At 35.8% G+C, this 144,179-nt stretch overlaps 1 protein-coding gene across 3 annotated transcripts; it reads right to left on the bottom strand.

Annotated features, from left to right (window-relative positions):
• Window positions 1-28,000: 28,000 nt before the first annotated feature.
• Window positions 28,001-111,954, bottom strand: UBE2E3 (ubiquitin conjugating enzyme E2 E3). Of its 3 annotated transcripts, none has more exons than XM_054478119.2 (6): window positions 111,399-111,954; window positions 110,137-110,355; window positions 108,281-108,331; window positions 33,269-33,401; window positions 30,283-30,430; window positions 28,001-28,637 (listed from the first exon to the last, which is right to left on the bottom strand). In XM_054478119.2, exons 2-6 carry the CDS (start codon window positions 110,328-110,330, stop codon window positions 28,540-28,542), a joined length of 624 nt encoding a protein of 207 aa, XP_054334094.1. In that variant the 5' UTR covers window positions 110,331-110,355; window positions 111,399-111,954; the 3' UTR covers window positions 28,001-28,539. The 3 variants fall into 3 exon arrangements, with proteins under 3 accessions (XP_054334094.1, XP_054334095.1, XP_054334096.1); XM_054478120.2 differs by lacking the exon at window positions 111,399-111,954 and adding an exon at window positions 110,984-111,327; XM_054478121.2 differs by lacking the exon at window positions 111,399-111,954 and adding an exon at window positions 110,892-111,030.
• Window positions 111,955-144,179: the final 32,225 nt, after the last annotated feature.

Here is a 144,179-nt window from a genome sequence, read left to right as displayed (position 1 = left end):
TGTAAGGCAGGCCTGGTGGTGACAAAAATCCCTCAGCAGTTGCTTGTCTGTAAAGGATTGTATTTCTCCTTCGCTTATGAAGCTTAGTTTGGCTGGATATGAAATTCTGGATTGAAAATTCTTTCCTTTAAGAATGTTGAATATTGGCCCCCACTCTCTTCTGGCTTGTAGGGTTTTTGCAGAAAGATCCACTGTTAGTCTGATGGGCTTCCCTTTGTGGGTAACTAGACCTTTCTCTCTGGCTGCCCTTAACATTTTTTTCCTTCATTTCAACCTTGGTGATCTGACAATTATGTGTCTTGGAGTTGCTCTTCTCAAAGAGTATCTTTGTGGCATTCTCTGTATTTCCTGAATTTGAATGTTGGCCTGTCTTGCTAGGTTGAAAAAGTTTTCCTGGATAATATCCTGAAGTGTGTTTTCCAACTTGGTTCCATTATCCCCGTCACTTTCAGGTACACCAATCAAATGTAGGTTTGGTCTTTTCACATAGCCCCATATTTGTTGGAGGCTTTGTTCATTCCTTTTCATTCTTTTTTCTCTAATCTTATCTTCACACTTTATTTCATTAAGTTGGTCTTCAATCTCTGATATTCTTTCTTCTGCTTGTTTGATTTGGCTGTTGATACTTGTGTATGTTTCACAAAGTTCTTGTGCTGTGTTTTTCAGCTCCATTGGGTCATTTGTGTTCTTCTCTAAATTGGTTATTCTAGTTAGCAATTCCTCTAACCTTTTATTAAGGTTCTTAGCTTCCCTGCATTGGGTTAAAACATGTTCCTTTAGCTCGGAAGAGTTTGTTATTACCCATCTTCTGAAGCCTACTTCTGTCAATTCATCAAACCCATTCTCTGTACAGTTTTGTTCCCTCGCTGGCGAGGAGTTGTGATCCTTTGGAAGAGAAGAGTCATTCTGGTTTTTGGAATTTTCAGCCTTTTTGAGCTGGTTTTTCCTCATCTTTTTGGATTTATTTACCTTTGGTCTTTGCTGTTGGTGACCTTCAGATGAAGTTTTTGTGTTGTCATCCTTTTTGTTGATGTTGATGCTATTGCTTTCTGTTTGTTAGTTTTCCTTCTAACAGGCCCCTCTTCTGCAGGTCTGCTGGAGTTTGCTGGGGGTCCACTCCAGACCCTGTTTTCCTGGGTATCACCAGCAGAGGCTGCAGAACAGCAAAGATTTCTGCCTGCTCCTTCCTCTGGAAGCTTCGTCCCAGAGGGGCACCCAGCAGATGCCAGCCAGAGCTCTCCTGTATAAGGTGTCTGTTGATCCCTGCTGGGAGATGTCTCCCAGTCAGGAGGCACGGGGGTCAGGGACCCATTTGAGGAGGCAGTCTGTCCCTTACCACAGCTAGAGCACTGTGCTGGGAGATCTGCTGCTCTCTTCAGAGTCAGCAGGCAGGAATGTTTAAGTCTCCTGAAGCTGTGCCCACAGCCACCCCTTCCCCCAGGTGCTCTGTCCCAGGGAGATGGGAATTTTATCTTTAAGCCCCAGACTGGGGCTGCTGCCTTTCTTTCAGAGACGCCCTGCCCAGAGAGGAGGAATCTAGAGAGGCAGCCTGGCTACAGTGGCTTTGTGGCATTGTGGTGGGCTCCAAGTCCAAAATTCCAGGGAGCTTTGTTTACACTGTGAGGGGAAAACCACCTACTCAAGCTTCACTAATGGCAGATGTCCCTCCCTCCACCAAGCTTGAACGTCCCAGGTCTACTTCAGACTGCTGTGCTGCCAGCGAGAATTTCAAGCCAGTGGATCTTAGCCTGCTGGCCTCCGTGGGAGTGGGACCCACTGAGCAAGACCACTTGGCTCCCTGGCTTCAGCCCCCTTTCCAAGGGAGTGAACGGTTCTCTCTTGCTGGCATTCGGGTGCCACTGGGATATGAAAAAAAATTCCTGCAGCTAGCTTGGTGTCTGCCCACCCAGCCACCCAGTTTTGTGCTTGAAACCCAGGGCCCTGGTGATGAAGGTACCTGATGGAATCTCCTGGTCTGTGGGTTGTGAAGATGTGGGAAAAGCATAGTATCTAGGCCAGAATGCACCATTCCTCACGGCACAGTCCCTCATGGCTTCCCTTGGTTAGGGGAGGGAGTTCCCGACCCCTTGTGCTTCCTGGGTGAGGTGACGCCCCACCCTGCTTCTGCTTGCCCTCTGTGGGCTGCACCCACTGTCTAACCAGTCCCAATGAGATGAACCTGGTACCTCAGTTGGAAATGCAGAAATCACGCGCCTTCTGCATTGGTCTCACTGGGAACTGCAGACCGGAGCTGTTCCTATTCTGCCATCTTTCCCAGGATATCCAATCTGATTTCTTACTCCTTCTCAACACACATATTTTCCTACAACTATATTTAAGCACCTAATCTACCAAATGCACTTTTTCATATCATGTTATTATTACCATCTTCTTCAATCTTCTGCTCCCCGATTCCTATAAAGGTTCAGCTCAGTGGCCCCTTCTTCCAGGAAGCCTTCTTGATTATTCCAGCTTAGAGCTATCTCCTGGCCACCCTAATGTCTTTAGGATATATATATCACTAATTTGATTTCTTATCCCTATCTTTTCATATGTATAAATTTTAGGGAAGGCGCTTGTAAATTTACTAAAAGTAACTGAAAACGTCATTGAGTTTCATCGCTTAATGTTATAGAGAAAAATGACAAGGAAGTTGCCTAAGCTTTTCCACTTTTCGGCTATGTTTTATGCAGAATTATATCTAATAATAAAATCTGGTTAATTTTCATTTCTTTCAGTTTTTAATAATTTTGTGGCACAATGCTTTGGCTAATGCTTGAAAATGGATCTTCATCATAAGCATGGGCTACAAAACATTTAATTTGGGGCAGATAAGACTCAGGCTCTGCTAGTGTGTAGAGCATACCCATTGTGCTTATTTATCAAATGCTCAGTGAATTATCTCTTTACAAAGACTCCCGATTAGCGCTAAGTATAGTTTCCTAGGCACAACATATTTTTGACTGAGGGTTTTCCATCAATATCACATCCCTTTACACACAGGGAATGAATCAAATTATTTTGATGATCTTTCTATAAATGTAAAAATGGAATTTTGGAGCCATAAAGCTGTCTCCACAAACACTTTGTCTTCTTTTCTTGGTTATTTTTTGTTTCACATCACTTAAGAAATCAGAGTGACCATGGCATGCTGTGCTCTGTATGGGACATATTTTTGCTTCATTTCATTGATTGAGCATTGTATTGGGGTAGCACTAAACAGCACTATAATAGTGCACTACTTGAGAGAAACATTATTTTTTTGGCTAACTCCATTAAAAATCACTGAAAATTACAAGTACAGAAATTTTAAAAAAGAATAAAGCTATGAAAATGGAACACCAGTGTTTTATGGCATATGAAATGCCCCTCTCACACAAAGCACATAAATGTTTAACCAGCAGGAGGCATCCTTTTAGGAGGCTGTCACTATAGCAGGTATGCTATAGTGGTTGTTACCAAATAAAATGCAGTGGTTGTTACCAAATAAAAATGGTGACTTTCTTTTTTGTGTGCCCCATCTCAGGATGTGGAGAAGAAAAATGAACAACAGATGGCTGTAGAGAAACTATTTCTATGGACCTGTTCTTGTCTATTACTCTGGGAGAAATACCTCTGCTGTTGAAAAGCACTATATGGCCACGATCCACATCTTGACCAGTTGTTTCAACCATTTGTATGCATAAAGATGATATTGGACATTTAGTAAAATGCACATTCCTGGGCCACTTTGCAATAATTTCTTTTAGAGATTTGGAGCAGAGCCCAGGTGCCTGGATATTAACTATCAACTAAAATGATGTGTTCTTGGACCACACTTTAAGAAACACTGCTTTGGATCTTGTACAACATAGACTCTATGTTCTCTATGATAGGAAATGGAAGTAATGATGAGTTTTCCCCAATATTGTTTAGGACCTAAACCAATCTGTATTCTATGGCAGTTTATCCTGTCTGAAGCAACATGTTGAACTAGTGTAGGAAGGATTTCTTTTTCCTTTCCTTTTTTTTTTTTTTTTAGGAGTCTCCCTCTGTCACCCAAGTTGGAGTGCAGTGGTGCTATTTCAGCTCACTGCAACCTCCTCCTCTTGGGTTCAAGTGATTCTCCTGCCTCAGCCTCCCGAGTAGCTGGGACTACAGTTGTGTGCCACCACACCCAGCTAATTTTTTGTATTTTTAGTAGAGAGGGGGTTTCACCATGTTAGCCAGGATGGTCTCAATCTCCTTACCTCATGATCCGCCAACCTTGGCCTCCCAAAGTGCTGGGATTACAGATGTGAGCCACCGCGGCCGGCCAGGAAGGATTTCTAATGCAAAAATTTCCAGGAACAAAGGTTCAATATAAGAACAGCTTACTAACAGCAGTTGGTTCAGTACAGGAATGTTTGATATTTAGTTTCAAGGTCTGTGGCCAATTTTATAACTAGTAAAACAGCAAAACACTGCATCACTATGTTTTCAGTGATTCAATTGTGTGCCCAAGAAAGTTTCTCTTTAATTAAATATTCAGCGTTTGAAGCAAATTGAGAAAGTATGAATGGGCAGGTTGTTGCAGACATCGAGTCTTTACAATAACTATTACTTTCTTTTTTTTTTGGCATAGTTCTATTCATTTGACAGGTTTGTGTTATACGATTGGGGCACAACTCTATTAGCATCCTTACCAAGATAGTGTGGCTTATGTTTCTACTCACCATGATGTTGTAACAAAAGGCCACTGGCTTTGCAGTTAAAAGGTCCCGAGCTTGAATCCTGGTCTCTTTAGCTTTGTAAACTTGGACAAATCATTTAATCTTATTATGTCTCCTTCATTGGAATTTTCAGAGAATCATGAAATCATATATGGCGATGACCAGGCACAGTAGTAGTGAGTTCTCTCCTTTTCCTGCTCTTACTCTTTTCCTTAGTGATAACTCCTTTCTTCACTGATATAGCAAGTTACCTGAACTAAAAGACTTAGGGTCGTTTAAAAATCCACCTCCTTCTTCATACTTCTTATCCAATTAGTCACCAAGTATATCACCTCTGCTCCTAAAACCCTCACTGACTGCTATCTGCCCTAACAGGCCTCTAAACGTGATGTGTCCTTTAACTAGAATGTCCGTCCTCTCCATTCCTCTACAGGGAAGACAGTGATGTTTCATGCTCTGAGTGTCACAAAGCCTTTGATTATTCAGTGCAGCACAGTCTTCCCCAGGGTAACAAGGAAGCTGAATGACACAGTGCCACAGTCGAGACTATGCCCCGGTGCACCTTGGTTATTCCCTGTGGTTGTATTCCTTCATCTGGATCACTGTTGTAGGAGTTACAGAGCAACCTTTTAACAAGAGCTCCCAGTTGAGTCCTGAAGAGTCACCATCTTTAATGTATATAATCAATACTTGCCCCTTCCTTCTTATGCTGCTCCTAAGGCCACCTGTGCAAAAGGAAAAAATAAAAAATAAAAGCCCACTGCCAGCTTACTCCTCGGGTAAGATAAACAAATCACTCCTTTTACAGACACTATGAGCTATAACACATTGTTTCAACTTGACTGAAAGGAGTTTTGTATGAATTTGTTTTAATTAAGGGAATCAAGATATAAAAAAATAGCTATGTTAATCAGAAATGTGGATGCTTGAAAAAAAGGAATCAAGAGATATTTTCAGAGAAAAAAATTTCTCTAAAAGTAGAAAAAAACCGAATGATGTATGTAAGAATGCATAACATCTCAAAAGATTTATCTTAAAGTGTAACTACCCTACCTTCTTACCTTAGTTCTTTCAAATCATTTCTGAAAGCTAAACAACAGAGACTACACATTAGAAAACCAGTAAACATTTATTAAATGATTTTCAGAAATTAATATATCTGTTATACATGTTGAACCTAGATATTAAAGAGTATAGTTATACAAAATATAAAGTAATGATCCAAAAACAAGAATCCTGTTGCCTTACTCTTGCTGCTGTCAACTCCTAGAACTGTCTTGAAGGAGTGGTGCCAATTATTGACAGCACAGTTATAAAACCAGCAGTGGCAAACTTAGAGCTAGTAGGAAAAAAAAACCAGCCTGCTTGAGACCCTGGGACAGGTTCATTGTGTATGGCCTAGGAAATCTGCCCTCAAAAGGGATAAACACATTTAGGACTTCCCAGAGATTAACAGATTTATTCAAACATTTGCCGAATACAAGGCAGTTTGATGAGGTTATGACAAGAGTGCATTCTAGGATTCAGGCAGAGGCATGTTCCTTCTGCAACCTCATGACAATGAGGCATCATGACAATTTACTTGACTGCTCTAATCTCCCTTTTTTTGTAGTTTTTAAAAAAGTTTATCTATGGTTGGAAATACTTATGCCCAATAAATAAATAAGCTAGCTATGACAAAGTGGAATCGTTTCAGTTAATCAGGAGATTAAAGCAAGAAAAAGAACTGGATTAGTCAGATTGTCTAGGAAATAGGGTTCCTTTTCTGAAAATGAAGACTTGAAGGAGCTGTTTTATATTGTGTATTTTTTTTATTTTTATTTTATTATTTATTTATTTATTTTGTTTTTTGAGATGGAGTCTTGTTCTGTAGCCCAGGCTAGAGTACAGTGGCACGATCTCCGCTCACTGCAAGCTCCGCCTCCCAGTTTCACGCCATTCTCCTGCCTCAGCCTCCCAAGCAGCTGGGACTACAGGCACCAGCCACCACACCCAGCTAATTTTTTTGTATTTTAGTGGAGACAGGGTTTCACCGTGTTAGCCAGGATGGTCTCGATCTCCTGACCTCGTGATCTGCCCACCTCGGCCTCCCAAAGTGCTGGGATTACAGGCGTGAGCCACCGCGCCCGGTTGTGTTTGTTTTTTTTACAATCATTATCTCATTCAATCCTTACAGCAACTCTACAAAATAAGTACTATTGACATTTGTATCTTACAGACGAAAAATTGAGACCAGAGAGTTAAGCAATGTTCCCAAGGTTAAACAGCTAGTGTGGGTTGGAGAGTCCAATGCTCTGTCACGCTAAATGCCCAGTCTTGTTATCAACAGTTTCCCCTCAGCAAATTCTGTTTGCTTCTCATAAACTGGAAACAAACAAACAAAAACCCACCAAAAATCTTGTAAAAAGCTTGAAGGCAACTATCAAATCATTCATCCTCTCTACAGAGGATAAAACTAAAGATTTAATTAATACAATTAAGTGGATTACACTGTAAAAAATACAAGGATAAAGGAATTAAATGATTAGATGAAAATGACAGGGATGGCCAGTGTTCTTGAGGTCTAAAACAAAGTTTTCCTATTAATAAAAAAATAAATTCAAACTATACAGATGGCCCAAGATAATATGAATCCAAGACCTGGTTTATGTATCTTTTAATTTTAAACTTGTAAAAGTCTTCATGTATTTTATATCTATAACCTCAAAGAAATAGCAACAATACTAAATGTAGAAACAAATTTGATGCAAAACATTGCCTCTGTATATTTCTTGATGTCATATTTTAAGATACGAGTTCACACTTCTGTAGTCAAAAGTCCTCTTCCTCTCTCCCACAGGAAATTATGCCTGGGAGTGGGAGACACCTGGCTGGCCAGGCAGAGGATCCAGAAGGGAAGGAGGGAGGACACAGAGGGAGAAGAAAGAAAATTCTTAGGCTGGGGTGAGTTGAGAACAGTCAGAAACAACTCACAAAATGACTTCAGAAGCAATGGAAACTGTGCTTAGGTAAACCTTTTGGTGATAGGCTTTGGAGAATTTTAGTTTCCAGAAGAAACAGACCTGAAAGCCCCAAGTCCCTGGACACAGAAGTAGGAAAATCTCTCTCAAATATGCTTTGTTAGCATAATTTGTTACAGGCGTAAAAATGTATGTCATCAAGTTAGACAATGAATATAGAAAAATGACACCCCTGTTTCCAAGGAGCCTATTTGTAGCCTAAGATGAGACAAATACAACATCTCAGCAGTCCCTAGCGATGGAGGGGCTGCTGGGTTTACAGGGAGTGGAAGCAGAAAAGTACGGACGTGGAGGAGAAAGTTGACTCTGCAAGCATCTGACAGCTCCCATCTCCTTGGTGAAGGCAGCTTCATGTGAAGTGAAGCACCCCAGGTCCAGGGGTGGTGGGAGCTCCACCTGCTGCAGCAGACATGGCCTGTGGGTTCTCAGGGCTACTCTGAAAGTCAATCAGAGAATGTCAAAGCAACCACATTTTAACAGAAGGAATATGGCAGTTGGGAAGTTTCCAAGCAATCAGTCCTCCTTTATTTGAAGTAGAGAAAGAAATTTTGGGGACTGAGGCACAAAATAACTACTAACACACATTCTGACTGGCTCCCAAGGCTGATGGTCTAAGGAAATAATATGTTACATATGAGTATAGATAAGTCTTTAATTCCAAATAACTACTAAATATTTATTGAGCTACTACAAAGTTAGACAATATGCGGGACTCTGGAGATGCAATGAAGAGTGAGAAGCTTTAGTCCTTGAGCTCATGTGCTTCCAAAGTCCAGGCAGGGAAGACAGACAGTCAAACAGTCATACAATGAGGAAATACCCTAATGACCGACTGAAGTCATTTCTATTAAGGAAAAAGCCTGGTTATAACATATAACAAAGGAAATTGGTTAAGCAATGCTCCCAAGGTTAAAGAGCTGGCAACTAATTGGGTTGATGAGGTTGAGGAGATTTCTCACTTTAAAATCTTTTATACTGATACAACAGTATGTAACTAAACTATTAACGTTGAAAGTTATCCAAGAAATCCATCCAATATAGTAGATAACCTAGAGATTTTTACTTTATGGAAGGAAAAAAAATATGCTTTGGATAGATTTGTTCAGGATAGCATTGCTATTTAGACCAGCCTCTAACAAGCAATATTTGGTAAATCTTATTATTGTAGTTTTCAAATAGTACATGTTGTTATGTTATGAAACCAAGGTTGCTTAGCTATTTCCAATTGTAGTACCCAGTTGTGGCATGGAATACTTTATTAGTTCTCTCACAAATCTCCAATGGGGAAAGCTAATATTGTTAAATGCATGCCCACTGAGAGAAATTTTACAAATTACAGAACACTACAGCTCAAATAGAATAACTGTATATTAATGAAAGAAGTAAAACTTATTTTAAAAATGAAAAAATATAATTTCCATATTGAATATGCTTTAATCTTTGAGAAAAGTTAAAATTTGATAATCCTTAAAGAGATTATTATCAAATACTGCTATGCAAATGTCAAGGAACTATAACCATATTTTCTCATAAGAATACATTCAGAAACACTGAAGAAAATAACACCGATTAAAATAAAAAGGGAACTGCTGGTTGGAAACAAAAATCAAGTAACAGTTTTGTATTTTAAGCTATTGCAATAATAATTGACTGAAATTTTCTCTCATGTTAATTTATGTGAAGTTAAAATACTTCTATATTTAGCTCCATCTTTATCCATTAAGAATGGAATAAACATTGCTCTAAGGAGATAATAACTTTAAGAAGTTTTCCCCAGTTGCCTATGGATATTTTTTTCAATACATTTCCAAGTTCTTAAAATATTTCTATCAATTTTGGAAAGATTTTGCCAAGAAAAGTCTGCAACATTTAAAACAGTATCATTGCTAACTCTGGCTAAATGTCCTTAAGCAAGTTGTGGATTTCAAACAATGCAACACACCACAGCCAGGAAATGATGATCTAGTGCCCACTGAATTTCTTTTCTTTATCCTCCCGATAACAGTATACAAGCCATCAGTACTAAATCTTATCTTCCTGTTAGTGGCTGAGCTTAAAAAGACACGAAAGACATCTTGAGAGCTTGAATGGAAAGATCTTCTGGATAATTATTATTTTGGCAAAAACGAGAATGTTGAGCTCACCTTTGCAGCATGTCACAAAACACCTATAACTTAGAACTCAAGGATATATTGGAATATCAGGTGCTCTCTCAGGATTGCACATATGGCTTGGGAATGTCTCATCTAAAGCATTGCTACTTGAAGCCTGGCCCTAGCATCAGCAGTTAAGAATACAGATTTGTAACCCTCACCTGCTGAATTAGAATCTCTGAGATGGGGCCCAGGGATCTCTGTTTTAACAAGGTGTCCAGGTGATTCTTAGTCTCACTTAAGTGCTAGAACTTCTGGTTTAAAGGACTTCTGGGTGCCAAGTTACAAGACTTGCCATGGACAATTAGATTATGTTTGTTCCCCCATAACAGCAACACAGACATCACCTGGGAACTTGTTAGAAACGCAGACTTTTCTGCCCCAGCCCTACAGAATCAGTCTACATTTTAGGAAGGTCCCTATGGGATTTCAAGTCAAAGTTGGAAACTGAAAGGATGCTGATCTCGTTTTCTGAGGGAGTGTTCCCCCAGGGGCCTGTCCTGTCTAGCAGTAGCTACAGTGCCCTGGGCCTCTCTCTCCTCTCCCATACCAAAATCCTTATTTACCCAACAATGTGTTTCAGGCAGGCGCAGGGACAGGAAGTGATTTCTATGAGCTAATAAGTTTTAGTGTATAGTTACCGGTAAAATTCAATGTGCTTTGAATTCCTATAATATTGGCATTAAAAAGATTTCTGGAGATGACTATATATATATAATATAATATAATGTATATATTATATTATATAATATATATACTATATAATATACATTGTATAGTATATATAATGTACATTATATAGTATATATAGTATATATACTATATATAGTGTATATATATAGTATATATATAATATAGTATATATAGTATATATAATGTACATTATATAGTATATACAATATACATTATATAGTATATACAATATACATTATATAGTATACAATATACATTATATTATATATATTATATATATTATATATATGTAGCTTCTATAAAAAGCCTTTATCTCATGAGGCTTTTCTTAAATTGATACAATAATTGTACATATTTATGGGGTACAGTGATATTTTGATACATGTATACAAAGTATAATTAACAGAGTAAATCAGAGTAATTAGCATATCCATCACCTCAATCATTTATCATTGTGTTGGGAGCATTCAAAGTCCTCTTTTCTAGCTATTTGAAAATATACAACAAATACTGTTAACTATAGTCACTCAAGAATGCTATGAAACACTACACTAGAACTGATTCTCTTATCTAGCTGTAACATTTTATGTCTGTTAAGCAACCTCTCCCTACCATCCCTTCTCTCCTGCCCTTCCCAGCCTCTAGTAACCACTATTCTACTCTCTACTTCTACCTTTACGAGATCATGTTTTTTAGATTACATGAGTGAAAATGTGTATTTCTTATGGCTAAATAGTACTGCATTGTGTATATATACCACATTTTATCCATTCACCTACTGATGGACACTTAGGATGATTCCATTATCTTGGCTACTGTGAATAGTGCTGCAACACGGGAGTGCAGATGTCTCTTTGATATACTGATTTATTTTCCTTTGGATAAATACTCAAAAGTAGGATTGCTGGATTGTATGGTAGTTCTATTTTTAGTTTTTCTGAGGAACCTCTGGACTGTTTTCCAGAATGGCTGTACTACTTCACATTCCCATCAACGGTTTGGGAGTGTTTCCCTTCCTCTAAATCCTCGCCAGCATGCATTGTTTTTCATCGGTCTGATAACAGCCATTATAACTGGGGTGAGAAGATATCTCATTATGGCTTTGATTTGCATTTCCCTGAAGATTAGTGATTTTGGGCACTTTTTCATATAGTTATTGGCTATTTGTCGTCTTCTTGGAAAAATGTCTAGTGAGATCATCTGCCCATTTTCAAACTGGATTTCTGTCATTTTTCCTTGAATGACTCTCTAGCGTGAGATTCTAGGCAGAGTGAGAAACTGGTGGAGTAACTCAAGGTTTTGTAGGGGCTGGATTTTTTTACATTCTACAAATCAGACATGAATATGTTGACTCCTTTCCTTTATAAACAAGAAATGATTGCACAAAGAATTCACCTCCACTGACCTGTCACCTAGATTTTCTTCAACTATCTGATAACCCCAGACCAGTATGAGCCCAGTATTCTAGGTGGTCTAGCCAGTAACACTGCAGTGGTTTCAAGAGTCCAAAAATTAACTTAAATATACACCTAGGAGTGGGGGTGATTTTGAAAGTCCTATACACATCAGCACTTTACAGTACCCTGGAAAGTCCTGGAATCAAACATTCCTGCCTCCTCCATCCACCCTATGCCCAAATCTGGAAATCCAAGTTTCCAAATATTATGATTATAGGATGGAGATGGTGGCATGGTTTTTAAAGTTTTTTAGCCAATTATAATACACAAGTTTTTTAGCCAGTTCTGATAATCACTGACCAGTTGTGTTTCTGTTCATAAAGTTTTCATGCATAATTCAATGGTGACTATACTGTTATTACTTGAATAAGACATATAATACAAGTTTTCTATATATGAAATGATGCCATTTTATACTTCAATCTGATGCATGCATGATTTGTTATAATACAAGTTCTGCATCTAAATATAGGTCCAAGCATGCAAAATAAATAGCAAGTTTAATTTTGGTATTCTCTTGCATTTTGCTAGTAACTGTTTTAAAATTAAACCATTTAAAATGAAAACACAAGCTAAGGATGGCTTCATTTATTAAAGATTTCTTCATCAAAATTTACTGAACACCAATAATGCACTAAATACTACAGCAAAGAGGCTGCTGGGATTTGGGCAATCATTTATCTTTACCTAAACTTTAAAGTTCGAAAATCTGACCAGGTACTTCTACTTTGATTTTTATGATTTAAACTGAAACACTGGTAAACAAACTAAGCATGAAGCCTATCTTCTTGAATTACAATTGCTTACAATGTACCTCAATGATATGAGTAAGCCCTTCTAAAGTTGAGATTGTGGCAGATTTTTACAACACGGACTAATAATGGAAAAACAATTTTTCCCTTTATATTTATAAAAATAATATTGCCAAATAAAGAGGAAATTATATTTACCCATAGATCCTTTTTTTCTGTGTATTAATCTTTATTTTCTAACCTTTTTAGAAAGGTTATTCTCTAACCTTTTTTTCTATGTATTCTCTTAATCTTTATTCACAAACATACTTTTTACATAGTTGTAACCTGTGTATTCATACAATTTAGAGGAAATCACTATTTAAGGCCTAATATCAAGAATTTATGCAGACTTCTCTTTAAGGAAATTATGCAGTGTAAAACTTACACCATAATCCTCATAGACCTAAGAGTTTCAACCATCAGACCAAATTACAACTTCCTTTCCTTCCTTCTCCACTTGAGTAAATGAACTAATACGAGGCTATCTTTAGTTTGAGTTCACTGTCCCTAAAAGAGTATATGTAAAATATTGTTATCTTCTTGGTTGCTTAGCATTATTTTTATGCAATCATTATAAAATCTTAAAATTATGAATTAATGCAGATTCTCAAATCTGCATGAAACAATTTAAAGTTATTATCAAATGTCTTTTCCACAAGTAATTTTAGTACTTTTTCCTGTATACACTTCGCTTTTTAAGTTTTCTGGTATAAACATCCCCATAGTAACTTAACCAACTATCTCATCGTTCTTATTCCACTCTTGTTGAGCTTATTGAATAAGGCAGGCATTAATACAAATGAGAGACTTCTTCAAAGGACATCTACATCTAAGTACACCATAACCACCAAAGGAAAGGCAGCATTATCTAGGTAGAGTAGGGTCTGCAATTAAAGAAGTACCAGTCTGGTTCCACCATACATCGACTGTGATTCATCTTGGGCCTATCGTTTTGGCCCCATGCAATTCAGGTTAAGTCTACTGTAAAAGGAAGATCTTATTAGCATTCTAATTCTTTGTGGATATGATGGCAAAAAAGCAAGAATATTCATAAGCATTTCAACATCCTCAGATGAAAGATACTGGATTTTTTAAGCAGATTTCATTTGTTATTAATATTCATTAGGATAAATACCACTTATTACTAACTTGTCCTATTAAAACATCTCTGTATCATTCTGGTTAAAAACTATAAATGAGTTTACCTTTCCAGTATGTTTCAAGAACAAGTCTGGAGAGCATGCTAAACTGTTTTCATTTAGTGACACACTGACATCTAGTGGAGATTTATGGTGTGCGAACGGATATCACACACCCAAAAATAACCACAGTTCTGATGGGGCAGAAAGAAAAAGCACCTTTTTGTTTTTTATGCAAGGCATCAAGAAAAAGATTTTTTAAAGATTAAATAAACGTACATTTCTTGTATACTTAAGTTTTGCTTGTTCAATTAGAAACACTGGCCAATTCACAAAACATAAAATAAAAAGATGGAATATTAGAGGTGGGAGTGGTGAAAAACTGTTTCATGTTGTGGCTTGAGAGATCCCAAAAAATATCCCACTAATTCAGAGTTTAAAGGAGCAAGATGTAATTATGTGCTCACTTCCTATTTACTTTTTATAGTGAATGCAGGCAACGGTGGAAGGAAGAAAGGAAGAAGGAAGGGGAGGGAAGGAGAAAAGAGGGAAGGGGACATGGGAGGCAAGCCTTCCAGGGTTTCCACTACATCCCTTGAATTAACTTCTGCACCTCCTTGTGGTTAGAATTTTATTAATTCCAGAAGGAAAGCTCCTTTAAGCAAATATATATGTAAGCTATTTGGCATGTCACTAAGCATTTATTGAAACCTGCTCATTTAATATACTGTATTTACTTTGGAATAAAAATATAAAACAAAATGTTTCTATTACCCTGGGCTTTCCCAATGCCTAGCACCATCAGTAAAAACATGGCTTCTGTGTTTCCTTTCTGTCCTTCCACAGGTAACAAGAAATAAATGCTAAGTGGTCCCAGGAGGAAGTCAATTTAACATCTGCATATTTTATTTAACATATAATTATTTTAATTAGGTAAGATTAACAATTATTCATTGGAAAACTATCACAATCATATCATATCAGGTACAGTACAAATTAAATCTAAAACGGTGTCCCCTCCTCCCCCTTTAGTGAACCTGGGAAGGACTCGGAGTGCAGATGGTGTATTTCATATACATCAGCCTATTTCCTTGTTTTCTACTGAACTTCAACCACTGGATGGAACTTCTTTACACCACTGTTTAATTGCTTCATTATTCCAGTGAGCAGGCAAGGCTGAAGAGGAGGAATTCTGGAAGCTGGAATAAAGAATTTATATTTGTACTGCTGTGTGCTTAGCCTCTGGTTCTGGAAGACCTTTCCACCACAACTCTTCTGAAAAAAAAAAAAAAAAAAAAGAAAAGTGAAAACATCTTACTGTTGGCCTGGAGGAAACATGGAACTAAAAGAAATCCTTGAGAACTAGGAAATGTATGATTTTTCTCAAGAAGAATGTGTATGACGTTGTTCCTGCCACACCCAGAATGCTAAATTCTTTAATTCACTTTTAATTATGTCTGGAAATAAGAATCATCATCCAGAAATGGTTAGACCAGCTCTCAAGTGTAAAATCCTAAAAATATATATATTCTTTTTGAAATAGGGTCTTGCTCTGTCATCCAGGCTGGATACAGTGGTATGATCATGGCTCACTGCAGGCTTGACCTCCTGGCTCAAGCAATCTTCCTGCCTCAGCCTCCCAAGTAGCTTGACTATAGGCGCGCTCACTATGCTTGCCTAATTTTTTTTTTTTTTTGTAGAGATAAAGGTCTTGCTATGTTCCCCAGGCTGGTCTTGAACTCCTGGCCTCAAGCGATCTTCCTGCCTCAGTCTCCCAAAGTGCTGGGATTACAGGCATGGGCCACCACACCTGGCCCTAAAATAATCTTAAGGCAGCCATGTTGCTTAATTATAACCAAATGTCCTTAAATAAATATGCATCCATTGATGGTGTTGTTAAATTTTTAAAAAGAAATATACTCACTTATTTCCTTCTCAGCAATTATAAACTTCAATCTTCAGAGCCCAGAGACAAAAACAAACAAACAAAAAAACAACAAAAAAAGATGCGACACAACCTATTAGCACAAGTAAAAACAATGCTCTAACAGTGAAGCTTCATGCTGCACTCAAATGCATAATTATCCATACAATTTAAAATTGTATATTTTATTGCTTTAAAAAAGTCTTTCAGACACTTTACACTACCCATTGTTTTACCACTAAGTAAATTTTCCTTTCACTACATTTCTGCAGCGTTGTTCATTGTTTTTAGTTCAATTACATAGTTGAGAAAATTCAGGCCCAGAGAAGTAAAAAGAAAAAAATTCCTTGCTACAGAGCAAGGCAGCAAATAAGGCATTTGAAAGCTTACTCTATTACAGGCTGGTGGTTAAATTAATTAAACTATTCTGGCTCTGGAATTCAGTATTCTAAAGACCCAGAAGTCAGATTTAAAATATCAATTATTATTTAAGTGTTTTACTCACTAAAAAACTATTGTGATAAATGACCTATAATTACTCCAAAAATATAACTAACTTTAAAAGTTGTGATCTCCATATTCATTTCTTTCAAGAGAAAGTGTCAAAATGTGTTAGGCCGCAACCCTTGGTAATTAGTTTTTGTATAAGTGTAATATAGATTTTATTGGGTATGCTCTACAGATGGTGATTTTAAAGACTTCCCAGCAGGATCCCAACTTTGCAACTAAGGCTGCTGTCCCTACAGTGCAGAAGAAGCAGATTCCAGTGATTCTCAGAGAATTCACTAATTGTTTGCAGGGGGAGGGGGCATGTGTGTTTGTGTATCCTCCTAAATAGGTCTTCTAATTCCATTTTCCCAGGACATGCTGCCATGTCCTAGACAGGAAATGAGTCTTCCAGACATGTCCAAAGTTGCAGATTCTAAGAAGAGGTGGCTATTTAAAGATCAGTGCATGAGCAGGTTACATAAAATGAATCTAGAGATGTGGTCAGAGTACTTGTGCACAATATATTTAATCTCGGAGAAAGAATTTACAGTAATAGAATCAATATCAATATTCCCACCACCAGAATCAACCACTTTTTGTGATCTTGACTTCCCTGGAAATGTTAAGAAAATAGAGACAAGTCTGACTTACAGAATCTGAGGAAATTTTATTGATCTCTTTATCCTTCCAGCATTATGACAGCAGGCAATACAATGTTTTAATCCAACCAAGCTCAAAGGAGTAAACCTTTTTCCCAAACCATAAATGGGCTGGATGTTTCCTCCACATTATAGTACCATCTCCTAAATCATCCTTTATTCACCTCCATGACAATAATAACCCACAACTCATTGCAGGATGGAGATGCTTTTGCTGTTTCTCTTCAGAGGTCCTCACTGGAGTGTTCTTATCTTCTTGTGGGCTTCTGACATCCTATGATATTTAACACTCAGTGCCTCCCAAATGACAACATGTTCACATAAATCCTTCTTTGAAAATACACAGAGAAAAAATACATTTCTAGCTAATGACTAACAAGCCTCTAACAAGCTGCAAGTCAAAAGAAATACAAATGATTTCTAATTTTAGTTAACAATATATAGAATTTCAGAGATGCTATTCTCTAAATAGACTTCAGAGATACTATTCATGGCAATAGTCCAGCCAGGCCTTAAATAAGAAAACGCTGTTTTAGCAAGGTGCCTGAGGAGAAGTATTAACAACATGAAACAGGAAAGGTGACCAACATAAGATTTAAAATTCTCTGATCTCTTAAACTCACTTCATTGAAAAGCCTTCCCTCTGAGCCTAACTAACATCAGCCTGTTAACTTTAAATCTGAAAAGTTTGGGCCCATGTTTAAATGTGGCCAAACAGGTGACCCTTGAAGAGCAACACAGGGGGGTGATGCCACACAGTGGAAAACCCCACACATAGCTTTTGACTCCCCAAAAGTAGCAGCCTACAGTGGACCAGGAGTCTTACTGATAACGAAGTAGGTTAACACATAAATAGACTAATATCTACATATATTTTATGCATTCATGACATAACTATTTTTAAAAATATTTCTAGGGTACATGGTTTGCAAGTTTTTTCAAATTGTTACAAATTTTCAAAAGTTTTCTGATACATTTATTGAAAAAAATCTGCATATTAAGTGGACCTGTGCAGTTCAAACCCATGTTGTTGAAGGGTCAAATACACTTGTAAATCTTACTGGAAACATATCACTATAATAAAAATAAAAACATGTGAAACCATATGTCAAACTGATATACAGTACTTAATCCCGATTATGTACTTGCCTATGCCTGTAGGGTCATTTTTTGAAGGTGCTTACATATAGCTAACATGTAAGCTAAAACACTTCCAATACTCAAATTCAGCAAAAAAAAAAAAAAAAACACTCAAAAAAGTATAAAGTTGCCCACTCATCAGTGAATTATTTTGAACTGAACAGAAGGCTCAATTTCAGCACTGCCAAATGCTCTTAGGCACAGAAGCAATGCACCATCTGTCTTGAAGCACCAAGTATATCAATTCACATTTAAAATACTGGTGTGCCTAGCCAAGTATCTTAAGCAATCCATTTTCTGATACTTGATTGAAACTTAACATGGCTAGCAACAAGGTTACATGCATCAATACTTTCAAATGCTAGTAGTAAAATTATTAAAACATCAGGGCATCAAAGAGTTGTAGTCCTATGAGCAGAAAACCTTGAAGAAGAGTCAGTGAATTAAGGAAATGTTCTCAATGAGTCACTATCACTTTCTCTGAGGAAATATGTTTCAGTGATATACGGAACTGCTGCCATTGGTAAGAGTGACTCTGGTATTTCACTAGGAAATGAATGCATCCGAAGCTGCTACTGAAATAGATGCTGCTTCATCCAGGGAGTACACTGATGTAATGACAGAAAGTGGAGTGTGGAGTTTATTCAGTAAACAACAGGCAACCACTGAAGTTGAAGCAGGGACTGTCCTGATAAACAGTTTACTCTGGGAAGATTAATGTGATAGTGGTGTGAAGAATGGGTTGGTGTTGTTTGGATGAACAAGAGGATAACTTTTAAAAGGTTCCTTTAGATAAGGAATAACCAAGGGCCTGAATGAGATAGTAGGAGTGGAAGGAAGAGAACAGAATCAAGACATGACTTCCTTCAGAAATAAGAAAAAAAGAAAGCAACTACCACTCTAAATGTGAAATATTCTAAAGCAAACTTGTCCAACCTGCAGCCCATGATGGCTTTAAATGCAGCCCAACACAAATTAGTAAACTTTCTTACATTATGAGATTTATGCATGGGCCATTTCTTTAGCTCATCAGCTACTGTTATAGTGTTAGTGTACTTAATGTGTGGCCCAAGACAGTTCTTCCCATGTGGCCCAGGGATGCCAAAAGATTAGACACCCGTTTCTAAAGAATATTATTGTAATCTGCTTAGGAAAGTTAAGAGTCGTATCCCATTTTTTTTCAGATAAAAAGGACAGTTGGGCTTAAATGTGCAATAATCAGAGCAAAAGTATTGTTCAGAAAGAACCAATCAGGAAAAAAAAAAAAAAAGTTTCACTTCTAAGTATTTCTTAACTCTTGGCTTTCTAAGGTAAGTAGTTAAACCAATTAAAATTCCAACCTCTTTGCTGACTAGTTTTTCAGAGAAAAGCAAAAAAATGGCCCCACTTCTTACATATCAATCTTGGGAGGCAAGAAGTCAGGACAACAGCAGGGAAAGGTAAGCAGAAAAAAAGGTATGAGCCTTGGTCATAAGCTGTGACTGCCTTATGGATTTTCTGGAAATGAAACCTGATCTTCAAATTCCCTACTTCCTGAGTGAGGTACAGTCCAAAGGGAGAGAAGGCTTGTAACTGAGTCTTGCCACGGGACCAATGGTGGAAGTGAGGGTCACAGAAATTGGTGTCACTATGTCCTTCTCTGACCACCACATCCATAAAATAGAACTGGGAAGAATACTTAGTTTTCTAGAGTCATTTTTCCTCTAGCAAACTCAGGGACGTCATCTGCCACACCATCCACTGAGGCTTTTCCAAACCTCTGTGTAACTCACCTTGGACATCCTTCTTCCTGACTAGACTATGATGACCTCTTTGGGAAACACAGCATAACTATTTTTGTGTCCAGCATTTAAAGCAGTACTAACTTTCAGCAAACAATTGAATTTCTCTAGTTAAAAGTGGTGTCAAGGTAGATTCTTCAATGCCTTCAGGAAAATCACTTGAATGAAACAAAAATTAAGGTGCTAAAGATTCAAACTGCTAAACCATACCTGATGAAAAAGAGGAGCCATTCGAGCTGATATGGATGTTTTAATTGCATGTTCATTAACATGTTAACTATGAAATAAATGAAAGGCTCATCCAAATAGACAACTCAATCATTCATTTTTACACTTGACCACAAACGACTAGTTACTCTGCGGGACATTAATGGGTCACACAGATATATGAACTGTGGTCTCCCCATTCTCACTTTCAGTAACATCTCTTGTTTCATGGAGGAGTAGAAGCTACCAAAGAACTTCCTACTAACCACATCTACCCTCCAATCTCACCTATGCCCATGTCCTCTGCAAATTCACAACAAGGGCCAAACACCTCACTTGTGCTAGATCCTATCCCCTCTTGCTTATCTAGGGGAACTCAAGAATTTGGTGAATGACAATGCTGCTGTAAGTGCTGGATGCTGCACTTCCCAAAGAGCTTCTACTAGTCAGGGAGAAAGACAGATGTCCAAGGTAGTGCAGAGCTTTGAAAACACCCTGAATAAATGATGTAGCAGATAACTTTTTCAAGGACACTGCTCCTCCTCCCCTACACCATCCACTTCCTTGTCTCTCTTTCCTATCAATATACAAACATGCTGTAATTTCTCCCCTCTTAAAGAAACTCCAACTACTCCCTACTTCTCTATTTCACTGCAAAATTATCAGGAGTCTCCAAGTTCTCTATTCCTTGTTACTTTATTCAATCAAGCTTTAATTTCATTGCTCCAACAAAATTGCATATAAAAGTCACCAGTGTCTAGGACTCCTGAGTTGCTAATGGCTATTTAGGTCCTTATTTTATTTGGCTTATCAGTAGTCTCTCATGCGGTAGATCATTCCCACCTCCTTGAAACTTTTTACTTCCCTTTCAGGTTATCACACTCTCCTGATTTTCCTTTCACTTCTTGAGTGTTCCTTCCTGGATTCCTTTGCTGACTCATCTCTCCTCAGCCTCCTAATGCTGGGAGTGCCTAGGCTTCTTTCTTCTCTAGCAGCACTCATTCCCTTGAGTGAGTGATCATAGGTCTCACAGCTTTAGATACCAACTACACACTCATGTGTCACAAATATACATCTCTGGCCCAGAACTCTTGAATTCCAAATTTGCATATCCAATCTTGCACTTCCATTTGGATGTTTAATAGGCATTTCAAACTTAACCTGTCAAAAACTAAGCTCATTAGCTTTCTCCCTATCCTGCTTCACCCTCGAGTTTTTCACCTTGGTTAATGACAACTACAGCCTACTAGTTTGCTCAGGCCCTAAACTGTAACTCCTTTTTCACACCACATATTCAATCTATCAGCAAATCTTCTTAGCTGTATTTTTAACCAGAACCTGACCTTTTCTTACTACTTACACTGCCACCACCCAGGTTGAAGTCACTGGCATCTCTCATCTGGATTACTGCATTAGTCTCCTAACTGGTCCCCCTGCTCCCAATTCCTTAGCCCCACAGCAAGTTTTTCCCTGACTGATCAGGTTCTAATAAATCATGTCCCGTTGCTCTTTGGCTAAAAACAGCTTCCAGTGGTGTCCCATCTTATTTAGAATACTAGCCAAACTCCTTAAAATGAAATACAAGACCCTATGTGATCTGCCCACCTGTCATCTTCTTGACGTGGCCTCCTCTTCCTCTCCTAGTTGCTCACCTGCTCCAGCCCTCCTAAGCATTTGCTACCTTTTGAACGCATTGGGCATGCTCTTGCCACAAGATTTTTTCAGTTGGTATTCCCTCTGCCTGTAGGACTCTTTTCCTATGTGGCTTATTCTTCACCATCTTCAGCTCTTGACTCATTTTTTAGGTGTGGTCTTCCCCGACTACCCTTGTTATAACTGTTAATTCAACCTCCCCTTTCTTTCTCCCTCACTGCACACACTATTTCCCTTCCCTACTTTGTTCTTCTCCATAACACTTACCATCTAACATACATATATGTGTGTGTGAGAGAATGTGTGTGTATGCACACACACACACACACACACACACAACGTACTTTTAAATTTTTTTGGTCTGTCTCCTAGCAATTGAAAGTAAACTCCATAAGGGTAGGAATTTTTGTGTGTTTTATTCACTGCTAATCCTAAGCACCCAGACCAATATTCCAGTGTACACAACTAATAACTTACTTGAATCAAATAAACTGGATCCCTTATTTCTAGGGGCTCATAATTGAGATGATATACATACACAAGTAAAACCTTATATGTGTCCTTAAAAAAAATAACCATGAAAGAAAAAGCATGGTCTCTTATGCATATTTTAAATGACCTTCACCATTTGAGAGTTGTGTGACCACAGCAAGAGTTTAGCAGAGGGCTAAAAAGTGCTCTTCAAACGATGATAAAGGAATCAGGTAAGGGGTGCCAGTGAAAGCCCTACAGTGTTATCCCCTCATACCCTTTATCTCATAAATTACTACTCTTCTTCATCACTTTGTAGACGAAAACCTGAAATGCTCATATGAAGACTTAACTACTCCAATCTCAATCACTAGACAATCCCTGACTTTCCTTACAGACCTGGGCCCCTGATTGTCAGGACTTCTCAGTACCACACACCTCTCGGCAACCCATTCCTCCACAGATTTACCTTTTCCTTCTCTTGGACTGAGGTGGGAGCAGCCAACATATCTGAGTTTGCTAAGCTAACTTAAGAAATATTCATGGTGTGAGACAAAATAGAAGTTGTTGAAATTATACTTCTGAAACTAGGGCGCTTCTTACAGTTACCTTTCAATTCAACCTACTGGCAAAGAAAGAACATGGGGCAATACAGAAAAAAATGACCCTGTGACTCTTCATCCTACTCCATTTCCCTTTTCTCCCAGAAGCGAGAAGTGAAAAACACACACGCACATACAGAAAACAAAAAGACTTGAAAAATATTTCAATAAATGACTTCCAACATTCCAAAATACTCTGTTCCACATTACCAAATGGTATACTAGTTCCCTTTCCCTAAAATATCTATCTTAAAAGATTTTCTCAAAGTCCATCAGTTTTCATTTCTTCTATTAGATTTCCTTAAAATACTGCAAGCAGATACATGCATTTAGTTGTTTTCTTTTTACCAATAAAAAAGGATAGGAGAAATATCCATTAAGAAGACAGTAATGATAATGAGAAATTATGCAAACTTTGTAGGACAGAAAGCATTCTGGTGAATTTAAGGAAGTTTAAAATTACAAGATTAAGTCAGTCTCTATTTTAAACACATTGTCATTAAGTAGGTTATATGAATAACCCATTGCTACTTCCCATATTTCAATTTAACAGTTTCAATTTAACAATTTAAATATCTGTGGCACCAACCACATACAAAGCACTGAATCAACATGGGGAATTAAAGGAGACATGACAGATATGCTTCGCATGGTCTCTGGATAACCTTATGGAGAAGACTTACACCCATGATATAATTATCATTCACTCAGCAAACATATATCATGTTATATATTGGGCTAGATACTGAAATAAGGAGACACAGAGCACAGATATTATCCTCCAAAAGCTCATTATCCAGAAATATGGATATGGAATAAAATTGAATAAAATGCCACAACGCATGCTAGAAACATAGGGTACTAAGTGTAGTTTAAGAAAGAATAATTATTTTAAAAGCATCAAATAGTATTAAGAATATTTAATATAGAGAGAGTAAAACTTACTAAATATTATACTAATATTTTCACTGCTAAATCATCAGGAACATCTGTTCAGTTTCTCATTCAATAAAAATGGATATACATTAGCAAAGGGAAAAGTCTATCTGGACAGGGAAATGATAAACTGTTTAAGGATGTGAAAATGTATTCATCTCTGTATGTATCACAGTGCCAGAAAGAACCTTGTAATTAGCAAACACATAAAATTTGTAGAGCAGATATACACAGAGTGAAGATCAGCTAAGGAGTTATATAGCATAACCACCTTTAATCTCCCCCTACCTCCTTCCAAAGAGAAAAAAGAAAAAGGAAAAAGAGTTCTTGGCTTTAGGGCACACATTGTTGAGGAAGGCACCTGGCTTGTTGTTGGCACTTGGAAATATGCATATACTTGATTCACTTTTATTATTTCTGATGTTTGTGAAGAAGGCATCTCACAGAAACAGACCAACAGGTATGTGAGAGCAGTGTAACAAAAAGGTTTCCATCAAAGGAGCTGGACTTGAGATAAACTTTAGGGATTAGAGATTGGAGGATTTGGGGAAAAAATTTGCTTTTAGTGACCTGTGTTTGGAGGACTTGCGTAATTGGCTTTAGCTTCACCAGATTTCAACAAGGTAACCCTACAGATATGAAGATTTAGTGTGAACTTAAATTTCCGTAAATGCATGCCAGTGACAATACCTACATTTGTCAAAAATTCCTTTTGCTATGCATTGTTCTGTTTACTTCAAAATATATCCAGGACTAGGTACCAAAGCTCTGCTGCCTAATCATGGTTTAATCACTCTTTCTCATGTATAGTTAAATTAACAACAAAGACTACTAAAGACTATTTATACTGTACTTGTGCCTGAATCTGGGTAATCTATTGCTTATTTTTTTTCTTTTCAAAACTTAGCTTTTCAATATATGGTCTTATTAATATATTGGATATTGCTATTTAAAAATCACCTTGGGCTTCCTGTTACATGAATTACCAGAACCACAGAAGCTGAGAGCCCAGCAGGTGGTAAATTGAAGTAAGAGAGATACTGCTGGAGTTCCAAGGATATTCCCTTAAGAGAAATGCTTATGAGTTTAGGAGCTCTCGTAAGAGAGTCAGGGAGAAAAGAAGGAAGTGAGGCTTGTGTGTGTATGCCTTAGATATGATAGGCATACACCTTACAGGATCACTCCTCATTTCTAATTTAACAAGATTGATTCTGTTTGACAAAGACAAAGGCTTTAACATTACCTATTACTATCAGCAATGCAGTTATAAATGCCACTCCCAGTCATTCATTTGATAGCCATTTTGAAAGGTCTATCAGTTTACTCTGTAGAAACATCCCATTACACATTGCAGATACACATTTAAATCACTGAAGAACTTTACAAGAAAAAGTTGACACACTAGTTTGAAAAATTTTGTTTCATTTCAAATAATGAATATCTACTAGAATGTAATTGTAATTTTTACTTGGCTATTACTTGAGAAAACTTAGTAATTTATTTAAATATGAAACAAATGAATTTATTTGTATATTGTATTTACCTAAAATAAAGACCACTAACTGGAATATAAGTAGATAATGCTTATGTAGAACCATTATCTCACTCTCTTAAGACAATTTATAAACATTTGAGAAAAATAATTGACGTTTCACATCATGCCATAATTCTGTCCAAAGAATTTACAATGTAAATGTTAACAAAATTGTGTTAATGTGGTGCACGTATATCACTATAATGTAGGTTACTACCTAAAGTCACAGGACTGAAATTGACTTAAATCTTACCATACAGTCACATTCTTATATTGTTGTAAGAACACTTAGACAAGTTAGTGGGGCAGACTCCAAGTTCTTTAAGTACGCATCAGAAAACACCACCTTATTAAAAGCTTGCTTTATTTATCAATATAAATTTTCTAATGTGATTATGCAATATATGGTTAAATAAATTTGAAATAACATTGTTTATCTCATTTTCCAAATTGATAAAGTGAAATCTGTGATGTTGAAAGTATTTCTATGACAAATATCTAAGGGAGAATACAAACCTACCTACCTCATATTCATTGCAAACAGCAGTTATATTTTGTAAGGTTCCATTTGAGACTAAAATAAAATATTAAAATAAAGATTTGCTAAAATGCAATATTGTACTTTATAATTTCCAGAAGCTATAATCTATGAATATCTACTTTTATAGGGAACAGTTATAACTTGTGTATGTGTATATATATATATATGTGTGTGTGTGTGTGTGTGTGTGTCTGTGTGTGCGTGTTCAATATAAAGTTGTGACGTTAAAAACTCTGCGGGAAAGCATGAAGGTGCAGGGGGAGAGGAAGTATCGTATTGGCTGTGTAATATAGAATAAGTTATTTAAACTTGTCTATGCACACTGTCAACTGTCAACTAAGATTCATCAGTGTCTGCTCTCCTAAACCTCTTTAGGTGTCTCAAATGAGATAAGGCACATCAGTGACTGAACAGTGCCCTGGCATGCAGTGGCTCTCATGTCATAGGTTGATCTGTTCATTAGAACACCAAGATACTACTAGTCCACTTCAAAGAGTAGCCTGTTCCCTAAGAGAAAAAGCAGGACAAGCGCAACAAAATTTACAAGATTAAAATTACTGAGCTTGACGGCCAACAGAGAAGAGGGAAATTATCCAATCAACTCTTCTGTCTCATATATAAACAAACTAAAACTCAAAGAGTTAAAGTGTCTTATTTAAGGCCACAATGGTAGTTTGTAGAAGAGCTGCAAATATTTTAAGTAACCAATTCCTTCCACTTTATCCCATACCAGTATGGACACAGCCAACAAGTAAGCAAAATAGGTTGGCGGTGGTAATTAGGCTCATGGTAACTAATGGAAGTCTAATCATAGCATCCCCAAACATCCTAACATTCAGTATGATTTAAGTTTTTCTAACACCAAGAGAGAAGCTTATTACTCTAGGGTGTAGAATGTACAATTTTGGCAGTGGAGGAAAAACTACTTTCTACAGCTCACCTCTAGTTGATAAAAAACCTTACAACTTAATAAACGGTCTCCACTTGCATCACATTGACTTGGACTCCATTATAAATTATTAGTTAGTTTTTCACAGAGGTAAAGTCTGAATTCTTCAAAATAGTCCCTTTGTATAGTGCTCCTCTGTAATAATGTTGGGGGTGGGGAGTTTAAGTGAAAAACAGATATGTAAGTGTAATTTTAATTTTACTCTGATACAAGACTTCTACTGACAAATAGCAGTCTGCTATTCTAGTGACACACACAACTACACATTTTACTTTATCCGGAAGCATTTTTTATGTTAATATTTTCACTCTATACATTTTTAAGATGATACTTCATTTCCATATTAAGGACTGGAGAAGACACCTGCCCCATATACTACAACCTTGGTTACATGACCAGAGATGATTACCTTAGTCACAGGGAAACAAAACAAAACAAAACAACACCACCACACAGAATTATACTCTGTTTAGCAAATCTAAATATTGCAAAGTAATTCTAACTTTCAAGAAATCTAACACTTCACAATTACAACTAGAAAGAAGAAATTTAACCTTCTAAAAACCTTACAATTTGGTATTTTACCAGTTGAGAAATAATATCACATCTGTACACTAACACAGTTCTAGTCTACCTTCAAGGCAGACAAAGATTTCTGTGTTCAACTCTGCCTCTGGCTGTATTTGCTGGCCACTTGCCATAGTAAGAATGGTAATACACAACACGAACATTCAAGACCAGGATTAGAAGTAAAAAGTGCATCACAGACTAGCTACCACATCACAGTTACCATCTGACAATATTGCCCAGTGCTGAACAAAAATCATCAATTTGGAAGCAACAAGTTCCATAACACATTACCAGACTCCTGAGTGAGTGGGCCAGGATTTCATATTCTTTTTGGCTTAAACATCATATTACCGAAGTACAACTTTATGTGTTTGAGACCAATGGGTTAAAATCCACTTTTGATTATTTAAGGTCATTCTTTCAATAACAAAGGAAAAAAACTCTATGCATTTAATAGGATTTTAAATGTTTTCAATTTAAGAATGGGTTTATTTGTGCTAGTCTTTAGTAATCTTCATAGCCACATTTTTATTTCATCAACAATCATCTCAGACACACCTTCTAACAAGACTGACTTAAAACATTACGACAGGAAACTATGCCTTCAGGAGCATGTTTATTGTGTTTGAGATGATACATCAGGTGCTCTCTGAGCTACAAAGGGTAAAAGGAAATCCTCTCATTACAAACTGACAAAGGTAAAAGGTAAAACATTTTTCACAACAGCATGAACCACATACTCAGAAATAGATCTGGGTTTAATACAAATGACATAATTCCTAGTCATCTACAGCTACTTTTATAACTTCATACAGATAATGAATTAGGCTAAAATGCACTATAATATTTGGTAGACTTCAGGACCAGTATCCTTAGTACATCACAAAATACATTTTGATATCCCAAAGAAGCAAGACTTGCAAGTAGGCGTTTTAAACATAACTAATCTACAGCTACAAAGTTCTACTCTTGATAGCATTTACCTTTTTGGGGAGTCTCCCAGGCTCCAAAGGATAAAAGCAGAGTAGAATCAGTATAACATATACACAGAAGTCCGTATTGTAAAGGCTATAAAGATTTGCAGCACAGTGAGAAGATGCCTTCTGCTCCTTCACACTGCATACAAATTATGTGAATTATGTTGCGTATCTCTTGGTCCACTGTCTGGCTATCCTGTCGTGTTCTGCTCTGTTGGTCAAATACTGAGTGGCTATGCTTCCAACCAGAGGATCCGCTGGAAAAGCAGAAAGAACATTAAAAGCTATTTTGTGGTATCTTCTTCAAGGTATAGTTCTAATATTCTATTAAAATGAAATGCTTATTTTTCAGCAGTATCTTCATATATAATAGCTAGATTTTCAAAAGAAAAAGTTTAAAGTAACATGATCATATGTATATTTTAATATTCGAGTTAGGAAAGCCCCCTTCAGAAAAAAAAAATGAATTTTGAGCTATATATAAAAAGTTAGATTTTACTTTTATAAAAGATATGTCTTTAATATACAAAAACTATTTTGTAATTTTGGCCTTTCATTCAACAATGGAAGTATACTAGGTGGTTATATTTCTGCTTATGAATAGTTCAAAAATGGTAATTTTAAAATAAAACTCCAGTCTTACAATACCATGCTATTTCAAATAAAATGCTTCCTTCATTCTGTGCCTGATATGACGCTAATCACTATCAATATTTACACTTGAAAACTTACTTGCCATTTTGTTTTAAGTAGAATTCTGAACTAGAGTGAACCTGATATAAATTTTTATTTTGATGTTTAAAAAGAAAAAAATATGTACATATGGTACAATATTTGAATTGTACCAAACCACAGCCAGTAAAAAAAACCTATCTTCCTTCCTGACTCCAACTGCTCAGAAGTTTCTTTCCCTGGCAAATAATTGTTACCCATTTACAACATTACTTCCCAGAGTTCTTACATGCACTGATAAGCATTTAGAATATTATGTTGTGTATATGTATTTTTTTCCAGTGCCTTTTATACTTAATATATCTTGAAGATATTTCCCTATTAGTTCATATAGAGTTGTCACATTCTTTTAAAAAGTTACATCTATTAATGGGCATTGAAGTTGTTTCCAATACTCTAATAAATGATACCACAATGAATATCCATCTGTCACTATCTATTGCATATGTATCTCTGCCAAGCACAAGGTAACAACAGTAACAGTCTTTAGTGACTTATCAAATATTTAGAAAAAGTAAGTCAACTTAAAAAAAAAAAGGTCACATAGCAAAACAAAATGTGTGAAATTTCGGGTCTAAACATCACTTTATCAAGTCAGCTACCCAAGTTTCTGAAGTTCACATGTGGCAGGCATTTTTTAAAGTTATGAATTATACACAAATGATTTTATCTCTGAGGTTATATAATCATAATCTAGTTCAATTCTCATTGGCTATCATTTTAATATCCATTACTACTACACTTAATCTAACTAATTAATTCCAAAAGGAAGGGAGAACAAGAAGCCCTCTATCATTAAAGTAGTTGCCTAAAAGCATACGGCAGCATGGAAGGAGCAGGAAAACGAGGCACTGGTTTCAGAGACATTGCTTTACTCTCGTTAGAAGTGATCTGTGCACCTAAATAGTTTTAAAAGTAGAGATTCCATTAATGATGGTGACAAAATAATTATAGAGTGGCATGCCATTAACAAATTAAATGAAGGTATTGAGAAACTTTTGGCCTAGTCTACTTCAAATGGCATTGGTAATTTCCTCACAAACTGTTTTATGGGGATCTTTCTATGAATAACATTTACCTCTCAATCTACATTTAAAGCTAACTAAAAAAAAAAAAAAAAAGCACTGGTTTTTGTAGCCTTATTGTACGTGTTAATAAAGATTTGCTTACCAGGGTTGCAGTCTGTCAAAAGGGAACAAATAGACAGCAAAACCTTTGAAATAGTCAAAGCGGGACTCCAGTTGTCTTTAAGGATGTCCAGACAGATGACTCCCTGACTGTTGATGTTGCAGTGATAGATTCTGGTGCGGAAAGTAACCTAAGCACAGTCACATTAAAAACAGAAGGAAAATGAATGCTATATTACCAACTAAAACACTAAAAAAAAAGAAGGGTAATATATCATAGATGATACTAAATTATTTGACTGGAGCTAAACTTAGATTAGCTTTAATAACAAAATTAAATGGTTTTGACTCAGTTGAAAAAAATTTTTTGTTTTTATCCTGTATAGAAAGAACTAAAGTGAGGAACTGATCATTTATACTTAAATAACTGATACAGTAATTCTATCTATGTGTGTGGGTACATGTGTTTGCATACACATCCACACCATATACAACTGTGTGTGTACACATACATACAGAAAGACAGAAAGTGAGGAAGAAGAGAAATGTTTTGGTGCCGAAGGTAAGAGGAACTGATGAAGATTTTTTTTAAAACATAAAAGTTACATCAGTTTCTTAGTAGAAAAGATCAGTATCAATTCAACTAATTTCTTACCAAACGTTAGAAAATACTGGAGGATTTAGAAGAAGGTTGGTAAAATCATTTACACTACCTGCCTTTCTGTTTCTTAGCCTTTTATTTCTACAGCTGGTTCACTGTCTCGTTAGGCTAAAATATTAAAATAAAATAAACAAGGTTTTTAGCTACTGGATAAAGGAAACTAATATATCCCTGAAATGTGTGAGAAAAGAAGATAAATCATAAGAACAAACACTGCCAAGTCTCAAAACAATCACAAAAAGCTAATTGGATAGCTAATTCATAATTGGAGTTGCTGAGAAAAAAAACAATTTCTGATCATTTGAAAACTAGCAGTGTACTGTGAGTGCAAAAGTGGAATCTGGGAGGAAAATATTAAATGCTCTCAAAAGTGTCTTTCTGAAAAGAATGCATGACAGGGAGGGGGTAGGGGACCAACACACTAGTTTAGTGGGGAAGGAGGAGAGCATGCCCCTCTACAACTGCTCTGACCAATACAGCATATACTAGTTACATGTGCATATACAGCTCTTAAATTGTGGCAAGGTGAATTGAGACGAACTAAAAGTGTAAAATAAATACCAGATTTCAAAGAGTTAGTACCAAAAAGAAAATGTGTAAGATTTCATTAACAATATTCTTACACTGATTACATGTTGAAATGACAATATTTTGAATATGTTGGGTTAACTAATATAGTATTAAAATTTTGTTTCTTTTTATGTTTTATGTGGCTATTAGAAAATTTAAAATTATACATGTAGATTTTACTATATTTCCATTAATGCTGCTCTAGAATATAGAAATAATTTATGTTCAGATCACTGACATTACTACTCAATACATATGTGATTTACAAATGTATTTTCAGCTATAACTAGTGAACAGAATAGCATTCATGAACAGATTTCTATTAAATATTTATTATCCTTCAAGAAGCTCAACTTTTCCAAACTTCAAAAAGATTTAGCGTTGCAGAGAAATAATTGTTCTAAATACCAAGATCATACCAGAAATCTTATTTTTCATTTGTCCAACTATAGATCTTAATGGTTAATACTGTATATCTTAGCAACAGAGTGAACGCTAAAGAATTAGATAATATATTGCAATTTCAGCAAAAAATTAACATGCTAAATTTATAATCATTATATTAATCAAAATTATTGGCAAATCATATACAGCACTATATACTGTGAAATTCTTATATTAGTCAATTTCTGTTTTTTATTAAAAGGTGTCCAGGAAAACTTAAGAGTCTTTTTCTTCAATTAATCTTCCCCATATGCAAAAATAATTTCAAGATCTTACATTCTGATGGGACCACACAGTAAAGCACTTTAAACACTAACAGCTGTAATTGAGAGTAAATGGTGTCTGAGGTTTGGGGTAAATACCACTAGATGGCACCTTGTTACCTTGTTAGACAATACATTCCTGAGAAATAACCCTCTCTTATTCACAAAATAAATCCGTTTATGTGCACATATACACATACAGGCTACATAAATTTTAAATGGTGTAGACTGCAACATAAATTTTTAAAAGTACAGAGAACAAAAGTCATCACGTTGGAAAAGAAAAATATTTCACCATAGTTAAGGGCTATGGACTTGAAAATACGCTTTCCCCTGGTATGTCAGACATCTCTGTAACAAGAGCATAATAATGCTCATGCTTAATTCCAGTGGTTTTTACCTGCTGACTTGACCATTGTAGAAACAGAAGTTAGCGGAGGGAGCCATTCAAGTAATTGTTATATTTAAGCTTTGCAAAGTTGACGGTCATTACAAGGCACAACTCACCCCGTTCTCTGTTATCCATCTAATTCATACTTCAAATGAACTCAGAGCCAACAAAACTCAGGCATTCTGTTTCCATTACCACATCATACCCACAGAAGGTACAAAATGGTTTTACTAAATATTATTAGTTTCCCTCTTCTTGGCTATGAAGTTTTTGCTTATCTATAAAGGTATTCAGCACAAAATTCACATTATTAAACCCTTATTTCTGGAAGCTGTCAAACAGTTTTACTTTTTATCCTAATACCTTCATTAAAACCTTAATAGTTAAGGTATTAATTATTAATTAAGGTATTAATAAAGGTTCATAGGATCTTTTCCTTCATAAGCATAAAATTTATCTGCTTTATTGATGTGCAAGGTATAGTTTTATTTACAATTAAGAATTAAACTCTTTGTTTATTACAAATTATTTGTGAAAGGAGTCAATTACTGTTTTAAAATTCTTGATTATGTGAAATTTTCCATATCAATCCATGAAAAGCAATGAAATCAAAATAACTGCATCAACACACATTTAAGTTCTAGAATAACTGATTTTAGAGAAGGATTAAATACTAAAGAATGCACTTCAAGCTTCTTACCTTTGGTGGCTTAAATGGATAATCTGATGAAAATGTGATATCCAGAAAAAACACACCACCTTCATATACAGAACCCGGTGGACCAAGTATAGTTGATCTCCATTCATAAATGTTATCTCCTTTAGGCCCAGCACTATTTAAAAGAAATTAAAAATCAGTATGTACATATATTAGCAATGAATGTTAGTATCCTAAAACCAGGGAAGTGTTAAAGGTAAATTAGCAATCTAGAGCAATAAGAAGTAAAATAAGTATAAAAGAAATAAGCCCCAATGTGTTTGCATGTGTGTGTGTGTATGAACTTATTTGGAAATATTACAAACTTACAGAGGAAATGCAAGAAAAGTACAAAGAAAAATTGGTATAACTTTACTCAGTCTCCATTAGCATTCTGCTCTGCCCCATTTGCTCCTCTCTCTCCCCGAAACACACACCCCTCTAAACCTGCAAGCATGCATGCAGACATGCTTTTTTCTGAGTCATTTGAAAGTTGCACACGGTCTTTTCCCCATAAACACTTCAGTGTGCATTTCCTAAAAATAATCTTCTATAAATCACGATACAATTACAATTTCAGTAAATACATTAATACAATTCTTTAAACTACAATTTGTATTATAATGTTGTCAACTGATTCTGTAATACCCTTTTAAAAATTAGTTTTTCTCCGATGCAGGACCCAGTCTTGGAACCACGTTATTTCCTGTGTCTTTATTCTCCTTTAATATGGGTCCTTTCTGCCTTTCTTTAACTTTTATAACATTAACGTTTTTTGCAGAATCTAGTCTTCTTTTTTAAAAAATGCTCATCATTTTGAGTTTGCCATGTTTCCTCATGATTTGATTCATGTAACGCATTTCTGGCTGAAATAGTATGTAAGTGATGTGTCCTTCTCATGGTATCACATTTGGAGGCACACAGCATCTACCTGTACCTCATTGGTGTTGTTAAGTTTCATCATCCAGACAAACTGCTATCCAATTTTCCTACTGCTTAGTTACTTTTTCCTGCAACCAGTAAGCAATCTTTGGACAGACACTTCAAGACCAGGCAAATATCCTGCTTCTCATCAAAATTTCTTGCCAAGATTTAGCATCCATTTGTGATTGCTATGGTTTGATTTGTCCCTGCTAAAACTCATGTTGAAATCTGACCCCCAAATGTGGCAATGTTGGGAAGTGTCTGGGTCAGAGGGGTAGATCCCTCATGAATAAATTAATGCCCTCCCTCAGGGGTGAATCCTCACTCTAGCAAAAATGAATTAGTTCTCAAGAGAACTCATTGTTAAAAAGAGTGGCTTTCCTTGGTTTCTCTCTCTTGCTTCCTCTTGCTTTGTGATCTCTTTGCACTTGATGCCTGCCTTTCCACTGTGAGTTGAAGCAGCCTGAGGCCCTCAACAGATGCAGATGCCCATCAGGTGAACCAAATAAACCTCTTTTCCTTATAACCTACTCAGTCTCAGGTATTCTGTTATAGCAATAAAATCATGATTTTCCAATTCTAGAACTTTCTCTACACTTAACAGTTACCCCTTGAGCCTCTTCTCCTGCCTGTACGTATGTACAGAAGTATTATTGGTATGGTCTCATTTTTTCCCAATGCTTTATAAGTCATTACTGACTTTAATTATTTTGATACCCAAATTATCACAGATTTGGCCGATGGGGAACCCTTTCAAAATGACTCCTACATCCTTGCAACATGTTAGCATCTTTTTTTTTTTTAAAAGCATTTCCTTCCTTTGGCATAAGGAATCCCATCCTTGGAATCAGCCATTTTTCCAAAAAGCCAGGGTTCCTTTCAGTGCGAATGTTGTAAGAAAAACCAAGATCTGAGTCCTAGGTGCTACTAAGTCTTAGTTACATTTTGGTGCATTGCGCTTAACACACCATTACTTTATAAAATACAAACAAGAGAGATAGTTCAAATAAAATCTATACTCATAATCACTTGTTGATAAGACGACTCATATGCCTTAAACTCTCCTCAAATATATTTTACTGCCAGTTGACAGAAGAGCTTGGATTCCCACACCAAATTCTTAGTTCTTAAATGTGCTCTCTTCCCACTTATCATGCTATTTGCCATCGGACAAAGTGGACATTTAACTATAGGACAAAGTGGACATTTAACTATTACAGGATAGTAAATAACTTTTCCTATTGTCTTGGAGTAGACTAAGCAGAGAAGCTATGGTAGTATGATTACTTTGCTGTACCCAAAGACACCTAGCTTAGGACAAGTGAGGGCTAAAATCCAGTCCTAAAATCCAGGTATTGTTGGCTACCTGTCTGGACTAGGGGCCTCTTTTCATTCTCATAAATGTACCATTTGTTAGTCAAAACATAGGGCAAGATGGGAAGGGGTCAGGAAGGGACATGAGCAGCTGCAGGGCTGAGTCCACTGTAATTTAAACAAACCCTATTAGAGGCTAGCAACCGACTGACACTCTCTCTCTGCCTCTTCCACTGTCTTGAATCATCCATTTTTCCTTCTCTGGTGAGTGATGCCAATAAGAATCCAACAATGCCATTTCTCCCAACTTCATTATTATTTTTTAAAATCTCTATTTCTCTATCCCTTCCAGCTTCTATCTCAATCATCTTTCCTTTACAGCAAAACTCCTTGGAAATCTTATCTACACCTGCTATCTTCAGTTTCTCTCCTCTGTTGTTACTTGAACTCATTCCAAACACGCATTTCCTCCCATTACTCCACTGAAACAGCTCTTATCCAAGGTCACCAATGACCTCATCACTACACCCAATGATCATTTCTCAATCTTCATATTATTTGACTGGTCCAGCAACATTTGACACAGCCAATCACATCCTCCTTGATACACTTTGTCTTTCATTCCTAGAATAACATACTTTGTTAGCTTTCCTACATTTCCTGGCCCCTCGTTCTCACTCTCTATTCCTATTCCTTATCACCCTAAGCTTTAAATATCACCAGTCCTCCAGAGCTAAGACCTTACACTCTTCTCTTTTCTACCTACATATACTGTTTTGGTTATCTTATGCAGTTTTATGGCTCCCGATAGCACCAATATGCTCTTAACTTCCAAATCTGTAACTGCAGCCTAGATTTTTTTTGCTCTGCAAGACAATGTCAAGAGAACAAGGCAGACAATAGTCTTGGAGAAAATACTTGCAAAAGATGTACCTGATAAAGAACTGTTATCAAAAATACACAATGAACCATTAAAACTAAAGAAAACGAACAACCTGATTATAAAATGGGCGAAATACCTGAACAGATACATCACACCAAAGATAAACAGATGGCAAGTAAGCATACGAAAAACTGTTCAAACTCATGTCACTAGGGAATTTCAAGTTAAAACAAGAAAAACATGCCACTACACACCTATTAGAATGGCCCAAATCCAAAACACTAACAACAAATGCTGACGAAAATGTGGAGTGACAGGAACTCTCATCCATTGCTAGTGGAGAATACAAAGCGGTACAGGAAATGCAAAATATCTACATTCATTTTTATGCATCTGGATATCCACTTTGGAAGACAGTTTGGCAATCTTCTTACAAACATAAACATATCTTACCATAAGATCCAGTAATCACACTCCTGGGTATTTACTCAAATGAACTGAAAACTTATGTCCACACAAAATCCTGCATGCAGATGTGAATAGCAGCTTGATTCATAACTGCCAAATCTTGAAGGTGATCAAGATGTACTTCAGTAGGTGAATGGATATATAAACTGCGGTACCTCCAGACAACGAAATATTATTCAGTGCTAAAAAGAAATGAGCTATCAAGCCATGAAAAGACATGGATGAAACTTAAATGCATATTACTAAGCGGGAGAACCCAATATGAAAAGGCTACATACTGTATGACTCCATCTATATGACATTCTGGAGGCAAAACTACGGAAACAGTAAAAATATCAGTGGTTGCCAGGGGTTAGTGGGGTGGAAGGGATGAAGAGGCACAGCACGGAGGATATTTAAGGGAGTGAAACTTTTCTGTATGGTATGAATGACGGATATGTCATTATATATGTGTAACAATCCATAAAATGTACAACATCAAGAGTGAACCCTTATGAAAACTAGGGACTTTGCATGATAATGATGTGTCAATGTAGGTTTATCGATAGGAATGTAACAACTATACCACTGTAGTGTGGGACAATAACAGCAGGGGTGGTTGTGCAGGGGCAGAGAGACAAGGGGTTTTCACTCAATTTTGCTATGAACCTAAAACTGCCCAGAAAAAGCTATTAATTTAAAAAATACAAATAAATTTTAGAACAAGCAAATATTTATATATTAAAATAAGAAGTCAATGTTTCTCTACGTAATGGTTTATAAAAAGAGTTACTAACTTTTATAAACGAGTATGTTCCAAAAATTTGTTTTGAAATCAGGTATTTTGGAACTTGAAACACATTTTGACCATAGAACTAAGGTGGTTTAAATCCTGGTCCACAAAATTTATTTAAACTATTTCTTCTATAACATTAAATAAGGTACTGTGTAACTGCAGTAAAAAATACTGAAAAGTATGATATATGGTTAGACATTTTAAAACTACATAAACCAGAGTGCCTTCGAATTGACCACTCTGGCTCTCAAAGTTCATGTAGTTGGCATGTATTCACTCTGGCCTCTGATCTTTTTCTACTCTTTCAAACATATCTTTATAAACCAAGGAGAAAAGAGATGTAAAAATAAGGAAATTCTGGTCACAAAGAATGAGAGGAAAAGAAAAAGATTATTCCTGGAAACTTAAAGGGTGCTGAAATGACTAAGAAATGACTAAGAGGCAACAGCATTGTAAAAGTGATGGCGAGGTGTCCTGTGCACAGAGAGGCACATGGAAAGCCCACCAATCAGCCAGATAGAAGGGAGGTAAGGATGAAAGAAAACCAAGGTAGAAAAGTGACCAGCAAGCATTTCACAGCAGATAGGAAAATGAAGATTCTCCTGCAACAGCAGAGGCAGAAGAAGCAGAACAAAGAAAATAAAACAAGGAGTCTACCCTGGCCTTAAGAGTGGGCAGACCTTTTAGCAAAAGTGATTAAAAACTAGGTCTTGATATGATTAGAAACTACAAACTGGGAGGTAAACACGAAAGGAGTATTTCTGAGGCTATTACTAGACAATAAAAAGGACTAGCCAATGTTAGTGGTGTTAAAATGTGTGAAAGTCAGGTGTTCTCAATGATAACTGCCTGCACTGTTAACTTTCAGCACTCAACCATTTTCAGATATTTTTAAAATTCAAAATTTCTGAAAAGCAATGAGCATATACCTTAAACAGCTGGGTTAACATTAAATGCCACACAGACTCTAGCAAACTTGTCCAACCTGCCTTATTTTGCTGTTGTTGTTGTGCTGTTTTATGCTTTTAGCAGCCTAAAGCCATGGGTTTTAGTTTCTGTCTCTAGTGATAAGAGAAAAAGAGGATGAGGAAGGGGCTTTACTGGCCTAACCGGAAACAGAAACTTCAAGAACCTATGACTGTATTCTTTCCCCTGGACACCCCTGCAAAGTATTTTAATTAATTCTTGACATCACCAACATCCTAACTAAATGGGAGAATTAGTTACACCTTAATGATTGTAATTTAAGTATTACATTTTCTTATAGGATGTGGCTGTGTCAGCCACCTTTCTTTTCCCAACCTTAACAACTAGATAAGATTCACTCAGATTAATAATATGGCTAATAAAAGGAGACATTTCAGCACAATGATTCAGTCATAATTAACTTAAATCACACAATTTTTGCAATGTGCCAAACTATATGGAAATACCTCAGTGACTCAGAAATGTATCCAGTGTCTTCAGACTCTATACAAAATAATTTTATTTGGAAAATGTATTTTTGACTTAAAAACAGAGATACAAAATTTTAGATACAATGCCACACTGCATAAAAAAGAAGCAGTCTAGAAAACACAGAGAATAGTAATTATAAAACTAGCTCATGTATTCACTATAAACACATATTTAAAAAGAAATTACATACAAAAGGTTACTCCATTAGGTTGGACTAAGTATTTTAATAGTCCTAAGAATTTGCACACATATTCTATTGCAAAGTATACTTTAGAACTGGTATACTTAAAATGCATAATATTGAAAGTTAAAATCAATCACTATTAATATCACCAAAATAAGCAATAACTGTTCCTAATGTTGATACGACTTTTCCCACAATGAGGTTATCAAGTTAGCATCTCAGTATGAGTAATGGGGGTAGGAGAGATTAGAAAGAGGAGCCCTTAAATTAGACCAATCTTTAGAAAAGACTGGAATGAGTTAGGTAATTAAGATTATAAATAAGTTCATTACAAACGTTTGTAGGTCAGTAATGCACATTTCAGGGATTAAGCTGCAACTCAGTATGTACACCTGAGTTCTAAGAATATTAAAAATGAGAAGATATCTAACCTAGCATTGTTTAAAATACTGAAAAAACTGCATAAAACCACTATGTCTACCAATAAGGAAATAGATAATTATACAGCAATTAAAATGAATGACCTATATTTTTCAGCAAGAGATAGATCTCAAAAATAATGCTGAGTAAAAACGTTAAGCTGAAGGATTAAACATGTAATTTAATACCATTTATTCAAGTTTTAAAAACACAAAAAAGATCCCACATATTGTTTATGAATGCATACATACACAGTGAAAGTATGAAAACTTATATAGAAATCATGGACCAAAAATACAGGATAGTTATTGCCTCTGGGCAGGAAGGAAAAGGAATGAGACTGGGAAGAAAGTATGAAGAAACTTCAACTATATATAGTTTTATTTCCTTTAAAAAAATGTTCAAGCTGGAATATATGAAAGGATTACTGGATTATTACTCAAGTCTTACCTACTACTGTACGTTGAAACAAAAAAGAAGGAAGTTTCAAAGCACACCAGAGCTCTATTTTACTACTAACATAACTAAAGAAAGAAAGAACATTTTATGGAGTGCCCACTCTATGCCAGGTGCTTTATATCACATCTAACTCAATAGTAGTAATCCTGTTCAAGTATTTTTATCACAATTTCACAGATGAGAAATCGAGCCAGAAAGGTTAAGTGACTTGCCTACGGTTATATATGCAGAGCTAAGACTCTCTTCTAAAATGTCTTCATCACAAATTTGAAAGCAATAAATCCATACAAATATTTTTAATTACCCAGCTCCTGCCAAAAATAAAATGTAAACAGATTCAGAAATAAAGGTATCTAATCACGTACTAAAGGTGATTCTGTAATGGCTTCTAGTCTACAGACTTTTAAATGCTTCATATAATTTGGATTATTAATTCTTTGTTCCATCTCTGTTTTAAGTGTCTACTCTAAGAGTCCCTCCCAAACTTTAGGATTATATTTCTGAAGAGAATCCCGTTGAACAAAACAGCAGGTGACAAGATGAGTTTTAGAGTCTTTTAGCACTTAGGATGTGGGGATGGGAGGAAAAACAAAATGATATAAAATTCAAGTTTTGAAAGAGTTGAAGAAAACCCGCAAGGTATCACCTTCAAAACAAATATGGTCATTTGCATTAAAATCTATACTAGTATGTAACTCTTGCCTGAAACACCTTCAATAACTGTTCCGGAAATAGTGATCAGAGTATTGCCTTGTAAAGAAGTGGATTCTTTTCCTAAAATTTGTATTAAGCAGATTCTGATTTGTAAGTTTTTGAACCATCCCTTACCAGCTTCACATCTTTTACATAAATTACTACAAATGCTTGTGTAACTTATTGGCCCTTTTGTAAATTACTGTGATGCTTGAAAGTAAGATTTTTGAAATCTAGTCTTCGTTTCTTATATTCAGGGTATGGCAAATAAATATATTTTTTCTTTCTGTCCAGCCCTAACAACCTTATCACATGGTCTACAGAAAAGTAGTAGTATTTCATAGTCTTTTGTTTAAAGGAATTAGATTGAACATAAAAATAAAATGGCTGGGTGTGCATGCTATATACATACACATAAACTCAGTCTGCAAAACCATCTTCATTAAAGAATTAATTTCTGGCAGTCAGGTGTACATATAAAAAGACCGATGAAGTAAAAAAAACTATGGCATCTGCCTAAAGGCTTCTATCTGCACAGATAACGCAATAATGCTTTCTTGATCTAGTAATTACCATATAGTCTTTCTTCAAAACTATTACTATAAAGCTTGTGCTTTGTCTATCTTAAGGCCTATTATGACATTCATCATCCAAACGCAGTCAAGTCTATTGTGTATAATCATTAAGAAACACTTTGTAAGAGAAGAATTCTGGTACAGGTATTTTTCATTGCAAAGTACTGTACACTTATCTAAATGTAGATGAAAACATTTCTAAAAGTACAACCATACACAAGGTGAAATACTTTAAAAAACACACACAAACACACATCCAAGTCCAGTCAGTTAAACAACACTGTGAATAACTACTATGGACCAGGCACTGGGATGCCAGGATAAACTGTGGGTGTGGTGAAATTAAATATCAACATCTATAAGTATATTGTCTTTAGCTAATACTGTGGTCACAATTTCACACTTAAATTCCTTGTTTTTTATATTCACATTCATTGTGGTGTATAATATCCAACTTAGCTATAATACCTACACTCAAAAAGCTGCTCTGTCCAGAAGATCCTTGACTTCTCTGCTAATGGTGACATAAAGAATACCTTTATCCTCTGAAGCTTCTTTACTCCCTCAGCTGAAATCTCCAGAAATCTAAACCCATCACCCTTTCTTCTCTTAGTTGCTGCTATTGTCTCTCTCAGCTGAGTTCTATCTTCACTGCCCAAGAGAGGGAGAGAAGGTAATCTTAGCAATGAGTTGTTCATTTTAACAACCTTATCAAGGCGGTTGGGACTTAGGAATATCCTTACCATGCAGAACAAATTTAATTATATGAAGTACATCAAATGCTAAATGGGCACGTGTGAACTAGGCAGAGAACACAGGTAGCTTTTGTAATATTTTTCTAAAGGAAAGCCAAACCTCTATATTGCTTTCCAAACTTCAAAAACTGTTTATAAGTGAACAGTTGTTATTCCTGTTTTAGAAAGAATCATATTTATTTAGGTTGAAAGCAATCAGGAGTTCACAATTAGGGAAAGCTATAATACAGACAATTAGGGTGAGAGGGGTGGCTGGGGAAATAATATAGAAAAATAATTCTACTAACTAAAAGGGCAGACCTAGGTATGTGCTAGCAGTTCCAATGATTTTATCTTCCTACTCCTCTTCCCAAGAATGACTTCTTTTTGGTAAATGTGTGAATTCTTATGTAATCTCTATTACAACCAACCAGGAAATGGTATTGCTTATTAATCCATACTGTGCCTTGTGAACCTATGAATTTACTTTGAATCAAAAAAAGTATTTAAGCTTTAACAATATACAAAATACAGTACTTGTTAGATTCAATAAAGAAAACAAATTCTTTCATTCATTAAGGAGTTATTGAGTGTCTACAATTTGGGGCTAGGAATCTGTATAAGAAACTAAATATACAATGGAGATTTCAGCCTAGCTGAGGATATAGATCTTAATCAAATAAACTCACAAAAAAACATAAAACAGAAAATGCTACAAAGGCAAGGTATTCTTTGTTGAACGCAGGGGAAATGTTAGAGAGATAAAGGAAGAGTCAGAGGAAGCAATACTTAAAAGATTATTTCAAATACCCCAGTGGGGGTTTATCACGAGAAGGTGAAAGGAAAGGGCTGGGAAAGAGGACTTCATAGCATATGCAAATGCCCTGAGGCCATCAGGAACAAGTAGCAGGGCCTGGAAGGGCAATGTGGCAGAAGGCAAGAGAACATGGGAAGTACAATGAAACATGACCTGATGAGGAAAGCTGTAACAAACGTCTAGGCAGGACCTTGTAAGGCTACATGAAGGAGACTTGTCTTTATATTAAAAGAAATAGGCAGCTATCAAAAGATTTTAAGCAACAAAGGGGGAGTGTTACACTAATATGGACATTTTGCAAGGCCTCCTCAGGCTGCTCTGTGGAAAACGGTCTGGAAAAGGCCCAGAGGGGCTGTGGGTGGACCACTGCAGTAATCGAGGTGAAAGATGATGATAGGCTAGACTAATATGGTACCAGAGACAAAGAAGAGGGACTTGAGAGTTATTTAGGAGGAAAAAAACAAAACAAACAAAAAAAATCAACCAGACTTACATTTTGAAATAGGACAAGTGAGGAAAAGGAGGGTATCAAGAATAGCTTATAGTTTTCAGACTGGTATGACTGAGATAATGTATATGCCACTAACTAAGATATGGATGTTGGAAAAAAAGTTGGTTTTGGATACACCAGGACTAAGAAGTTTATGAGATATCCAAAAGATAAGTATGTCAAAGAGACAGACAAGTAAGATAAAGGGGCCTGATCCTATAGATATAAATTTGTGAGACCTTGATACACAGGTCCTTAATGTCCTGCAGGTGGGATGAGCCAGGCTAGGTAGAGTACAGAGTAAGAAGGCGAGATGATACCTGAGATGAAACCACCACACCTAAGTCCCAATAATACATGTCAGACCTGTAACAGGTGTTTAACAGAGGGACAAAAAAGCAAATGGAAACAAAGCGGAGGAGAGATTAATTACATTAAGAGATATGGAAAGAAGCTGGGTTTGAAAAGTGTGTTAGAAACTAAAGACATCATCTAGTCATGTGGGGATCATACCAATAAACTACAAAAACTATCTGCATGTGTATGCTGGCAAAATGAACTAACTCTTTCTGTAAAAATACAGAAGGAAATGCTAATAATGGTTACCTCTAAGAAGGATGTGGAGCTCTGTAGTGAAAAGGAAACCTAGTTTTCACTTATACTCTTTCCACTCTGAATAGTTTTCTGTGTAATTTTTAATTTGAAAAATAAGAGGGACAGGGGCCCAGTAAGTCAAAACTGGGGCTATGGCTGAAGCACTAAGAGTGTTGTAAAGGCACTACAGAATAAAATCTAAACCATAAAGGATTTTAGATAGGCAGAGTAATTTCTATGATATGCTTTCTTATCAAACCCCAAACTGGACATCTCTGACAACAGAGATTTTCTAATTCTGGAAAAATCAGATTAATAAGAGCTTTTAGAAATCTTGGCTAAGATTACTTACCCTTCTTAGGTATCTTCCCTCCCCCATTCTTTGCACACTGTACAGTTTAAGGGCTCATCCAAAATTGAAGCCATTTTGCCAATGTATTGTAAATCTGAATTACAACTTAACCACATGTGACAGATCATCTTGTTTTCATTTTCTGCCTTTAAGACAGGCTATGATCAGGTAAAATACAACTGACAGTTGATAAATGTGTCAAGCTCTAGCCCAGTTTATCATGAGACTTAAACTAAGCACAGACTCTAAAAGCACCTGTTTGTCCATTAGTTTTTTCTGTATGTTTTGCAGTTTGATATACGAGGGCAGGTATGGAAATGTATCTTCTGCCAGCAAGTATTTGTGTTTTGTGCTACATTTTTGTTCAGAACCTTAATGCCTATACAGAATCCCTGACCTGTGAAAGACTCAAAATTCAATAAATCTATTTCCTGCTTATCTGTGGCTTTATGGAAGATCTTTTTCCTTGGTGGACAATGTAATTACAAAGCTTCATAATATAGCTGGCACATATGTAGGGTACTCAGTGTTACTGATTCACTCTTCTAACATTTACTGATTATCTACCATGTACCAGGCACTAGTGGGCACTGAAAATACAGTGATGAACGGAACATACAAGGTCCTTGCCCTCACAATGATTATGCAAATACTGAACAACAAAAAATTATCCACATAAAATAATGCTGGATAAATACAAAGTCACTTATATAAGCAGACTATATTCCAAAAAGAGTGTAGGAAAAATAGTACTTAACAAATTGATTGTTGTCTTTTTTTTTCTGTCCCAACATATCCAAGGGTATGTGTATATTCCCATCAGTTAACACTGGCTCACTAAATAAATAAGGGAAGTGGAAGGGAGGGAACAGTGTGGAGAAAATCTCCCAGGTTATTCTAATAAGCAACCTTCTTAAGCGGTACTAAGTTAACTGATGTGGTTACTACATCTGAAACCATGGGTCCCAACCCTGGCTGCCAAATGTGATCACCTGTGGAGTTTAAAAACTTACCCAATACCAGGTCCCACCCCTAGAGATTCTGATGTATTAGTCTGGGGCTTGGTCTGAGCTTACAGAGCTTTAAAAACTCATCAGGTGATAAAATGCTCAGCCATCATTCAAAACAACTGGAGATGGGGAGAGTGGATATGCAGAAAGAATGGGAAAAAACAGAATGGAAACAAGAAAGTATTCCAGTCCTCAGATATGACATAATTGCCTGGGCTCTGTAACTGTTACTCCTATTGTGCAGAAAGATGTAAGAAGCTATTATAACTTTTGCCAAAACTCATTAACATCTTTAGATTGTGGTGAATTTATTAAGGTAATGCAGCTTTGCTGGGCTCAGCCAGGGGCATGCCAGCCTCCTTGGAAAACTTCCCTATCACCACCTCAAAAAGCTGTAATGATAATCAGCATAATATAACAGCTTTTTAAAATTGATCAAATGAGAAAACGTCTCTACAACCTTCTTACTCATACACAGCACAAGTAATTTTGCCTATACATTTGTCTTTAAAAAGTAGATTATGACAGTTTAAGATTCTCAGCTCTTCCTGCTGTATGCTTTCTTGCCATTTCCCTCCCTCTCTTTCTGCTTATAAAGCAGCAGACTTAAAAGCATAAACACAAGGTATACTACTAGAGGAAGGTAAACTCTTATTTTAGTGTCCTATGTAAACATTTAGTAAGTTCTCTGACTTTAAATTGTAACATGTAGAAAATTCTTCATAATATGAAAATAGAGAAAATGTATTATTAATTCTAGAACATTAACCAGTGCACCACTGACATTATATAACTACTATGCCATAAAATATTCTTAGAACTTCACAATTACTGGAGAGTACAGTAAGCTAAATCAGAAACTAGTGAGCAATTAAGACTTTTAACATAGTGGTTAATATAAGAACCATTCACAGGGACTTTAGGAATTATGTTACCATCTATAAGCATACAAAACAGCAAAAGGTGCATTAAGAAGATCAATACACTAATCTAGTGACATAAAAAATTATATCGGCATAATAGTGGAATTATGTCACAAATCTTGAAATTACAAAAAGTAGTTTCTACACAGTAAATTAAAACTGAATCTTCCTTACGATAAAGCCTTATAGAAAACACAATCTCCTATTAAAGTAAACCTGCATTCTATCTGTCACCTCTAGTATTCTCTATTACCACTAAAGATTCTTTTTTTCCACTTCTATCCCTTATGATCTGGGTTTGCCCTGAAGTTGTCTTTGGCATCCTTCTTGCCATACATAGTGCCATAGATAATACAAACTATACATATTTATCGCTTAGAGATTTCATCCTGTTTTATATAAATTACATATAGTCAGTTTCTAAATTTTTAGTTGTAGCACTGTGTATTTTGCACTATTCACTTTTTAAGTACTTATTGAACATTATACTTTTCTGACCAACCGTCATCTCAAACTCAACAAAATCAAAATAATCTTTAACATAAAACCTGGCCCTGCCGAAGACCAGAAATTGTAGTACTTGGGAAAAATGTGGAGGGACAGTTATGCTCAAATACTACTAGATCGGAGGAGAAATACAGCTTTTTAAAGATTCTTAGCCACATGTATCAAGAGTCATTTGATTAAGTAATCCCACATCCAAGAAGCTATCCTAGGACAAAAAACAGAGATGTGAATAAAAGTTTTTGTATAAGAAGGCTCAAAGCAAAATAACAACAGTGAAACTCAAAACAGCTTAAATGTCCAACGAAATAATGGTTAAATCACTTATGGTTTTCAATCAATCATGATGTAGGCACTGAAAAAAAATTCAGGATTTTGAAGACTGTTTAATGACATGGAGAAATGTTCATGACAGATTAAGAAAGAAGAGTAGATCACAAAACTATACATACACAGCAGTAATCATATTGCGTAAACAATTTGTATATGTGTATACAGTATGTCTATGTGTATTTTAAAAGAGGATGGGGGAAATAACATTGATTATGTCTATGGTTATTATCGTTAATTATTATATTTTACTTTCTTGTGTTTTTGTCTTATCAAATATTCTACAATAATTCAGGTTAAGTATCCCTCATCCAAAATGCTTAGGACCAGAAGTGTTAACTTTTTTTATATTTTTGGATTTTGGAAGATTTGCATATACATAATGAAATATACTGGGGATGAGACCAAAGTCTAAACACAAAACTCATTTATGTTTCATGTACATCTTATACACTAAGCCTGAATGTAATTTTATACAATATTTTAAATAATTTTGTGCATGAAACAGATTTGAACACACTAAGCCATCAGAAAGCACTGTATCTCAGCCACTCATGTGGACAATCTGGTTGACTGGCATCACCATCATTCCTGACTCTTGTTACATTAAGTATTTAGTAAAAAATAGAACATACCATGGATACAATGAAAAAATGTGTTCAGGTTAACTTGTAGCATCATGCTGGAACTCAGAAAGTTTCACGTCTTGGAGCATTTCAGATTTCAGATCAGAGATGCTCAACCTGTTATATACTTTTATTTAAAACAATTTTTTAAATGGCACTTTCATTTATTTTTCCAGTTGTGCAGGCATAAAACTTGACTTTTAAGCTTCCTTGCTCACCAGACATCCTGAAAGTTCTTCTGAACAATCTTTCTTGTAACAATAAAGAGGAAGCAGTAAATTGTATTGAAAAGGCTTGGAAATCACACAAGATCTAAAATCTGGTTGCATTTACCAGATGTGTGATGTAGTGCAAATTACTCAATTTTTCTCCATCTGTATGTGATGGCACCTGCCTTTGGGGTTATACTGAAGTTGACAGCTCCTACTATTATGTAATTTTCTTTATTACTACTTCCAACCCAAATACTTAGCACAAATACTTAGCCTGGGACTCAATTATGGATGTTTAGAATTGACAGGTCTTTAGATATCATTTAGTATGGGTTCCTGGTTTTACAAATGAGGAAACCGAGGTCAGGTGCTTGCTCAAGGCTCCAGAGCTAATACGTGGCAGAACCTGAATTCTAGCCTGTTCCATGACTTCCAGTTTGGCACTCTTTCACCAGCATCCTTAGAAAACTTCTCAGGACTTCGCTCATGCCATTTCTTTCTACCTCCCTGATGACTACTGCCTCTTTCAATATTCTTTATCTGAATTCAATTAATAAATAGAAGGCCTTCCCTAATTCCAAAAGGGACTTCTCCCTCTTTTTGAACTCTAGTACAGATTGCTGTTTGGCTTTTTGATTAGGTCACACTGATGGAGGGCTAACCAGAAGAGCACAGCCACTTAAAGTCAGAAAACTTTAAACATGTAAACAGCCCCTGAAGGCACAGAATATTAACTGATGCTTCACAATACCCTTGAATTAACAAGGAAAGACTGAGCAACGCTCAGCACATATTCTCTGATTCCTAAGACAGGCAAACATTAATTTTCAAACATCTGGAAAGCTTAGAATGACTGATGGGGACAGGGTAGATTTAAGAGATGTGACAAACGCAATGTGATATCCTGAAACAAAAAGGACATTCGTGAAAAAACTGGTATAAAGCCAGGAGTTCAGTTAATATTAATTTGCCAATATTAATTTCTTAGTTTTGACAAATGCAGAAGGCTCCACAATTATATCCTCATTTACACTTGCTTTCCAGTCTAAATTAGGGTAGGTATATCACAATAATGTTTATAGTCAACAGTACTAAGGTCTGCTGAGATGACTCTCCACACTTTGTGATGGCAAGGATGAGGTGTTTTGACTCACACTCCACTGCTCTTCCAGACCACACTGCCTCCTGACAGTGGTTTGGTTGTCATTCAACTCACCTAGTGAAAGCACTGGCCAAAAATATAATTCTTATTTGACAAGAGCTTACCACAGTTTTTGTGAGCAGTGTGCAACATCACACCTGTAATCCCAGCACTTTGGGAGGCTGAGGCAGGCAGATCATGAGGTCAGGAGTTCAAGACCAGCCTGGCCAACATGGTGAAACCCTGTCTCTACTAAAAATACAAAAATTAGCCTGGCATGGTGGTGCGTGCTGTAATCCCAGCTACTGGGGAGGCTGAGGCAGGAGAACTGCTTGAACCTGGGAGGCAGAGGTTGCAGTGAGCCAAGCTTGTGCCACTGCAATCTAGCCTGGGTGACAGAGTGAGACTCCATCTCAAAAAAAAAAAAAAAAAAAAAATCCTTATGTTGCACACTGCTCACAGAAAACCCTGACATCCATTTTAACAATTAAAATAGATCTATACGGATCATCTATATAAAAAGTAGTATGTTCTAAGCTTCTATTACTGTTCAATGCCGCTATGAGGAGAGGTAAAGGGCTTTGGTTCAAGTGCTATTTGACACTCTATATGAAGAAAAAAAAAAAAAACCCTTTTTTTTTTTTTTTTTTGAGACGGAGTCTCACTCTGTCGTTCAGTGGGATGATCTCGGCTCACTGCAGCCTCTGCCTCCCGGGTTCAAGCAATTCTCCTGCCTCAGCCACCCAAGTACCTGGGACTACAGGCACGTGCTGCCGCACCCGTCTAACTTTTTTATTTTTGGTAGAGACAGGGTTTCATCATGTTGGCCAGGATGGTTTTGATCTCCTGACCTCGTGATCCGCCCGCCTGGGCCTCCCAAAGTGCTGGGATTACAGGCGTCAGCCACTGCACTCGGCCCTGAAGCATTTCTTTAGAGAAAAGGAAATGTGCTGAAGCATCAGAAGGAACCTCTAAGAGTCTACTTATGAAAATTCAAGTCTTCTGCTCTTCTAAGGTAAAAAATAGCTCATTTACTGCACAGTCCAACTCTATGGATCTAACAATATAACAGTAAGGAGAACGATTTTATAAAAATTCCAGAAACTGTTAAATGACATTTTAAACTATGATTATTTTGAATACCATAGCTACTAAAAAGTGATTTCCTTTGTCATCAGACTAAACTATTTTTCCAGTATTTTTTTTACCTACGATCCATCTGAAATCTGTAGTGATTACCCACCTTCATCCTATAATTTGTAGTATACCTTATACTAAACAGAAATTACATTTCATTCTAACATTAAATATTTAGATGTTATAGTTCTTTTATATATCCCAAAGCAGCCAGTATAATGCTTTCCACATAAGAGTTGCTCAATAAATGCTTCTTGAATAAATGTTAACCATGAAAAAATGCACTGTGGCACAAAATTGATTCTTTATAAAAAAATTTTCGTATCCACTAATATTTATTTTATGTACATCATAAACCAGGCACTGTAGTAGGGATAAAAGAAATAAATGCCATCTAATTGAATTTATTGTTATGAAAAGGCTAAAGGCAATACAGTGTAACATGTGCAGAACTAGAGACAGGTCAATGTCCCGTGGAAGGATGAAGAAGGATGTATCAAAATTGCTTAACTGGGTATATCAGAAAGCTCTATGAATATATGACTATAAAGCAATCTTCCATTTACCCACTAAGAAGAACACAAACATATTTTCCTCCCCAATTTAAGTATATAAATTTTTAGGAATGTCAAGGAAACAGTCAAATGGCCACTTAAAATAATTATTAGCTACAGATATTAAAAATCACCCCATGTGGTAAATTATAAATACAGTCAGCCCTCTGTACCCATGGGTTCTACATAGACAGATTCAACCAACCACAAACAGAAAATATGCAGAAAAAAACTAATAAGAAATCACACAAATAAAAAGCCAAAACAGTTTAACAACTATTATTTATATTGTATTTGGTATTATAAGTAATCTAGAGATTATTTAAAGTATACCAGAAGATATACATAGGTTATATGCAAATAGTATGCCATTTTATATAAGGAACTTAAGTATTTTGAGGATTTTGGTATCTGTGGGAGTCCCAGAACCAATCCCCCAAGGATACCACGGGATGACATTTTATGAAAATTTTATTCAACTCCTAGACATCAGTGTCTTTATCATTATAAAATTATTGAGATGAATTTTTTGACTTTGCAAGTGACACTATTAGAAATTTTATCATGGCCAAAATTAGCATTTGTATACTTGTTTTTTTGTAGAGATGGGAGTCTCGCCATGTTGCTCAGGATGGTCTCAAACTCCTGAGTTCAAGCAATCTGCCCACCTGGAAATCCCAAAGTGCTAGGATTACAGGCATGAGCCACCACACCAGTCCCTGTACACTCTTAAGACAATGTTTTTACATTCGACCACAGGCATTCTAGTTATGTCGCCCTCTCAGCCGCTCCAGGAGCCAGAATGCTCATCTGCACCCACTTTTTGAACTAAAAGCATATTCATTACATTTTCAATGTAGCCATTTATTGTATTTTTCAAATGTTTTTAATTAGCTTTGAAGTATAATTTATTTATAATAAAATTCACCATTTTGAAATAAACACTGGTAAGTTTTGACAAATGTATAGTCCTGTAACATCACTACAACCATGATATAGAGCATTTCCGCCACCCCAAAAATGTTTCCTCATTCCACCGCAATGACCCTATTTCCAAAAAAAAAAAGTCACATTCTGAGGTACTGGAGGTTAGGACTTAACCATACCATTTTGGAGGATGTAATTTAACCAGTAACACTGAGTCACATGGTAGTAAGTGTATGTTTATAGTAAGAAACCCCAAAACTGTTATCCCAAGTGGCCATACCATTTTGCCTTCTCAATGGTAATGTATGAGAGTTTCAATGGCTACATATCCTTCCTCATCCTGTTTTTTTTATAATTATTTTAACCATTCTAGTCAGTATGTAGTTGTATCTCATCATGGTTTTAATTTGCATTTTTCTAACGACTAATGATGTGTAAGCACCACTGTTATTCATACAGCTTCATCAGTAACAAGTCTATTTAAATCTTTTGTCCATTTTAAATTGGTTTGTCTATTAAGATATAAGACTTGTATGTTAAGACTTGCATGTTCTGGATACAAGTCTTTTATCAGACAGAGGTTTTGAAATTATTTTCTCCCTTTCTGTGATTTGCCTTTTCATCTTCTCAACAGTGTCTTTTACTTTAAGTTCCATCTGCCAATTATTTTATTTCTTGCTTTTGTCCTAAGAAATTTTTACTTAATCCAAGGGCATAAAATTTTGCTCTTATGTTATATTCTAGAAGTTATAGCTTTAGCTCCTACATTTAGGTCAATGACCCACTTTGAATTAATTTTTGTACAGTCATGTGTCACTTAATGTTTAACAACAAGAATATGATCTCAGAAATGTGTCATTCGGGGATTTTGTCATTTTTCAAACATCATAGTGTATTTACACAAACTTAGATGGTACAGCCTACTACACACTTAGGTTATAGGTTACTTAGCCTATTGCTCCCAGGCTACAAACTCATACAGTATGTTATTATACAGAATACTGTAGGCAACTGTAAAACAATGTTATTTGTGTATCTAAACAGGAAAGGTACAGTAAAAATGATATAAAAGATAAAAAGTGGTACACTTGTATTGGGCACTTACCACGATGGAGCCTTCCGGACTGGAAGTTGGTCTGGGTGAGTCAGGGGTGAGTAGTGAAGGCGTAGGATATATCTGTGCACTACTGCAGGCTTTATAAACACTTAGGCTATACTAAATTTATACAAAAATAGTTTTCTTCCACAATAATAAATTAACTTTAGCTTACTATAACTTTTATTTTGTGCTTAGAGACAAGATCTGACTTTGTCACTCAGACCAGAGTGCAGTGGTATGATCACAGCTCACTGTAATCTTGAACTTCTGGGCTCAAGTGGTCCTCCCACCTCAGCCTCCCAAGCACCTGGGACTACAGGCATATGCCACCATGCCCGCTAATTTTTAAATTTTTGGTAGAGATGGTGTCTTGCTATATTGCCCAGGCTGGCCTCAAACTTCTGGCCTCGAGTAATCCTCCCCCCTCGACCTCCTGAAAGTGCTGGCAATACAGGTGTGAGACTGGCTGTAACTTTTTTACTATGTCAACTTTAAATTTTTTTTTAACTTTCTGATTCTTTTGTAGTAACACTGAGCTTAAAACACAAACACAGTGTATAGCTGTACAAAGATATTTTCCTTTGTATTTGTCTATAAGCTTTTTTATTTTTAAAAGTTATTTAATTTTTTAAACTTTTTTTTTAAAACGAAGACACAAACATACACATTAGCCTAGGCTCACATAGGGTCAGGAGCATATATATCACTACTGTCTTCCACCGCCACATTCTGTTCCACTGTAGGGTCCTCATGAGCAATAACATACACATAGAGCCGTCATCTCCTATGATAACAATGCCTTCTCCTGCAATACCTCCTGAAAGAACTGCCTGAGGCTGTTTTACAGTTAACTTTAAAAAAATAAGGAGTACACTCTAAAATAACAATAAAAAGTACAGTAAATACATAAACCAGGAACATAGTTGTTTATTATCAAGTATGTACTACATATAATTGTATGTGCTATACCTTTATATGACTGGCAGCACAAGTTTGTTTCCACCAGCATCACCACAAACATGTGAGTAATGCACTGTTTGACGATGCTACGATGACTACAACCTCAATTAGGTGACAGGAATTTTTCAGCTCTATCATAATCTTCTGGATTATATGAGGACCATTATATATGAGGACTGTTGTTCATCAAAATGTCATTATACAATGCATAACTATGGATGATGTCAGGTAACAATCAAGGTTCAATACAGTAAGTCTTCGCTTAATGTTGTGGATAGGTTCTTGGAAACTGCAACTTTATGTGAAATGACATATACTCAAACCAATTTAACCACAGGCTAATTGACATAAACAAGATTTAAGTTCCTATGTCATATTTCTGGTCACAACATCACCAAAATTTACTAAATAAAGACCAAAATATTTCTAATATCAAGCATTGAAATAAATGTGAGCTATACATACAGTTAAGAAAAGTTAATAAAAAAGAAGTTAGAGTATTGTTTACCCACTTATTCCAGTTCAGGGTAGAGGGTGGCTGAAGAGTTCCGGCAGCCCAGGGCACATGGTGTGAACCATCCCTGGACAGGATGCCCCTGCATCACAGGGCACACTTTCACATACCCCCCCACACCCACTCACTCACTCAGGTGGGGACAATTTAGACACACCAATTCACTTAACATGCACATCTCTGAAATGTGGGAGGGAACCAGAATACACAGAGAAAGCCCACACAGACATGGGAGAAGATGCAAACGCCACACAATGGCCCCTGCCAGGAATCAGGTTTTTTCCTCATGAACGTTGTAACTACAACACAATGTTGAATGAAACATTATTCAAGGACCTGCTGTATTTTGTGTATAGATACTCAGTTATTCTAACACTTTATGTCGAAATCCTTTCCCTACTGAATTACCTTGGCATTTCTGCTGAAAATCAACTGACCATTTATGTGTGGATCTACTTCTGGGCTCATTCTGTTTCACTGATCTATATGCCCATTCTATGCCAATACCACACTATTTTGATTACTGTATGTTTGCCTAGTACGTCAGAATCAAGTAGTATGAGTCCTCCAACTTCGTTCTTTCTTTGCAAAAATTAGAATGTACAAGATGTTGCCTGTTGCCTGCTCTGAGCCAAGTCCTTCATTCTGTCCATTTCAATAAGGAATTTGGTATTTCAAACATACCACTCAAGAAATCAGGATTGACTCTACTGTTTGAAGAATGCACTGTACTGACATCACTTACCACATTGGAGGCTTACTTTATACCTATAGAGTTCAACACCAAACAAAATAAATCTTAAATTCTAAGACAGCTGGCCATTAAATTATGAGTAAAATTCATCATCAGCTTATATTACCTATTATGTGACCTTCCTCTGTCCCCATGGTAAAAACCCTTGGGAACAATCAAGTACAACTATATATCAGGGGTGTCCACACTAAAAAAAGAATTGTCTTGGGCCACACATAAAATACACTAACATTAACGACACCCGATGAGCTTAAACAAAATTGCAAAAAAAATCTAATAATGTTTCAAGAAAGTTTTCGAATTTGTATTGGGCTACAAAGCCGTCCTGGGACACATGTGGCCCACAGGCCATGGGTTGAACAAGCTTGCTATGTATCATTACTAATATACTACTATATACTATTACTAATGAGCTTAGTATTACATGCTTTTTACGTATGTTTATTAATATACATATATAATGTTACTACTAAGAGTAATATATAATACATCTACCAAAAGTAATATATATCACTAGTAAGAGTAGTTATTACTATTTAAAAAGTAATTCATATTTTTTATAAATAAATTTAGAATAAAGAAAATGGTAATATTTCCATGACAACGACAAAAGCTGTGTTTAAGTCCAAAAAGAAAAATCAGCAGTTGACAGTACTACTGTAACCCCTGAAAGAATAGTTCAGAAAAAGGAATATATATTTATAGCTCTACATCATGCAAATCACAGTATAATAGGTGTAGGTTTTACTTTGTAGGTTTCACTTTTTACAATTCCAAAGGTTGTTATCCCTTATATAGAATGCATATAAATATCAAAACAAAAGTTATTTTGCTGTAATGTACATTAATTTTAAAATATGAATACTAACCATAAAGCACCTAAGTGATCCGAATAGTTTACAAATGACTTGTATATTTATTATGTAGCTTTTCCAAGGCAGATTTTGCCATTTATCTAAATAGAATCACCTAAAATATTAGTTGTCTTTCCCTTTTCTCTAATAGTTCCTAAATTAAAAGTATCAAACTAATCTTCCCTGATGTTACTATTTCATATGCTTCAAATATGTTAACTTTTTAAATTCTTTAAATTTTTCAAATTCTAATTTTTTTCTATTACTCAAATCATTTCACCTGTTGAAAGCCACATTTGTGCGTGGAAACTTTTGTTCTTTAGAAACTTTAATATAAATAGAAATAAAATTCAAGGTTCACACTAAACTTTAAGCTGGGCATAAAATGGTATTCTGACATGCTAGTTCCACGAAATTTCTTTTTTTTTTTTTTATTATACTTTAAGTTCTAGGGTACATGTGCACAACTTGCAGGTTTGTTACACATGTATACATGTGCCACGTTGGTGTGCTGCACCCACTAACTCGTCATTTACATTAGGTGTATCTCCTAATGCTATCCCTCCCCGCTCCCCCCACCCCACGATAGGCCCCGGTGTGTGATGTTCCCCTTCCTGTCTCCAAGTGTTCTCATTGTTCAATTCCCACCTATGAGTGAGAACATGCGATGTTTGGTTTTCTGTTCTTGCGAGTTTGCTGAGAATGATGGTTTCCAGCTTCATCCATGTCCCTACAAAGGACATGAACTCATCCTTTCTTATGGCTGCATAGTACTCCATGGTGTATATGCGCCACATTTTCTTAATCCAGTCTATCATTGATGGACATTTGGGTTGGTTCCAAGTCTTTGCCACTGTGAATAGTGCCACAATAAACATACGTGTGCATGTATTTTTATAGCAGCATGATTTATAATCATTTGGGTATATACCCAGTAATGGGATTGCTGGGTCAAATGGTATTTCTAGTTCAAGATCCCTGAGGAATTGCCACACTGTCTTCAACAATGGTTGAACTAGTTTACAGTCCCACCAACAGTGTAAAAGTGTTCCTATTTCTCCACATCTTTTCCAGCACCTGTTGTTTCCTGACTTTTTAATGATTGCCATTCTAACTGGTGTGAGATGGTATCTCATTGTGGTTTTGATATGCATTTCTCTGATGGCCAGTGATGATAAGCATTTTTTCATGTGTCTTTTGGCTACATAAATGTCTTCTTTTGAGAAGTGTCTGTTCACGCCCTTCACTCACTTGTTGATGGGGTTGTTTTTTTCTTGTAAATTTGTTTGAGTTCTTTGTAGAGTCTGGGTATTAGCCCTTTGTCAGATGGGTAGATTGCAAAAATTTTCTCCCATGCTGTAGGTTGCCTGTTCACTCTGATGGTAGTTTCTTTTGCTGTGCAGAAGCTCTTTAGTTTAATTAGATCCCATTTGTCAATTTTGGCTTTTGTTGCCATTGCTTTTGGTGTTTTAGACATGAAGTCTTTGCCCATGCCTATGTCCTAAATGGTATTGCCTAGGTTTTCTTCTAGGGTTTTTACGGTTTTAGGTCTAACATTTAAGTCTTTAATCCATCTTGAATTAATTCTTGTATAAGGTGTAAGGAAGGGATCCAGTTTCAGCTTTCTACATATGGCTAGCCACTTTTCCCAGCACCATTTATTAAATAGGAAATCCTTTCCCCATTTCTTGTTTTTGTCAGGTTTGTCAAAGATCAGATAGTTGTAGATGTGTGGTGTTATTTCTGAGGGCTCTGTTCTGTTCCATTGGTCTATATCTCCGTTTTGGTACCAGTACCCTGCTGTTTTGGTTACTGTAGCCTTGTAGTATAGTTTGAAGTCAGGTAGTGTGATGCCTCCAGCTTTGCTCTTTTGGCTTAGGATTGTCTTGGCGATGCGGGCTCTTTTCTGGTTCCATATGAACTTTAGTTTTTTCCAATTCTGTGAAGAAAGTCATTGGTAGCTTGATGGGGATGGCGTTGAATCTATAAATTACCTTGGGCAGTATGGCCATTTTTACAATATTGATTCTTCCTATCCATGAGCATAGAAAGTTCTTCCATTTGTTTGTGTCCTCTTTTATTTCGTTGAGCAGTGGTTTGTAGTTCTCCTTGAAGAGGTCCTTCATATCCCTTGTAAGTTGGATTCCTAGGTATTTTATTCTCTTTGAAGCAATTGTGAATGGGAGTTCACTCATGATTTGGCTCTGTGTCTGTTATTGGTGTATAAGAATGCTTGTGATTTTTGCACATTGATTTTGTATCCTGAGACTTTGCTGAAGTCTCCTTATCAGCTTAAGGAGATTTTGGGCTGAGACAGTGTTTGATAATCCTAAATTAAAGCACTTGCCCATAAATTTCAGTGGTTCTGAATCAGTTGGGAATAAGGAGGCATATTTAAAAATTACATTTTTTCAACTTTGTTTTCTTTGCATGTCCAAATTACAGTGTTTCAAAGAGATGGTCAATTTTTCTTAGAAGAAAAGAAATATCAAGTTAAAAAAATCTGGAGTTAAGAATAAAGAATAAGAATAAAGAAATGGGTCAAATGAGACACTAACAAATGAGAAAGTCCTAAGATATAAAGATATTCAAAAATACTAAATGACTGAAATGTTTCTTTGAAACTTCATTATCTTATCCACGCTATCTACTACAGAGGTTCATTAATAGGGGCCATTTGAATAAGTAAGTCAAATGACTTTTTTGTAACCCATGTATATAAAAGGATAATATATATTTTTTATCAGACAGCAGAAGATGGCTCTCCAGAGGAAAAAATATTACCGATTAAAAATTAATGTTGGATACACGTTATTTTATGCAATTGCTACCAGGTGAATAAGACCATATTCTATTTTACTTTTCCTTTGAAATAATGATTTTCACTTTAGCTTTCATAACATACTACCTTCAACAAAAAAAGTTAATTTTGCCCTCTAAACCCAGGAAAGCTAGGCATAAAATTTGTTCAAAGGGAGACGAGCAACTTTTGCTTCTTCAGAGAATAAAAACCTCAGCAAAGTGATTATCCACAGTTTTTGGTTTCTAGAATTTCCTAATGGAGCACCTCCCTGAAGCTGGTTTTCCATTGCAAAATACTCTTAGATTTTAAGAACAGGCTACATGGCATTTCCAAAATGGCATTTGTGAGCCGGGCAAACTTTTGAGTTAAACAGAAGCAACTGGCATTTTAAAAGTCACTAGTCTGGAAACATTTAAATCAGGAAAGGAGCTGATTAAAATTAAACTGTTTCACAATCATTGTCTTATACGAGAGTGAGTTAAGATTATTAACTTACGACTTCTTTTTAAGTAAGCATAGTAGAGTTTCAGAACCACTAAGGATATAGAAATAGTGTATATCCTCCAAAAATGGGTGTAAAGAAGGAATGGAATTATGAGCAAAACAAAACAAAACACCAAAACTAATAAGCAAACAGTCCTCAATCAATCAAAAAGGCAAGGCAAGGAGGAGGGGCGCAGAAAGAGAAAAACAGAAAGTAGTCATAAGTAAATGGTATAACAAACCCCTATCATAATGAATACAAACAAACCAAACTTTTAAAAGACTGTCAGACTAAATAAATACACACAGAGTAATGTGGCATTTTAAAATGACAAAAAAACAAAAACGGTAAAAATATATGCTACTGAAACACTGTAAGCTTGCTCTACATAATAAAATAGCCTCAGGTATAGTAATACAGCAAAGATTATACAGCAATATATAAATAAAAAGTAATACAGCAAACACATTTCTACATATCTTGTTTTGTTTTTGATAACCAGAGGGAAAAAATGAAGATACAGAATATCTGAACCACACAATAAATGAACATGATTTAATGGAAACATAGAGAACCCTATATGTAACAATCAGAGAAGAGATATTTTTCTCAAGCACACTGGACATATGTATATAAAATCTAACGATACATTAGGTCCAAAAGCAATTTTCAACCAATTTTTTAAACAAATAGTATGAGGGGCCACAAAAATCAGTACTTAGGAGGTAAATGTACAGCTTTAATGCTTGTATTACAGAAGAAAAGCTAAAAATTAAGAACCCAATCTAAAAAATTACAAAAAACAACAGCAAAATTAGCTCAAGTAAATAGAAAAGATAACAAAGGTAATAGTATAAGCTAGTGAAACACAACACAAACACAAAATAGTGTCAATAAAAACAAATTTTTTTTTAAATTTTTGGGTCAAGACTAATAAAACATAGAAACCTTGTGACAAGACTGAGAGAAGACAGAAATAACAGACATGAAAAAAATAAATGCTCTAATTCCTAGAAAAATTCAACCTACTAAAAGGAACAAACTAAGTGAATACTGGTTATACAATATAGAGATGGACTTGTAGTTAATTTCCACCTTTTCCCCACCTTATCCCAAATACAAAACCACCAGGTCCAAATAGTTTTACAGGAGACTTCTATCAAATTTCAAGTGAGATCATTCCACTCTTAAAACACTTCTGAGAATCAAAAATAAAAAATAAAAAAATAATTTTTTTTCTCTGAGGCCAGTATTAAAAACAGGCTAATTAGGTGTAAGAAAAAAAGAAGCCAATCTCAAATCATGAACACACATGTAAGACTCTAAGTAACAAATCATATCCAAGAGTGTTCATATTGAAAAAGGATAATATATATTGCCAAATTGGAAATGCAAAGTTAGTCTGACAGAAAAATATACACATTCTGAGCCGAGATCACGCCACTGCACTCCAGCCTGGGCGACAGAGCAAGACTCCGTCTCAAAAAAAAAAAAAATAAATAAATAAATAAGAAAAATATACACATTCAATTTATATTAATAGATTAAAGCAAAACCATATGATTATTACTTTAGTAGATAAAGTATTCATTAAAATTTAATGTCCAATGAAGAGTTTACATAAGGCCACCATGACCACCACCAAAGACAACCAAAATACTTTCATGAAAAATAGAGGAGCCAGGTGTGGTGGCTCACAGGTGTAATCCCAGCACTTTGGGAGGCCGAGGCAGGTGGATCATGAGGTCAAGGGATCAAGAACATCCTGGCCAACATGATGAAACCCGGTCTCTACTAAAAATACAAAAATTAGCCAGGCATGGTGGCGGGCACCTGTAGTGCCAGCTCAGAAGGCTGAGGCAGGGGAATCACTTGAACCCTGGAGGCAGAGGTTGCAATGAGCCGAGACTGCACCACTGCACCCCCACCTGGCGACAGAGAGAGACTCCGTCTCAAAAAAAAAAAAAGTGACCGAATTAATTGATAAAGAATACCTTTTCAAACACCCACGCCAAACATCAATATTAAAGATGACAAGTTTATACCACTCCATTTAAAATATGGAACAAGAAAAGAAGCTCAATTATGACTTGGTTGTCCTGGACAGTAAAGTAAGAAACAGAACTTAAAAAAAAAAAAAAAAAAAAAAGGATTGTCTACAGATAAAAATCATAGAATGTAATGTATAAGCAAATTATTAGAATTAAAAAGAACTATTTATACAAGGTTGCTAGATAAAAAACAAGTTTTTAGATAAAATTTACAATAGCATCAAAAATATTAAACACCTAGAAATAAATCTAGCAAAAGATGTACAATACTTGCATACAGAAAATTACAAAGCAAAATCAGAATTAAAGAAATCCTAAATAAATGAAGCTGACATAGTATGTTCATGAAAAAGAAAATTCAACATTTTTAAGAATTCCACTTCTAATTTCTCAAATTCAATAAAATTCTAATTAAAACCACAAGAATACTTTTCCAAGGAATTCGATAAGCTTCTCATTTTATAGGAATGCATCAGGCAGCTCTAGTGAAAATACAGATACTTGTCCTACTAGATATCAAGACTCATTAGAATTATAGTAATTAAAACTATATCATGTACTATTTGTGCAGAGATAGACAACTTGATGAATAGAACGGAAGAACCCAACACAGAACCAGGCAAAAAAAGAATCATGAAATGACAGATGGCACTCTAGCCACTGGACTATTCAATAAAGTTACCAAAACAAATAGTTATCCATATGGAGAAAAATGAAATTGGACTACTACCTTACCCTTTTCAAAGAATCAATTCCAAATAAATTTGAAACACGAAGGGCAAGCCTTTGAAAAAAAAATAAAGATATCCTCGAGACCTTGGTACAGAGAGTAATTTCTTAACCATGACACAAAAAGTGCTAATCATATAAGAGACTGATACATTTAACTACCATTTAAATTCAGTTCTTTTCACTAATATACCATAAAAGAACCAAGTCATTAACAGACAGAAGACTTCTGCAACATATATATATACAAAAGGCATCTGTATCCACAATACATAAGAACCCCTAATAAAACAAAATTGAGGGCAGGGGGACAAATAACAAAAATAGGCATTTCACAGAAATGGGAATGGAAGATAAACATAAAAAAAAGTTCAACCTCATTACTAGGAAATGCAAATTAAAACCATGATGAAATACTATTTTTATACCCACAGACTAGGAAAAATCAAGAAGTCTGACGATTGTCAGAGTTGATAAACCTGTAGCGCAAAGAGAACTATTGCACTTTGCTGGTGGAAATGTGTATGAGTGTATCACCAATTTGGCATTATCTTGCATGGCTGAATATGCACGTACTCTGTGAGACTCACCTATTCCACTCTTAGATATACAATGAAAGAATTTACTCACATATACTAGAACACATGTTCAGTAATCTTCACAGTACAATTGTTCATGGTGACAAAAAACAAAATAAACATGAAACACTCAATATACCCTACTACAATGAATACAAGTATATCCACGTAATAAAATCATATACGGCATGTAATTTAACTAGCTACAGGCCAAGACTCAAATAAATCTTGAAACAAGATTTAAGAGAAAAAAGTATAATTACATTAATAGGTAATTACATTATGTCATGTATAGTGCTCAAAATTAAACAATATATGCTGTTTAGTAATACATTCAGAAACCATTATTTTTATAAGCAGTAAGGAAATGAATGAAAACATCTTAGAATAATGATCACATCTGGATGAAGGGAAATAGAGTGACTGAATAGGGACAGACAACATATAGAGATTCAATGGTATCATCTAGTTTTTAAGCTGGGTGAGAAATCATCATACTGTGTTATTGTTATGCTTCAAAAAATGTTACATGTATTCTTTTCTATGCATTATGCAGTACATGATTGATGATAAGGGTATACTTATATAATAAAAGAATTTACTTTTTTCTGTACAATCAAATGACTAGGAAAGTAGTTATGGCAATGTTAAGAGGGACAGCAAAGAAAGCTTAGCTGGACTACATTCGGTTTCAATACTTGATTTTAAAAATGACACGGAGAGAATTTGGGCTTTTCTGTTACTCTCAAAGATATTTAAAAGATACAACATGCTGCAGCACTCTTGCTTCTCACAGTTACATACTGTTTTATTAAGGACCTTCAAATTAAAAAAAAGCACACAAAATTTCTAATCTCCATAATGCCTGAAAGACAAATTTAAAAAAAAAAACTACCCATAAATAAATAATTATATTTTTAAGTTAAATCTCAAGAATTAGAAAACTTTACAGCTAAGAATTCCTGGGATCTTTTTATTTAATGGGTCAAATAGTTCCTATTTCAAACTTATTTAGCATTTTTAACTATGATTAACTATGTCTCTCATTTAAAACAAGAGGTTTGGATGACCATGATGCAGCTACCAAGTCTCTTATACAGAAAAGCAAAAAGCAGGATATTGTAACTATAACACTTTCCAACACTTGTTGTGGTCCATCTTTTAGTCAAAGATTTAACTTATGCACATATGCACACACATAAATACACATACATATATACGTTACAAATCCGAAATTCACATAAGTCATAAAATAGAGACCCTTTATTTAAACGGCTGTAGACCACATTTTAACACAGGTACAGACAATCTAAGAAACTGGGTAAGTTTTTAATAAAGATTATTAAGAACATTCCTAGTAGTAGGGTAAGTTAGAATAAAGCTAAGATACTCTGTGCAATTCTCTGCACAAATTTTTTTACTAATAATTACCTTCATGAAGAGATATTTCTAGCTGATTAGTAAAATCTACATAAAAAAATTCTAAATGCAAATTGCCTGAATAACTGGTTATCAATCATATATTTATAATAACCACAGAAATTACACAAATTATATGATCAATAATCAAAGTTGGACATGAATATCAATCATTAACTAATATGTTTACTGATATATGTTCGATAGATCTAATACTGCCATTAGCATGTGTAAATTAAGTATAAGTATAACCATATTGACTGACACAAAAATTGTATTTAGGCAGTCCAGTCGAGGTAATGAAATCTACCTGAAGTAATGGCGGAACAAATCTCATACACGAAAGGGCCAGAGTCAAATATTTAAATTAATGGCATCAGTGAAACTTTAACTAATCTCCAGATAATCCCCATTATATACAGCTTTCACCCCTCTCTCACTTTGTTTCCTCAGCCTTTGGAAAGCATGTATCAAGGATTAAAAAAAAAAAAAAAAGTTGAAAGATCTAAGAACTAGCTGACAGAAAATACAATACACAGAGGTGTCTCTGCTCTACCTTCAGACAAACAAGATAGAGAAACCAGCAGGAATCAAAATGGTCTAAGAGAGACTGCAGTTATTTTTTAAGAGAATGGAAATGAAAGAGTTACCTAGGGTTTATTCACTATCTTCTGAAATTGAAAAAAAAAATCAGATTACAAGAAAATGCTATGACAATCTACAGAATATGTAATCTATATTTGCTATACTAAACAACTTGTTTTTCTGTTTCTATGAGAATATCTAAAGTATTAGCTTCAATCATTATTTTCTAAATTTAACTTAATCCTCCAAAGGGTTTCAGTGTGTTTTTTCATCTTTTCCTGCTGTTTAAAACTATTTAAGTATTCATTATCCCAACAGATTTGATTCCACGCAAAGCCTCCCCAAATCTACTGTCATTGTATTAACTGCTCTGCTGACCCTGCAAATGAGATCAAATTGCTTCTTGGTATTATTAAACATTTAACGTATTTTTTGAATGACATTAAAATATTTTTACAGTTTTTAGACAAAATGTGATTACACATTTATGTGCAAATTTCCATAAATCCATTGCCTGCTCTTTAGAAAATTTGCTTCCATATAAAGTAGAGCTATCTTAGAGAGTTTTAAAAACAAAAAAGAAAGGGCTCTACACTGACTTTAGAATTGTTCTTATAGAAGACTTGGTATGAACTCAGATTTTTCTTTTTTCTCTTTGAAGACTAACAAATTGTCACTAAAATGATTCTTCACTGCTAATATATGTAGATGTGACTGTAGAAGATTATTAATAGCCAATGATATGATTCAAATACAAAATTAGTAATGGCCCTATATTTCCCTCATTTCTGAGACAAGTCCAGTAACACAGGACGATGGTCATTTAAATGTAGAAAAAAATTAACATGTGGTATTTTACAACTATTAACAACTTAGACAACTCTTCTAAAAGAATACCCTTAAATGCCATATATCCCAGGCAAATATACCTGTTTACACAATAAATAGGAAAAGGAAGTATCAAAGTTCTCTTACCTAACAAAGCTAAATGTATTTTAACATGAACTGTCAGGGAAAAAAAATAGATAATATCTTCAATGACAAAATCAATGTTATGACACTGCGAAAATTACATTTATTTGCATAGTGGTAATAAAAATAAAAGCATTTCTAGAAAGCAAGACACTCCACTGTCTTAAATGTTAAGAGCAAGGTTTCTGTGGTCTATTTAAGAGAGCAGGCTAGTGGATATGATTAGGAATTCAAGTATAATTGTGCAAAGCAGTCTGGTTTCTGGACAAATGCCAAGACCCACTCTAATCCTAAACAGTACTTCAAACCACCCATGCCCCTAGAAATTATTTGGTATTTTTTACTTCTTGAGAATACTTCCAACTTTCATCCCAGAACGTATCTCCATGTGGCTAACTAAAGCCACATGAAAGGCTTATAGTGAATTATAAAAACCTTTATTAACAGCTTTTTAAATTGTCTGTCCTGTCAAACAGATCATAAAAGTTCCTTTGCAACTGTTCTACTTTTATTAATAGAGCTGATGTGAAGCAGTATAGTAATACATGGGAAATTCTACCTTTGAAATTGCTACATTTGAATTACCACAGTTCAAGCAATATTACCTAAGTTAAAAAAAAAATCCTTATTTCATTTCTGTGATGCTGGAGATCACATGTTTTTAGTGTGTAGTTTTTCATTTATAAAATAGTTACATCAATACCTTTATAAAAATAGATTACTCAAGGATAGAATCTAGACGAGCATATAAGTAGTCACTAAAATTTTCAGCTTTATTGTATGTTTACACATTTTCATAATAAAATGTTAAGAGAAAAACAGATTACTGTAACACTGATTCATATCTACATAACACATCACCATTACATCTTTATAATCATATATATTAAAAGTCAAGTTTGAAAATAAATTTAGAAAACATTCAGAATCTAATTTATAGCTGTTACAATTTTAATTTATTGGAGCACTACCTAATCTGGTTATTGCTTGTTTACTCTATGATGACTGGAACTCAGTTTCCAAAATACTTGACTGAATTTTCCTTCCTTTTTGAAAATGTTTCTGGATTATTTTTTTGTACAAGGTGAGTGGATAATAGGATGGTAGAATGGTAGGATGAAGTCTTACTTTTTCGTAATCTGGTTTTAACATTAATCCATAGCTCACTTTAAGTTTTACTCTCACATAAAGTGTCAATCATTTTCTGAGAAGAGTCAGTCAAGAGGCTAATCTTGGAAGAAGACAAATGAAGATATTAATGAACTTTCTAAAAAATCCTTTGGGGACTCAATGCTGAAGTCTTCATATGAACTTCTGGCTCATTCATAGTGAAGGACTGAACATACATGTTTACCTGACCTACGACGACAGTATCAATAGGAAAAAAATGACTAACCATATTAGTAACAAACCTGAGTACTGGGAGAGGTTACAAATACAAAAGAAATATAAAACACAGGTATTCCCATTGCTTTATCACTTATGACAGTAAGGAGTAGGGAGAAATAAAGAGTCTACTTAAATTAAGGATAATAATAATAGTAGTAATGATTATAGCTAACATTTATCGAGCACCAACTTAACGTGGAGGGCACTGGTTTATGCACTTCCCATGTATCAATTCATTTAATTCTCACACCAAAATTATCAGGTAGATATTTTATCATCGTCATTTAAAAGAAATTAACACACAAAGAATTTAAGTAATGCACCTAAAGCCATACATCTGGTAAGTGATGGTACCAAGATAAGAGTCCATACTCTCAACCCCTTTGCTATATTGGATGCCCCCAATTTTTATGCCCAGAAATCCTTCGAGGTTGTCAGAGTAGAGTTACTTAAAGAGCATGGCTACTGTTCTATCAGGCAGCTGTGTTAAAGAAGGTAAGGGATGCCTCACACTGGCCAAATTCCTCTGTCTTCTTGTGCCACAAAGCAATTCACGATTCCTTTAAGTAGCAGACTCCTTATTATCAAATGAAAGGTGAAAGCATTAATTTTAAGTATTTGTAACAAATATCATTGATAATGGAGTTTTTGTGGCAATATACATTGTTTGAGAAATTAGAAGACAAAAGTACAGGATGTTCTATTTACTATGAAAGATTAAGAAATTCAAGATAAAAGTAACTAAATCAAATTTTAACAACTAAAATACTAACTTAATCCAAATCATTTTCTCACTATTCAGCATACAGTCAATTCTCATTATTTGGGGATTTTGTGTCTGTGAATTCACCTACTCCTAAAAATATAAAGATGGTTCCTGATGTTTCTATTTAATGATTTTCAGATGTTAGGATGGGTTTATTGGGGCGCAGCCCCACTGTAAGTCAAGGAACTCCTCACAACTTACTCATGTTGGGGTTATGGTTTCTACTGAATGCATGTGATTTCTACTAAATGTATATTGCTTTCTCACCATCGTAAAAAACATTAAGTGGAACCACTGTTGGTTGGGGACTATCTGGTTTATTACCAGCATTAAATGTATTTTTGACTTCCAGTAGTGCTTATCAGGACACAGCCCCATTGTAAGTTGAAGGACATCTGGTATTTGTAAACCAAAAATCAATACTAGTGGCTTTTGTAGTCATTTGCAGACAATGTGCAGAGTGGAGAAAAATTTGAGTCCCAGCTGAGGTTGAACAAGGCAGTACTCTGCCTTGTTTCAGCTCTCTTTCTGTAAACCTGTGGGTTTTTGTTTTTTTTTTTTGCAGCCTACTTAGTACCATGCTTTTTGCATTTTTGTGCTTTTTGTTAGTAATTTCATTGTTTGAAATGGTCCCCAACTTAATGCTAAAGTGCTATCTAGTGTTTCTAAGTGCAAGAAGGCTGTGACATACTTTACTGAGAAAATACATGTTAGATAAGCTTCCTTCAGGCATGGTTATAGTGCTGTTGGCCATGAGTTAAATGTTAATGAATCAACAATATACATTTAAAAGATGTTTTTCAACAGAAACATAAAATGGTTATGTATTAATTTACATAATTAACTAGAAGATCAAAAAAAGATAATCTTTTATTTCCCCTAGAAGTAATGGTTCAGTATTCGCTAATTCAGTGTTTGACAACTTTATGGAACATAACACCACTGAGAATAATGAAAATCAACTGTGTTTATTTTTCTAAATGTTTGATAAATCTTCCTGAAATAGAGCTAGTAATAATATTAATCTTATTTTTAAGAGTCTAACCAAAAAGGTTACATTTCCTATAAAATAACTATTAACATTCATAAAAAATGGCAGTCTGACTCCTAAACTTATAGTATGTTTGCCATAACAATATTAATCATAGTACATCAAAGTTTAATGTTCCATTTACTTTCCAATATTACTGTTAATGCTATCTTATTACAACTGTACTGCATTTTACAATTTCCAAAATGTTAACGTACATTATTATTTTACCTTCACAAAAGTCTTAAGGCAGAGCAGTTTTTACCCTTAACAGCAAAAAACTGACCAAAAGGGAAAAATTGGTGGTTTCACATAGAAGGAAGACTAAGGTCAAGGATTCTGGGGACTTTTACTCTAAACTTTTAGATGCATTTAAAAATCACTTAAGAAAGCAAAACCCAGAAATATTTTCCAACCTACTTATAATCCTTGAAAAAGATAAAATAAAAACAAATAGAAAGCTAGTCTGCAAAAGTATTAAGAAATCTACTGGTCAAAAACTGCTAAATTACTTTACATGGTTCCATGACCACAGACATTAATAGATATAGTATATTTAACAGAAAAGTTGGGAAGGAAGGAAAGAAGGAAAGAAGGAAGGAAGGAAGGAAAGAAGGAAGGAAGGAAGGAAGGAAGGGAGGGAGGGAGGAAGGAAGGAAGGAAGGAAAGGAGTATATTTAAAAGAAAAGTTGTAAAGAAAGAAAAAAAGAGAAGGAAAGGAAAGGAAAGGAAGAGAGAGAGAAAGAAAGAAAAAGAAAGAGGGAGGGAGGGAGAAAGGAAGGAAGGGAGGAAGGGAGGGAGGGGAAAAGAGAAAAGAGAAAAAAAGAGAAAAGAAAACAAAAAAAAGAAGAAGAGAAAAGAAGAAACATTGTAATGGTGAGGTTATCTGGATAATCAATTTTTAACATTCGGATAAAGACAGAAAAATGTAACTTAAATGAATATATGACTTCACAAGGGAAAACAATACTCCATTAGGATTAATATCTTATTTGTCAGCAAAAACATCACAATCCTGACTAATCTCATGTTTCGTAGTCGCAACTACATTACTATATGTGAAAGCCCACAAAGACTGGTATATTGCTGTAGCTATTATCCTATTTCTGTAAACGACCTTTCCCTGAAATAATTACTACTTTTCACATACAGTAGGGTACGAAATCATTGACAAAGTATGTAATAACCCTTTCATCAGTTTCAAATGCATACACAAATATTGAAACATGTCCAACTAAAATATTACAAAACAGGAAGGATAAAAATTCCCCTTTTCTATCCTCTACCATTCTCTAACTCCAAAAACTTAATAAAAAACTTAATCCATCCAGTCACCTACAACCATATCACTAGATTTACCCATGTCAGGGAAATCCAGATATAATGAGGTGAATTTCAAGTTGTCTACTTTTTATGACTACCTTATTTCTTTTCTTATGCATTACATATGAAACCCACTTTAACCATTTACCTTCTTTCCCTTAGCTCTATATGAAGACTAGTTTAGGCATTCCCTCTGAATCCATACTATGGCTTTTATTTGAACTTAGACACAAGAAACAAAGAAGTATTTGATAACATTTGCTCAGCAGATGGAAAAGTCTTAGTGGTATTATTGAAATGACTATGAAGTAAAAAGAAAGGAAATAATTCTAGTTTTATTACATTATTATTAAGGATCAAAATCTTTTAATCAACTGTGACAGCTTGAATTGTAGGCCCCTAAAAGATAATGTTGAAGTTCTAACCCCCAGTATCTCAAAATGTGAGCATATTTGGAAACAGAGCCACTGCAGATGTAATTAGTGAAGATGAGGTTATACCACAGTATGGTGGCCCTTAATCTTTATGGGTTATGTCCTTACAAGAAGAGAACAGAGACAGAGATACTCAGGAAGAAAGCAGCCATGTGACAATGGAGGTAGAGTGATGTCAAAAACACAAGCTAATAGAGGCAAGGAAAGATGCTCCCCCTACAGATTTCAGAGGGAGCATGGCCCTGTCCACATCTTATACTGGAGAACTAGCCTCTAGATTTGTGAGATAATAAATTTATGTTCAAAGTCACCCAATTTGTGGTACTTGGTTATGGCAGCCCCAGGAAACTAATATATCAACCTTCCCACAAAAACGAATAGGAAATACAAATAGTCAAACTCAGAGATGCAGAGAGTAGAACACTAGTTGTCAGGGGTTGAGGTATGGGGAAATGGGGAGATATTGGTCAAAAGGTACACAATTCTAGCTATGCAAGATGAACAAGTTCTGGAGATCTAATGTACAGCAACGTGTCTACAGTTAACAATATTGTATCATACACTTGAAATTTGCTGAGAAAGTAGACCTTAAATGTTCTCACCACAAAAAAAGGAAAAAAATTAAAAGAAAATGGTAAGTATGTAAGGTGACGACTACGTTAACTAGCTTATGGTGATTATTTCACAATATACATGTATCAAAATATATATACCAAAATATCAAGCTGTATACCTTAACTATACATAATATTTAAATTTGTCAATTATCTCAATAAAGCTCATATTTTTTATGTTTAAAAAAACTAATAGTAAGTAGACTTTTTAAAAAAAATCACTGGTACATTGTGTTCCCCAATGAAAATAATTTTTGAAATAATTACAAATGAAGCTCCCATCTCCTGAGAGTTTTCTAGTTTCTATTATTCCTTCAAAATGCAAAACAAAAATAAAATATATGCTGTGGTTTCCAAAGTAACAAAATGAAACAACCGCCAAGTTAAAAATGACACTGAACACCGAATTTTGAAAGTTTAAAAGTTTATATTATAGGTAGAAAAAAGATTAATGCAAAGTTAATATGCTTCTGAGTGACATTTATAGGCAGCACATTTTGAGCACTGGCTGAACATGTTCCAATGATTTAGTGTCTATCAACTAAGAATTTCAGAGACCCGTATTCTCATAAATTTTAGAGCTAGGCCAGGCACGGCGGTTCACGCCTGTAATCCCAGCATTTTGGGAGGCCGAGGCAGGTGGATCCCTTGAGGTCAGGAATTCGAGACCAGCCTGACCAACACGAAACCCTGTCTCCACTAAAAATACAAAATCAGCCAGATGTGGTGGCGCATGCCTCTAGTCCCAGCTACTTGGAAGACTGAGGCACGAGAATCGCTTGAACCTGGGAGGCAGAGGTTGCAGTGAGCGGAGATCACACCACTGCCCTCCAGCCTGGGCGACAAGAGCAAAACTCCATCTCAAAAAAAAATTTAGAGCTAGAAAGGAACTTAAGAGTTGTAGTATTTCCAGCTTCCTTACTTTACAATGAAAAATCTGAGAGCATGGAACCTAGATCTATCCTGACATCCAACTCAGGTAATTGTTTATGAGGAAAATAACACTCCCCTATATAAAAGGCATGAGCTTTTCTAGACCCTCCAGACACAGAAGAAAATAATTATACATATTTATTATTATACTATGGTCATTTGTTAAGATGTTACCAACTGTATGAAATCAAAGATGAAGAGTCCTGGAGGACTGGGAAAGTGTGAGGAAGAAACCCTAACTCCTTCAATTAAAATGACTTCAAGCTCTTCAGAATCAGCTCACTAATGGAAAAAGAAAAAAACAAACAGAAATTGAAACAAAATGCAGGGAGATCAGCAAGTAAAAAGGGCACACAGTTTTACTATTATACTCCCCTGAGTCCTTCGGCACAAAAGCTCATCAAGAATAGATTAACTGCACTGAAACGTAGATAGGTATCTGCACCCAGAGAGATATACCATACAATCCTAGGCCAAATATATATGTATACACAGATAAAAATATTATCTTCCTAGGTCAAATATGTATATATATATATATATATACACACACACACATATATATATATATATATATACAGATAAAAATATTAAACACGTGTAAACACAGGTGCTTATATGTGTGGATATGTATTTATGTACACAGGTACATCACCAGAATGCATTCCTCCAAGGTGGACAGAATCTCTAAATATAAGCAGTGTTCTTTATATTTTATTGGCATAAATTGCTACTAGAGTATCAATGTTTTTATTATACATTCAAGAACATTCATTTTAGAAGATAGCCAGTAAAGTACCAAGAAGAGCAAAGAAAATGAAAAGTCCCACAGGCATAAATGAAGCCAAAGCACAATCACTGTAGCAGTCCCATAATGTAGAGCTAGGTAAAAAATACAACGAAAACAAAATTAGGGTGGTCTTCTAGGTAGAAAGAGAAAGCAGAAAGTAAAGGCACTGTGAAAAGAAATACAGAAAAAAGTGAGTCACGCTCAGAAGACTGAGCTGGAAGATGATGGCTGACATTAAGCTGGGATTCCTCTAACCAAAAAATCCTGTAGCAACAGGGCCCTCGTCAATCACTCCCTTTTAAAAAGCATCTTAGACCCCCTATCCTGTAGTTAGCAGATCCCCCTGTTTTAGTTCGGAGCTGAAAGACAAGGTAAGCCCAAAGCATACTAGATCTAACTATTACTTAAACAAATTAGGAAACAAACAAACAAAAACAAAAAAAACTTTTATGCTGTTGTTAAATAAGCAACATATGACACTTCCGTATTAAAAAAAAAAAAAAAAAAGGATCAAGGAAGAGTCCAGAGTAGGAAGGCATAGATGAATCCAGTCTAGAAAAAGCTACATTTCCCAAAAGGATGGTATACATATTACCGCATTTCCATGAAGTGACTTTAGACAATACACATATACACTGTCTTCCCTTGGAGAAAACTGCTCAGAATTGTCACATTCGTAGTCCAGTTTCAGAAGAAAAAGTGTTGGCTTAATCCAGGAGGGATCATGCTTGGTTTCCCCCTCTCTCAGGCCCCTAACTCAAAAATTATCATCCCAACCTCAGATGAAACCATGTCTAAGGCTTCGTTTCTTAGCCCCCTTTACTGGTTCTGCTCTAAACTTGTCCCACGGGCCCCTCCTGGACCTCAGCCTTTACATGCACACATCTATTTCCAGGAGTCCTGACCACTGTATACCACTTTAATGTAAACTTCCAGCCCCTGTGATTCTTCCATACTTCCCGATCCCTATGTCCTTCCTTCAGGCTTTAACCTTCTCCCCACTCTCAGGGAATGTTCTATCAGTCTCAGGCCCTTCTATAACCCAGGTTCCATTCCTGGCCCAATTCTGTCTCCACCTCCAGTTTTCTCTTTTAAATCAAATCCAGCTGCTTCTCACTCTCCCTACTCTGTCTGTGATATAAAGTTCTCAATCAGATGGGATCAAATTGCCAGTTTCAAGCACAATTCTTGGAACAGTTATGGCATTTCCAGGCTCTGGCTTCTAACTTAAAGAGGTTCCCTCTTCTCTGGGCCCTTGGTCCTTCCTTTCATATATATCCACCCCGCTGCCCCTCAGGGGAGAAAGAGTTCCTTATCTTTTCAGACTTTCATACCAATTTTTTGTTAAGTTTTGTTCTTATTTATCAAGCAGTTTCCTTCTGAAATATATTTAAGTAAAATATATGAATACACATTTAAAGAAAAATATCTACTAAATCATAGTAGTCGTGAGACTGACAGGGCGACAGTTGTTAAAGCTGTACAAAACTAAGGTTTGGGAAACACTAATGTTTTGCAAAAAGAATCAGTTTGGGGGTCAACAGACTTGAGCTGGGATTCTACCTCCATTACTTATAAGCCAGGTAATTGTCAAGTTATCTAGGCTAAACTGTAAAATGAGTCTGACATAAGCAGTCTCATAGGGTGTTACATATTAAATAAGAAATATTAAGAAAATGATATGACCTGCCACATAGTTGGTGCCAATAAATTTGAGTTTTTTTATAGCTCCGACTCCAACCCTGTCATTTTTATTGATAAAGACAAAAAGGTATTAGCCAAGCATGGTGGCTCATGCCTGTAATCCTAGCACTTTGGGAGGCCAAGGAAGCAGGATCGCTTGAGCCCAGGAGATCAAGACCAGCCTGGACTACACAGTGAGATACTGTGTCTACTAAAAAATTAAAAAAAAAAAAATTTAAACCCCAAAAAGGTATAAAGAAGGTAAAGGTTAGTGTCTTGCCCAGGCTCACAAAGTGAAATCAGTGGCAGATTCAGGGTTATAATTCAGTTATTTGAAACCGGGCCCACTACATTGTTCACTAGTATTTATTTCAAGGTCTGCCATATGAATGCCTGAAGTAGCATGTGGTTATTTTATCTTTCTAAAATTTCCTGTAACTTTATAAAGCTAGTTGAATTGAACAAATTTTAATCTTCATGGCTAATTACTCTGGTCTCATTCTCACTGCTCTAACATGCTCCATGGTACTATATAACTGAAACAACATTTGCTGGTGAGAAGAGTACCCAGTTTCTAGTTTGGGCACTTGCAGCATAGTTAGCTATAAATTACTGAACTGGTGACTTAAGTTTTGTGGGTATCATCTCTAGTATATGGAACAAGGACTATGTGATCGTTTTAGTGATTATACTCCAGTCCAGGCTTCTGTGCATTCTTTTAAGATTTTCTCTTACCATTCAGCTTTGATGGAATTTGTGGTATTTATTTTTTAAATGTCGATTTTTCCTAGTGACTTCCTAAAACCAATTAACTTGCTTTTATTCCATCCTTATCTGTTATTATAAAAAATTTAAAGTAAAAAATAGTCTTACCTTTATCATATAATGAAAACTGTTCATTTTTCCAAGAATTCTGACACTGTCTTTTAATACTGTATTTCCTCCAGATTATACTTTTATCATTTATTTCACCACTTGGTCTTTTTAATAAGTAGTCTTTTTGTTTTTGTTAGTCTTTATTGCAAAAATCATTAAGTACTATCATCTATCCCTACTTTGTCTCAGTAAACACTGTAGTTATTGACAAAATGTTCTAGATGTATTGAAATAAAAAAAATGCAAGCCACCAATTTAGTTCACAAAGAACACATATAAGCTATGTGATAAAGCCCTCATTTTAAAATGTCCTAATGTAGGCTTAAAACATTGGGCCATAAATGCTGTTTCAATTTTTAAATATGTTTTTGCATGTCCTGAATTTTATACTAAATTCACATGTATAGGATTCCACCCTTTGTGTTGTCTCCCGGATCCTTACCATAAGCATATAAAGGTTTTGAACCCCTTCCATCTTAAAACGGAAAAAGATATTAATTAAGAAAAAAACAACTCTTTACTTCGTTTTTCTTTGCAGCTATTGACCTCAGTCTCTACTGCCTGCTTGACCACACATCTTAAGGGCTGCCTCATCAGGCATCACCATTCTCTTCCTTCCTACTCACTTTTCACACCATTCTAAATTGACTTCACTTCCACTTCAATAATACAGTGGGAAATTATAGTTAATAATGTATTGTATATTTCAAAGTAGCTCAAAGAGAAGATCTGTAATGCTACCAACATAAAGATAAATGTTTGAGATGATGGATATCCCAATTATCCCCATTTGATCATTATACATCATATAAAGGTATCAAATATCACATGTACCCCAAAAATATATATAACTATATCAATAAAAACTTTAAAAATAATAAAACAACTCTGCTGAAGTCACCTCCAAGAGACAACAATCAATAAAGATTATCCAGTCCTCAACTTACCTGGCACACCTATGAAACACTTTCTACCTCAGGTTTCCATGACATACAACCTCTTTGTTTTCTTCCAATCTCTCAGATTAGTCCTTCTCAGCCTTGCTTGCTCATGTAGCCTTCTCTAATCAATCATTAAAAGTTGACCTTAGCCTTCTCTAATCAATCATTAAAAGTTAACTCTTCTCAAAGCTTTTTTTCCCCCTTTTCATCCTCTCAGTTTACACTCACCTAAGTGAACTTTATTGATACATACTGCCATCTATACACCTAAAATACTCAAATAATTTCCAACCCAGGCTGCTTCTCTGAGCTGTATCAGAATGAAATGTAGCCAACTAGCAACATTCTATTTCCACTGAATATTCCTTAAGTAACTCAAACTCACTTTGTTCAGAAATGAACTTAAAATGTTCCCCCACCCACCACAACCACAACCATTGAAAACAAAAACTAAAACTTCCATCTTTACACCCTCCAGATTTCCTATCTCCGAATACGGCACTGCATTTAATACTTACGTCAGAAACATGGGGATCATCCCAGACATATACATCTCCTTCACCATCCACATCTTTTCAATCAATAGATGCTATCCATCCTTCGGCACATCTTTTGTATTATCTACTTCTTACAACCTCCACTTCCACCATCAAATCCTTCCTAGACTATGAGAAGCATGTTACTGATCTCCCAGCATCTGCTCTTGCTCTCCCTTCTGTAGCAAACCGTATTTTCCAAAAATGACCACATCAATAATACTGGTCCAAATGCTTTTTCAGAACCTGGCCATTCCCCCATGAAGACGCATGGTCTATTTCTGCTCCCTTTGAATATGGGTGGAACTTTCTGATTACCTCCACCAAAAGCAGCAGAAGTGATGCTGTATGAATTCCAAGCCTAGGTCAAAAAAAGTAATGAGGATTTCATCTGCTGCACACATACACACACACGAGCTCCCTCTCTTCTTCCCACTTCCCCTGCTTCAGAATATTTGCTCTTGAAACCCAGCCATCAGGTTTATAGAAGTCCAGGTTACATGGAAATGTCATCCTTCCCTCCCTCAGCTCACTTACTCTAGAGGAAGTTAACTGCCCTTTTATGACAACACTTAAGCAGCCTACAGGTAGGCCAACAAGTCAAGAAACTAACGCCACTTGCCAACAGCCAGTGAGGAACTGAGACCTTCTGCCAACTGCTTTTTATGTGAGTGAGCCACCTTGAAAATAGATCTTCCAATCTCATCAAGTCTTCAGACAACTACAGCCTGCTGATACCTTAACTGCAACTTCATGGAAGACCCTGAACCAGAACCACCCAGCTAGCAGCTACTCCTCTCCCAAACTCTTGTCTTACAGAAAGTATGAAATAATAATGTTTTCTATTTAAAGCCACTAAATTGTGGGGTAATTTGTTAAGTAGCAATAGATAACACAACTCCCATGGTTCGCTATCGTAACACCCAGTATTTTTCCTTTGTTGCACTTAACATATTTGCAACTTAAAAAAATTAATGTAGTCAGCCAAGGTGGTGCATGACTGTAGTCCCAGCTACTCGGGAAGCTGAGGTGGGAGGATTGCTTGAGTCCAGGAATTCGAGGCCAGCCTGAGCAACATAATGAGACTCCCATGTAAAAAATTAAAAAAGTAATGTGCATGTCTTCCTGGTCCCTTGTTAGGAAGGACTATATGGGAATGGACAAGGCCTGACTTTGTCCACTGGTATATTCTAAATACCAAGCAATGTCTAACACATAGTAGGGGCTCCATAAATATTCAATATGAGAAATACCAATACTTGCTAGTATCTCTAAATTCATGCCTATACATGGGTTAGATAATAAAACTTTAGTCTAATGTGTGATGCCACCAAATGGTTTAACACCATAATTCAAAACCTAGATTGTAATTACAACTAAATATCTGTATAATTAACAACTAGGGACATGGGATATATGTATATTTTGAACTATTAGTTTACACAGAATATACTGCACTCATTTTACTCAGTCAGACATTCCAAACCGGGTTCATAGATAACAAAGAGATTACTCTGTGGCCATTACATGTTAAACCTCTTCTGTGCTTATGTGACAATGTGTGTTTGTCAAATAAATGACTTAAAATCAATTACACTCACAAACCTGAATCCATGAGCGACCTCATGTACGTGTGTGTGTACACCCACCTACCCACACACATCCCTTGACATTCTTTAAAGAGCTATTAAAGTACCTAAAATACATAGCAAACTATCTAGAAAATAATGTAAATAAGACAGCACTGATTCAAATGACAACTGTAACTGACCAATACCCCGTCAACTGCATAAGACAAAATATTTGCTTGAGTTATATTTGAAAATTTACAGTATATACTAGTACATGTATACTTTGTTATACATGTAGATTTACTGAAACTAATCAGTGTTGCTAATGCAGTAAGTGTTGACGCAAGAAAGGAACATGAATACTATTAAAAAATGTCATCACAAATGACAAAAACCTGGAGTTGCTGACTGATCATATTGCCCTCTCTCAAAAGAAAACATCAATTACTTGTTTCCTTCCGACCTAATAACTGAGCACTCTACCTTGCAGTAGAGCAAAGCAGAGCTATGCTTTCACATAAAATGATGGTTTAATTCTGAGACACTAAAGTGACAAGAAAATATGATACACTCTATGGATTCCATTTTGCCTAACAACCCTCACTCAGGAAATTTTAAAACAAATAAAAATCACTATTCTTAAAGTGAAATTAAGTAACTGGAAAAAATGTTACAGTCCATCCTTATCATTTGCTCTTCCTAAAATCAGTTAAAAAGAGGACACATGGTTCATTCATTTTAAAAGCCAAAATAAAAACAACAAATAATGGTATGATCCAATTTCTATAACACTACTTGCCAGAGGACCTCAATGATTAAATTGTTACAGCTCACATAAGGCTGGCAGTAAGCTGGAAGTTAAAAAATAGAAAGACATTACCTAGCAACTAACAGTTAAAATGGCACTTACATACCATCGTTCCTGTGCAGCCAGTGCATTATTTTTCTTAAAAAATTTGTGACTTAGTTTTGATTTAGGTGCACTGGGAAGAGTACTGGACTTGTTATATGGGTTGAATGTCCCCTCCAAAACTCAGGCTGAGATTTGACTGCCACTGTGACAGTATTAGGAAGTAGAACCTCTGAGAGGTAACTGGGCTGCGGGGGCTCTACCCTAGAGTGAGTTCATTATAAAAGACTGAGTTTGGCCCCCTTTTGCCCTTGTGTGCAGTTATCTCTCCCTACCTCATCATCCCCGTTTTCTTCCCATCACCTCTCTCTCTTGAACTCTGCCATGGGATAAGCAGCATCCTAGAAAGAAGGTCCTGCCAGCACCCTGATATTGGATTTTCTAGCCTCCATAACATGAGTCAAATAATTTTGTCCATTATAAATTACTGTCTCAGGCATTCCAGTACAACAACACAAAACAGATTAAGACAGGACTGAAGCCTAGAAATCCGAATTTTTGTTCTGGCTCTAACTAATTAAAAAAAAAAAAGTCAAGACCCTGTGCTCAAGTCACCTAGTCTCTCTTTAATTTTATTAAGTGAAGGGCTTATATTAGGTAAGTTTGTGAAAGCTCTGGCTGTTGTATGATGTGAAGTTGAAGCTGGCAATCCTTCAGCAGGAAGTTTTAATTCAAGGCACTAACTAGTAAAGAAATCAGTAGGTTCATTTTTGCAAAGAGGTACTCAAAGCACACATAAAAGTCTGAGGCACATTTGAATGTTGCCAATAAACACATCCACGCAAAATGTAAAAAAAAAAAAAAGAGGAGGATATAACAAAAACAACCAACAGGAGGTAAATATTTTCAACATTCTATAACATCAGACCTCTTCTTAGCAAACATTTTTGCCCCTAAATTGATTGTATCAGTCACAGGCTGTTTTAGTCATTCTGAAGTCCCACCAGAAAACACTGTTTATACAAATGTAGAAAAAGTAAAGTATAAGATGACATCTGGAAAAATTGTGCTATCTACTATTTTCCTTTTATATCTACCTGTGAAACTCAGATCATCTTTCTTACATTAGAGAACACAGATTCAGGAGGATAGGCAGAATCTAGAAATATGCAAATATCCCTTTGATTTCCCTGATTTCTTCTACAGCTAAGAATATCAACCACTACTCTTCAGATTATGAGACCGACATGCTGCCGGCTTCAATAAGAGCGCGACTTGTACACCCACTACTCTTACCAGCTAAAGTGACCACCTCAAAAAAGTAATCTTTCCCAAAAAAATAATCTGTATTGAAAATACAGAATATGACTGACAAGAAATAGTATCATAGTAACATATTAACCCTGTAACTGGCTGACACACCTGAAATTAAGCCTACCAATTTATCTGAATGAAAAAGAACTATAGAGAACAATTAATAATATAAAACAATAAAGCCTAGTACAAATACATATTTTCCAATTATTACACCATTATGGTAGGAGTAGTAGGATGCGGTGGACTTTCATCTTACTTTGTTTCTAGTTAGTAAAACATTCCTGTAATCAAGAATGGGTAAAAACTGCATGTGACTAGAATCTGTTTATACTTGCAACCACATATCTAGGTAGCATAAAACAAAGCAGAAATAGTATTTAAAATATCAAAATACAAATATGCTTGAGAAAAATAAATGAAGAGTAAAAAAAGTATTAAAAAACTGGAAAAGTTAGCTTATCAAGAAAAATAGGCTATACATTAATAATAGAAAAAGCATTTATAAAGTATATAGCTAAGTGCCAGTGCACTTTATTAATACAAACTTACATTCTAGTTATCAACAAAACCATAAAATAGTACATTTTACATTTCATAAAGGAATTAGTCTTAGCTTGTACTTTACAGTACGGGAGACAGAAGAAATTGTCACAATTATCACTTAAGTAGAAGTTAGAAAAACAAACACTAAAATAAAGAAAATAGTATGTTCACTGACCTCAAGCAGTGAAGTGTTTATTTTGGTGTATACTGAAATATATTTGGTTATCTGAATGAAAAAGAACTATATAGAGAACCACAATTAATAATATAAAATAATAAAGCCCAGTACAAATATATATTTTCCAATTATTACACCATTATGGTAGGAGAAGTAGTATGTGATGGACTTTCATCTTACTTTGTTTCTGGTTAGTAAAACATTACTGTAGTCAAGAATGGGTAAAAACTGCATGTGAATGGGTAAAAACTGCATTTTTTATTTTGGTGTATACACCACAATAAACAAAAATGGTAAGATAATTTAATAATTCCAAGTTGGTTTTATAGATAAATAGTATAAAAGGTCACTGATTTTCAGTTATTTGTTTTATAATGTGTCCAATCTCTTAGCATCAAAAATATTACAGACCTGGGGAAAACACCACTCTAGCATTACATTAACAATTACTAAGGAAGAAAATTTGGGACTAGATAGAACATTCTAAAGGAGAAGGACAAGTGACAAAATGTAGAAGAACTGGCTAGAAGAAATCACTACTTCTTTACCTTTTAACGATTTTATACAAATGATCTGTTTATGTTGTTTTAGAATAAGCATCCTTAGCACTGCTATAATATTTAATGCATCAAGATCCAATGATGTTTCATTCAACTAATTTTACATTCCCGTGAAAAATAAAACAAATTATAGCCTAGTCTGATTAAAAAAAAAAAAAAAAGCACATACTGCAAGACTGACTTTGTCAAACACTGCAACAGAGAATCATGGTCACTGTCTACAAAATTATTTCAAGCTTAGCTCTAAAGAAATTAAACCACCACTCTCAATAACTGTTTAACATTTGCTTGTGGGATACAGACTTGACTCAGGCACACCCAGTGCTCTCTGACCTGCTCTAAGCATTCCCACTGACGTTCCCTTTAATTAGTCCACTAAGGAATTCCTCCATCCTCCTCTCATCACTAGAGACTCCGCCACAGCCAGGCCTAATTCCTCTCTCTGCTAGAACCTGGGGCTGCCACTAATGCTGCCCTAAGCATGGCTTGGAACAGGGAAACCTTCCCTTACCCAATCAGGACTGCTGTATATATCCAGTCGGACCTCAGCCAGAATTAGAAATGCACATACGAAGCATCTATGACCACTTTAAGAACAACTTACAAGACTAGTGCAGTGTGGCAGTTAAGAGCATGAACTCTGGAGCCAGACTGCTTGATTTCAAATCTTGCTTCCACCTTTTACCAACCATGTGATCCTAGGAAGAACTTCTCTCTGTACCTCAGTTTTCTCACCTCAAAATGAGGATAACTTTCATAAGGCTGCTTTGAGACTTACAGTATTCCCTGCTACATAGTAATTGGTCAATAAATATTAGCAGAATTATTTGCACAGCTTCCATCCAAACCTCATGCAGAAGAAACAAAACACCACAAGCAAAATAACATATGCCTGATTGGCATACCCATCATATTTGTCTACACTGCAGAGATCCCATAATGTCACAACTGCTTATTTTATCACCAAGGCCCAACTTTAAACTGATTAAATCTCAATACTTTTCAAGTCCTACTTTTTTAAAAGCCAGATTAAAAAGACAATTCAGAATACAAAGTACTGTATTTGTTTGGCTTTAATTTCAGTGGATGCTTGAAGAATAAGGATTAACAAACTTTTCCTGTAGAAACCTTCCTTGATAAGGGTTCAAGACTTCATTAAATACGTTAGCTGTGGCTATTTATACACTTAAAATAATTAAAATTGAATTATAAATTCAGTTTCTTATTCACACTAGCCATATTTGAAGTGCTCGATTTCCCACATGTGGCAGATACCAAGCCCTTCTACCGTTGTGGAAAGTTCTTCTGTCCAGCACTAGTGTAGACAGAAACCTGCAGCACCACCTTTGGCTCTACTGGCCTCCATTCACTGTTGGGCCCCCTCGACAGTCTTGGCAGAAAGAATACATTGACGCACTGCCCTTCCAGGATGGTAACACTGGAGACCAAAGTTCAACCAATGGAAGGTCAAACGGACCCATTAATTCCAGCTCCAATTTCCATCTCATTAGAGAACAATGTTCTATAGCTGTTTGCCCAGGTATTTCTAAGTATAAAGAAAGAAAAAATAAATAATCAATTATACTTAGTTCACGGTTTTACTTATCTCCACTTCCTCTTCCCGAGTCCAGTCTACTCTCTTATATTTATAAAATGATGAAAGTACTCACAAGGTCTGATTATCAATAGGGAGCAACATGTAGGGCTAAGTAATTGCGTGGAAAACACGCTAGCCATCTTTCTCCCCAGGCCATACCACCTACTGTACAGATGAGGGAAAAGGATAAGGTAGCAAGCTATCTTAATTAGGCTCAAAAATTCTGAAAACCTGCAGGGTCACTTCTTTCTCTCAGCTTACTCAAAGGGGTGGTGGGCATTAAGATCTGATTTATCCAAATTATAATCCCATAGTTATGAAATCACTAATAAAGTCACCACAGACTACTGGAAAAAAAATATGATTAAATTTAGGTCAAAGGAGTTGGAAGAACTTTGAAGGACTGGGAGATGAAAGAGACCTGAGACTGAATGGTTCAAAATATTACCTGCTCAGAGATGCCTTAAGCTAAATTATTTGTTTCCTAACATTTCCAATGCAGTATCTTGCTAGAAATATTAGATTGTTAGGTATTATAAATTCTGCATGGCTTTTAAAGTAATTTTACTCTGAGAAATTGAAAATGTTTAAGTAATTTTAGTAGTATCTTACTTAAAAAACTGATCTTTCAAAAATCAGTCTTCTCTGAAGTATCAGAGGATCCAAAGGGTTTCTAACTAATATTTACTATTCGCAAAACACAAATGTTTGGAGGTTGGGTTGCTTTATGATGAAAAGACCCAGAGAGAGTTGTTAAATTTAGCAAATAAAAATACAGAAAAAATCTCTCTGAATTATTTCTTACAACCACATATGAATCTATAATTATCTCAAAATCAAAAGTTTAATTAAAGAAAAACAGAAACTACTCAGTTAAATTTGAATTTCAGTTAAAAGAGAAATATTTAGCATGTTCCTGATATTTAACATGCATATAAGTATGCACCATGTACATCTGGGACATACTTATAAAAATTATTGTTTATTTGAAATTCAATTTTAATTAGGTATCTTGTATTTTATCTGGCCATCCTAGATCCAGAAGTAGTATCCTTCATGGAATCTGGAAAGGCAAAAGGTGGAAGGCAACAAAATCTGAAATCACAAACAATATGAACAGAATGCATATACATTGAACAGGGAGGTGTGCCTTTACCTTAAAACAAGTGAAAGTATGTCTATTTAAGCAAACTCTATGGCCTTAAACCTAATGCCAGCTCAAGGGAATCTTGACTGGGGAATTTTTTCTGTACTATCTGTGCTCAATTCCAGCTCTCACTGTTCATTTTATCCTGGTGATATGAATTCTGACCCTACAGACTTTTGCCTCCTTACCCTCTCCAGTTCTGCCTTGCTGTCAGAGTAAGGGACTCTGGAAATGCCTCCCAATTCTGTTCCTCAGAAGCACTAGGCTTGGACCTCCTTGGTTCCAACTATGACAGCCTCCCAGTCCTTAGCCCATAAACTGGTGTTTACATCAGCAGCTCTTGGCTTAGCTATAATTATACACATGAGCCAAAATCTGGGCTACAGCCTCTTCTAAGAAATTGCCAGAAGCAGTTCAAGACTACCAGCTGAGCTTTAACCAACACATAAACCTGTGTTTGGTAAAGTCATTTGAAAAACTAATTAACCCGACCCTTTATAAACATCCTTGCCATTTCACAACTCAAACAAAGGTAACTTCAGATTCATAAAAATATTAAATATCTATACAAAAGATTAAAGCTATAAATGTAGGTCTGTTAAATAGAAAAAATATATAACTATATAACCATAACAAATTATTCAATAGATAACAGGAAATTATAAACCAGAAGAATCAAACCCAGATGTCAGTAAGGTGCCACACAGGTAATGTAAATTAGTTAAGTGAACCATCATAATAGGAGGAGGTAAGGACTATGGGGAAATAGATAATGCCTATCAGTCCAAAAAGATACATACTAATTTTGCTACTCAGCTTCAGCTTCATTTACTTAACTTGTGGTAACCCAATTCACCTTTGCACCCCTTCTCACAGTCTACATGCTTCCAATGGAATTAATGCCATTCCTATCTTGGGGATAGAGCAGTGGCCTAGGCATGAACCATATGGATATAATATACTCAACTGGAGTTAATGAAATGCATTAGACTTCTGATGAAAAAACTGGGGCCAAGATTCATGCTATTTCACACTGCATTTCAATCTGAAGAACTAGCTGGGAGGTACTATCAGTTATCTTATGATCACAAGGAGAAAGTCTGTCTAATCATGGAGTCAAGAGGAAGGAAAGCAAGCAAATGGAAAGGTAAATCAGATGCTGACAGCAGGCCAAATGCCAAATCTACTCTGACTTTATCAGTTATGTGAGCCAACAAAATCATGTTTTACTTAAGCTGGTTTGGTTTGAGTTGTATGCCACTGCAACCAAGTAAGTTCTGATACAGGCATTCAAAGTCAATTTTTAAAAGTAACTTACACACAGTGCTGAGTTTGTTTTATAGGCTGACAGTATGCAAGTATATGCGAATATAAGTTTTGGGTTTTACTTAAAATCCTTCCAAAACATTTTCTTCGTAAGACATTGTCTGTCTGAAGATTTATCATACAAACACCAGTGTTCAAAATTACATTTGGCAAAAGGCCAAGAAACAATAAAGGCCTTGGTTGTCACCTACTATGTAATATATATATGACTTTTTTCACAATATAGGAGGCTATGATGCCTTAGCCTTCTTAAAAAGAAATATGCTGTAAGCACGTGCAAAGGACATGTACATAAACTGACAAGTATTCCTTGTATTAAACACATTTAGTCCCAAATCAAAAGTTACTTAACACAATTCTTTTTTTTTTTTTTTTTTTTTTTTTTTGAGATGGAGTCTCGCTCTTTCGCCAGGCTGGGGGGCGGTGGCATAATCTCGGCTCACTGCAACCTCCGCCTCCATGTTTCAAGTGATTCTCCTGCCTCAGCTTCCCGAGTAGCTGAGACTACAGGCGCACACCACCAGGCTCAGCTAATTTTTGTATTTTTAGTAGAGACGGGGTTTCACCATGTTGGCCAGGATGGTCTCGATCTCTTGACCTTGTGATCTGCCCTCCTCAGCCTCCCAAAGTGCTGGGATTACAGGTGCAAGCCACCACACTCAGCTGTATTGTTTCTTAAGCTACAGCTAATCACGTAATTTTTTGTATACAAATAAGAAATTTAAAATATTAACATTATGTTATCAAGTTTTACAACTTGAGAACTACTACACACTACACCATTGGTTTCAACTCTAAAAATTATAATTTCTGAAAGTTGCTTTGAGTCAATTAATTTCAAACTCTGTGTAATACAGAGGAAAGTGAAGAGAAAAGCAAAGTATTATGCTGTACTGATTAATTTAACTTCACAGTATTAGATATTTCTTAACTCTCCACCCTAGCCTCACCAAGACCTTCCCACACACACATTCACACCTGATGCAAGCAGTGTGATGAAGAGCATGACCTTTAGTCAGACAGACCTAAGATTGAATCTTGCTTCCATCGTTTATTAGTATGTCTTTAGACTAGTTATATAATTTCTGAAGGATTTATTCTTCTCATTTCTAAAAAGATGGTAACATCTTCCTGGGAGAATGCAGAAATATCAACAATACATGTAAATTACCTAGAATAGTACCTACCACACTGAACAAGTAATGCACTTGAAATCACATTCAAATGGGCATATATAGCTGCAATTAAGTGATACTTGTAACAATTCATCATATAAGGAAAAGGTAAATGGCAATGAAAATGTCCATGGCTGGAAGTCTTAGAAAATACAGTCTGGTTCCACAGTGTACTATGTGCAAACAAATAAATTTTGTTTTATAAAGTTTTATAATATTCAAATTCAGTGTTCAAAACCAGCAAACTGACTTATGACATTCGGGTACTGAGTAAAATCACAATCCAAAAATCCAGAAACTAACTACATCTTAATTTATATCAAATAAAGTCCAATTGTAATTAGATTGTTTTTAAATCTTGAGACAGCGTCATCCCTCCTGGAAGTTCTTCAAAAGTAGACATAAATAATTTGATTTAAAGTTATTTACAAAGTACTTCTAGAAATGTCTCAAGTGAGAATACCATATTTGCTCATTACAGGTCATCTGAAACATGAGTACTGCTAACGGCAAGATTGTCTATAATGTGATAAAGCAGTTAGAAATACATTATTAGCTCATGTTTGCTTAAACGCTGTCAATATAAAAAAATTAAACTCATAACAAATAACATTTCATCTCAGAACACCAATGAAAATATATTTAGGCTAATATAAGCTCCTTACTAAATAAACTCCTCCATCTGGGAATACTAATTAAGCCACATATATTATACTTCCTGTCACAAAAGTGATGTTCAGGACATACACTCCATTCTCAAAAGGAACAGAGAGACTCTCAAAACAAAAAGCACACATGTACTACATAAGATACCAATAACAAAGACACATGGGCAGAGAGATGTGTTTCAAAACAAAAGCCCTTAAAAAGAAGCCTGCATTTTTGTACCGGGTGTTGAGTTTTCTTTCAGACCTTTCACATCTAGTTATCTCTAGCCAAGAAAGGTTGTCCATCTTTTTACAAACTGGGGTGTGCCCCAGTTCTTGAAATCTATGCACAATAAAAGAGGTAAGAGGGAACAAAAGATAATTGAAGATAAGTGGAAGAACACAGGGCAGCAATTGTAAATCTCTGCTAATACAGTAGCCACTAGCTACCTGTGGCTATTTTAAGTCCTTAAAAGGTGGTGTATATTTTAACACGACATTTCAAAAACACTGTACAAAAAAATTATAAAATATCTCATTAATTTTTATATTACATTAAAATTAGTAATTTTTCATATTTGAGTTTAAAAATCTTAAAATTCATTTCCTTTGTTTTAAATTCTAATGTGGCTACTAGAAAACTGAAAATTACATATGTGGTATGCATTACATTTTTATTGGAAAGCACTGTTGTAAATCATGGCAATCAAATCTATGAATTTAGAGGGTTTTCTTCGTTTGTAATCATTCCTAAGTTTGTCTTTAAAAAAAGTAGTGTGAATTGATAGGTATCTGCCAGCTTAAACATTCTCTATGTACTTTATCCTTCTATACATTTTCATACAACCTCTTAGGATGCCTTACCTAACGCAGTGAGCAATAGAAAATAAACATATTAATGAATAATATAGATTAAACATGAAACTAGATCAAAGGGCATTATATTGTTAATTGTGTACTAGTACTCTTATGCAGCCAACAAGTGATATGCATACATTTTCAGTAAAATAGAAATCCATTAAAACAAATCCATTCTAGATGTGATCGGTAGGCCAGCCATAAAGTCAACCTCATCCCTACTATTTCATTTGCCAGCAAATGCTAGGTGTGGAAGGCCACATGTATTTCTAGCTAATGCCAACTAGGCTTCTATGATACTGTACTGTCTGCTGCTTGGGATATTCAAGCCCTTCAATCTCCATACGCAACAGCTGGAAAACTACAACTTCTTTGCAAACTTCCATTATTAATGCAAAGACATGTACAAACGTATTTCTTTTCGTCAACAAATACTTAATAGTAAAGACAGTCTTGCCATTTTAGAGGATTAAAAAATAATAAAAATTTAAAATCCCCTCATCCATACTTGAAAACAGTATGTTAACAGATATGAAAGGTAAACTGCATCCAGCTTGTTCTCTTTCTCTCCGCCCTCCCCAATTTGTTACCCAAGTCTTTTTAACCACCACAACTCGTTATATGCTAATCTGTCACCTTCGAAATCCCAGCTCCTCTTTTCAAAACGCTGTAAAGATTTCCTATGGCCTTTACATGTAAGAATCCTTACCTTCAGTTTTGACAGGGCTCTTAGGCCATTTCAGGCTCCTAATCTCCTTTATTTTTTTCTTCACTTTTCTGCCTATTCCTTCTCTTGTGCTTAAGCAAACCTATTTATCTGGTGCCTGTATCAATCCACCCCTTCTCCAAATTGCCTCTTTTGTTGTACTTCCACTTCTTGATGTCCCACCCTCTACATTCACAGTTGGGGGTGTGGGGGGTGGAGGACTTCTGGGACTCAAGACAAAACATAATTGTATGTTTCTTTTCCCCAGCCATTTAAGAAGCTCGAAAATTCTACTTTCGAAATCCAAGCTCTCAACTTTCTGGAGGCTACTCTATATTTCTCTCCCACCTCTCTTTCCTGATTAAGTGACATATTTTACCTCATTTCATTTCCTCACTCTAATTTACATTAAATGTAGTAACTCATGTTTCTAAAACACTAGAGCTTGAAAGGAACTCTGGAGTACAGAAAACCAAAAATTCTTAAGCATTCTTCTGAAGTGGTGGTTCAAAACTTTCAACAGGTTTCTGAAAGAGTCCAAGTAATGAAAATTGTCCCAAGTTGCTTCCAATTTTGCCTCTTTAAGAGTCAGTGTGTCATATTCTCCATCTCATCATAGTAAATCTTAATATCTTTATTACTGATATGAGTTGATGATGCACAACATATATTATTTGTAATGTTGATGCAAATATTTTAAACACACATCAAATGCTAATGTGCTTAAAATTTTGTTACTTTTCAAAGCACAAGAATTCTTACTTAACAGTTTCAATCAATGCCTTTATGATTTTGCTTATGAATTTAAAAAGTTACTCTCACTTTGGAAGCCCGAGGTGGGCAAATCACGAGGTCAGGAGATTGAGACCATCCTGGCTGACTAGGTGAAACCCCATGTCTACTAAAAATACAAAAAATTAGCCAGGTGTGGTGGTGGGCGCCTGTAGTCCCAGCTACTCAGGACGCTGAGGCAAGAGAATGGCGTGAACCCGGGAGACAGAGCTTGCAGTGAGCTGAGATCAAGCCACTGCACTGCAGCCTGGGCGACAGAGCGAGACTCTGTCTCAAAAAAGAAAAAAAAAAAAGATTATTCTTTAAGGTCTAATCCTGGCCACCACACTGTATAACTCAGGGGATACCATTTATACTATACTTACTCTGTGCAGTGCTATGCGGAATACAGAGTACAGTGTGAATGGTACCCCCTGGAGTTGTCAGTGTTAACATTTTAGATTCAACCAGTAATATATATGCCTATCTGCAAAGTTTTCCAATAGCTTAACCCTTTACAAAATGTAAGATTTTCATCCATCTTGTGTTTATATTATAAAAGTTGTGATTAACAATTTTTTAAATCACTATTCATGTATCCCAACGTCACTTAATAATCTTAACCCCATGTTGTAAAAAGCTACTTTAATAGATTTTTTAAAGAGGTGTTTGTTTTATAATACACTGAATCTTATTCTGAACATCTAGTGAACAAAACTTTAAAACTATAAATATGTATGTATCTAATACATCTAGAAATTGGGTTAAATGCCAAGAACAAAAATTGCAAAAGGCAGCTGGAAACACAAACAATTATCAAACTGTATTAATATTCTTTATTCTGTATCACTGATCATAGCTATTTCTGGGCCAGAACCACTTTCAAAAATATATCTTGTTATTATAACTGGTTTTAATACTTCATTTTTCAAAATGTTCTTTCATAAACATGCCTGTTTATTTGTCCATATAACAACTGCTTTTTATATCATTATATGTAACATATACCAGTTACATAATATCTAAAACACTTAAGAACGATGAAACAGGATTATTATTCACATTTCTGAGAATCAGAGGAGATAACTTGCTCAAGCTTTTACAGTTACTCAATTGTAAAGCCAGGACTTGAACTTCCATTTGTCTAACTCCTTTATCTGAGTCATGTGGATGTCCTTGATGTACAACAAGGTCTCTTTTATATTTTGGTTTTCTTTTTTTTGGGAGGGGTGGAGGGCGGGAGGGTGACTACAATGAAAAAAACAAAAAATAAGTATGGCAAGGATGTGGACAAATTGGAACCCTCATACGCTGCTGGGAAAGTAAAATGGTACACCTTTTGTGAAAAGCAGTTCAATGTTTCCTCACAGAGAAATTATCACATGACATAGCAATTCCACTCCCAGGAATATACAGTGAAGAAATAAAACCACGTATTCAAACAGATGTGTATTCGTGAATCCTTCATAGCAACCCTATTCACAGTACCCAAAAGGTGGAAACAACCGAAAGGCTCACAACTGGTGAGGAGATAAACTATACCAAATGCTTTTTTTGGTATTGTGGTATTTCTTGAAATGTTCCGTTTTTCTTCTTTAGCCTACTGTGGTATGTCAGAGTACTGGGAACTGCCATTCTTTGCGGTCATGTAATACCCTTTGTGGAGGGGTATTATTCTCATCATAATAAATTCAACCTTTTATAATTTTCATATTCTTGTTCATCAGTGAGATTAGACAACTGTCATTTAGCAGCACTGGTGTTATGTTTGGGGATTCATATTACATTTGCCTCAAAACAAGTTTGAGGTAGCTTCCCATCTTTCTTATGCTCTACAATAAAAGACACATGGGACATTTATACCACTTACACATTTAAAACATCTTATCTGCAGATCTACAGAGAAAATTAATTTGATAAACATTAAAAAGTATAAATTGAAAAAAGTTATTTTACCAACAACCTAGTTAATTATGGTCTTCAAATGAATCATCTGTTGATTATCTAAAGGAACTGCCGTTGACGATTTTTTTGTTTTACTCCTTTTTCGATAAAAATGTATCTGTTGCTTTGAGCTCCTCCAAAGTTGCATCTTATTACGTTCTGATTTACTTCTACTTTCGGCTGTTTGCATTACAATTTGATGCTTTCTCATTAAGTCTTTAACTACAGACATGCTCACACACAGGGCCTTAATATTCTTGTATAGACTCCCCCTGCCCCCACATTATTACCAGTGGTGATTTTGCATTATGACGTAGGTAAGTTATAGGGGGTGCTTAGATTAAGAAATGACTAGCCACTAAAATCAAGTAGGAAACATGATCTTAATTGTTTTCCATAGCTTCACAGAGGATAAATGAATTTTATCATCTCCCCCTGCCCCTTCCCCACTCTCCTTATCCCAGCTAAGACCATTAGCCTCAGTACCAGAAACAGAGTACTGCTTCTCACATTACTACCTGAATCCTTAGACATGCCTTCTTAAAATGCACATTTAGTAGGCCACCCTTGGCCTACTAAATCAGAATCTCTGCTTTGGGTAATTGTTGATTATAAGAATCTCCTGATTCACCAAGTCCCACCAGAACACCACCAATTTATAGCATGAGGGTAAAGTGAACCTAAAATTTATCATACAAACTCGAGTATTTCTAAAAGTGAAAGGAAATGCTATTAATATTTTTGTCAAGACAATAGATGTAAACCAAGGAGTACGGTCAAGCACTGTTGCTATTGTGCTCTACACTTTGAGTCTGGCAAGTTTCAGAACTACTTTCAACTAAGTTAATTAAAATTATTCTCATAGTTAGTACTACGGCATTTTACTGAGATGAAAATATAAAGAAACATAAGAGCTATACCCAGTCCTAGTGCCAGGTTCAGCTGGGAGAAAAGGGCACATGACAAGAGGCAGTACCAGTGAATTAAATATTAGTAGTACAAATGTCTCTCAAAAGAATTATGTGCAGGAAGGGCTTCACAAAAAGATGTAACATTTGAAATAGGCTTTAAAAGATCACTACTACTTGAAGGATGAAAGCCATCCTAGGCAACGAGAGATGTAAACAAAGATGCAGAATCTAGAAAACCCAACTTTTACTCAGGTAATAGGAAACAATACTTTCGCTACAACATAAGACTTTTCTACATACTGGAAGAAAAAATAAAGATAAGATAAAAATAAAGATAAATTAAGAGAGCTAAATGCAGGTAATTTTGATAGACAACCACTGGGATTCTAAGGGAAATCCATCACCAAAAAGCAGCTGTGATACAATGTGGCATGAGAGCCTAGGGGAGATGAGAAGGGATAAACGACACAAGGGTGAAAAAAGAATATATATCACATACATGAAGAAATACTAAATACTAAGGAGAGTGGGAGAAAGAAGACACATTTCAAGTACATCAGAAAAGAAGATGAAACTGAAGAGAACGTGGGCATACAAAACAAAAAAAACCAGAATAAGTCATACGAAAAAATACTAACAGCTAGTATTACCAAATGACCTTTCTAAAATAAAATGGAAGAGGAAAAGCCAGATAACAAAAATATGAAAGAAATACAAGACACAAAAGTGGACAGAAAAAAAATAAATACAGATAGATAAATGGGAAGCTGGATAGTGGATAATAAGTAGAGAAAGATGAAAGAATTAAATGAGCTTAAAAAAATCTCTTAGAAAAGGAAAGAGGTTAAATAATTGAAGAGAGATTAGGAGTAAAAAAAAAGTGTAGTTTGAGGCAATGGGGTAACAGAAATCCTTTTAAGAACACAAGTTTTCCTGTAAGTGGAAAAAATAAATTCATTAATAATAAAAAGATCAAAGGGATACAAAGAGTCACATATTTATAAGAGCCATGTGTGCATACGTACACATTAAGCTCATGCACAAAGTTCAAATATACTATGAGAGTTCAGAATTGCGGGGAGGTGTAAAAACTAAAAGGCTAGAGGAAGAAATTTTTTTTTACGTATTAGACAATTACATATGCAGTAAAAATCACACAAATGTATCTTGGTCGACATACATTTTACATAAGAAACACAACTATTACAAATTATTATATATTACTCAAAGTAATGCTATATAAAATTAGTTTCTTACAGCATTATGATTTGCTATCACTACAATGTGGAATCTAGACCAGTAATTTGCAAGTGCAAGTGACAGCCCCTCCCCTCCAAGACACCTGGAAATGGGGGGAAGAGGCAGGTTTTGGTGGCCAGAACATAGCATTTAGTCAGCAGAGTCCAAGGATGTTCAATGTCTTCCAAGTCAAAGCACAATCCAGTCAAAAATAACCAAGATGCCCCTGATGAGAAACACTAAACAAAGGAGGCTGCTTCTTGTATATTAACAGGGTTAATTTTTAACTCCAATTATTGTGACAAATTAATTTGATTCTGATAAAGGTTTGCGTTCTACCTTAATCTACCCCCTCAGTTTAATTCAAAACTTAAAGCAGACCTATAGTTTTAATAAAGATATCTCAGTTCTCCTAATGCCAAGACTTAATTATCTCTGACAACTGACAAGGAAGTGGCTAGGAGAATGTCATGTTTGAAACAACAGCTTCAATAAGTATTCAGTTTTCAAAATACCTAGAGCAATGGTTAAGTTGAGTGTATGTACTCGCATTGTTATACACCAAATAGGTCCATATGACTTTTACCCTCTAAGGTTTCCCAGAGCAAAGCAATTTAAGCTGAAGTTTTTTTTAAATTAAGAAATTCTATAAGGATGGTAACAGCAATATACTGAAGTACTACAATGGGTTGAAACACAATTAGGAGGTGACAGTCATTCTGAAAAGGATACTAGGACACCAACTCATTATTTTGAAAAAGAAGAAAAAACTGATAAGAGAAAAAGATTAAGCACATATCTTACCTTTACCATGTAACTTACATGACTAGGTAACCAAATAGGAGATGAGAATAAGTTTCTGTTTAGAGCTGTATTCCAATGGCTGCTAACATCACAGAAAAACAACCAGATCTTAGGTGCCTTTTGATAGAAAAGCACACCAGGAGTTTTGTTTTGTTAAAACAAAACAAAGAAACAAACAAAAAGTGGCAGTTGTCAGAAAAAAAAAAAAAAAATCCAGCCTGAATTTGATCAAGCCTCTTGATCTAACGCCCAAACATACAAGAAACACTAAGGATGAAGAAAAATATTACACTACACCATAGAAATCCAATAAGCAAAACAGACTCTAAGAAACTCAGCCCAGTTTCTTCAATAAATAAATTGCAAAAATGAAGACAACACTGAGAACTTTATAGATTAGGAAAAAAAAAAGAAAAAACCTGAGTATAACTTCTGATGCCCCCAAAAACTTAACTAATAGCCTATTCTTGACCCGAAGCCTTACCAATAACAAAAACGTTTTGTATGTAACATGTATTACATACTGTATTCTTATAGTAAAATAAGCAAAGGAAAATCATAAGGGAGATAAAATACATTTACAGTACTAAACTGTATTTATCAATATTGTAAGCTTGTCTGAAATGGCAGGCACCTACAGCTTCAGATCTCAACCTACAGTACATGTCAAGCAATTCAACTTTTTCTTGTAAAGTCATGACTTTTCTCTGCTTCTTGGGAGCATTTCTAGCATCACTAGTGCCACTTCACATGGGTCCCATGGTGTTATCCAAGGTTTACAGTATTGCACGAAACACAGTAAAATACACACGAGAACCAGGAGAAATCACTTTTTACCGCAATACACAGTTTACTGGAGTGATGGACTGCTTATACAGAAATGATTAGCATCACATAGTGTTTTAAGAAGATACTTGCAACACTAGAGCTCACTGCAACAGCAACAGGAGGTGGCCACAAAATTACTGCGGTAATACAGTATGTTATAGTTAATTTTATGCAGTTATGATTTAATATTTACATTTACGTTTCTCTTGACTCCAAATGGCACCATGTATGGTCTGTAAATGACTGTGTAAGTTTTGATAAATTCTAACTTTTTATAATAGATCTGTGTATATTTCATAGTAGTAAATGATAAAACAGACTAGTATCCACATATATTTTGTGGATTCTTAATATTTTCTTAATATTTTCACTATTTCTAGGCTACACCATTCACCTGCAAGTTTTTTTCAAATTGTAAATCTCTAAATATTTTTCCAATACATTTATTGAAAAAAGTTGTATATAAATGAACCCACTTGTTCAAATCCATGCTGTTCAAAGGTCAACTGGACTTTATTTGTATCCTCATTCAAATAACTGTGGGGAAGGAAGGACAACACCCATTTGTAAACCTAAACAATGACTGATTACAGAGCTACTGAAAATTTTTAGGCATGCTGATGTCACAATGGTTAAGTTAAAAGGAGTCTTATCTTTTGAAAGTGCATAGTGAAATATTTGCATGTTTTAAGATATAGATGAAATGATGTCTGAGATTTGTTTTAATGTAATAATGGGAGGGTGAAATGGACGGAGGTATAGATGAAGCCAGATTAGCCATGATTAGGTAACTACTGAAACTGGATAAAGGTTATATATATGGGGGTTCATCATACCAGCCTGTTTACTTTTGTATATGTTTCAAGTTCTCCAAAATTAAGAAACCTCGGCAGAAAGGAAAAGTGATCATTGCAACGTGCTTATTTTAGGGTTTTCAAAAGAAGAAAATGAGTATTTGGCATCTTCTAATGGAAATGTGGATAGTAAGCACCTGGGAAGATGAGAAAAATGTCTTTTAAAATTTCACAAGGACACTGGTGTAAATATAAAATGAAGAAAAATTAAAGGCACACTAGTTAAAACTGCCATTGAATTCCATATAGATTACATGTCTCTGAGTTTGTGTTCAAAGCCTTCAAATGCCAGGTTTCTTCTCATTGTGATACCAGGTAAATTTAGTACAACCATATATATCACAAATCTAACAAATAACACCAATACCCTAAGAAACAAGTATGAGGCAAGAATAAATCATAAAGCCAATGCCTTATGGTACCCTCTATATTTTGTTGTTGCTACTGTTTAAATTGAGAAGACTACAGAAAGCAATAGGAAGCCATAAAAAATATGTAGCCACAATCTTCTGAGATCGATTCTCTTCAGGACCCTGAATAAATGGATTCTTGATCTACTAAAATTTAATGTGAAAAAATGACCCATTTGTAAAGGACCTATACGACCATAAATGGCAAAACTAACTACAAATAACCATCCTCAGAAAGGGAATAAACAGTGTTTATAAAAAGTGAGATGCATGCATGTAAAGGGGGATCATGATGATGATTTATAAGTGAAGGAAAATAAAATAAAAAGGTAACAAAATTCATGTTTCCCTAGGCCTTTCATTCAGACCAAAAGATGTGGAACTATACTCCCAAAAGCAATTTTGGACTAGAGATGTCTTTATTTTTCCCCAGACAAGCTGGAAGTTAAACAGAATGACAGAGTATATTTGCTCTGGAACATTAAAGCAGCAAAAAAACTTTGGAATGGCATAACTAGTCCAAAAGCTTCCAAAAAAGGCAGACTACACCACAGTTCCTTTCAAAGCTTCACTTGTTGTGAATAACCATAAAGTTAAAACAATTATTATATACATCAAGGACCAAAAAGAAGGAACTGGGATTTTTAAAAATTGAATGACCCTAAGCTGATCCTCACTATTGGTATTACTTTATCACCACCTACCGACGGGCACATCCAAAACAGATGTGATAAACAAGCTTTTGTTATTTCTCTATATACCCTTATAAAACTGATAGAATGTCAACAGAGATAAAAATCCCAAGGCTTTACAATTTAACTTTACTACCGCATTTAGACAAGATGCAAGGCACATATTTGATTCATAAAACTCATTAATGTCATCAATTTAAAATGAAATATATAAATGTGGTAGGTCACCCTGAGAACATTAGTTCTGTTTTGTAAAGTGGAGCAGCCACTCTTCCAAAGAGACTCACTGGAAAAAGCAAAACCCAGCCTGATCAACATGGTGAAACCCTGTCTCTACTAAAAAAAAATACAAAATTAGTTGAGTGTGGTGGCACATGCCTACAGTCCCAGCTACTCGGGAGGCTGAGGCAGGAGAATTGCTTGAACCCGGGAGGCGGAGGTTGTGGTGAGCTGACATTGCGCCATTTCACTCCAGCCTGGATAACAGAGTGAGACTCGGTCTCCAAAAAGAAAAAAAAGTTAGGCATGGTGGGGTGCACCTGTAGTCCCAGCTATTCGGGAGGCTGAGGTGGGAGGATTGCCTGAGGCCAGGAGGCAGAGGTTACACTGGGCCAAGATCATACCGCACTCCAGTCTGAGTGACAGAGTGAGAGCCTGTCTCAAAAAAACATAAAGAGAAGAAAGAAGAAAAAGCAAATCCCCATACTAATGATGATAAGTTTATATAAATTCACAAGTACAAATTCACAAGTTTGGAAAAAACAGTTTAAATAAACTATGAAATATATAAAACAAGACAAAATTAAGAGGGACCTAATAAAAAATCCAAATTTCTGCAAAAAAAAATCAGAGCTGGTATCAATATTAAAAGATAATACATGCTCACATTACTGAGATATCAGCTTTAAAAATCCCTTAAAATCCTACATGATTGGAGTTTTTCCTCATAAAACACAAAAATTCTTATCTGCAGAGAGATTTTTTCCAACTTCAAAGCAATTCATAAACATGGAATGTTTCACAATACCCCAGAGAAAAAAGTAAAGGTAGATTTAAAAGTTACTCCTTTGCCTATAAGAAAGCCATACATAAAGAACTACATGGCTGAAAACAAAGATTTACCTTTTCCATTATGATCATATTCAATCCCTGACCGTCTTCTTACAAAGAGAACAAGAAAAGACAGCTGACCACTTGAGGAATACTACCTGAAAAGAAAATGCTTCTGAATGATAATTTTAAAAACATAAATGTAGGAAGGGCCTGGCATCCCCAAGCCAAAGAAGGAAACTCTCTTCTTTCCCCAATTTACCATCTGGACTTTGCCAGATTCTAAAGCCTGACAGCAACAGTATTTTGGATCCTTTGAGAAATAAGCAAATGAATGGGATATACTTAGACTAAGCATGTACTTAAAGATCTATATCAACTCTGCTTTTACCAGATTTTTCAAACAGCACTGTACAAAACCAAGAATGCTTTCATTTCAAGTCAAAAACTAGGTATTTGCCCTGGATCTGTCATATATACATACACACTGCATGACATTTGGCAATTTTCTCAACACTCACATTCAGTTTTGAAATCTAAACAGAATAATGATATTTCATAGAGTTGTTTTGGGAATTAAAACAAAATATTGTATTATTAGGTTACTGTACTGTGGAACCTAGTATAGTGCCAAGCTGGTACTCAATTACTTCCTCTGTAAGCTTTTGAAGTGAGAGTGAAAGTCACCTATTCTTTTATATATATATATAGAGAGAGAGAGAGAGAGAGGGAGTATCTGTGTGTCTATCTTCTTTGTGGCACGGAAATTGATTTCTCACTATCTGTATAATTCTCCAAGTTTTTCAGCTACTTTGCAGTTACTCTACACTGATGACTAATTCATGCCTTACTTTCAGAGCAAAGCACTTGAAAGTTGCCGCATGACCCTCCAGGTGTCTTGCCTGGACATATGTTCCAAATGTCAGAGCTACAAGATATACAGATATAAGTCAACACAGAGAAGAGCTGCCCAAGATAGTCCCTGGACCCACAGTGATCTTCACATGAGTGAGAAATAAATCTTTATACATTGAGCCACTGAGCCTTGTAGGTTTGTTTGTAATCACAACACAACCAGAAAAATTTAATGTCTCCTTTTACAGTCTAATTGCACTTAAATAATGCAAGGCAAAATACATACATAAGTATTAAGTATTACTTAATACTTGTGTTTAAGTATTAAAAGATTATCTTCCTTTCTGTGTAATATTGTGTATCTAGAATGAATGGAATGATTAAAAGACAGTATTTGAAAGCAAAGTGGAAAAACAACCCAATATACAAAGAACTTAAAAATGAGTAGACACTGATAGTTTCACCTTAAGAGAAAAGAACTCTTAAGCATACAAGTTACAAAACAAAAAACCCAACAAACCAAAAACAACAACTGAGAAACCAAAATCAGCTATTAGGAAACAGGTAAAAAAGAAAGCAAAAGAAATAAAAATACCCTTTCATCATGAGTAGTAAGTAATTTCAGTCATGGTCACGTAACAGAAGTAGCAGAGCAGTCCCTACCTATCTGTGCAGTTCCACTTTCCACAGTTCCAGCTACTCTAGGTCAACCACAGTCCAAAAATATTAAATGGAAAAATTCCAGAAATAATTCTTAAGTTTTAAATCGTACCTCACTCTAAGTAGCATGATGAAATCTCACATTGCCCTGCTCCATCCCACTTGGGCTTGAATCATACTTTTGTCCACTTTATCCATACTGTATATGCTCTAGTCCAGGAGTGTCCAATCTTTTGGTTTCCCTGGGCTACAGCAGCAGCAGCAGAACTCTCTTAGGCTACACATAAAATACACTAACACTACACTAACAATAGCTGATAAGCTAAAAAAACAAACAAACAAACAAAATCGCAAAAAAAATCTCATGTTTTAAGAAAGTTTATGAGTTTGTGTTGGGCCACAATCAAAGACATCCTGGCCACCAGGCGGCCCAAGGGCCGCAGGTAGAACAAGCTTGCTCTAGTCACTTGGTAGTGGTCTTGGCTATCAGACTCCACTATTAAAATCAGTTATAGACTACCGCAGTGCTTATTTTCAAACAACCCTCATTTTACTTAACAATGGCTCCAAAGCCCAAGAGTAGTGATGCTGGCAGTTTGGATATGCTAAGGGGAAGTTGTTAATCTCTTGCTGTGCCTAATTTGTAACCCTTATGTAAACATATCATAGGTATGTATGTATAGGAAAAAACACAGTATATAATCAATACTATCTCAACTTTCAGGCATCCACTGAGGGAGTCTTGAAATGTATTCCCCATAGATAAGGGGGAACTATTATATAGGGCCATAACTGCTTATCTACAATTCTAGAATCCCAAAACTCTGAAAAAAAAAAAAAAAAAAAAACAAAGGTTTTTTAATAAGGTTCTTACAAAATAATCTGGTAGCAACCCTAAATCTGAACTGACTTGAAACTATTTGTAGCTTCTACTTATCCCACCTGTATGAATATTAATACATTTGTGGTGTGGAAACAGTAATGTCGAAAAACAGTAATGCTGTGGAACAGATTACATAAAGTACCAGAAACACATCATATTACCTTTCTAAAACATGAAAATTTCTGCATTCTGAAACACATCTGGCCCCAAGGGTTTGAAATAAAGGATTGCGAACTTGTAAAAATTGAAGTAACTTGTGTATTGTCGTAATGATGAAAATAAAACCCAAACGAAGAGCACACATTTCTAACCTGTGTGTAATTCAAGGTCAAACTGAATTTTGATGACTGTCCAATGTTATTTCTCCATGATGTTACTTTAATACTCCTAGTAGAACATAATAGATATAACCAGCCTAAAGCTAGATCATGCAGGGATATAATTAACTGGCACAAGACCTAAAAGAAATAAAATACTGCTGTAAGCATTTCTGGCCTCAGAAGACCATAATTTAGCAAGTACTCAAGGTAGTCATTCCTGTGGTTTCACATAAAAAATAACACACATGTATGTCAAATAATATAAGACATATGTAAACTATGCATAGAAGTAGCAGGAAGTGAAGAATCAGCTGAGGAAGGTGTAGGTGAATATATTAAGGAGGCATCACTAGTATGACAGGAAAACAGTCAAAAGCAAACTATTCAAAAATTCAAGAGGCAAAGTACAGGAACAAATATCTATAGGAGAGTCTCTCAACTTCAGCACTAGACATTTTGGCCCAGATAATTCTTTATTGTGGGGGTCTGTCCTATGTATTATAGAGTATTCAGCAGTATCCCTGACTTCTACCTACTAATGTCAGTGGTAGCCCCCTTCTCCTTCAGTTATGAAAAGCAAAAAATATCTCCGGGCGTTACCAATTGTCGCCTAGCCTGGCGGCTGGGGAAGGGGAGGACAAAAATTGCCTCAGTTGAGAACCACTGATCCAAAGGCAAAAGAAAGATTAAAAGTTTGAAGATGTTTCAGCTTCCAGATTCCAATTAAAATGCCCAAATATACTTACCTGTCAAAATTGGTATGCGGAAAAAAAAAAATCACTTTCTATTTCTCTAGATTTACAAGTGATTTTATTATGTTTTTATCTCATATTGATAGGGAAGAAGAGACTGAAAGGTCAAGTTCTTCATTCTCAATCTGAATGTCCTTACACTCTATGCAAGACTTACTGATTTTCCTGAAAAGGAAACATATCCATCTGTTGTTACAGCAACTCATTTAAGGAGAGCATAAAGTACTAATTGGTTATGAGAGGAATATGATTGGTTATGAGAGCATGTAGCTGCAAAGTGAACACAAAACTTTTTTTAAAAGCACATGCTGTTTTACCTACCTTCTAATTACATTATCTGCATTGAACTTAATAGATCCTTAATAAAAATGTGAAGTTTAGACGGAAGAATATTATTTTCAGTTGGTCACTCTTTTGGAAAATGTTTCCAGCCACACAGAGTACTGAGTATTTCTGCTACACTGGCATGTATGGAGGAAATAACTAGGCCTACTGTGAGTATCAATTTCTTCTTATAAGCAAAAACAGTAGCTAGGTAAACTTTGAATAGGTTATTAAATATTAAGTATCATAATTATGAAAAAGATAAAGAACGTATAGGATATTTAATAAATTTTCTCTGAAGTCATTGTTTTGCCTGGAATAGCTATTTTTATGTCAATTTGAGAGACTTCAGTTTATTTATTAACAGACCTTCACATGCAAAGCACCATGTGAAGGAAGGAAAAGATACAAAAATGAATGAGACAATCCCTCCCTTCAAGGAACAGTCGCTCTTGCAGAAAGTAGACAAATATTATAATACAGCATGAAAAAAGTATTTTTCAAAGTTGTGCTGAAGAAACTATTGGCTTATTGAAAAATAAAACATCAATTTGCTTTGATCAGAAACCATTTAAAATTATCACTAACACCCAAGTCCCCAGAAAAACCCTCATGATTTTTGAGGTTTATGCTGATGCCAAAATGAATTTATTAACAATAAAACTAATAATACAAACTATCTGTAGATGACCACCCTCGGCACAGTGGGATGAAAAATACTTTGTCAGAGTAGTTATGTATTTATCTGTTTTACAGTCGAGCTTCCAATTAGGATTTAATTTTTATAAAAAGGGGGTTCCAGGACCTTTTTTTTTTGAAGAGTTGAAAATAAAAGGACTAGATAACTAATGAGATACAATCTTGTAGCAAACACTAAAACAAAAACAATCAAATGTATTAAGTAAAGAAGAAAAAGCAGTCTAACTACATGTGTGAGAGAGTTTAAAACCAAGTACTCTATAAGCAACCAACAAAGCTAATATAGGGATCACATGTTATTTCAATTATTACCTGCTTTCATATGCCAATTAGAAAAAAGCTTTCAAAATTTCTCCTTAGTTCACAGACAAGGAAAGAATGCTATGGGGTTAGGTAATGCAGGTAACAGCAATCCAGAATGTGAATTTTACAACTGCTGATATAATCCCACTCACAGTAAAATCACAAATTCTTATATTTTAAAAGGGGAAAACATTACTCATCTAAAAATTGTTTATTATACTTTACTGGACAATCATAATTTTCTCTATTGAATTAAATATCATTAATCTTATGCATGTTCCTTTAAAAGGGATACAGTATTTGTTCATCTATGCCTGAAGTTTTTAGGCTAATTTTCTTTTTTACACAAGTTCCTAGGAACTGTTTTTACTGACATTAAAAAACAAATTGCTTGTTATGTACTTGTACTCAATAATCTGGTGAACTAAGATAAAATTACATAAGATGTCAATGCACTGGAGAAAATGCCAGCAACAGTGAGAGCACATCTCTACAGGCTACACTGTCTCTCCCATTTTTATCTTGCTGTGGCCACTTTACTGACTCGATTAACACTGCTACAAAACTTAAACACATTAATTCATTTAATCCTCACAATAACCTTATTATAAAAGGGGGTATCATTTTAATCCCCACTTTACAACTGAGAAGAACTGAAATATTCCAAAATGTATCTAAGGTAATAACATAGCAAGTTAGTGACAGAGCATGGATCTGAAACCAGACAGTCTTGCTCCAGTACCAGCACTTTTCAAACCTACTTATATATACAATTCACCAGGAATCTTGTTAAATTCAAATTCTGGGTTGGGGGTTGGGGGAAGCAAGAGTCTGTATTTCTAACAACCTCATCTGTGATGCAGATGCTGACAGTCAGCAGATCACTCTTTTAAGTAGCAAAGTTCTAGTCCACCCTAGAAAATGATGGAAAGTGGTAGCAACCCCCAGAAGAAAGTAGAATTTATCCTCAGACAATTAGGCTAATGAGGAATCTAGAGATTACCAAGTACTGGTTTAGAAACAACTGCTTCTTCTGTGATTTCATTATTTTTTTATTTTTAAAGAAGTCAACGAAATTACCTGATCTCAGGTTTTGCTAGTCAATATATTAATACTATTAATTTGAAACTGTAATACATATCCTCCCCCAATATGGCCTTTCCTACATCAAGAAACTATTTATTAATACAAATACCCCCAAATATCTTCAGAATAGATTCAATCTGAACATACTGACGAATATTTTAAGACTGTATATTTGTGCTTCTTCCTGTATGGAAAGAAATTAAGGGTTAAGTTAGAACTCCAGTACCTTTCTAAACTTTTGCTGTTTGCACAAGTGGTGACTAGGAGAGGACAAGGACACCCTCTGGGAAACAGATGGAAAGTAAATGTCTTAATAACACATCACTAAACAATTCTAGTCAATAGTTCTCTCTAAATACAAATAGGGAAATGCCCATAACACAATTTCCCTTGACTCTCATTGATGTATAAATTATTTATACTCTATGTAAACAGCATAAACTGAAACCAATAAATAAATATATCCCTATGTTTAGTACACTATGGCCCATGGCCCTCCAATACCTAAAACCATTTAAAATAACATCAAATCACTGGAAATAACGTCATTATCAAACTTTTACACTATCGAGAAAAGAAATATCAGTGCTATCAAAATATATTAAAACATGTATAAAGCCATACACAATTCAATTAAATCTATCTTAAGATCACCCTGGGTATGTATGTACTAGACATAACTATATACTAATTAAAGAATATTTCATTAATTAAAACACAGGAAGGGATTTTAGAGAAATCATCCCAGTCTGAATAATTTTGGTTTTGCTGAGTTTTCTTGTGTCTCATTCAACTTTTTCCTGAATGTACACAGATATACTTTACATTTCTTCCCTGAGGAAGAATTAAATTTGTCATGTACTTTGACAAGCTTGTAAAAATCATATTCAAAACTGTAATGGAATTCTGATTAAATAACTACATACAGAAGCCAAATGTATTAGGTTTCATAGATCTCAGGCAATATGAATTCACATATTCTAGAATTTATGAATATAGATTCCATTTTTAATTACAGCATAAATTAATAAATTTAAACTGTACAATCACCGTAAAGCTAAAATTCTCATTTACGCACTTGTGAATTAAAAGAACATAACACCACAGTATGTCACAGATCTGACATGAAGGCAAAAATACAATACAAATTCAGGCTTTTTATTTGTCAAAATTCTAAAACACCTTTACTAAACACTCAGTATTCCAATTCCTACTCAAGGACAAAAACTAGTTCTTCTTCCACCCAAAAGAATTTGAAGACAAACAAACTATTTGGATATTTTACATGTGAGGCATATGGTAAAACACTGCCTCCAAATAATAAGAAACCACTTATCCTGGTTCCCTACTAAGACATACTGTATGTCTGTTTTTCACATACCACAGCCACACATAAACTCATCTATTAAAAGAACTTGAGAATTGAAAGATGTCATTTGCAATAGTTGATAGTCATCACAGGTTGTGACAAGTGAAAGCAGGGATGAGGTGTTCCATGTTATTGTTCACAGAAAGCCCAAAGTTTTGATGTTTCGCTAGTCTAATCACTAAATGAGGAAGCATTATTTCAAGGACTTAAATGAAATCTGGTATATACAGAGAAAGACAAGTGTAACCTCCTATCTCATTGAAAGATTCTACTCCCTCTAAAATAATCCTCAGTGACCTTGAGGAAACATTCCCAAGTTAAACATGTAAAGTAGATTTCTTTGGCAACTGCAACACTAGGCTATTGCTCTGAGGGCACTCAACACATGTCTACTAGGCTCTCTAGATTTATGCACATACATTAGTTTGTTCCATTTGCAGAAAATCAACAGAAACCTTTAAAAATGTTTGACCTTACATGCAATTTTAAAACATTTAAGAGTTCTGAATTGATAGATCTTTACATTTTTCATAATGGGAAATATCAGAATACACTCTGCAAGTTAAGTGATTCTTCCAGGGTGCAAATTTAACTTGACCTCCCTAAATGGCTACAGATTTGACACACCATTTAGAAGGCTGGAGGGAAAATACTTTGATTTACTTGTTCTCTAAAGCAGCACTGTTCAACAGAAATATAATGCAAGTCACATATGTAATTTTAAATATTCTAATAACCATATTAAAATAGTAAAAAAGTGAAATTAATTTAACATTTTATATAGCCAAATATATCCAAAATATTATTTTAATATTAATGAACTTTTTTTAAGTCAATGCAGTATTATACATTCTTTTGTTGTACTAAGTTTTCCAAATCCAATGTGCATAAATTTTACCCTTACAGCACATCTCATTTTGGACTAGCCACAACTGAAGAGGTCAATAGCCACATGTGGCAAGTGGCTACATTACTGGACAGCATAGCTCTTAAGTAATACTTCGAGATCTCACATACCACTATCTCCTTAAAATTAGTTTACATTCATGTTTCCTGTTTGAACTGAAATTACAAATACAAGCGAACTGTTCATTCAATGGATAAATCAGGATCAAATTACCTTATCTGAGGATCCAGTTAACATACACAATAAGAAGCAACTGAATTATACCATATTATATCACAAATAGACTTCAGAGATAGGGTCTGATCATCCCAAGTGAATACAACTTGTAGCAAAAATACAGGTTAAACACAAAAACATTTTCCTATCAAACCATAAAACTGCCTAATTTCTTGCTGCCACTCGCATTATTGAGCACATATCTCTTCACAAACTTATCTACAATATTGTTTTCTATGTGTGTTCAATTTTGTAAGCCATACAGTCATTAAAAAAAGAATAGAGCGCTATACAAATGAAATGAAAAAAATTATTGGAGAAAAAATAATCAACCAGCTACTTTTAATGTATCTTATACCAACCAATAATCTTAAATTCATCTACCTGATTTCCACTAAAATGAATTCCCACAATTCCAATTCATTTACTGCTTTTCATACACATATTCCAACTACCAAAATTACCAAAATTGTTCCCAAGCAATTAGGACATTTGCTTAAAACGTAAATAATTCCAACAATGCATTCTGTAGGAAACGACGACTAAAAGCATTAGCTTAGCCCATAAAATTTGTCCTTAAGGCTAGTAACTGAATAAATGAAACAGAAACAACTATATGCTTATTTACTGCATTTACATTTTGTAACACCACATTCAGCAATTTCTAAATGTGGAAGGTCAGTTCAGATTGCACACACAAGCAGTAACTTTAAAGCTTAGCAAAATTTTAGAAGTTTCTTCAGTATACTTCTGAATAAACACCCTCTACAGAAATACATCAGAACAAAAATCAGCACCATTCATACGAATATCAGAAGCACAAAATCAGTATATTCATAAATCCACAATGTATACTTATGCTAAAAAGTATTTTTTCTCCCAATTTTATCTAGTTCACCTTCTACAATTTTTGTTTAATGCACTTGCAAAGCTGTAAAGAAGCAAATGTTGTCTCCTCTGCTGCACACATATCCAGACAATACATCAATCTCTTAGTATTTTTCCACAATTTGGAACCAAAACAACAAAATTCATTTCTTACCTGCAATTAGGAGGAGGATCAAGGGTTATTTCAGCTAGCTCCTTCTGAATTCTGTTAGTGAAATGAGAAGAGACAAAAAGGATTTGAGACAGTCTACAGAAGAACCAGGGAATTACACTGCCCTCTACCACCATGCAGTTAAATGCAAGGCTGGCTCTGCCTTCAGTAATGCTAACATGGCTGCTTCCTCTTTGTTCTCAGAGGCATAACCCAAATCCCTTAACAGAAACTTTGCAGCTTTTTTTCTCACTTGCTGCTGCAAACAAGTAAGTCATTTACACTTGACTGGAGAAATACTCATCCACTAGTACTCAGTAAAGAATATAATATCTATTTCAAAACACTTTTTACCAAAGAAATTCTCTTTTCAAGCTTATATGCAAATGAGACAAAAAGGGAGGAGGGAAAGCACTGGAATATTTGACAAGGACTTGAAGTGACTTTTACTGAGGTAAAAATTAACAGGCTACTGCAAGAGCACACTAACAGTTCTGACAATATTTTATCTGTCAAAAAAAAGTTTAAAATTTACAAATGTCTTTACTTGTGAAAAACTTTCAAAGACTACTTGACATTCTAATTTAACCATTTCTGTTTTCCCTGATTTTAGGTACAGCACTTAAATTTAATAAACATTGAGAGAAAGAGGAGAAAATACATAGGCCTGAGTTAAGGTGGAGAAAAGCAGTTCTCTGATTTGATTTAAATTTAAGATGATTTCAAAACTTTAGATGTGTCTAATATGTTCCACATCAACACTATACCAAATTGAGAATTTTAAATTATGTCAAAGACTGCTGCCACTCAAAAATATTCTCAAGTTATTAATACTTCATTACTGAGACAATAAAGGTGAAAATCCATAGAAAAATATGAGTATTTATGAATCACCACAGAATGCAATATTTGATCAGTTTTTATATTTTTTCCTTTAGTTGTGAACAATAAAAATTAACAAAATGTCAAAATTGGTTAATGCTGTAATCATTATACATTTTATGTATAATTACTAGAGTTTGTGGATATTCCACTACTACTACCACTGACAGAGTCTCATTGACAGAATCTTTTTTTCTCCATCAGAAAATATAAATCAATAGGAAACAAATGATCTTTCACTTACATCCAATTAAATATGTTTCTCCTGCTGTTGAGTATTAACTTGTCAAGCACATCCACAAGTTTCAGAGTGAAGAGGCCCAAGGACAATGAAAGTTTTGTATCACCAGTGACACCTCAAATTGTAAAGGGCTACTTTTCAGTTTGATTTGCCCTCACAAGCACAGGAAGGGATAATCATAATTTAACCAGGAAAGTTACCTGTGATACACGATTTAAAGTCATGTTTTGTAAAATGTAAGCAGATGTGCAGCACAATTTTAAATCTGCTTTCAAATACAGCAAAGGCCTGAATATGCAAATTTTCTAGCAAATATGATCATTTCTGATCATTAAGTTTCATGAAGAGAGGCACTGCTAATCTCTGGAAGTGTCAATTTCATTAAAGAAGATTATGACTCATAAAAGGAAACATCCCCAAAGTACCATCTAATTTGGGTTCACCAAATTTTCCTTGCCAACTCCTTAAACAATCTGTCAGAATGTTAGTCTAATCTCTACTCAAGGACACTCTTAACTGAAGTTACCGAAGTACAGAATTAAGTTTGCTTAAAAGTATAATTCTAGTAATGTTGCTTACATACCACTTAAAGAATGACAACTCATTCAAGTACAATTAAACTGATAATGAAGTAAATATTTCTGAACTATTGCTATTGAGGTAAAACCAACAAAAGCGTCCAACCACCTGGAAGACAACCTGACAAAGTGTGCTGGATCCTTCTTTTACACGTTACCTTTTAGCACTAGTGGATAACTTAGCAGTGGTTTTGCTAGAGAGTTTGGTGTTTTTCTTCTGCTGGGTGGCAGAAGGTTTTCTTTCCTCTTGTTCTTCAGGCTCTGGAGCGGCTGGGTCTCGCTGGTCCGCATCTGAACTGCCACTGCTGGTGCTGGGGCTCTCATCATCGGACCTTTGCCTATCACTGGACATCTTGGTGAAGTTATCTCTTGGAAAACTTTTAAAGAGAACAGGGGAGGAGGGGGAGAAAATGTTAAATCTAGGAAATAAACCAACAGCATTTTCTTCTAGTCATCTAAAATCGTCTTGTAATGAAAAAGCTTCAAAAGTGTTCACACTTATTTCATCGTACAGCAAGGGTACAGGGGAGGTGATGTGTCACACAACGCCAGCGTGCAGGGATTTGCCGAACTCAAGTTAGAAAACCCACTCACATTTTTTTCCATCTCTTGGACAATCTATCAATTGTCTACTTTCTCAGAAGGCATGAAACAGATTTGCCAAGGAACTTAGGCAACAAGCATTAATAACATATGACACACTGTAAATAACAGATCTCGCTGAAAAATGTTTAAAAGTCACTAATAACGTCTAAATATTTACACACTGACATTGGTCAAAGCTACCAAATTCCCTTTCCGAGAGGAAAACACACCCTGTTAATCGCCCATATGCTTATTTAAGGTGGCGATTCCTCCTCAGTGCACGTAAAGCCTTTAAACACAACACTTGGAAATTTAAAAATCAACTAACAAGCTGCTCTAGCTGTTTCCACGGCCAGCAGCGAAGATTCATCCGGCCAAGACCGAGCTGCCACCCTGGGAAAAGCAGAATTCAAACTGCACCTTCTGCAAAGCTCCCAATGCCACCAAGGTTCCTCGCTCAATTTTTATATCACGGACCGACATTTTGTCCAAAATAATGAAAAAAATTAGAAACCCAGAGAAAAAACAAACAAATAAACAAAGCCCCAAGAAGTGCAACAAATTTCCGCGCCCGCGGAGGCGAGCCACGGCCGGCGGCGGCGGCCACGCAGCTCCGCGGCCCTTTGTGGGGAGGGCCGCGCGGGGGCCGCGGGTAGCGCTCGCCGCACCGGGCGCCAAGTGATGCGAGCAGCCCGGCCGGCCCCGCCGCGGCTCGCGGACACCGGCGGCGCGGGCGCCCGGCGCGAACAAAGCTGCCCGCCCCCGCCCCCTCCCCCACAGCCGCCGCCGCCGCCCCGGCCGCCCCCCACGCGGCCCCCCGGCCCCGCCGCCTTACCTCGGCCGCCCGCCCGGCCCGCTCGCGCGCCGCTACGGTGTGGGGGAGGGAGAGAGAAAAAAACCCTTCCTTAAGGAAATGGAGGCAGCTGTGGGGGGGGGAAGGGGGGGGAGGGAAAAAAAGAAGCCGAGGAGGCTCTGGCCGGGGAGTGTGGAACATTGAAAGTCGGAGGGGGTTGTGCAGTGCCGGGCTCCGGCCGGAGGGTGGCGCCGCCCAGCGCCTTCGGAAAAAAGGGGGGGGGTGGGAGCTCGGCTGGGCGAGGGCGCGAGCTCCCGGCGAGGCGGAGGGGACGCGGGAGACCCCCGCGCGCTGTAGCCTCCCGCCGCCGCCGCCGCCCGGCTCGGCTCCTCCCGGCCGCGCAGTCAGCAAGTTCCGAGGCGAGCGCGGGGGGAGGGGCGGGCGCGGCGGCGACGCGCGTGCTCGCTGCTTGCCTGGCGGAGGGGCGCGCGCCGCCGACGCCCGGCGGGCGCGAGCCGTTCCCGCGCGCTCCCGCGCGCGCTCGCCGCACCTCCCCTCACCCTGGGGGTGCACGCGTCCGCCCGCGCGCGGCCAGGACAAAGAGCGCGGCGGGGACCCGGCGGGCTGGCCCCTGCCGCCCTTGGCCGCGGAGCCTGTGCCAGAGAAGGCGGGGGCGCGGGCACCGTATCGCGGGGCCGCTGTGGCGCGGGGTGGCTTCCGGCCTGGGCCCGCCTCCGGGGCGAGGCTGCCCATTGGGCTACCCGCGTCCCCAGGGCTGGTTCCATCCCGTCCGCCTGCGCGGGGGCCGTCGTGGCTCCCGGGGCCCCAGTACCTGGGCAAGGGCCCTGGGCGCGTGGTTGGGAGTCCCCCGCCGCCCCGGGAGACGGGAGACTAATGGGTGTTGTTGACGAGGCCAGGCACGCAGGCGGAGAAGAGCTGCCACTTGCCTCTCGCGTAAGCTGGAGGAAGGGACAAGTTGGGGTCCTGGGAATTGAAGAGGGTAGAATGTATTTGGAGATTAGGGGACCAACCTCTATTTCTTTTTGGGTCATACCTTGCAACTGTCGCTGCCAAAGGGAACTGTCCTTCGGATTCTTTGAAACCTTAAAAATCCAAAACAGTGTTTAAAATGTCCCGCTCAACATTCTTAAAAGTGAAAAAGAGTTTGGGGTTGGGAGGTGGCGATGACAGCTAAAACATGACACTTTTCTGAGGGACTCTTCTGTCTTGCACATGAGGTGCCAGTTCTGGAAAGAAAAGTCCTGAGTGATGTTGGGTCAGAATGTCCACCCAGAAAAGCTTTAGGTGGAGATAGTGACAGTTTTGTTTGTTCTACCATTCTTTTTGCAGTCTCCAGGTGGACTCTGCGGTTTTTACCCCGCGGCACAAAGTAGCCAGAATACAAAAACTTCCTGTTTGCCGCCCAGACCTTCTCCAGCTACTGAGAACTTGTTCCGGTGATGGAGCCTCAAAGGAATTTGTGGATTCCTCTCCCACAAGTGTCCAGGGGCAGGGGTGCTGTGAGAATGTGCAGTTCACAGAGGGAGTGAGAATGGCAGTCAAAACATGTACCAGAGCTAAGGGAAAGAAGAAAAGACTGAGTGAGCCAACGTATTTGCTTATTATTTCTCCTAATAGAAAACTTTTGGTAAAGGCTTGATAACAACTCTAAAGAGTAAGTTACATTTCCGTAATTTTCCAAAGACACGTTCAGTTAACTTTATTGAGGGCTATATGTTGCTAGGTGCTGGACATACACTCATTCAATTGCTGTGTGACTAAAGCCAGGTCTCTACTCTGTGCTAAGAGCTCCTAGTCCAGAAGGGGAATAGTTCATTAAAGTTCGCTAGGTTCATAAGTAGTAAGGATATTCCACTCAGAGTGAACAGATAGAATATCTCATGCCTCAAAAAAGATCATGGTCTGTGTGTGAACAAGCATTTTGATTTGGCTGGGTCAAAGAGTGCTGTGGGAAAAGCTTGTTAGTGAAAATAAAAGCAGAATTTTCCCCCAGCTTTACACGATGTGATGTTACAGCAAAAGCCAGCCAATTTGGAGTTGAAGCTTTGCTTTGTTTGGAATGGGGAGACATAAAAGGAAAGCTGTATGTTAAACATGGGTTCTTTTAGGAAATTTAAGAACAGAAATAGCCTGAAGGCCCAAAGGCCAATTGCTGATAGGATTTAGTGGGGTAAGGAGCTTAGGGGAGAAAGATATTTAGTTGTTTGGTAACATTTTCTATAGAAGAAATAGTATTGGATTGAAAAGCAAGGGAAGTGTATTCTAATCCTCATTCTACGAAGTTCATATGACCTCAGGCAAGTTAAGTTATTTCAATTACTTTTATGTAAAAGGAGATTGTGTCAAAGGTTCTAAGTCCTCTCCTGCTCAAAAATTCCATGATTCCGTGATTCTTTGGTGGATTTGAAGTCATGGAGTTTAACTTAACATTCACCCAACAGAATATTTAGGATCTACTAACTGCTTGGGAAACTGGAGTGAAACATGGGTCATGCTCTTAACCAAGCTCAATTGTGCAGTGGGGCAGCCAGAAACGTAGCCTGCAGAATGAGAAGTGCCGTATTAAAGAAGTAAAGAGAATGAGAAAAGAGCATTACTAATCATCAATTAATTAATAATGGAACTATTAATTCAAGTTGGAATTGTGGGGCATGAGGTAAAGGTCAAAGAAGGAAACATTAGATTGGTCCTAGAGAGAGCACTAGGGCCAGTGATAATGTAGATAATATAGGTAATGCTCTTGGCAAAATACCTGGAATTTGGGGGTTCAACAGCTAATACCTATTGTTAAAGTGACCGTAAAGATAATGAATGGCTCCATAAGGTTAGGGGCAGTGGTGCCCTGCCCCTACAATGTGAGGTGCCTGGCTGCCTTCATTCAGCTGACTCAAGGGGTTGCTCAAATGATTTCAGCTCACAGCTCCTCTCCCAGGTGACATGGCATCACCTCCACCAGAAGTAACTTGTAAGGTATAAATTGTTTCTAATGTTTAGTTCTTCCTCGGGTGACAACCTGTTTTGTAATTATTTTTTCTCTCTCTCTTGTTTTTGCTATGTCAATCCTTGAAATTAAGGATCATGTTTCAAAGGCACTCTTGGGAGCATACAAATTTGACCTAATGCAATTATTTCATAAAATATAAAAAGGGCCCTTTTCCCATAAGGTCCCTCAGAATAGTTCCACAAGCAGACACCAGCTACCACAAAGAAGATTGTTTCCTCTCAGTCTCTTTTATTTTCTCTTGTTGGTGTGGGGTCCTGCCAGCCTCTCACAACCCTGAGAAGGGCAGTGGTAAGAGGAAAGATGCCGAATCCAATTGCAGTAAGTATTACAATGATTATCTCTTATCCCCTTATCCACCAAATGTTGTGACAAAAAGAGGCCTGCCTAAGGGCAAATAAGGCAGACCCCAGAATCCTTTGCACCCCCCTAGTTTGGGAGATGCTTTTTCCTGCGCCTTTCAATAAGTCTCAGTGTTATCTGTGTACATAACTGTGAGTATGTATAGCTAAGAATTTCACAGGATCTATCACTGAGTTACCTAAGAAGTTTCTGAATTGAATGATTATATAAGCTGGGGTATAGACCTCTACTCATCCATCATGACCAGCAGCATCCCTCACACATAAAAAATGTAGAATAAATATGAATTTATTTTGTTGATTTTAAGGTACTTTGTTTCCTTCCAGTCGATAACTTTTCTAAGAGTCCCTTCATTTTTACTGGCTGTTTCTGATGCTTTCCAGTTACTTGTATCCTCTCAGTCCTCTGGCTAAGAAATTTTCTCTCTCTACCCATATAAAGACTGGATTGGTTTACTAGGAAGGTATTTCTTGGCTCAGCCTTAGTTTGCACAGCCTTGTTTGTCATTGTTAGTCCCAGTGTTTTTGGACCCCCAGAATCCAATGTGCCGCTTGACATCTGGGTGCACTTCCACTGCATCCTGAGGGGAAAATCTGCTGTGTGCTACACCAAGGGCTGGGCCCTGGAGTTGGAAAGGTGCATAAGCCTTGGTTTGACGTCAGATAACTCAGTGATTATTTTCTGTATTTCTCTTTTGAGATAACTCTCAGGGAAGGTATATACCAAAAAAGGCTCATGTCATGGTAAGGAGCCTGTACACATGAAACAAAACCGTGAGCACCTTAGTATGTCAAAAGGCAAAAATTTTTAAAGAAATATTTAACATTATAACAAAAATTTAGTCTTGCTAGTTATCCAGAAAGGAAAGTTGAAATGAAATATCTATCAAAATAACAAAAACAATTTTTAGTTATTATAATAATTTCTGGCAAATTGGTTTAAAAAAAATCCCTTTGTCCATTTCCAGTAGGAATGAAAATTGGTACATGTTTCGAAAAGGAATTTGGAAATTTTTTTCTGGAGCCTTAAATGTGGCCATACCCTTTGACCAGATTTCTCCATTTCAAAAGAAATGTACTTGAAGGAAACATTCTAAAAGTGAGAAAAATTATATTGAAAAATTGGAAATGTCCAACAATATGCAAATGATTACACATACTGATTCACCCACATAATTAAATCTGCCATTATTAAAATAACAGTTGTGAAAAGCAAGCTAAAATACAAAAACAGATTATGATAAAATACACTTAAGGTAGAAGTTTGTCTATTTTAGTCACTGTGAAATCAGAGCCTGCCTCAATACCTCTCAAGGTACCGAGCACAAAGTAAATCATCTATAAATATTTGTTGAATGAATATGCATCATATTTTTATAATAAGCAAAACAAAAATGTCTGAAAACAAAAGGTTGACCAGTACCTAGATTTTAAAGTGACTATGAATATGAACAACTTTATTTTCTTTTTACTATATTCAGTGTTTTTCTAGTTTAATGAGCAGGTACTACTTTTATGAGGGGAAAAAAGATGTGAATAAATGCAGAGGTGTAGATTTGGCAAAAATAAATGCTGTTTTGTTTTAACAGTTTTTCAAAATAAGTTCTTACATAAATTAAAAGAAATGATGAAAGTTCAAGCAGACTGTTTTAGAATTTGTCAGGACTTTAAATTTGATGTAAGAAAAAATAGGGAAGACCAATTTTAAATACTGAGAAAAGCCACGTGAAGAGACTCCATATTAAATAAAACAGTAAGCTCTGGCTCAAGGACAGATAGATCACTGAAAAAAAGTAACCAAGAATTAGATCATTTAATTATGTAACAGATGAGATTTTACCTAAAACATACAAAATAGAAGTATTATGCAATAAATGACTGAGATAACTAGTTACCAATATGGAAAAGGTCACTTAAAATCATGCCTTATTTCATACATCAACATAATTACAAGTGAATTCAAGAGTTAACATTTTTAAAAGTCACTACTTAAGAAAATTAGAATAATTTGAGTACATGATAGAGAGAGAGAGAGAGAGTTACGATATACTATGCTAAAAAGCAACAACAACACAAAAAATTACAGGAAACAACGCATTTGACCAGGTACAAAAATTGAAGCCTCAATATGCCTTCCTAAAGGAACCACGTACATGTAGCAAGTTGAAACAACAGGCTAGATAAGATGGTTTGTATAATACTATGAATAATGATTAGTATATATCACATATAATTCTGAATAGGCTTATAAAAAATCAAAATAGTTAAAGAACATGTTAGAAATTCAAAGTTATTAAGCTGTATGTAAAAATATTTATCTTTGCCTTTAAAAATGTAAGAAATATATATTAAAATGAGGTACAACATTCTTGCCCTCAAAATTTGCAAATCTAAAAACTGTAATGCCAAATACCTGGAGGAGTATTATGAGAAGGGCACTTTCCTATATTGCTGATGGCATTGTAAATTGATATAACCTTTTTGGGAAGCAATTTGGCAATGTGTTACAAGAATCATAAAAATGTTCATACTCTTTTAACCTAGTAATTCTACTTCTGGGAATCTATCCTAAGGAAATAATCCAAAATATTTTTTAAATGCTATATGCCTGACAATGTTTATCCCAGTATAATTTATACTATATAAAAATGGAAACCACTCAAACTGTCCAACATAAGGACTATGCTTGGTAAATTATGGTTCATTCACTCGATGAAATATGATACGTGAATATAAAATGGTGAGTATTATAACTAACTGTTTATCAATTCCTCCTTGTCAGAAAATCCTTTTCTGTGAAATCAGCTCATGTCCTGCTTAGTTAAAAAAGACTAACAAAAGTGTCATACATCATTTTTTTAACTTATATTTTTACTTAACATTGTCACTTAAATTTTTCTGAGATGTCTTATAGCATCTTCTGTAAAATCAGGTTAAATGTATCCTTTCTGCTTCAGAAAACGAAGTTGTATCCATGATGGTTGAAAAATGTATAATAGAGATTTGGAAGAAGTATGCAAACAATTATTTTGGAATAAGTAGCCTGATTGCTTGTGATTCTGGCTACCTCTTCCATATTGCATAAATGGTTATCTAATTAGAAAAGACTCAATAAGGAGCAGTGTGCTTTCTTTTGGGGCTGCAAATAAAGTAGTTTAATTTGATATGATAATCAGGCTTATGTGCCAATTGAACATGTATATAACTAAAGTAGTAAAACAAAATATTTTTACAGAATGTTTCTGTTTCAAGAGTAAGACTTAGTTTTTTTCAGGTCCGTTTTAAAGGCTCATTATAATTTATAAAGATCTCAAAAATCTTTTATGCCTAGTAAAATATCAAAGTGTATATGATTTTAACTTCTCTGGATTATAATATCCCAAAATAACTCAGACAAAGTAAATATCCCAGAGTAATGTGAATGAGTTAAAAAAACAGTGATAAAGAATTTTCAAAAAGAATATATGTTCTGTGTGGTAGAGGTAAGGAACATCTCCAACTTAGATTCATAAAGGAATGACCACTTAGTATCAGTACTAATAATCCAGAAAGGATGTTGAGGTACTAGACTTTTTCTACCGATGAAATTAAGGATTAGAGACAATAAATCACTTTCCTAAAGTCTTAAAGGTAGCTCTTGACAGAACTGTACAAAGCACTTTGGAATTCTATGCCCATTCTGCTATTCTGTCATATCTACTAGGGCACAGAGTCCAGTCTCCCAAGTCACCAGCTCCTGTAGAGATTGTCAAAAGACTGTCATCAGAAAGTTATTATAACTTTAACAGTCTTTTTGCATCTTTGTTCATAAACATGAAAGAGACCTTCTCTAATATGGTAGTATAAGTTCAGTAATCCTGTTATAATCATTCTCTATATAATAATCCTATATATTCTTGATAAGTCTTATCACAATTTATAAGTAAATATTTATTTGTGTGATTATTTCTGCAATGTTTTTCTCCCCCTACTAGAAGGAGGGAAGGTCCCATATCCATTTTTTGTGCCTAGGACTGTATATTGGCATACGTGGCATATAATATTTAGTAAAATAATTCTTGAATGAGACCAAGTTACCTTCATTCACACTCAGAGAGAGCCAACTGAAGGAAATGTTATGGAATAATAACAACAAGAAAAATTATCTTTTCACACTGCCTAATATATTTATGGAGCCAGTTTCATTAAAGACAGCATAGGCCAAGCATACAGGAATTGAAAGGTATTTAGAGAAATTAAAGGACAGTAGTTTCATACAGTGAAATAAATTAAAGATGTTTGGTATATGACTCTAACCTCTGAGATAAATGTCAGGGAGAACAATGACCACATTTTCTCACCCAATTTCTAATAAGATCATGGTCAGAGAATGAGTACTGGACTATAGGCTGACGCTGTTTTCTAAAAGTGTAGCAGGGCAGCACAGTTTTTCTAACCTGCTTAATAAAATGTCTGCATAGAAGAGATCAAGTTCTGTGTTCTATAAAGCTAAAGCCTGGCAGTTAAGATTAAAATCAATCACCTCAATCAATCTCAGACTCATTGGCAGAGCAATTTAAAAGAACTGATGGAAAATAAAACTGTTATACATTTGGTCCAACTTTCTCTACTACTTTATCAAAACATCGTGGTCATTGACCCAGAAACCCAGCATCTTAAGTCCTAGTTAAAATGCTTCAGCCTTCTAGATGCCAGTTTCTTTATCAGTAAAATGAAGAGTCTGAAAGTCCTTTCCAATTCTGGAATCCCTATGATTTATGCTGTTGTTTAAATAAATAATGTTGAACACACAGAATTAACTAACATGGTTCTTAGCATCTTTAAAAACAGAAACAGCAACAACAAAACTAACAGTGCTTAAAGGCACCACTTATGCCAGTGATGATTTAAGTCCATATATATCCACATGAGTCGATTAACTGTTAAAATTCAATTTAGCTTTTAAAAATTAGAATGTCTGTCTTATGTAAAGGATACCATAACCAGCGCCACCTTTTCCCCATTATTTTGGCTATATGAACATATGTGTATCCAAACCAGCTGTCAATTTAAATGGGAAAAAATACATCAGCAATTCAAGTTGTTTAGAATTGTATAAAAAAAATTGATGTCATTTTTCATTTTTAATAAGGTTGTTTCTATCATGTGAGATTTCCACTTTCTGGTTAGATTAATTCTAAACTTAATTTTTTTCTTGTTCTTAGAAGAATTTCTTAAAAAAAAAGTTATGACTACCTTATGGCTACTCTTGCTATACACACAAAAGGTCCCATAAAACTGAACTTAGGAAATATAATTACATGCATATCTGAGACTTTATTTATTCATATAATAAATATAATAAAGTCCTTTTAAAGGACTTTGTACAGTACAAAGGCACTAGAGTGATATGTGCCAAACAAAATAGGATAGCATCTCTGCTCTAAAGGATTTATAATCTAGGAGGATAGTTTAAGAGGGATGGCCTGAAGGTCTAAAAACAGGAACTTCCTACCTAAAAAACAACGGCTGAATTTCATTTACCTATTCTTTAGGTAATAAGTAGCCCCTTGGAATTGTTTTGCTACCTTCAAATTCATTAGAGAGTAGGCCAGAGCATATGAAAGGTAGATTTATATACTGACTCAGCAAACAAATATTGAGTACCTATTCAACAAATGAAAAAACTGTGTTTTGTAATACCTAGTCCTGCAGAGAGAAAACTGTATTTCTGAATGTAGGTGACATGTCCATCAACACACACATGAGCACATGCATGCATGCACACAGAGCAGTCTCTGAAGAAATAAGGACTAGTTGAGTAGATAGAAAACAAGTTCTATCTTAGGATAATTATATGGTGGTTAAATAGCAGCAGTTTAATTATTTTCACATTGTGGTAGGTTATCTTTTTTTAAAAAAAAAGAATTCAGAATTCAACCTTTCAGCTGGGATACTTCAGATGTTGGACTGTCTCACTCACTTGCTACCATCACAGTTGTATCCCCAGTGCCTAGCACCCTGTTGGAGCTTAGTAAACATTTGTTGAATAAATATAGCAAACAAGTTTGTAGCGTTACTGTCTTTTATGCTGTCTGTTATATACATTGACTCAGGTAATACCCCCAATAACCCCAATTATTATATGTTAATAAACACAAATGAGAAAACAGGCACAGAGAAATAAAGCAACATACCCAAGGTCACATTACATGACTAGTAAATGTTGGAATGTGCCCCAAAACACATGCTCTTGGCTGCTGTGCTCTGCCATTTCTGAAGAAAAAAGTGGCATTCCAAGTGAAGAGATGAGAAAGAGGAGAAGAAGTTAACAGCATCATTGTCCCCACAGTGGCATGAAAGGATTGAGATGTCTAGGACAGCCTGGAGATGTTGACAGCCAGTGAGGAGTGGGGGGAGTGCTGTGGTTTCAGGCATCCCCAGGAGGTTGCTTTTGGACAGCCTTTGGATAGTGGGATTGACAGTGACTGTCCAATGAGGAAGAAGTGTGTAAAGAAGCTCCTGTAAAAATCAGAAACAATTTGTGGTCTTCCTGGGCAATTTTTCTTCTACCAAACTCTCTCTAGTTCCTTCTCTTTATGACATTTTCTTTCTTTGTCCCTTTCCTCTACTATCCCATTTAGTCTATTATAATGTTGACCTAAATTTTAAAATATTTATTAAATCAAATGTCTATATCGTCACACACTCTCCACTTCCATTAGAAGAAAACAACTGAAGTAACTTAAAAATGATTTCTTATTGGTGAGGAACATGGAGGTCAGTGACTCTTAACAGAAGAATAGTGTCCCTAAGTGGACTATAAAAAGTGAGAGATTATGAAAAATAAATCTTGGTACTCTGTCACTTCAATATTAGAAGATATGGCCAAATCTTAAATACAAAGCATTTCCTATTAAAATTTAACATTTTATTTTACATTTTTTTAAATCCCCCATTTAGATTTAGGAACATTGATTAGACCCTTCACTTTATAACGGGAACAAGAAGTTCATGTGTGCCTAATGTAGGCTGAGGGATAGTTTATAGCATGCTGAAATCTGAGTTTCTGTAAAGAACACTAAATCACTGATAAGCTGTATTTGTGCATTTAACTGTGAGTATATAAAAATAATTGTTAGTTATTTAAAGGAGTTGTCGGGGGAAAATTCCCAGCATCACCAGGCATCTGTGTCTACTGTGGCACAGATAGTGTTTGGACTAATGACTTAGATCTAAGTGTACTTACTCTAATCGAACAGAGTGCAAGTATATATATAATATGTATACACATACATATATACATGTAAGTGTGTGTGTGCACAGATGGTCAGTTTGCTACGAGAACAAGCACTTGTTTATTAAAGACACTACAAATGAGGACTGACATTGCAGCAATCTCAACCACATAACTTGACAAACACATGTAACTTGAGTGCTGCAAATATTAAATAAGTTAAAACCAATATCAGGGACTGACATCAGGAGCGCATGCACAGGCTCTATATTGCCCAGCTACAATGTGTTTTAATGTGGTATGTGCAATGTAAAATCCAGACAACAGGGATCCCAGTTTAAAGAGATTGATTTGGGGTGAGAAAAGGTGATATGGTATTCATCTCTGTACAGCTTCTTAAAACTGATTTACTGCAGTGGCTTGTGGAAGTAACAGATGTTTATTTGAATGAATATTCATTTGCTGACATCAAGTCCCAGTAGATGACACTTTCCTCTTAAGAGAACATATTTTCCTCTTACAGAGTATTTGCTATTGCGGTTGCCAATTGTCTGTTTAGAAGGCATAATATTAAAGGAGCTAGGTAAAGTGGAGTATTGATGTATAATCTGAACCAGAAGTAAATGTGCTAGTTAGAAACTGCAATAATGCTACATATAAACATCATAGTGACTTACCTTAACTTTCTTGACAGCATCATGACAGCTTCTCATCAACCAATCATGAATTTTCTTTTAAATTACCTTATTAGTATACCACTTGAGCTGGAAAGATATTTATTTAAGAACATTACCAAGGAGTCAAGTGACTTTAAATAACCACAGAAACCAAATAAAGAATTTTATTGTAAAGAAGCTTTACAGAGTATAAAGTTACATGTGAATAGAAAGTATTATTTGGGGGCCTAGCTGCATCTCTACCACTTATTATACAAAATCTTACTTTCTTCTATGTATATTTTTCAAGAAAACAGTAATATCAGAAGTACAGATAGCCTGTTATTATCTGTTTGTTTCATAAGTTCATGCATTGGGGCCAGCTTATCATACCTAAAGTTACTTTGGCTCTGCAAAAGGTTATTTTGGCAGAAGTTTTATTAGTGTATCAAATTGTCTTTTAAGAAACTTGGCCAGGATTACTGCCCAAGATGGCAAGTTATAAATTTTAAACCTTTTTACTACACACTCCCACCTACACCCCCAAGACAGTAGTAGTATTGGATTTTATGGTGTTATGATCCAAACACAGATTTGTTATATAATTCTAAAAACAAATAAGATAATTTTAGGAGCAAAGTTATAATGAGATAAGGATCTGGTTATATTTTTTGGTTCATGAAATGCCTAGTGTATTTGGCAACATAACTAAGTCTCCATTATCTATGGTGTTATAAGAACATATATAATATATACAAAGAAGTCTGTAGCTAATTCAAAAGTACCACTGTTAAGCTATTTGAGTCAGCCTTCTTTCTCAAACTGACAGATGTGTTTTTGATTATCTGACTCTTCATATTAGTGGTTGTCAACTTTGGCTACACATTAGAATCATCTGGGGATGATTGAGGAGCTTTTAAAAATCCTGATGCACAGGCCATACTCCCAATCAATTAAATCATAAGCTCTGGGGTGAGACCTCAGCATTAATATTTTTTTAAGCTCTCCTAGGTGATTCCAATGTATGGTCAAGGTTGAGAATCATTGCTTTACATAACTTAGTGGTAGGGATGTGAAGAATCAGTACTGTGGAAAAATGGTAAGAAAATGATATCTACTTGCTAAATTAAAGAATGAACATTAGTGATTGTTCAAATTGCCATAGACCAGTGATGTATAGAAAGAGATTATTAGGCTGTTTTTTTCTGATTCATTGAAACATCCTAACTTCAGTTCCATCTATTGCATGAAAGAATAAATTTACAAATTATAGAAATGTGTTCTGAAGTACACCAGTAAATCACTTGCCCCTGTATTTTAATGTATGACAACTATTTTTTCCTATAGATTTCCTCTGTGGTCATATAAGAACTATTTTTAACTTGTTTAGTCATTTTTCAAAAAAGTGGTTTTGAAGTATAATATACACATTATTGTGTAGTCATGAGGCAGAATGAATAATTTTCAAATGGGTAATTGGAGGCGGCAGGTGTCCTTGGGAAATTGATTTTTAAGCCATTCTCAATTTAGGAAAAAAGATAAATCTATGCTTTCTGCTATTATTCCTTAATTATATTCATTTTCATAAAGTATGTTTTCCTGAGGTATCTTAGAGTTATCCAGTAAGAAAAACGAGTTATAGTAGAGATACAAAAATTCCCTCCAACTTTAATGTAATTTCAGTAAGTTGGAAGCAGTTATTTATTTGATTAGATATAATCAATGTAGAATATAGAAGACTGTCTAGTACACTGATTAGACTCAAACAAACCAGGACTCAAAACCTAGCTCTGCCCCCTCCTAGCATGTTTCCTGGAGCACATCACTTACCTAGTCTAGGGTTTCACTTTTTTCATGTATGAAAGGATTATATTTACATCGTCTGTGTAAGGTTGTTAGTTGTGGGAGATTAAATGGGGGAAATGTTGACAGAATTCTTACATAGTGCCTGCCATGTAGTAAGCCCTGAATAAATGGTAGCGATTTTTAGTTATTCAAACAGATTTTTTGAAAACCTGCTTTTTTTTTTCTCCCTGGGAATATATGTCTATTTTCTGTAACTACCCACGGTAGACCTTTGCTATTTTTTAGGGCTATAGGAAATCTTTGCATATACTTAAATTTAGGCATCAGATGGCAAGGAGAGTGTCCATTTCTGCATGAGTGTGCACTCATAGCTGTGCGAGTTGAGTGCATAATCCACCAGGCTTATTCACTAACTGAGGAACCCTGTCCTGTGCACCAGACAGGAAACGTGCAATGTGTTTCCCAGCAAAGCAGAAATCACCTCCCATCCCGAACCACCTCAGTTACTACCAAAGAGTGGGAATCAAGAATCAACATATTCTAACAGTCTCCCTAATATATAATGTCATTGATTCTAACATGCACATTTTAACATCTCTCAAATCAAAATATACCTTCCAATCAATGATGTCTTAAATCACTCTCAGCCAGGCAGCATTGGTGATATAGTTGTCATTGCCTGTGACTGCATGAACTTGGCCATAGCTCTTCATATTGCTATGATGTATGATAAAAATATAAGTTCAATTAAGCTTAAGAAAATTCTTTCAATAAACATAAAGTAACAATTCTAAGTAGTAAAAAAAAAAATCATCGTAGTTTAACTGGCAGTAACTTTTCTTCCATAGTAGCACAAAATAATGATTCATCATAGAATCAGATTTTTAATTTGATTTAATAGTGGGCTATTGTTTAATTGACAACAATTTTTCTTAGAAGTTTATAAAATAATGACATTTTAGAATCAAATTTTCAATTTTATGAAATATGATAAAAGCACATAAAAAAACATACTAATTTTTAAGATTAGTCATTTATCAAACTGTTGAATATGATTGTTAAATAACTCAATTAAAATTTTAATTTAATAATAAAATTCTTAAAAATGGAAAAGTGAGGCAGAAGTATGGAGTCAAAGAAGGAGATGTGTTTTGAGAAGGACTCAATTGCTGTTGCTGGCTTTGAAGATGGAGGAAGGCGCTATAAGCCAAGGAATGTGGGAGGTTTCTAGAAGCTGGAAAAAGGAAAGAGAGAGTTTCTCCTCCAGAGCCTCCAGAAGTGAGTGAACTTTCTTCTGGTGAGATCTAACTCAGGCATCTTAACCTACAAAACAGTAAGATAATACACTGTTGATGTAAGTTTGTGGTAATTTGCTACATCAGCAATAAGTAACTAATACAATTAATAAGGTAGAAAAATTCTTGTGATTATCTGCATTAGGTAAATGGTTACTAAACTTATGAATTTAATAGACCAGTAAAAGTTCCAAAAAGTGCTGGAACCAATTGCTAGCTTTTAATTTTACTGCCTTATTCTAAACTTATTGCTTAAAATTATAACACGACAGTGGCATATATAATTTTACAAGATAATATAACATGTAAGAGCAAATACATAAATAAATTTAATTTTGAAAAAACTCATTACATTGTCTTTATTTTTCTCACTTCATCTAAGGACCAATTAAAAATATCCTATGCCAGCCTCATTCTAGGGTCAGGCATTTGGAAACTATATACTGACTGCATTTTGTTTATTTTAGTGTGCAGATTTTGGAATTGCCTAAAAATAGGGAGATTGCCATTAGAACAACAACAAAACATCCTCAGATTATAAATTCCTAGTAAAAAATTCCCAGGGGTTTGGAAAATTTTATTCAATGATAACATTATCATTACTTTTGCAGCAACTTTTTTGATTTCCCCTATCTTTTCTTGCTATGTATCCAAAACATGTTGTATTAGTTTCCCATGGCTTCTATAACAAATTACCACGAAGTTGGTGTCTTAAAATAACAAATACTTATTCTTTTGTAGTTATGCAGGTCAGAAGCCTGAAATAAGTTTCACTGGGCCAACACCAAACTATTGTTGGAGTCATGCTCTTCCCAGAAGCTCTAGGGGAGGATCTGTTTCCTGGTCTTCCAGCTTCTAGAGCTGTGGTTCTTGCACTCTTTGGCTCATGACCCCATTACTCTTTCTTCAAAGCCAGCAGCATAGCATCTTTATTTCTTTTTTTTTCTAATTTTTATTTTTAGTTAGGGAGTACATGCTCAGGACGTGCAGGTTTGTTACATAGATAAATATGTGCCATGGTGGTTTGCTGGACGTATCAACCCATCACCTAGGTATTAAACCCAGTATGCATTAGCTGTTTTCCCTAATGCTCACCCTCCTACCCCCACCCCCTGAAGCATGGCATCTTTAAATCTCTCACTCTCTCTGCTGAGATAGTCACATGACCTTCTGTCTTCGGTGTCAAATATCTTACAAGGATATGTGTGATAACATTCAGAGCCCACTCATATAATCTAGGATAACTCTCCCATTTTAAGATTCTTAATTTAGTCATGTCTCTAAGTTCTCTTTGGCATGTAAGTAACATTTACACTTTCCAGGGTTTGGGACCTAGATATTTGGGGACGATTATTCAGTCTGCCACTTATGCTTAGGTTCTATACATATTGCCCATCTGTTGTATTTACTTTACATTGATTCTGAGTTACCCATTAAAGTTGTGACACATTCTAAGATGTCTAGATCCTGGAGAGCCATGTCTATGACTACCAAAAAAGGGAGCCATAACACAATTAAGAAGTTTTGATTAATAACCTATTTCTTGTGTACAGTGTCTTTTACAGAAAGCCTTCTCCTAGGTAGTTAAATAAGAGCTACTTGTGAATATGCCACATTGATTTTGGAACATTCTCTGAAAACCTTGGTGCAAAAATGACACTCAGACTGCTAGGGCAGAACAGTCTACTGAGAACTCTCAACAGATGCTCAGGCGCCCCTCCTCTCATTGCAGCAGATTATTCCTGAGATCGGCTGTTGCTGAGGCATATACAAATATAATTTAAGAGAGCTTCGAGGGCCTCTTCTTCCCTTGTCCTGAATTGCTGTCAGGCAACTGGAGGATCCATTGCACTGTGGGGAAAAAGGTGTAACAAAACAAGTTAGCAAACCCAATCCTGTGGTGGACGCTGGCCGTTCTGTTCAGACCATTGCTGTTGCGGTTTGGTAAACAGTATCTGAGTGACTCTGACCTACCCAACAGCCAATTAACTGCCAAGGAGGAACATGGGTGTAGGGTGGATTTGTCTTTAAGTATCAGTTCCTATTAAATAAGACAAACATCTACTTGTCTGCCTAGAAAGGGAGAGATATTCTAAATTGGTGGTTTCAGATGCAGTTTCAGGTGCTGTAGAATTCATAGGTACCTCAAGCAAGGATACCAGGGTGAATGGAATAGACAGAACAGACCCAGCTCTGGGCCATCTATCCCAGGTTTACCCAGAACAATCTCACTTGTATCTGTTTTATTTTGGGGGGTTCTTTTAAGTTTTTGTTTTTAAAAATGATTCAACTACTTTTTTTAGAGTAAAAAGAAACTCAAAAGGAACACAGGTTATTTTAACTCTTGTTTTTTGTAAATACACAGATACATGCATACAGTGAAGGCATACTTGGAATACAGTGGTTAGGAATTCAGGTGTTAGAATCAATGGACCTAGATGAAAATTCTAGCTCTAAAACTTGAGTTGTGTAATACTGAACCTGTTTATTTCAACTCTTAGCGACAGACTGACCTTACACCTCTACAATGGAAATAATAACTGCCTACTTTCTCACAGGGATTTTGTGAGGACTAAAGTATATCTTACCAGTAAAACTTAGTCAATTTAAATTTAGGAACAAGACAAGGTTACATGCCATCTCAGCTTGTGTTCCATATTGGGTTGTAGATTGTATTAGTCTGTTTTCAGACTGCTGATAAAGACATACCTGAGACTGGGCAATTTAGGAAAGAGGTTTAATGGACTTACAGTTCCATGTGGCTGGGGAAGCCTCACAATTATGGCAGAAGACAAGGAAGAGCAAGTCATATCTTACATGGATGGCAGCAGGCAAAGAGAGAGTTTGTGCAGGGAGACTCCTCTTTGTAAAACCACCAGATCTCGTGAAACTTATTAACTATCACGAGAACAGCATGGGAAAGACCTGCCCCCATGATTCAGTTACCTCCCACTGGGTCCCTTCCACAACATGTGTAAATTCAAGATGAGATTTGGATGGGGACACAGCCAAACCATATCATTCTGCCCCTGATCCCTCCCAAATCTCATGTCCTCACATTTCGAAACTAATCATGCCTTCCCACCAGTCCCTCAAAGTCTTAACTCATTTCAGCATTAACTCAAAAGTCTACAGTCCAACATCTCACCTGAGATAAGGCACGGCCCTTCTGCCTATGAGCCTGTAAAGTTGAAAGCAAGTTAGTTACTTCCTGTATACAATTGGGGTACAGTCATTGGCTAAATACAGCCATTTCAAATGGGAGAAATTGGCAAAAACAAAGGAGCTGTAGGCCCCATGCAAGTCTGAAATTGAGCACGGCAGTGAAATCTTAAAGTTCCAAAATGATCTCCTTTGACTCCATGTCTCACATCCAGGTCACGCTGATGCAAGAGGTGGATTCCCATGGTCTTTGGCAGCTCCTCCCCTGTGGCTTTGCAGGGTACAGCCCCCCCTCCCAGCTGCTTTCATGGGCTGGCATTGAATGCCTGTGACTTTTCCAGCTGCACAGTGCAAGCTGTCAGTGGATCTACCATTCTGGTGTCTGGAGGACAGTGGCCCTCTTCTCACAGCTCCACTAGGCAGTGCCCCAGTAGGAACTCTGTGTGGGGGCTCTGACCCCACATTTCCTTTCTGCACTGGCCTAGCAGAGGTTCTCCATAAGGGCCCTACCCCTGCAGCAAATTTCTGCCGGGGCATCTAGGTGTTTCCATACATCTTCTGAAATGCAGGCGGAGGTTTTCAAACCTCACTTCTTGACTTCTGTGCACCCATTTGTTTGTGCATATCATTTGTCTCACTAATCATAGGTATGTGATTAAGGTGATTTCCTTTCCTTCTTCCTTTCTGAAAGCCCAGACAAATGCCTGTTTGACATCGACTGGCCCCAGTAAGTAACCAATATCTAACCAGAAATAGCGTTAAACTTGGCCAGAATTTGGTGACACAATAAAATATCATATCCTGCTTGTGAGAGTATAAATTGGTTCAACTTTTTGGAAGATCATTTGGTAGTGTATCAAGAGACTTAGAAAGGCATAGCAATTTGACTTTGTGCTCACATCTGATCACCACTTTTGGAGGAAGTGGCTTTATGTATAGAAGTGTTTATCACAGCAAAATTATAAAAGAAAAGTGAAATAACCTAATTATTAGGTTATTGAAACATAAGCTAATATATGGTTATGGCAAAGATAGGGTAAAATAAAAGCAGAGTTTGAAACAGTGTATATAGTGTGACCTGAATTTTAAAATTATTAGTACAGTAAGACCAAACATTTAAAAATTACTGAATGAAAACTTAACCATGCAGCGGTCATATCCATATAAAGAGATTGCATCCTTCTAAGCAAACCATTTACACATATCTGGTTAATTCCTTTGAATAAATTCCAAAACATGTAAATGATCCAGTATGAGGCATATTGCCATTTTTGTTTTTTAAGTGTTTTATGTTACATTTTCAAATAGTCATCCAGAAGCATTATATCAATTTACATATTTCCCTTGTAGGCAAGTCAATTTCTACTTATGTGTACCTGTCCCACAAGGTCTTCTTTATATTTTTTTATTTTCCAAATTATCTACCTTAAATGTGAATGTTTTAAAAATAAAAAATACTTACACATATGAAAAATGACTGTAAATGTATATTGGAAATGCAGACCAAATAAGTTAGAATATCACTTCCCTCAACAGTGATTGTTGGGAGTTTCCTGGAACCAGCATAAGACCCACATATCAACCAAATATCTGTCTACCTACCTTTCTTCCTTTAAGTGGTTCATGTTTCTACTTGCCTGTCTCACCATCTATCTCATGGTGAGATGGGGCTCCCAACCTAGTTCCTCTGGCCTCTTCATTTCTATCAGTGGTACTATCTTTCTCTCCCACTTGAAATCTTGGTACCATCTTTGATTTCTCCTTCCTTGCCCACCACATGCAGTTGCTAAGTCAGAACATTTCCTAAACCTTTCCTCTGTCCTTTCTTTGCATTTCCATAGCTCCCACCCTAGCACAGGTTTTTATTACCTCTTTTATACAACAGATATGTATTGTGGACCTACCCTGCACAAGGCATTATACTGTGGCAATATAGGATAAATGCTTTCACTCCTTCCCAGAATTTATAGTCTAACAAGGCAGACAGAGAGTAAATGACAAATTGTAAAATTAATCATACAACTACAATTGTGGTAGTTTCACAGATGAAAGAAAAGTTATAACAGCAAATAACTAGAGAGACAGATCTAGTCTGGAGGGCTCAAGTGACGATTTCTTGAAGAAGTGCTATTTACCTTGGGCTCTGAAGCAGTACATTAACTAAGTGAAGCAGAGAGAGAGCAATCTAGGCATAATGGAACAATGTGCTGAAAGAAACCGAGGAGGAAAGGACCTGGGGCATTTATGATGCTGAGTCAAAGCCAGTTTGGGTGGAGGGCAGAGAATGGACTACCCTGAGGCTGAAAAGGTAGGTGGCCAGATCATGTAGCTCTTCGTAGACTATGTACTAGATTATAGCCCTCAAACAGCTTAAAATTAGCCTCTCTGCCTCCAGGTTAGAGCTCCTTCAGTCACTATTACCCACAACAATTAAGACACACTTATTTAAAAGACCTGTTGGAACATGTCAGCTTCCTGACTAAAAGAAAACAGGAAAACCATTAACAGCACACAAAAAATCTTTACTTAGTGGCTCATCATTGCCAATGGACTCAAGTAGACTCCCTGGGCTTTGGTATGGGTTGAACTGTGTCTCCCCAAACTTCGTATGTTGAAATTCTAATCCCTAATTCCCCAGAATGTGACCGTATTTGAAAATACAGTTGTTGTAGGTATAATTAGTTAAGATGAGGCCATGCTGGAGTAAGGTTGACAGCAAATCCAGTATGACTGGTGCCCTGATAAAAAGCAAAATTTTGGACACATACAGAGAAACACAGACACACAGACACACAGACACACACACTAACACACACACACACACACACACACACGGGGAGGGGAGGAGGAAGGGAGAATGCCATGTAAGACTGGAGCTGTGCTGCCACAAGCCGAGGAACTAGCAACAGCTAGGAGGCCTGGAGCAGATCCTTCTTCACCTTCAGCATTCTTCTCTGCCCATCACAACATCCCTTTCCCGGGGGTCTCAGAGCTTCGGAAAACTAAAAATCGGTCTCTGTAAACAAGAATTAAAGAATTTAAGCCTGAGATGTATATATATTAAAGGGTGTTCAATTAAAAAACCCATAATTTAAGAAAAGATACAACAAATAATATATGCCTTTCCTATTATAGGTCTAGTTTCGCTATTACATACAAATGAAAAAAAATGAAGCTAATAGCATGAAATTGGCTTTAAACAGGATAGGAAATTTCTGCCATGGTTCAGACGGGGATAATAATCTATTTTTTGCTGGTTTTTCAAGCTATAAGAGATGTAAAATTTTGTCTTCCTAAACAAATTAATATTTATTCATTAAAGCCTTAACAGAGGTAGAAGGTTAAATTTTCATGGTTATATTAACTGTTAGTTTATTTTAAGGAATCACATTGAACCACCTAGAGACATATGTTAGTTTATAAGTAGAGTATGGTTAACTCAGTAATTAAAAGAACATTATTTCCCCTTTAGTTAAGAAGGAAAGTCAAATGATGCCAGTGGTAATAGATGAAAAGAGTAGACAATATCTGTAGCAAGTGACTATTTTCATTTGTTATACTTTGGTGGTGAGGAATCTGAATTATATTGAGAACTAGAGCATTAACCTGACACTAATTCCAAAATAAGCATAGAAATAACCATTTTAATAACTATTAGATGAGTTGTGCCCACAATATGCTGTCTCAAAAGCCACCTCTACATAACATGAGAGGTGAGTTTTAATATTATTTTAAGGGCTTTCCTCTTGGTTATTTGATTTCATCACCTATATGTCTGTGCAATTTTACCTGTAATATTCTGCTATGTTTTTCTGTTTAAAATATATTTGAAATACAGAGAATATATTTCTGGTACGCAGCCTGTAAGATGGCCCCCATGACCCTCACCTCCTGATATTCACACCTTGTATATCACTTCCCCTTGAGTATATGGTGGCCTCAGTGGCTCAGTTCTGGCAAATACAGTGTAGCAGAAGCAATGTTATATTCCTTTTGATATTAGGTTAAAAAAAGACTGCAGCTTCTCTCTTAAGTACTCTTGCTCATTCTCTCTTGTTCTTTCTTAAATCTTGCCCTCTCTTAAGTTGATCTGGGGAAATCCAGCCACCATATTGTAGGCAGTCCCGTGAAAAGGCACATGTGAACTATCTCGGAAGTAGAGCTTCTGAGGCTTGCCAACAGCCACGTGACTGAGCTCAAAAGTGGATACTTCAGAGACTCCAGCCCTGGCTGATAGCAGAACTGCAACCCTATGAGTGACTTTGAGCCAGAACCATCCGGCTAAGTAACACCCAGATTCATGAGCCACAGAAACTATTTGAGGTAATAAATATTTCCAGCCGCTAAGTTTTGTGATAATTTGTTACACAGTAATAAATATTAGAACATTGAGTACATCGGCTTTCTTTCTGTCTTGAAATTTATCCAGCCACATTTTGGGGATTGAGTATGGGGCTGCTATGTTAAGTTTGGCCTTAAGTGGAGAAATATATCATTATATCTTATTTTCAGTGGAGAGTTCCACAATTAACCTGAGTAGACTGCAATGCCCCATTGTGTTCTGTGTGGTGTGTGTACATTTATTTCAAAGATCTTGATGAAATTCCTGATAATGCAAATAAAAGAAAAGAAAAAAGAAAAAGTGAAAATGCTAGCAATTTAGTATCTGTTAGGTGTAATATCTTGGCACTATGATTACATGCTTATATATTAAAGAATCAAGAACTGCCATATGTTTGGAATCTATTATATGGTTCATTCACCCCTTCATTCATGCAATTTCTCATTAATCCATTTAGAAATCGTCTGTTGAGCCCTTATTATGACCAGGCATTTTACCTGGTCATACCAGGTATAATAGACATATCAAGTGGAATATTACTAATTCTGCTCTCTAGAAACTTAAGGTCTAATAAGGTAGACAAACCAATAATGATTACGATAGAGGGCAATAATTGACAGAAATAGCAGTTGGCACTGGATGCTATTAGCACAAAGAAGAGGCTTTGGAAGGAAAAGATAGCTTTAGAAGTCATGCCTAATGTTGAAGGATAAATAGAATTTAGTCAAGGAAAACATGAGGAAATTATTAATATTTCAAGCAGAAGCAAGATGTGTGTCAAAGCACAAAGTACAGATAGAGTTTAAAACTTTCAATTTTGTGTGAATAAACTTGATGCGGGCCCTCTTAGTGCTAACACTTCAGTGATGGAGGAAAAAATGAACAAATAAATATGAAATTACAAATTGTGATAAAGTTGAATAAAGGGAAAAACAGAACACCAAGAACCAGTAAAGGGATTTGTACATAATAGTATTGTTAGAGGAAATGATTTTCATGTTAGACATATTTTTAGGTACATATGGGGTAGTCCCTTGGAAAAGTCCCAGCACAATTACAGAGAGTGAAACTTGAAGGAGAAGGTGGCACTGGAGCTCTAAAGATTTGGACTTCATCACCCGTTGGTTTTAGTTAAAGCCATGGAAATGTGTAAGGTTATCAAATTGTCAATTATGCCGGGCAGAGTGCTTTCTGAAGTAGATTTTCAAAGCATTTTTGTGGGTTAATTCTATTCTGAGAATCTGTTACTTGTTTACATCAGTACAGGGTTTAAAAATAATTTCGAGTAATTTTCCTTAAGTCATAATATTAGCAACCCACAAAAGTTGTTACTAATGGAGAATAGTGTGCTTTTAGAAGTTCCATTTGGTAAGTCTGTCAGACTGCGAGGCAGTGAAGCCTAATGCTTAAAAAGCCCTGAATACTGGGATCGCTACCTGGTTCCACACATAGGCTTCAGCTCTTACTGTGTGACCCTAAGTTAGTTACTTAAAATCTTTCATCTCAGTTTGCTTTTGGTAAGCCTTTACATGTATAGTGAGAAAAATATGAGAAAATGCAGGCAAAGCCTGTGACAAATTGCAAATGCTCAACTAGAAAATGGTAGCTCCTCATAATATTATTATTATTATTATTACTATGAATATCAGTAATAATGGCAGCAGTAGCCAGTCGTAGTAGTAGTAAATGCTTTTCCTATGAGAATATTCTAAAAAACTGGGATAGCTTGGGCTATAAAATTATTAATATTTGGATATTTTTCCAATTAGTATTGCTGTTTCTCATATAAACATAAAAAAGAGATTTGTTTCTTTTCTGTGTTTGAGGTGGGGACATGGGGTTAAAAAAAAGGAATGTGGAAACACCAAGAAATAAAATCAGGCAACTGAAGATACGTCTTCTGCCATGGAAGCTCAAAATTTTAGGATCTTACAAGATACACCTTTGCTCCTGGGACTTCAGATGCTTGGTATTGCTAAGAAATGTGATAATTTCCCATTTCAAATAAATATGGAAATTAGTATTCTTTATTGCAATATTACACTATTTTTAATATAGAAATGTTATTAAATTTTCTGAATTATTTGGATTCAATGTGGGTGAGCTGAAGAGGTGACACAAAAATTCATGTCTATCTTTACCCCTTTATTCTGTTTAAACATTTTTATCCTTGCATGTATGAATAGTACTTTTATAATTTAAAAAACAGTTTAAAAAATTAAGGTCCACATGGAAAATATGAAACAAACACAAGAATTTAGATTACACTAAACAACACATGACTCTAGTAGAATTCTGGAAATGTTATCTGATAAAGAATATAAGTAGTATCATCACTTCCCTTCCTTCTTTTAAAAATAGGAGTAAAGTGTTTTAAAATCTAGTGTATTATTAATATTATTTCCAGGTGTTAGCTAGCTATTTATAGATGAGTTCATTTTAAAATAGGTTAGTCCCTATGAATGGCAGACAAGGATATATGCCTGACAAGACTGAGTCTTCTGGTGTCATACTTTAAGGACCTCTTTCTGTAGAACTTCCTTCCAGCCATGAGTCTAGGAACTTCTGAATTTATACAAAACCCATCCCTTAAAACTAGAGCCAAGAATTAATTTTATTTCCATTATGATGTAGATTGTAGTAAGTGATTTGTATAGCATGTGTAAGTCTTTAAAACATTTTTACATCTATTATCTTATTCTCCTTTCAGAATAACCCTGTGAAACAGGCAAAATAGGCAAGATTGTATCTCTCAGACTATTTTCTAATGGTATGGTGCACCTTTCTATACAAGGTTTTATTAGTTACACATACCTATCATTAGTGAAACAAAGTTTAGGGTAAACAGACTTAAACCTATGTAAAACATATTTGAGTCTATTTACACTGAGTTAATTTGAATTGCATGTAAGTATAGCCTAAATATAGAACCAACATCTTTCCTAGAAATGTCTTGTTACACTTCCCTTTAATTTTTTTCCTAGAGACCTGTTTAGTTTTTGATTGAGGCATTATAAATACTCCTTGTGCTACATTGAGATATCAGCATCTCAACTGTCTGTGTTGATCTCTACCTGATTCTTCTCCATTCTTTGCCTCACTGAGAGTAGAGGATTCAGCTGTATCAACAGTTTTTCAAAAGGAAACTATTGTGAGAACACTTTTCTTCCAAAAGTGGGATTCAGATTAAATAACACAATGCTCAAACATTCTATGAAAGGGTTATTCTCCAATAAACTCTTACATAGTATTTCATCAAAGATGTTTTTAAACTGGGAGAATAACTTATTGTATTGGATTTGCTGCATTAGAACCTATAAAAAGCATCTTTGCGACAGATAAAGATTCCATTTTCTAGAATACAGGCATATAGTGTTGGGCAATTTGGAGAAAATCTCTCTATTGCTCTTGTAAAAATTATATTCTGAATAGGAGAAGAAATTAAGTACAGCAAAAATAGAGAAAGACAGAAGGGAAATTGAAGATTACCTTAGAAAAAAAGCAGAATCAGGAAGAACAAAAAATAACTGCCTTAAGGTGGTTGATAACTCTGAAATTAAAATTTAGGTTGAAAATTTCCTTACCTTTGATTGCCTCATGTAAATTTAAATTTTTTAAAATTATGCCCTTTCTTTCTCCTCAAATGCTGCTAAAATTAATCTTACATTGATGAACAGATTTTATGTGATCATCAATGAGAAGTGTTTTTTTTTTTTTTTGCACGGATGGAGAAATTTGGCTCAGAAATGTGATTATACATGTTTGGAAATGGCTTGTAAGTAATACATCGGTTTCTACTTAAACATGAGGTTGTGATTATATACGTATTTGCAGATGTGAAATTTAAATATAATATCTACTGAGTGACACAATACATTATGTTAAAGCCCATAGCAGAGTGAGAGTAACCATTTTAAGACTTTTTCATATGCGTTAAGAATTCACTGGTAGAGTCAATTCTAGTTTTTGATGGAGTTTTAGATGAGTATGGTATAGTCTTAGTCATTTAGGGCTGTTACTAAAAAAATCATAGACTGGGTGGCTTATAAACAACAGATATTTATTTCTCACAGTTGTGGAGGCTGGAAGTCCAAGATAGGGTAGCAACATGGTAAGGTGCTGATGAGGGTCTTCTGGTTGCAGACTGCCATCTTCTTGTATCCTCACATAGTGGAAAGAAAGCAAGCTAGCTCTCTGGACTCTTCTTATAAGTGCACTAATCCCATTCATGAGAACTCTACCTTTATCCCAAAGACCCAACCTCCAAATACTATCACATTGGGATTAGGTTTCAGCATATGCATTCTAGGAGGACACAAACATTCTGTTTATAGCAGGTATACACTGTTTTTTACCTAAGTAATATTTATTTTTCTTTTCATCATTACTAACAAGTTCTAATTTTTTTTGATGCAATAAAGTGCATCACTAAAAATAGTGACCTCCTGATACTACCTGACATCTAAAGTAAGTAAGGTGACATAATTCTGCCAGAGAAGCAAGTGGAAGTCTGCTGTGGATGTGTCAAATGTTTTTCCTCTCCTAAGACAGGTAACTTACTCCTTCACTCTTCAATCTTATTCTTTCTTGAAACTTAGGTATGTAGTGAACCAACTGATGACCATGGGGCATAACAAGCATGATAAGGATGACTGGGGTAGAAGATGCTAGGAGCTTGGGTCCCTGATGACATCAGTGTGCAGCTGCCCAAGCCTACACTGCTCCCAACTAGCTTTTTTAAAAACGTTATTTAAAACCCTTCTATTTGTTAGGGGGTGGGAGGTTGGTGGAGGGATAGCATTAGGAGAAATACCTAATGTAGATGATGGGTTGATGGGTGCAGCAAACCACCAAGGCACGTGTATACCTATGTAACAAACCTGCATGTTCTGCACAGGTACCCCAGAACTCACAGTATAATTTTAAAAAGCCCTTCTATTTAAGCCACGATGGTAGGGTTTTCTATTATTCATAGCTATTTATCTTCATAACTCATATAGTAACCAATTCCCTTATAAATTCTTTGTCCTTTGACTGCTTTGGCAGACAGTGCTAAGTACTTAGGAGAGATAGTGCTTTATTGAAAATAGTGAAATGCTTCTGTACAATTTATAAATTTCCCATATCTTCCAAGTGCCAGACCCTTCCCCAGTGGTCCTGGTTACTCCCCGGAGGCCAACGGCACTTCCCAAAATTCAGCAAGGAATAAGTCAATGACAGGCACAGGAAGGTGCCTCCAAAGCCTTATCCACATAGGTATTCCCCATGCCTCAATTTTGTTAAATATCTTAAATGTTATCCCAGATGAAACAACATTTATTCATAAGGACAGCATCAGTGATGTTTTATATACCTTAAACTGTAATAACATACACTATATACTGAATATTCATTTATTTCTTTTTCTTGCAGAAAACTTTCAGAATTCTCCTTTGTTTGAATTTTAACCAGATACCCATGAATTCATTTTTCTTTATGGCACAGGATCTAAAAAATGAGCATCTTTTGCTCAGTTATGGATCGATCAATGCTTTTCTGGTTTTCTATGTCCAAGGTTATTTACTCCTATGCTCCAAAAACCTGCATCTTGGACAGGCCTCCTCATCTCCTCTTTCCTATTTTCTTACTGTCTTAACCAAGGTACAGAGAAAAACTTGGATACTGGAATGGGAAAAAGCTTTGAGTCATCTGTATTTAATATACTCATCATCATAAAGCAGGTATTTCTTACTCTTTCCAAATTCTTATTTTATGTGGCCTCAGCTCTTTCTATGATAACTTCAAGCCAAAGAACATGTACTTGGCTTCCTTCCTTTCTCCTTGCAGATGTTACAAGAAGGCAGTCCTGAGGCCTGCATTTACTTTTCTTTTTGCTCTTCTTTTTAAACTTTCCATACTTTTATTGGAAAAGAAAAAAAATCTTTATTTACTTCTCCACCTTTATTTTATATCTAGTCTCTATTTTCCACTCCCAAATCTTACTGTTCTTAATTCGATCAATGGAGGAGCTCACCATTGCCTTAAGGTTTTTAAATATTTTAAACATCATCTCAGATAAAATAACATTTATTCATAAGGACAGCATCAGTGATATTTTATATACCTTAAACTGTACTGACATATACTATATATTTAATATTAATTTACTTCTTTTTCTTGTAGAAAACATTCAGCATTTTCCTCTCAATTTTACCAGATATCATAGGTATCTGGTATTTTAAACATAGGTATCTGGTTAAAATAATAGAAGACACCATTATATTAAAATGGAAATTCTCAGTCACTGAATATATATATATATATATATATATATACACACACACACACACACACATACACACAAGGGAAGATTATGATAGGACAAGAATAGAAAGAGCTTACTAGATTCAGTGAGCTGCTCAGTTAGATAACATTTGAAAAATTATTTTAAATTGTACTATAATATATATGTGTTAAAAAATAGGCTTTCTTAAAAAGGATAAAATAATAGCTTATACAAATATGAAATTATCACATGCAAAGATTTTATTTAACTCATTAATTAATGAAGGAATCAGTAGACATTACAATCAGTTCAATAGGCAACTTACAGTCTGAGGAATACTGAAATGAATATATAAATGGATGGAAAACTGGCAAAAAACAAAAAGGTAATTGTCCACAGGCAAATAATCAATTGCATTCTACCAGACACAATGTGCATTTCTATGGACAGGAATTATTTGCATTACCATCAGTTATGTATAATTTCTATCTCTAAAAAGTTTTAAAATAACCCAGTCAAAGACAGACAGAGGTGATCAGTAGGTGTATTAACTAGCCAGGACACATCATATGTTCCCACCTCATTTATAATTTTTCCCTTACATGTGTGACCTAGTGAAGTATAGCCAAAAGGTTCTTGATTCCCATCCTAGGAACTGACTTAATGGCCTTTTCTAGGAGGAGAAGATAAAAATGGGAGTGGGACAGAGTTGGGAGGGAGGACAGTTTTATTTTCTTGTTTTTGTTTTGTTTTTTTTTTCTTGGGATGATAGTTTTAAAGGACAAGACTAGGAAACTGAGTAAGAGTGAGGCAAATTGTCCTTTCCTGCCCTACTTGGGGTAGTGTTAAGAGCTTGAGCCCTGGAGCCATAACACATGGTTCAAACTCCATTTCTGCCACTTAACATGTGTGTCACCTGTTGGACAGGTTACTTAGTCTTTTGAGACCTCAGTTTCTTTATCTATATAATTTGGTTATTAGTAGCACCTAATTGATAAGTTTGTTGAAGGGGATCAAATGTGATGACCTTCTAAAATGGTTAGCATAATAATTAGCTTGGCAATGTGCCAAATAATATTATCATCATTAATATTTTTGTCAATATTATAGTTGTCTTTTAGGTGAAAATGATATGTTCAAGCTAAACCAGCTCAGAAATTTATGACACCATCAAATTAATTTTTGAAATTGCTCTATTGAGGCATAATGGACATACAGTGAACTGGATATACTTAAAGTGTGCCATTTGGTGAGTTTTGACATGTATGTACTGTGAAACCATCACCATAATGAACATATTCATCACTCCCAAAAGTTCCATCATGACTTTTTATAATCCCTACCTCCCATTGTTCCCTGCTTCCCATACCTATCCCCAGACAACTCGTTATCTACTTTTGTCACGAAAGTTTGCATTTCCCAGAATGTTTACCAATGGAATAATATAGTTTGTATTCTTTTCTCATTAGTTTCTGTCACTCAGCATAATTATTTTGAGATTCTTGCATACTGTAGTATATATTAATAGTTCATTCCTTTTTACTGCCATGTAGCATTTCATTATATGTATATACCATGCTTTTTCTTTTTTCCTTTTTTTTTTTTTTACCCATTCTGCTGTTGGTGGACATTAGAGTTGTTTTCCATTTTTGACTATTACTAATAACGCTGACATAAACATTCATGTACAAGTGCTTGTATAGACAAATGTATTAATTTCACTTGTATAAATATCTAAGAGTGGAATGGTGGAATCAGAAGGTAAGTATATGTTTAATGTTTTTAGAAACTGCCAGCTATTTTCCAAGTTAGTTGTATAATTTTTCATTCCTACTAGCAATGTATGAAAGCACCTGTTGCTCCACCTCCTTGCCCACACTTGATATGATCAGTTTTTAATTTTAGCTATTCTAACAGTTGTGCAGTGGCATCTCATTGTGGTTTTAACTTATATTTCCCTAATGACTAATGATATTGAGCACCTTTTTAATGTGCTTATTGTCTACTTCTGAGTAAATACAAAGTGTTTTGCTAAAACTATTGTGTGGCTGTATTGGATGATCTATTCATGTGTAATATACTTCATCTAGTCCAAACCTATACCCCCAAAAGATAAAATGTAAAAGCCATAGACAGAGTCGACAACATGTAAACATCTTCATGGCCCATAAACCTACAGATATGTGAATGAGTAAGCAGGACTGAATCTGAAGTCCTGACAGATGATGGGCTTAGAAGCAGAAGTGAATGATGCAAGCAATTTTCCTTAGGAGGTGGGGAACCAGAGCCTATCTTACAGCTTGGAGTTCAACATCTTCTCACTCTTGTGAAAAGAAGCTAAGGAAAGAAAGCTTGGTGTTGCCCTCCTCCTTGCTGCTGACCTACCGCCTGGGGCTAAGGGAGCAAGAGGACTATGATTAGGAACTGAGTCAAACTGCTTTCAGGACCCAAGGCCTGAATTTTTTACAAACCCACAGGTCACAATAGTATAGGAATACCAAAACACTGCAAAAGTCAATTCTGGACCTGAGGTCTGAAGGAGTGAGAGAACAAATAAAACTGGGATGGGTAGAGGAGAGAAACTGAGAACAAACCCAATCCACAAATTCAAACAAAACCTACCTTTCAAAATGAACCTCATGAAAGAAGTAATAATAAAAAAGACAACCAACAGAGAAAATGAAAAAAAAAGTTGTGAGAAAACAATTAGGACAATGAGGAATCGTGAAGTAATAATGATAACAATCACCATGATAAAGCTTAGTATGTTTTAAGCCCTTGACACTTACCTAAAAGAAAAGACAGCCAAGAAAATCATCAGGACATAAATTCCCCCTGGATAAAATCAGTTTTATGGCACAATATGACAAAGATTTTTTAAAATTTTTGATTTTTCAAAGAAAGAAACAAAGAAATGAAAATCATTACAAATAAATGAAAATCATTGCAAAGAACAGGATGACATGAAATAAAATATGCATATAAAAGAACACATGGATATGAAAAAGGAGAAGAAATATTTGAAATAAAAAGCTATTCTTGTAATACAAAGTACAGAAGATGGATAAACTATAGCAAGATATGGCAAATTGCAAAGAATGGCCATACATCCTTTGTAGCTCCTTCCGTCAAAAGGTGGAATCCATTTCTTTACTCCTTGAATCTTGGATAGGCAATGTGACTAGATTTAGCCAATGGATCACTAGCAAAGATGATGCAAGTGGAGACTTCAAAAGCACTTGAACACTGGGGGTCTTATATGCTCTTGCTGCTGGAAACACCAGAACCATCCTGACACAGAGCCTGGGTTAGCCTCCTGAGTGGTGATAGATCATGTGGAGTGAGAGGTTCAGTCACCTCAGCTACCTCAAAAGCTTAGCAAAGCACAGACCCTCACTGACCTGATGGTGAATGTAGTTCCATGAGCCAGTCCAGGCAAGACTAGCAGGAAAACCACCTAGGCAATTCCACAAAATCATAAGAAATAAGTTGTTCTTATTTCAGACCACTAAATTTTGAAGGATGTTAGGCAGCAATAGATAATTGTTACACTGAGATAGTAAAAGACAGAATTAGCAAATGAGAAGATACTATGAAGAATTCACTCCAAACACAGATTAAAATATGAAAATGCAATGAAGACATATGGAAGAAAGATGTAGATATTCTTATGTATTTCTAACAGAAGTTCTAGAGGAAGAGAATGGAGGGGATGGTGGAGAAGTAATATTTGAAGCAATGATAATTTGAAATTTTCCAAAACTGAACAAAATCATGAATAGTTTTAGCTTCAAAATAATTAAGGAATGTTTTATGGATTTAATAAAATAATTTATATATAAACTAAACTTCACTATTCATATAGGCTATTTGCATATCAACTTGAAAAAAATGTGAATTCTGCTCAAATCAAACTGAAAGAGGGCAGCTTCTCTTTTTGTAATTCAAGTTTCTTAAAATTTGACAAACAACCAGTATGGTGGTGGGGAAGGTCTCCCTGTAGCAAGTGTTTGCGTGTTAAACATGCTTTGTTTTTGTCTGTCCATCTTCCCTTCTTTTAGGAATCAATGCTCCAACAAACCACATGGTTTTGATGGTCTCAATTTCTACTCTCGCAGGGGAAGACATATGAGCCACGATACTCCAAACAGTTTTTCTCTCCCAGGAATTTTAAACTTCAGATAAATTCAATATAAAAATGTCTTACATTCTTGTATTGCACATCTTTAACATATATTTATTTCATTTATAGTATTTGGGGTGGAAAGAATAGGCACACGTGTACTCAGTCCACTATTCTGTTCTAATCTTCCTTCTGTACTCTTATTCTGCTTAAGCTATCCAGTTTTTAAAACAGCAGCAGGTAGTCATCGTGCTATATATTAGATCTCCAGAACTTATTTATCTTATAACTGAAAGTTTGCACCCATTGACAAATTTTTTGCCATTTTCCCCACTCCTGGCCCCTGACAATCATTCCACTTTCTGTTTCTATGACTTCAATTTCTTTAAATTCCACATTAAGCGACACCATGCCATATTTGTCTTTCTGTGTCTGGATTATTTCACTTAGCATAATATCCAAATTGGTAAAATTTTCTTCCTTTTTTAAGGCTGAATAATATAGTACAGTTGAAATTTGTTGAGAGAGTAGATTGTTAAGTGTTCTTACCACACACACAACCCTCAGTGGAGAT

This window comes from Pongo pygmaeus, chromosome 11 (genome assembly GCF_028885625.2).
Source record: "Pongo pygmaeus isolate AG05252 chromosome 11, NHGRI_mPonPyg2-v2.0_pri, whole genome shotgun sequence".
NCBI lineage: Eukaryota > Metazoa > Chordata > Mammalia > Primates > Hominidae > Pongo > Pongo pygmaeus.
This window is presented reverse-complemented; position numbering and strand designations above follow the sequence as displayed.

Bases quoted from the DNA above. Each gene is read 5' to 3' on its own strand.
- UBE2E3 (XM_054478119.2), bottom strand. From the start codon at position 110,330: ATGTCCAGTGATAGGCAAAGGTCCGATGATGAGAGCCCCAGCACCAGC. The intron at 108,332-110,136 runs GTAACGTGTAAA...TTTCACTAACAG, and splicing joins TTATCCACTAGTGCTAAAAG to AATTCAGAAGGAGCTAGCTG. The intron at 33,402-108,280 runs GTAAGAAATGAA...TCTTTTAAATAG, and splicing joins GATCCTCCTCCTAATTGCAG to TGCTGGGCCTAAAGGAGATA.